This window comes from Bidens hawaiensis, unplaced genomic scaffold, assembly GCF_021521415.1.
Source record: "Bidens hawaiensis isolate Kalapana, Puna unplaced genomic scaffold, B.hawaiensis_p1.1 tig00010569_1, whole genome shotgun sequence".
Classification (NCBI taxonomy): Eukaryota; Viridiplantae; Streptophyta; class Magnoliopsida; order Asterales; family Asteraceae; genus Bidens; species Bidens hawaiensis.
The window spans coordinates 323,090-452,139 of record NW_027491807.1 but is presented as its reverse complement, the minus strand read 5'-3'; the positions used below and the strand labels follow the sequence as shown (position 1 = coordinate 452,139).

At 38.0% G+C, this 129,050-nt stretch overlaps 8 protein-coding genes and 3 pseudogenes across 12 annotated transcripts; 6 read left to right on the top strand and 5 right to left on the bottom strand.

Annotated features, from left to right (window-relative positions):
- The first annotated feature begins 16,912 nt into the window (after positions 1-16,912).
- Positions 16,913-20,206, top strand: LOC143535611 (uncharacterized; annotated as a pseudogene). Its single transcript, XR_013135738.1, has 2 exons — positions 16,913-19,701; positions 19,774-20,206. The product of XR_013135738.1 is annotated as an uncharacterized LOC143535611 (transcript).
- A 26,151-nt stretch (positions 20,207-46,357) lies between these two features.
- Positions 46,358-48,228, top strand: LOC143535610 (uncharacterized; annotated as a pseudogene). Its single transcript, XR_013135737.1, has 5 exons — positions 46,358-46,428; positions 47,284-47,348; positions 47,449-47,497; positions 47,585-47,708; positions 47,920-48,228. The product of XR_013135737.1 is annotated as an uncharacterized LOC143535610 (transcript).
- LOC143535608 (uncharacterized) lies at positions 48,195-51,345 on the bottom strand. The gene is made up of 2 exons (XM_077029820.1): positions 48,666-51,345; positions 48,195-48,595 (listed from the first exon to the last, which is right to left on the bottom strand). Exons 1-2 carry the CDS (start codon positions 51,340-51,342, stop codon positions 48,195-48,197), a joined length of 3,078 nt encoding a protein of 1,025 aa, XP_076885935.1. The 5' UTR covers positions 51,343-51,345.
- A 2,328-nt stretch (positions 51,346-53,673) lies between these two features.
- On the bottom strand, positions 53,674-57,208 carry LOC143535607 (transcription initiation factor IIE subunit beta-like). Of its 2 annotated transcripts, none has more exons than XM_077029819.1 (5): positions 57,048-57,208; positions 55,529-55,807; positions 54,930-55,061; positions 54,726-54,842; positions 53,674-54,155 (listed from the first exon to the last, which is right to left on the bottom strand). In XM_077029819.1, exons 2-5 carry the CDS (start codon positions 55,796-55,798, stop codon positions 53,823-53,825), a joined length of 852 nt encoding a protein of 283 aa, XP_076885934.1. In that variant the 5' UTR covers positions 55,799-55,807; positions 57,048-57,208; the 3' UTR covers positions 53,674-53,822. The 2 variants fall into 2 exon arrangements, with proteins under 2 accessions (XP_076885934.1, XP_076885933.1); XM_077029818.1 differs by having other exon boundaries at positions 57,044-57,206.
- Positions 57,209-58,814: 1,606 nt separating this feature from the next.
- On the top strand, positions 58,815-62,276 carry LOC143535606 (SWR1 complex subunit 2-like). The gene is made up of 11 exons (XM_077029817.1): positions 58,815-58,978; positions 59,074-59,143; positions 59,657-59,728; positions 59,826-59,869; positions 60,436-60,742; positions 60,836-60,911; positions 61,282-61,401; positions 61,488-61,556; positions 61,628-61,670; positions 61,747-61,812; positions 61,899-62,276. Exons 1-11 carry the CDS (start codon positions 58,914-58,916, stop codon positions 62,092-62,094), a joined length of 1,128 nt encoding a protein of 375 aa, XP_076885932.1. The 5' UTR covers positions 58,815-58,913; the 3' UTR covers positions 62,095-62,276.
- A 111-nt stretch (positions 62,277-62,387) lies between these two features.
- Positions 62,388-70,544, bottom strand: LOC143535586 (homeobox-DDT domain protein RLT3-like; annotated as a pseudogene). Its single transcript, XR_013135733.1, has 16 exons — positions 70,307-70,544; positions 68,819-68,910; positions 68,492-68,677; positions 68,355-68,408; positions 68,060-68,276; positions 67,868-67,968; positions 67,671-67,757; positions 67,387-67,518; positions 67,165-67,305; positions 66,974-67,096; positions 66,562-66,901; positions 66,085-66,468; positions 65,614-66,002; positions 63,019-63,259; positions 62,832-62,936; positions 62,388-62,750 (listed from the first exon to the last, which is right to left on the bottom strand). The product of XR_013135733.1 is annotated as a homeobox-DDT domain protein RLT3-like (transcript).
- A 1,280-nt stretch (positions 70,545-71,824) lies between these two features.
- Positions 71,825-76,255, bottom strand: LOC143535557 (GRF1-interacting factor 1-like). Its single transcript, XM_077029780.1, has 4 exons — positions 75,813-76,255; positions 73,881-73,957; positions 72,555-72,639; positions 71,825-72,470 (listed from the first exon to the last, which is right to left on the bottom strand). Exons 1-4 carry the CDS (start codon positions 75,903-75,905, stop codon positions 72,123-72,125), a joined length of 603 nt encoding a protein of 200 aa, XP_076885895.1. The 5' UTR covers positions 75,906-76,255; the 3' UTR covers positions 71,825-72,122.
- A 1,131-nt stretch (positions 76,256-77,386) lies between these two features.
- Positions 77,387-83,166, top strand: LOC143535585 (uncharacterized). Its single transcript, XM_077029801.1, has 4 exons — positions 77,387-77,591; positions 77,670-77,759; positions 77,996-78,408; positions 83,071-83,166. The coding sequence occupies exons 1-4, from the start codon at positions 77,387-77,389 to the stop codon at positions 83,164-83,166; spliced, it is 804 nt and encodes a 267-aa protein (XP_076885916.1).
- A 7,858-nt stretch (positions 83,167-91,024) lies between these two features.
- LOC143535555 (uncharacterized) lies at positions 91,025-93,040 on the top strand. Its single transcript, XM_077029779.1, has 2 exons — positions 91,025-91,372; positions 91,945-93,040. The coding sequence occupies exons 1-2, from the start codon at positions 91,025-91,027 to the stop codon at positions 92,419-92,421; spliced, it is 825 nt and encodes a 274-aa protein (XP_076885894.1). The 3' UTR covers positions 92,422-93,040.
- A 511-nt stretch (positions 93,041-93,551) lies between these two features.
- On the bottom strand, positions 93,552-108,563 carry LOC143535605 (ubiquitin C-terminal hydrolase 12-like). The gene is made up of 32 exons (XM_077029816.1): positions 108,372-108,563; positions 107,972-108,041; positions 106,491-106,638; positions 106,253-106,410; positions 101,074-101,339; positions 100,773-100,991; positions 100,588-100,696; positions 100,398-100,513; positions 100,189-100,287; positions 99,878-99,987; positions 99,347-99,421; positions 98,723-98,801; positions 98,487-98,633; positions 98,326-98,406; positions 98,117-98,236; positions 97,024-97,146; positions 96,730-96,807; positions 96,502-96,590; positions 96,268-96,376; positions 96,115-96,183; positions 95,918-96,028; positions 95,744-95,799; positions 95,475-95,652; positions 95,287-95,388; positions 95,125-95,196; positions 94,979-95,044; positions 94,830-94,895; positions 94,625-94,708; positions 94,423-94,539; positions 94,250-94,324; positions 94,074-94,160; positions 93,552-94,005 (listed from the first exon to the last, which is right to left on the bottom strand). The coding sequence occupies exons 1-32, from the start codon at positions 108,405-108,407 to the stop codon at positions 93,964-93,966; spliced, it is 3,357 nt and encodes a 1,118-aa protein (XP_076885931.1). The 5' UTR covers positions 108,408-108,563; the 3' UTR covers positions 93,552-93,963.
- Positions 108,564-115,265: 6,702 nt separating this feature from the next.
- On the top strand, positions 115,266-118,869 carry LOC143535604 (fasciclin-like arabinogalactan protein 17). The gene is made up of 4 exons (XM_077029815.1): positions 115,266-116,152; positions 116,252-116,730; positions 118,342-118,446; positions 118,713-118,869. Exons 1-3 carry the CDS (start codon positions 115,359-115,361, stop codon positions 118,419-118,421), a joined length of 1,353 nt encoding a protein of 450 aa, XP_076885930.1. The 5' UTR covers positions 115,266-115,358; the 3' UTR covers positions 118,422-118,446; positions 118,713-118,869.
- The last annotated feature ends 10,181 nt before the right edge of the window (positions 118,870-129,050 follow it).

Here is a 129,050-nt window from a genome sequence, read left to right as displayed (position 1 = left end):
TGGAAACCTGTTTCTGTGTGCACCTCTCTCTCTCTGTGCATATGTAACTAAATGGATATCCAAGCCCAATTGCAGTTTGCTAAGTCAGCCCAAACGCAAACCACTCTAAATAAGCATATTGTTGACAATATATAGTTCCACCAAATTGAACCAATATATATTGTTGACTTGGTCAATTGCTGTCTTAAATTGTGGAGGAACAAGTTGTGTGTTATAGTTGGGCTTTTAAAACTTATCAATTTCTTCAACTAATTCTATTTAATTAATTTGGAAAATATTATTGAAATACACAAGTATTAGTCATCTTTTAATATTCTTTTGAAATAATTTATTCTTTCATAAAACTAGTTTTGTGCTCAATAATAATATATTTTCTTTAATTTCATTCTCTTGTACTATTTTTTCTCTACAATTTGATACCATTCAAAATCCATAAAATTATCTTGTTTTCTTGAGTTCATGACTAATAATTTCTATATATATTATGTCACACTCCGATCAAAGGCGGCGGAACATGCCGGGGTACAACGATTGCCCATAAGCACATGACACTATTTAAAGCGACAATATTTAACAAACTCATTACATTTCACAACATCGAAAATGTCACATAACCAAATATTCATAAGTCAAATACAATAAAATATCACAAAATATAGCAAATCAAATATTGTTCATTTTTGCTAATATCCTAACGGTATTTGTGACGTTTTCTTCACCGAACTCCATAATCAATCTAGATGCAAACCTGTAACATTTCATAAAATAAAGTTTGTCAACACAAAGGTTGGTGAGCAATTCATAAGTTTGAACAATAGATATATAGTATGAAAGGCCACAAAACTAGTATACAAAACCATAAATAATAGCTATAAACTTGGATAAAATAGTTATCGCTAACAAGTTAGCGACACCCAACTATAAGGGGTTGCCAAATAGTTTAGGATTTTATAGTTATCGTTAATTGCATTACGTTAACGACACCTTGCCATGAGGGGTTACCAAATGGTCTAGGATTTATAGTTCCACCATCCGAAAGCGATAAACACATAGGCAAATAAGCATAGAACACCAAATCGAGCAATTATTCAAATAAAGTATACAACAACGTTTGTGGTTTAAGACCCAAGTATAAAACATTTAGTTTAGATAAGATGAAATGTCACCCCCAAAACAAAAGATAGAAAACGGGGTATGAAGTTACTCACGTTCAAGTAATAACTTGAAAGATTGATTATTTGGAGATTTGTCGGAAAGACGAGTTAACGTATGAAGCCTAAAATAAAAGAAGTCTTGGATTTAGAAAGGTTGCCTTGAAGATCTTTAAATAAGATAATTGTTGCAAAAAGTAAACAATTTAAAGTTCAAGCTTTAAAATGTAACTATTTAAGAATTTATAATAATAACCCTTTAAAAATGTAAGTTTACTCGAAACCGGGTTAAAGTATCTAACCTCAATATTTACTTAACCCAAGTTAAGTAATAAGGTGAGAAAAATGCTAAATGTAAGTTCCATTGGGACAAAGATACTAAAACGGGTTTTTTTAACGAGTGTTCGGGTTGTCGGTTCAGGTCTTGACAAATTGTCAAACCCAAAATCAACTTTCCAAAATATTAATTATTATGAGATAACTCATTAAAACATAATAACACTTAACCAAGTATGTAAATCTATTGTTTTAGAACTAACAAAAGTACGTTAAGCGAGTGTTCGGTTTTGTCGGTCCAACTATGTTATGAGACCAAGTTGGATCCAACATTTCCAAGTACTTAAAAAAATGATTAAAATCAGTTTGTAAACTATTTTTAAAGAAATATACAAATCTTGATAGCTAAAAACACACTTGTGTGTCTTAAGCGAGTAAAATCGAAACGGTTCGGTTTCCATCTCACAACAAGTTCATAGATTGATTCTACATACCCATATATCATAGATCTTGTATAAAATGTACAAATGAAAATATTTAAGTTATACAACTAAAAAGGTCAACAACAAGTCTTTTTAACAAAAGTTCGGTTTGGTTCGGTTTCCATCTCACAATGAGTTCATAGATGGATTCCACATACCCAAGACTTGTAAATGTGACTAACAAACTAAAATAAGCAGAAGTTAGGCATAAATGATATGTATAATAAGTTATGTGTGTGTATATATATATCAAGAACACGAAGTCCTCCATGAAGCCTTGCCTTATGACATTCGAAACTTAACCAACCGGAGTCGGTGAAGTAACAAATAAAGAAAACAAGGAGTGTGTATTATATATATGGTGATATTCAAGAGTTAGTAATGTTAGAATTAAAGATAAAACTCAGTTTGACTTTTGGAAGTCAAACACTCAAGAACACTAAGAAAACAACCTTAAGATCTTTGTATTTGGGAGATAAAATGAAGATGTAGCAGTTGTAAATGAGGGGGAAAGAGTGTGTATATATAGGGGAAAAAGTTGGGTCAAATATGGGTATTAAACACAATAAATTGCATGCAAATGGGTCAAAAACAAACACAAAACAACAAACAAAACGTGCAGGTCTGGGCTCCCTTCGCGCCCCGCGACTACAACACCCAACCCCCGTCGCGTAGCGCGACGGGGTTGTTCACTAGCTTTTCAAAAATGGCAGTTTTGGCCCTCGAAGTTCGTTTTAAGTGATTTTTAAGCGTTTTAAAGACCAAAGTGAATGTTTTCAAGACCCAACAAGTGTAAAACAATATGGTAACATAAAATCCATCATTTTTATTATATCCAAGGTTTCGGTTTACAAAACGGGTCGGTTTACATCAATAAAGTTTACAAAACAAATACGAATCTATACCTGAAATTGACGAATGTCACATATTATGTTTTTTCAGACTTAGAAAATTATTAAAATTCTAGAATATTAATCCAATTAAAATGATAGAGAATTGATTATTCTATATTAAGGAGTTTTAATAAATATTTCTTTAAAAATTAACTACTATAATAATTAGTGTAGCTGAGCCCATTTTGGTCACATATCGCTTGACTTGAACCGGACTAATACTCTTTTAAAAAACCATTTTGGTAAAAACCGCTTGTGATGATTTTGCACGTTGTTATAATCAAGATTTTTTTAATTTAAAAATAATTTATTGTAAATAAAACACTGTTTCATTAATAATTTAAAATTAATGTCTTTTTAATTGATAAAATAGGTTTAGTAATAACAATTCTTTTTTATCTAACTAGCAGGTTCTCTATTAGGGATGACAATGAAACCCAAACTCGATGAGAAAACCTGAAATCCGACATAAATGGGATGAGTAATACCCGACCTATTAGGGTTTGGGACGGGTTTGGGATTTATAGTATACCCGATTACCCGATAACATAAACCCGTTTACCCGATTATATACAAGATGTACCCACATTATATATATACTATATTCCAAACATATTATTTGTCGAAATTTGTTTATGTCAATTATTTGAGATATTTTATCTTTATGGAAACTATCTTTATAATGGATTAGTTATATTTTGTCAAAACCCGACGGGTTTTGAGCCGCTTATGCCCGACGGGTATTTTATCAAAACCCGATAGGAAACCCGAAACCCGATGGGAAAACCCGAAACCCGACGGGTAATTACCCGATTAAAACCTGATGGGTTTGGGATGACTTTGAATAACCGGGCATGGGTTTGGGAATATCTAAACCCGTCCCAAACCCGACCCATTGTCATCCCTATTCTCTATTAAGGACGCCCCTCTAAAGCCCAACATGTTTTGACGAGTGCCTTATTCAGTGGAATTGTCTAAAGTTTAGAAGTGAAGTTTGTTATATCCCCTCGCCAAAAAGGCAATGTTTGAATGCCTTCGGGCACATGATTTTCTAACGCTCATCCCCATTGAAGGATTGGGCCAGCATATGTCGGGGTTGGAGTACTGGGCTATCCTTAAGTACCGACTAATGATCCATATGTTTCCGACTGATGAGCCTAGCCCATTTTGTCGCAAGGTCTGTTTGGATTCTTTTGGAGACCATGCGGTGCATTGCAAAGAAGTGCATGGTTTTAAATACATACATGATTTAGTTAGGGATTATCTGTGTGATGTTCTTAAACGGACAGTGAAATCTGCTAAAAGGGAGGCCCATGTTAACTTTCTTATGGATCCGCTTGAAGGGAGGTCTATTTACAGTTAATTGATCATATTCTTGTATTCGGGTGAGCAGGGGGGAACATGTCTGTGTGGATCTTACAGGAGTGTCTGCTTTTGTTGGGCTTAGTGATCGTGGGTTTGTTGTGGGTCAGGCTGTGTTGAAGGCTGAATCGAGCAAAGTTGTTAAACACGCGAAAGTTTGTTTAGAGAATCAACATGTATTTCTTCCATTTGCTTTTGATACATTAGATTTTCGATCTGGCCCTGAAGGCTATAAATTTTTTGAGCAGAGTTCAGTGTGTCGTGCATTGTACTTTTACGGCTTTTAAGTCCCAAAGCTACGTTTTTAATAAGATTGTCTTTACTATTTAAAAGTGGGTTACGATGCAGCTTGTTGTCCATTTGCTGACCACTTTATTATAAACGTTTTGAGTTTAATGAAAAATATACTTGACATAAAAAAACCCTTTTTTTTAAAGAAAAATCCAATACTTCTCGTCTTCGCCTTGTGCGTCATCATGAGTTCATGACTAAAACTTACAAGTAGACTTCATGTTGACTCACATATAATTCATTGTTATATATAAGTAAAGTAAAACGAAGAGTTAAAATCATACTTTTAAGTGGGTGGAAATATTTTTGGCTGGTGGTATGAAAAAGAAATCACATGTCTTCTTCATGTTGTGCTTCATTGTTCTTTTAGCACTTGTTCCAATTTCTTATGCGGGAAGAACTTATCCATCGCAAACTCATTATAATCCACAACTCCACAAGGTATGTTACACACACATATAGAGAGAGAGAGAGATAGAGAGATAGATATATAGATATGTGTTTGATTGGGTTGTTCGTGTGTAAGAGAATATGTTTTCTTTATTTCATAAACACTGCCGACAAGACATAACTCTTGCAGCACAAACGAATAATCTAAACGAATTAAACTATGTCTTCACTCTCTTATGAAAACAGTAACGCAGTAACATTCATGAATTAAAAAAAAACATAAACTCGAGGTGGGAGACAGTGAAATTATTTAAGGTTTAAGTTTAAAACCTTACTCAATAGGGTTTTTCTTTGATGGTGTTCTTAGATGAGTCCTCGAAAAGTCAAAAATCAATATAGACCCGTTTCAGAAAGGTTCACTTGAGTATTAGGAGTGGTTCCAAATGTTGTTAAAATTTAAAAAGTTAATCTAACTTATATCATATCAAAGTAAAATTAAATCGCTCTTGAATTGGGTTAGGTTATCCTACAAGGTCTCCTAAATCTAGGAAGTGTACAAAGACACAATGTATCATAAAATACAATACAATGCCGAGAAAAATATGACACAATTTTGATTTCGGAGTAATATAACACAACGTTGACAAAAAAAGAAACAATGACGAAAATAAATAAAAAATACAATTATAATTAAAAGGACACAATGATCTAAACAAAAGTTCTAAATCTACAAGCTAGAAATCGAAAAACGAAAACCTAAAATCTAATATCGTAGAGTTCGATGAGCCGTTTTCAATACGCTAGTCTGAGCTTATTCGGAGTCCGTTTGATACCCTTCTTACGACTTTCTATATTTAAAAGACTATTTATTTTAACCTAAGCCCTTTCTTTTCACCATTAATTATTGTTCTAATTAATCTTACTTATTTAAAGTTGATTCTCTTGCTTTTGTTTTGTTCGAGGACTAGCTTTCATATTAGGCTGAGGGGTGCGGAGCGCGAGAAAGGGCGCAAGTGGCGAGGCGGTCGCGCCCCGGGGCGCGAGGACCACACCACCGAGGCGCTATAGGGGCGCGAGAGGGGCGCGAGCGCGGAAAAAGAGGCAGGCGCGGGTGGGCTAGCGGCTGGGGGGAGCGTGAATGTGGCTTGGGATGCGTGAAAAAGAGCCGTTGGGTGGGTTTTGTTAATAAAAAAAAAAATTTCAAACCCTATATATTAACATACCATCCGGAACACAAAATCAAACTCGATTTTTCTCTCTATTCAACCTATATCAAACCCAAACAAACACCAATATCACATACCAATATCACATACCACACCCAAAACCCAAAATCACCCCATCTTCCAAACCTTTTTTTAAAAACATGGCTGGAAATAGGTACCCAAACCTAGAATCAGATTACAGTTACGACGATTTATGGTCGGCACCGGACCAACCGATGTTTTATTCGGGGTCGCAACAACCATCCGGCTTTCAACCATCCAACATACAACCGTCTCCTAACTTTGTAGTTCCGGAGACACAAGAACCAGAACCAGAAGGTGAAGCTGCGGGACAAAGAAGACGCGTCCACCGGAAAAAACAAGTTGCAACGGACGGGTCGGGTTCGGCTTCGACCGGAAGGGCGAAACGGAAAATCACTCCGTGGTCATCGGATGAGAAGGAAGCCCTGTGTCGGGCTTGGATAGTCACTTCTGAGGATCGGCGTTGCGGTAATTGTTTTAACGTTTTTAAAAATGATTTTTAATAAAAAAGTTAAATAAAAAAGTTAAATGACTTACAAATTTATTTATGCATTTTGCAGCGGACTACCAAAAGAGCAAGGTCTTTTGGACAAAGGTTAGGGAGACGTTCTATTCGCTCGTTGGGAGTACAGAGCGGAACGCCGATATGATTTCGGGTCGGTGGACCGAAATCAGAAAATTTGTCGGCTTGTTTACTAATCTGTTCAACAGGAACGCCGGTCGTATGAGACCAAGTGGCAGTGACGATTTGGCGGTTTATAATTTCACCGTCGAAGAGTGGAGGCAGGAGTGCCTGCGGAGGTATGGGACGGTGAAGACGTGGGACGGTGTAAAGGTGTGGGAGAGGTTGAGAAGGTGTTCTAAGTGGGTTGAGCTGGTGGCGCCGGACGTTGATGCGGAAGTAGGGCCGAAACGGACTAAAACTAGTTCGTCTGGAGCGTACAGCACTTCCGCCGGGCCGGATTGCCGGGTTGGATTCGACCTAAACGTTGCGGGGGAGGAAACGTCTTCACCGCCGAGGAGGCGGCCATTGGGAAGGGACGCCAGGGGCAAAAAACCGGCTGAGGGGGAAGCCGTAAACATCAACGATCTTGTTGAATCCCTCAATAAATTCAACAAAACCATGGAGGTGGTCTCTATTGACAAAAAGGAAAAAAAAAGAATGAGAGATTTGGACTTCCTTGCAAGAGACTTCAGCCACCTAAATCCGGTCGACCAAATGCTGATGGAAAAACAAAAGGAACGTATCCGGAAGAGGTTGATCGAAGAAGACGAAGCCGAATAATAAGAATAATGTTTTTCTTTAGTACTTTAATTTTTTTTATATATTAATGTGTTTTTTTAATTAATGTGTGTTTTTTTAAATAATTTCTTGTTTTTTTAATAATACGTTTTTTTAATACATTTATAAATAAATAAAAAAATAAACCGCTCGCGCCCCCTCTCGCGCCCCTCCACACCATGGCCCAGGGCGCTATCACCACTACCAACACCCATCTTATCAAGTTTCTCTCTCTGCCACACGTCACAATATTATTGGCTGGCGCCCCCACTCACGCCCCCTCTCGCGCCCCCCACACCCCTCAGCCTTATGGTTAATTCTAATTAAGAAAAAGAAAATCAAAATGGAATAATCCAACCAAACAAAACTGTTTACATTCTTGCTTACGTATGCCATGGTCAATATATAATCAATGCTTTATATGTGTGCAGCACTTGAAGCACCAGGGCCGGGACTCGGGAGTTGCTCAAGGTGGAACCCCCGGTTCAGGAGGCAGTGGTTTCAGGAGACACTGGGGTGGCTGGGAGGGGCCGCCATAGGACGGAAGGATGGTAGAGGATGATGTATCTTAATTGTGGTGATTTAATTATGTACTTTGGTTAGTTTCATATTGTAATATGTATCTATTTAAAAAATCTGTGACTGCAATGTAAACCATATGATGTACTCTCTTATGTAATAAACTTAGGTATTTTCATTGTTTAACCGCCAAAATCAACATTTCTTTAGCTAAGAGTGTTCAACCAACAAAAAGAGATTTAGGGATTAAGATGGAGAAAGTGAAAACACACTTTTTATTAAAAATTATGATAGGTGACACTCTCATTTACTTATTTACCAAATATACAGATTTTGTTGCGGTTTAGAAGAATTCAGATTATAACAAACAAGTTTCATTAATCCAATAATTATTTATTTAACCAGAAGTTTCAACTTTTAATCTTAATAAACATTGGAACATTCAGGTAACCTTAATGTGTTACTTGAACATTCAAGTAACAAATATTGGAACATTCAAGTAGGGACCTAGCAAAGGCTATAATATGATATAGAAAAGGGAAAATTACCTAAATAGACAAGTTTGATTAAAAAATTACCAAAATAGACATATCTATTTAGCCTACATCTCTCCAATCATTGGTTTTTTAATCAATAAACAACTGTCACGTCACCGAAGCCGGCTAAGCCTTAGCCTCCACTTTATGGGCACGGAATTTTATAAAAAGTAAACGGGTCCCACCTTTAACCAATAAAAATTCGACACGTGTCAAAGGCGGCTAAACTTAGCCTACATCTATGGTTATTTAGCCGGCATCTTTGACTCTTAGCCGGCTTCGGAATACGTGTCTATTTAGTTAGCCGGCTCCAAAGATTCTTTCTTAGCCGGCTCCAACTCGGCTTGTAGGCTAAGGCTTCACTTAGCCACCTTCAATCTTTTCATTTAGCCGTCTAATTTTAGCCGCCAAAATTGAATATTTTACCAACCTTATTAAATATTTAGCCGGCTTCACTTAGCCGTATTCTTAGCCGGTGTAAATTTAGCCGCCAAAATTGAATATTTTACCAACTTACAAACTCTATTAAATATTTAGCCGCCTTCACTTAGCCGTTTTCTTAGCCGGTGTAAATTTAGCCCCCAAAATTAAATATTTTACCTATTCACTTAATTATTTAGCCGACTTCGCTTAGCCGCCAATTTTTTTTCTCTTAGCCGGCACGTTTTAGCTATCAGCAATAAATACTTAACTACCCAAATTTAATTTTCCACCAACCATTTTTATAAAACTAACAAACATATTCCCTACTCATTTTTAAAAAATGAGTATCTTATGATAAGAAAGTAAAAAAGTGAGAGAGGGTGAAAATGGTTTTATAATATGTTGGGAATGTGGTTGTTAGTTTTATAAAAATGGTTGGTGAAAAATTAAATTTGGGTAGTTAAGTATTTATTGCTGATAGCTAAAACGTGTCGGCTAAGAGAAAAAAAATTGGCGGCTAAGCGAAGCCGGCTAAATAATTAAGTGAGTAGGTAAAATATTTAATTTTGGGGGCTAAATTTACACCGGCTAAGAAAACGGCTAAGTGAAGACGGCTAAATATTTAATAGAGTTGATAAGTTGGTAAAATATTCAATTTTGGCTGCTAAATTTACACCGGCGAAGAAGACGGTTAAGTGAAGCCGGCTAAATATTTAATAAGGTTGGTAAAATATTCAATTTTGGAAGCTAAAATTAGACGGCTAAATGAAAAGATTGAAGGCGGCTAAGTGAAGCCTTAGCCTACAAGTCGAGTTGGAGCCGACTAAGAAGGAATCTTTGGAGCTGGCTAACTAAATAGACACGTATCCCGAAGCCGGCTAAGAGTCAAAGATGCCGGCTAAATAACCATAGATGTAGGCTAAGTTTAGCCGCCTTTGACACATGTCGAATTTTTATTGGTTAAAGGTGGGACGTTTACTTTTTATAAAATTTCGTGCCCATAAAGTGGAGGCAAAGGCTTAGCCGCCTTAGCCGGCTTCGGTGACGTGGCAGTTGTTTATTGGTTAAAAAACTAATGATTTGAGAGATGTAGGCTAAATAGACATGTCTATTTTAGTAATTATTTAATCAAACTTGTCTATTTGGGTAATTTTCGCTATAGAAAAACATTGAAGTGAAATAGTAAATTTGATTCTTTTTTAAAAACTATAAAAGATAGCCATAAATAAAATAATTAGTGATCTTTTGGTAAACATGAGCAGTTTAAATTTTTATTATTCTTGACCTTTTTTGATTATCTTGGAGCAATTAATATTTTTTTTATGTTTAGGCCGTCACACTTTTAAAACTGAAGAGCTCTGCTACTTTACTTTGGTAAGATAATGTTGTCTTAATCGGAACCACTCTAGCGTCAGAGTTTGCCTTGGGCGTTCCCCCGAGAAACCATACGACCAGTTGCCACTTGACAATCATTGTGCCACCACAAGAGCGGAACTCTCTAGTGTAACACACGGTGGGACGAAAACCTAGATGGGCTCGGGATTCGAACTAACAACCTTGCACAATGACTAGCTCAAATATTTCATTGCTTTAATCCATTAAAAGTGACACAAGTGATGATCAAATTTGGGTCTCCACAGACAGAGACAGAGAATTCTCAAAATAACCATTTTGACCAAATTTAAGAATTTTGAGTAAAAGATCATTATGTCCCTCTTACAATATGTTGCTCCGTATAAAGGAGTATAGATTATTTGAGTAAATTGCAAATATTATCCTTTATGTTTCTTTAAATGAATGAGTAAATTAACCAATTCGAGTACATGATCACATTTAAAAGTAAAAACTAACGAGATGTTAGGACTAAATGATAGATCTTGTAACATTTAAAAACATTATGCACAAATCTCATCAAATTTAAAACAAAAGAACAAAATTTGTAATTTACTCATAAATAAATTATATTCAATTTGTATTTTAAAATCACCGTGTTCATCTTTTATTTTTTTTTATTTTTATTCACTTTTTATCCTGAATATTTTATATTCGATTTGTTTTTCACACCCGTGCACTTAAGTATATACTAAACAAATCAACGTTAAAAGTTCACGCTAATACATACAGATTGCATGCTTGTAAAGGGTCAAGTTATTCTATAAAGGATAACAAAAATGAGAAGTCATAAATAATTGACATGTGTCAAGTAGGGATCAAAAGAAAAAGGGTATAGAGTTAATTGTACTCATTTTTTCTCTCCACATGCAAGACACATGTTAATACCCCCATCATTTTAGAACGTTTACAATTTTTTCGTATGATATTTTAAAAAAAATTCATCATAATAACAAGCGTTTTTTATCTTTAATATGAGTATGATTTTTGTTATATAACATTTAAAACAAAAATCACGTCATTTTGTTTTTTCACACACCATGGTGTTTTTTTGCACACCATTGTGTCTTTTCGCACACCATTGTGTCTTTTCGCTTATCATTGTATCTTTTTTCGTCATTGTGTTTTTTCGCACACCATTGTGTCTTCTCGCTTATCATTGTGTCTTTTTTCTTCATTGTGTCTTTTCGCACACCATTGTGTCTTTTCGCTTATCATTGTGTCTTTTTTCGTCATTGTCTTTTTTCGTCATTGTGTCTTTCAACTAATCATTATGCTTTTTTAAATACTAATAACACCGTTGTTCAGTAATAATATGTTAAAATTATGATAAAATAACAACAAATTATCTAATTCATAAAACACAATGATTAATACATGTTACACAATAACATGAAACGTAAAACACAATGGTGAATATGGATAACACAATGACCTAAAATGTAAGACACAATGGTGAATACGTATAACACAATGACCTAAAACGTAAGACACAATGGTGAATATATATAACACAATGATTTGAAACATAAAACACAATGAAAACATATTACACAATGACTTGAACGTAATATACAATGAACGCAATACTATTTTTCTCAAATTAAATGAATTTGACATATGTCAATCCGAATAAAAGATAATGAACGTATTACACAATGCCTAAAAGTTAATGACTAACAAACGACACAATAACGTAATTTTTGTTTTAACTTTTGTCTTTAATATGAGTATCAATTGAAAAATATAATGATCAAAATCTATAATACAATTCATATAAAAACTCAACTAAAAGACACAATGAACAACTAAAAAACAAAATTAAAAAAACTCCTTAATTTTCTATTTTTATATAGCAATATGATACTCATATTAAAGATAAAAAACGGTTATTATTATGGTGAATTTAAAAAAAAAATAATGTCGTATAAAAAGTTATGGACATTTTAAAATAATTGGGGAATTGACATGTGCCTTGCATGTGGAGAGAGAAAGTTAACAAAGGTGGGTTATTACCTTCATATCCTTTTCATCAATTTTTATTTATTAAATTAATCTCAGTTATTCAAATCTAATATCAATGGACTGGATTCCTTCTCACCCTTCTTATTTTTGTTGTCCTTTGTATTTTAACTTTTCCCTGCTGGTAAAATAGCTCCTCATGTGAGAAAAAAATGAATGGTTCATAAACAATAGCCAATTTAAAGCAACATTTACATACGACACAAGCACGGAAAATGGAGGTAGCAGAGATGAGAATGCTACGCTGGATGTGTGGACACACAAGGTTAGACCGAATAAGAAACGGTGTGTTTCGGGAGAGATTAGAGGTAGCTAACATATCCGACAAGATAAGAGAGTGGAGACTCAGATGGTTTGGTCATGTGAAGAGAAGACAGACGACGAATCCTGTTAGAATCATAGAAAACATTAATATAGAGGGGAGGAGGGGTTGAGGCCGACCTAGATTAACTTGGGAGGAAAGGATTAGGCAGGATTTGATAGACCTAAACCTTTTAGGGGACATGGTTGAGGATAGAAGTTCTTGGAGACGTAAAATTAAAGCTAAGGATTTTTAGGGCGATATGAATTATTAAAGGAGCTACTGTTTACCTTATCTTGGTCGCACACCATTATGCTATTTTAATGTCATATATTATATAGTTTTATTTATTAGTAGTTCTAATTTTATTCCGGGCTATTACTAATTATATTATTGTTAAACTTTAATTTCCTCCTATATCCCCTCAAACTAAGACAGACCATGATCCAACCACAAAATTTTGACAAATCAACAAGTTTGAATTCGGAAGATCAACAAAACAATATACCTCATTTTCAAACATCAAATTTTAACAATTCCACAAAATTGAATTTCAAAGATCAAATAGTAGTGCAGTACCTCCAACATCATTTATATCTAAGTTCCAAATTTCCAATTAGCATAAGCAGACGTACGTATGGAGTGCGTGTGTAACTCACGAACTTTAATTTTGATGGTTGAAGAAACACTAGACCTAATTCCCTTTCGGGTCTTAGATCCAATGAGTCCACAGGGTACGGTACGAACAATTACTAACAACGATACGAGCCCAATCTCCCAAGTCCAATGACAAAAACTTGCAAAACAACCACCGTGAGCTCATTACGGGAATGACAAAAGGGGGGGGAGTCTTCCCGTAACCACCCTCGATCTGGCGTGAGAATAAGTACTATTCCGGTGAAGATAAAGTACTTAGAGTATTTAGAGTAGATAGTTGGGAGTGAATGAATACCTCATGGAGATTGTGAAGGTATTTATAGTCGAAGGATATGAGAATATTATTGGTCCGGCTGTCCTCTTCAAGAAAATGCATTTGTAACCGCCTAGACACGTGTCATCATATGATAGGTTGAGCTATACGGCCCATGTGCATGGTGTAACAACCTGTACACGTGTCCTCCTGTAATATGACGAGATAAACATGGCCATGTGCACGGTTATAACAACCTGACCACGTGTCCTTCTCCTATTGGCTGGCGAATCACGTGCTTTTCAAGAAATGATCTTGGTAAATCTTCTAAAAGAAAGTTGGTTAAATACAGCTGGAGACGTTGCCTTCTGGTCATCCGTGCGGGTGGGAACAGTACCCTGCGAATGACTTCTAAGGGCGTCCAGGTCCCCCCCGCACACAGTCTCCAGGGTGTATTGCTGTCTTTCCTTTGTCTTGAGTTATGCGGATGGTTTATATGTCCCGCAGATGGCATATGAGGGGGTTCCCTTTAACCCGCGGGTGGTACTTAAGGGTATTTTAGTCTTTTTGGTACCCTACCTCTACAATGGTATAAGCACCATTTAATCTCCCCAAAATGCCTTTCTGGATATTCCTCAATGTCCCGGCTATTCACGGAACGTGAGAAGCATATGATTAATCATATGCTTCCGGAAGAAATCGAAGAATTTATTGGGAATCCTACAAGAGCTCTCTTATTGAATTGCTCATTGAATGAGCATTCTCAATATTATGCCTTGAAGAGGACTCGAACCTCCACTCTCTTTAGCACGAGATTTTGAGTCTCGCTTGTCTACCATTTCACCTTCAAGGCATCTTGAAAGTGAATCGTATTATCGATGGCTCTCATGAAATTTTTACTCTCGCCCCATGAAACAATTCATTTTGATAATCTAAGATCATCTTAAACCTTTAAATTTAGATAAACGCGCCTGTTTTAAACATTTAGTTGAATTGGGTAATTCAAGCTCATTTTAAACAACTAGAAAAATGAAAGTAGCGGTAATTTGAAAACTCGTCAATTCATCACCGGTTCACTCACGAATCTATTCTAAACAGCTTTCAAATCATCGTGAAACACCCTGGTAACCCGTCCGAATGCCAACCAATCTGTATTCTTGCTTCAACTAACTTGTCAACATGATGTACATACAAAAATCTTGCTTCAACTAACTTGTCAACATGATGTACATACAAAAATCAGTCTCACTAAGTGAGTTATAGCTTTATACTCATTTACTTTAGTTATTATAAAATAACACATATGTGCCCTAACCACAAAACATAAGTATAAAAGAATACTTTACACCGCATCTATAGACTTGCCTGCAGAAAATAACTTCACTTTTAAGTTTAAATTTAAATATCAAGTGTAATCTTACGCTATTACAAGTGGTAACACACCTTTCTACCAAGTGGCCATCGTCCCTCTTTATAGACTTGCAATTGTTGACAAGGCCACAAAGGCATTGCCTTACTACTGTAGAAACTAGCCCCTCCAGTTTTCACTAACTACTTTCATAGTTTAATCATGCTCATATCCCATGGGTAAATCAGCATGAAGGATGTTGATAGATTAAACTATTAATTAAAACTCATAAAAACTTCTTTTCTTTTATACGTTACATGTGGCCCAGCTTGTATACACACTGCCCCAAAACATTTAGATTAGGGATTTAGAACTCACCTAATTTGCTCATACTTCAATATTAAAGAGACTCTATATACGAACTTGACACTTGAACGGCTATATAAAGTCTAACTATCAATACTATAGCTAAAAGCAAAAACTTCCTATGTTATCGCATCTTACCAAGTTCTCGGTTTGAATAGTTTTCGCATGCAACAATTCTGTTTCGGATTATGTTATCGCATGATTTGGCTTTCGCATGACCAATACGAAAACTCTATATAATTGCGAAAACCTTTCTAAGCGATAACTATATTCTAAGTAAAACGCTCGTTCCATGCGAAAACTACATTAATGATCATCGAAAACTAACTACTAAAGGGAAAACTCCCTACTTTGGCAAAAACTATTGCACAATTCGGAAACTAATATATGTTCATCGTGAAACCGCCTTTAAAATCTAATTTTTTTATATTTCTCGAACTAAAGGGAAAACTCCCTACTTCGGCAAAAACCGACTTTACTGATCTTATGGCCCAGTTAGCAACCCTTGATGTCCCCATGCAAAGATTTTAAAGAAACCAAGCTTTAAACGAGTTTTCTTACCTTTAAACAAGCCTAACAAGTTTCCAATCGATTTGATGGTGCTACAGGTTGTTGTTGATTTCCACCGGCCAGTCTACATGAAATACGATTCCCTATTCGGTGGCGTACGTGCTCAAATCTTGAATTTGAGTCACAAAACCCAAACCTGATTTATCTCTATTTAGCTTTGTCTCTCTAGGATTTCTTGAAAGTGAATGAAATGAGAAGGGGCTGAATATTTTGTAGGATTTATTCCCCTTTCACATAATTACATCTTGCACCACCCCTTATCACTACAAAAAAAAATTGAGCAATGGCGACGACTTTTCTGCGCTGAAGGTGCCAAAAGTCACCGCTATTTCTTCGTCGCAATATTTAGTTATCGCCGCTAAAAGGTCTTTGTCGCTAATGATTAGTTGTGGCCGCAAGGTCTTTGTCGTCGCCACTAGCATATGTTCTCTTCTTCTTTTTGTTAAGTCCATAACCTGGCCAGCTCATAACACCTTACGCATGACCCTTTCATCAACTAGCTCATAACAAGGATATAAATGATAATAAAAATCCATTTTACTGTTAAAAACTTCGGAGCTTCTATACATGGATTTGTGTATTGATATGCGTATACTCATATACTGTGTAGATGGTATTAGAAATGTGTATGTAGAAATTTTACAAGTATAGGGTTTATCTTAATACGTTATTTATTATACGTAGTTTAACGTGGAAATAAAAATACGTTATTTTGTTCTGTGTAGGTTTACATATGTATAGTGTAGTGTGGAACTAGAGGCGGACCAATGTGCTTGGTAGGGGGGCGGCCGCCCACCTTAAATTTTTTTTTCTTTTTGTTATTTGTATGTGAAAATCCCAATCGCCCCTCTTAAAATTAGTGTTAAGTTCCGATGTTGCCCCCCAAGAAAATAATTTCTAGGTCCGTCACTGTGTGGAACTTTTGTTGTGCGTAGGTTCTTATATAATCTGGAACTATTTTGTTAACTAAAAATGGTTTATGATGAACGAACTGATCTTCGATTAAAATGCAAATTAAAGACAAATAATTTTGAAATAATAATATAATCATTTGTATTTTCCTTTCAAAATATCTATATGTAGATAATTATAAATACGGATTGAAAATAATCCACCCAAGTCACAATCAGAAACGCCTGTGAACAAAAGTTTTGACTTGGTCAGGTGTGACGTCTGTGTTTATTTATAAAACTATATGAACCTGGAAAAAAATAGAAAAATACCACGTTTGATTCACAACTCACTGCCAATAATGAGTGCCAAATTGTTCCTTTTTTCACGATCATTTCTCTTCTCCTTTCTGATGCACTTTGCAACATGTTTCACACTCTCTGAAAAGGCGGCCGCACAGAACACCACCACTGGCAACGGAGATCGTCTGGCATTACTCGCAATAAAGTCCATGATCAAAGATGACCCACACGGTGTCATGACCTCATGGAACGACTCCAGCAACACTTTCTGCCAATGGGTAGGTGTTACTTGCAGCCCACGCCACCAAAGAGTCACCCTCTTGGACCTCTCATCCAGAGGCTTAAGCGGTACGCTGTCTCCTTCCTTCGGAAATCTAACCTTTCTCAGGGGTGTTTGGCTCTTTAACAACTCTTTTTCTGGTGAAATCCCGCATGAAATTGGCCGTCTCTTTAGACTACAAGAACTAAGTCTTTTAAACAACTCGTTGACGGGTAACATTCCGGACGCCATAGCGAATTGCTCCAAACTCCAAGTCCTTCAGTTGGGTGGAAATATTCTGGTAGGTAAGATCCCAGATGGGGTTGGTTTACTGTCCCAGCTAAGCGTACTCATCGTTCACAGCAACGTTCTAGAAGGCGGGATTCCACTATACATTGCGAATCTTACATTGCTCAATACGATTTCTTTCAGCAATTGTCAACTCGGTGGACGTTTTCCTGACGTATTCCACCGGCTAACTAACTTGAAAAGACTTTCAGTGCGTGGAAACAATCTTGTGGGTACCATTACGCCTTCTTTCTATAATTGTTCTTCTTTAGAACAAGTTTTTATAGATGATAATCGACTCACTGGTACACTACCCTTAAACTTAGGCTCTACTATGCCTCGTCTTGGGACGCTTTCTTTGTCGGTTAACCGATTAAACGGTCCCCTTCCACCATCCGTGCTCAGTTCTCCCCAGCTCCAGGTCCTAGACGTAGCTCAAAACAATTTTTCAGGAAAACTAGTATTCACTTCTCGGAATTCCTGTAATCTTGTAATTTTTTCACTAGCTTCAAATAATTTCGGAAGTGGAGAAGATGATGAAATGAGGTTTATACATGATTTGTCTATATGCGGAAGGTTGGGATATATAGATATTGGTTACAATCAGTTTAAAGGTTTCCTGCCGGAATCTTTAGAAAATTTGCCGTCTACATTATATCATTTGAGTGTTACTTCTAATCAATTTTCCGGTTGGCTTCCTTCATCAGTTGGCAATCTTTCTGGTCTAACTCTACTGGACTTGTCAAGTAATCGATTCACAGGCACACTTCCGGTGACCATTGGCAATCTTATGAATCTACGGAGGCTAGATCTTACGAATAATTCCTTCTCGGGGAACATTCCTGATTCTCTAGGAAATCTGGCATTGATGGTTGATATGTACTTGACTTCAAATGAATTTAACGGTACCATACCGTCAAGTTTAGGGAACTGTAAAAGATTGATAAGGTTATACCTCGATCAAAATAACCTTACCGGAGAGATTCCTAAGCAACTATTTGAACTGCCGTCGCTATCCGTTACCCTGAATTTGGGTAATAACCAATTATCAGGACAAATTCCTGTAGAAGTCGGCAATCTTCAGAACTTAAACGAAATTATTCTGGCAAATAATCGATTGTCAGGGGATATTCCGAGCAGCCTCGGCAGTTGCAACAGCCTTCAGAGGCTTAACATAAGCAACAACTACTTTTCAGGATCTTTTCCAGAATCTTTGAGATCTTTAAGAGCCCTTGAAAATCTTGATGTCTCACATAACAACTTCACCGGGGGGATCCCGACTTATTTGGAAGTAATTCCTTTGAAGAAGCTCAACATATCTTTCAACGATTTTGAGGGAGAGGTACCACAAAAAGGAGTGTTTGCTAACACAAGTTCAGTGTCTATTCTTGGCAACAGTCGGCTTTGTGACGGTGCACCTGAATTTCAGTTTCCCAAGTGCTGGTCTAAAAAAAGGAAAAACAGTTGAGTCTTGCGGTTATATTAGTGATTTCTTTTAGTTCGATTCTAGTTTTTGTATCAATAGTGGTGTTGTTATTCGTGTTGTGTCCACGGAAAACGGAAGTAGAAGATGATCATCCGCCAGAGGCTACTTCCGGAAAGTCCCTAATTCAGGTTTCTTATGAAACCCTCTACAAAGCAACTGACGGTTTTTCCAATAAAAATTTCATCGGCGAAGGAAGCTTTTCATCAGTATATAAAGGGTGCCTTGATTCAGATGGTGTGAATATTGTTGCTATCAAGGTACTAAACCTCCATCACCGAGGGAGTTCCAAGAGCTTCGTTTCTGAGTGCGAGGTACTAAGAAATACCCGGCACAGAAACCTTACAAAAGTCATAACGTGTTGCAGCGGCATCGACTTCCAAGGCAACGAATTCAAAGCCATAGTTTATGAATTCATGTCAAATGGAAGTTTAGACAAATGGTTACATAACGCCTAAAGTGAGCTCCGACAACTTGGTCGGATTCAAAGAGTGTGTATTGCGTTGGATGTAGCTTATGCGCTTGATTATCTTCACCATCAAGCTGGACAGACTATCGTCCACTGTGATTTGAAGCCTAGCAACATTCTTCTTGATGAAGATATGGTAGCACACGTTGGAGATTTCGGGCTTTCAAAGATTCTTCAATCTGAGTACCAATATAGATATAATAGCAGCTCGGCTGGAGTTAGAGGAACCATTGGGTATGCAGCTCCAGGTATGTTATATGCTGATAAACGTTAACTCACGGAATTATTCATTTCGTAATGAATCTTAAATTTGATTGCAGAATATGGGGTCGGGAGCAAGGTGTCAAGAAACGGAGATATGTACAGTTTTGGGATACTGTACATGGAAATGATGACGGGTAAGCATCCTACGGATGTCATGTTTGGAGAAGAGCTTAGCCTACACAGCTATGCTGAAAAAGCCATCGGTGAAGGTGTACTGGAGATCGTCGATCCAGTGCTTCTGAAAGATGACAAGAAGAATGGACTGACAACCAACAAGGAGGAAACAGCGGGTTTTATGAATCATGAAACCTGTTTGCGTTTGCTGCTGGAAATAGGCGTGTCATGTTCTAGGGAATCGCCACAGTATAGAATGGACACGGCTAGCATTATCCAAGAGCTCCAATTGATAAAAGATGCCCTTTTAGGGAACGAAACTCAAATATGAGTGTTTCACATTCCTTCACTTCAAATAAATAGTACTGTACTAAACACATAACATTCTTACAAACACCTAGCATATTTTCACTACATATATAGCTCAGAGTTACTCTGAATGCTAAAAAGTGTTAAGAATGTCTAGTTGATATTCTTGACACTCTTATCTTCTTACCACGTGCTAGTCAGCTAGTGTATGTCCAATACTTTTCTTGAAATACATATATATATTATTTATATACATAATCCCTTCATTTATGTCAACTGGATTTTTTTTTAAAAACCTTCATTAGTTAGGTACTTAGGTCACCAAGAAGGTGTCTTCCTCGTGCAAGCAAGTGTGGCATCAAGGAGGAAGACTGCGTGTTTGACAGGTCGAAGCGGGAGAAGGAGAAAACGGAACTGAATGTTGTACATTATAATGTTGGGGAGTTGGCAAGTTCAATAGATAATCCAAAACTAAAGAAGAAACCACCAAAGAAGGCGAAGGTAAAGAAACCAGTAGTTTTGGTTGATTGAATTTATATGTTTGTTGAAACCGATTAAACAATTGTTTTCCAGGGACTTTTGTTTAGCATCGATTATCTGGTCCGTGTTCATCAACATTTATGAATAAGTTCTTATCGTCATTGAACCATTTATTTTCCATTAATCATTGACATATGTTAATTTGAAACTATTTAAATCAAATTAAAGTTGAAAATTAGAGGTTTGAGAATAAAATTAGCATTAATCAAAGTCGTGTACATTTTACAATATATTAAGTTATATGTCAAATGAAACGTTACAATAATGATTTACAATTGAAACACATATACTTCTTTGTATATAACTTGACATGGTATTGATAACTTTCTTAGATTTATCAAAGATTAGTAACTTGAGTCTATCTCTACTATTTACTTTAAATAATGCAACATATAACTGACTATTAATAAACGTTAGACATCTCAAATACAAACCAACCATCGAAAATTATTGTCATTTACTTTTATTTTTAGTAATTCCAAAATATACATCAATTGGAAATTGTCTTCTTTGAAATTTAAATGGAGTTCTCTTGTACGTGTAAAGGTGCCAATTCTAGGGATAAAAGTGTGATGGCTAATGTTGCTTCAAGATATGCTCTCCACTTTTATAACATGATTACCATTTGATTTGACATAAAGTCTTGTTCCGTTATATAAACCATTTAATTAAACAACATTTTTAATAGCAAAACTGAAACAATGACCTTTAGAACTATCATCTAATAGATATTTGATAATTTATGGTTTGAAAAACCTTATGCTTTCAGGTTATTTAAAAGATCAAAAGTATCATCCAATACTCTATTCACAACTACCATATGCACCTAAATATTCCGTTGAATCTTCTGAAAACATTGACATCGACTGGTTATTAACTTAACTTCTCGTACGGCATCATTTTTTGACGCAAATATTTGTTCTTGAAAATATTATGCATTTGATGCATGGTCAAAATTTAAAATGATACACGGAATTAATTCGATATGAAACAGTATCAAATGAATCAATTATAAGAAGATTATCAAGTATAATTGGCTCTTCGTCATTCAAACCACCGATCTAACTTTGACTAAGAAGAATTAAGACGATGTTTACATTTTGTCAAACTTGGCTCTTCTTGATAAGATCAACATGTTATTTTTAATTATATATAAATATATTTTTTAAATTATTACTATTTAAAATCTTCACCGTTGTAAGACATGATTATAAAGAAGTTAAACTAAGAGAAGTTTTATACCAACAGCATAAATATTTATAGTGATTTGAACAGATTTTAACTAATTTATATCCACTTCTTCGTATTTATTCACCAAGAAGCTAGTAAGAATTTTCCTCCTAAAAAAGTTGACCACCTTTCTAACTAATCACTAATAAGTTAGTGATTAACTCATTGGTTTTCACTTATCAAGGTAATAACCAACCCAGTAGTACGTAGCCCTTAAGCGCCTCCAAGTTATCTCCAATTCCGGTTGAAGCCCTCCTCTCACACAGCGACGGAACTACGCTGACCCTCCGGCCGACCGGATTTTCACTTAATCGGAAATACTTCACGGCGAAACTTTTTGTTAGAGTTTAACCCTTTAAATCACCTTTAAGTAAGTGGTTACTGTGGAAGAGGAGAGAAGAGTGAAAACTAATTTGTCTTTTATTTTTTTTTCCGGCGAACTATACCGGTGGTGGAAATATCAAAACGAAGAAGATGATGATCTCATTGAAGTCTATGACAGGATTGCTAAAAAGTCAATGGCTACTTTACTTATATATTTTGTATTATTATTATTATTATTATATGTAAAATGGTTAATTTACAATACACTTACACAATTTTTAAATATTCTATAGATGGTTTCTTTTTCCTTTTTTCTTATGATTTCTAATTTAATTATCTTACAGTAGATTTTTACATCAATATCATTTAACTTTTGCCAGATAAGTTTCATATCGGTTTACTTGTATACAATTTTTTTATTTAGTTATCATTGTTTTTATTTGACTTTATGTGTATTGTTTGCAACATATTAATTTCCAAAAACTTATATAGCTTCAGAATAATTCTTATTATGTGAAGGAAGTTTATAGTAAAGGAACACTAATCAAACATTAAGATTTCATTGGTTATAAAATAATAATAATAATAATAATAATAATAATAAAGATAAAGGTTAAAAAAATGGCCTGCTATTTAATGATTTAACTATTGATGGCTAGGCTACGAGTTAACCAACTATTGAGATAAAGTTACATTACGATCCTCCGGTTGAAATGTTCTGGTTCCGTCACTGCTCTCACACACACATACATACATATGCATATATATATATATATATATAGGGGCGCCTTTGAGGCATTAAACCATAGCGGGACACTATTGGTTGGGGCTTGGTGCTTACGTGGCGCTGATGTGTCACGGTGGAGGGGCTTTGAATCCCCTCACCATAGCGGATGGTCTAAATGTTAAAAAGATATTATTGCATGAAGACTATTTAACATTTTACTCTTCTTAATCAAAAATCTTTTTCTAATATAGGAAGTGGTTAAAAATCAAGACATCGCGATAGATATGACTTTAGAAGTTTGAAATTGTATGTGCAGGAGACTAGTAACATGTGAGAGTACGTAATATAATGTACTAATGCTACTATGGAATACAACTTAGAATAGGTCCAATATATCACGGTAGATATGACTTTAGAAGTTTTAATATGTATGTACAAGAGACTAGTAAAATGTGAGAGTTATGCAACGTCTATGGAATACAAGTTTGAAAAGATCCAAGATATCATGATAGATATGACTTTAAAAGTTTTAATTTGTGCAGGAGACTAGTAAAACGTGAGAGTTGTGCAACTATGGGACACAAGTTTGAAAAGATCCAATATATCATGATAGATATGTCTTTAAAAGTTTTAGTTTATGCAAGAGACTGGTAAAACGTGAGAATTATGCAACTATGGAATACAAGTTTGAATTTGTATGTGCAAGAGACTAGTAAAATGTGAATTTAATGCAACTACAGAATACAACTTTGAAAAGATCCAAGATATCATGATAGATGTGACTTTAGAAGTTTGAATTTGTATGTGCAAGATACCATAATTTCAAGATACCCCATACTCGATCCACTGTCAATCCGTAGGTTACGTCATTTATTATTGCAGGTCATGTCCTTTAACATTAATAGGTACAGTAGGCTTCCCTTAACTTCGTACTTTGTATAAAATTGCCTCATTTGACCTAATGAACATAAGATTTTGGGGTTAAGTTTAGTCATGTGAACCGCATATGAGGTTACCACCGTCCATCCTTTTCTCTCTCTCTCTCTCTCTCATAAAACATGAGATAAATACATCTCCAGTAGACATTCAGTGTCAGCCGTTCTAAGTGCCCCAGGAAGGTATCTGTCTAGGAAATTGGTGATAAAAGATTGAAGATATCATGCACTTAAATTTGGGAAGGAAAGATTGAAGTAATCAATCGAGAAATTGAGGCAAAAGAGCACGAATAAAACGGAAAAACAACAACAAATTAAAATCACAAGAAAAACTCTAACCAGTGATGTTTTGTAGAACAACAAAGATATTATATAAAGGCCTAATCAAGGACGCATGAATTAGGAGAATACAGACTCGTTCATGTTGTTCGCATAGAATCCATAGATCCAACTTATCTAGTTCATGATTTGCTTTCATCTTCATCCTCTTCCTAAGACACCACCACTGTCATTAATGCCATCGATTATGTATGATAAATAATGGGTAGAATTTTATTTTTTATAAAAAGGTCATCAACTTTTTACCTGTGTATGAATTATGATAATGCGGTTACTCCAAATCGAACATGTTGCAACACAAAGGGAAAGAAGAAGACATGTTACGTACGTTTCTATTGATCTGGTGAAGAAACACTAAGTGACCCTGGGCAGATTACGGATAATCTGGGGGTTACGTAATGTTTCCCACGAGGATGAGGTCCAGCAAAGAAGGTTGTTCTTCAGGTGACCTGCAAAACAGACACCGTAAGCTCGTCACTGAGAAGGGGGGGGGGGTTCCTCCTTGTGACCACCCTCCGGCGTGACAATCAGACTAGATTGCTCTGAATATAAGTGTATATTAAGAGATTGCTAGAGAAGATAAGATAATGAGATATCAGATGATGTCCTTACCATTCCAAGGTGTTGGAGTATTTATAGCCGAAGGTAGGTTTCCTAGAAGGTACAGCCGGCTGAATAGTATTCCTGTTCTACCAACAGTGGGCTACGCACAAGCCATGCTGGTTGGTGGATAGGCTGCGGCCGATAGTGACAAGGTCGGCTGTATACTGTTCATTTACTGCCGGCTATGCACTGTTCCACCAACTGTAGGCTGCGCACGTCCCATAGTAAGGGTTGGTGAGTAGGCAGCGGCTAATAGTGACAAACAGTACTAGAGGGTGCTCCTCCTCGTACTGTTGTCGGTGAGCTGTCACCCTGTGATTGGTTCATGGGCTGTTTTGGTCAGATCGTCTGTTTTGCCAATACCTTGGCAGGTATAGCACAAAAGATCTTCCATAAGCATACGGACTGGCTCATTTGGGCGGGAGTATTCCCGCCTTGCTCATTCCTTCAGGTGACTACTGAAGTAGCAATAGTGCCTTGTGCGTGTAGCCTTGCTATCAGTGCGGGTAGCCTTCCCTGATGGCTTGTATCCGCAACTGCGGGAACAAGCGGGGTACTTCACCATTGGGAGGCTTTCCCTGCGGGTACAGCTGGCGTACTGCGCGTAAGGTCTTCTCTGAGCATGGTGGGTCCTGCGGAAGCAGTTGGTCGTTGCGCAGACGTCCCTCTTCAAGGTGAGTCTTGCGGGTTCAACTGGGCTCTGCTGGGACCTACCTCTTCAAGTCCCCCCAGTCCAATGTTCTTTTCATGAATTATTAATAAGTGAGGTGAACTTTTGGACTAGCAAGGGGTTTTGAAAAGGGTTTTTAGTTTTAAGGTTTTCCGTGGGGATTCTTCCCGCGGTTTTCCTAATGTCACGCAGAAATTCCCGACTTTTCTGCTTGATCTTTGAGTATGAAGCGGGTAGGTCTGTAACCTCCTCGCAAGTCAGGAGCGTTGAGTCCCACTTGTGTGGATTCTCCATGGGGTTTTGGTAGTTTTGAACATAGTGATCAATTATGTTAAAACCACCAATTCCATCTTGGAGTTTCAAACAATATAGTTCTCGACGTTCCCGCTATGCGGGGATGTTATTCCCGTTTCCCAAGCATGGCCAAGAAGATCATTCTTGGTTTGAATTCCCAGCGAAGCGCTAAGTATGTGAAGGGTTTTGCCTTGACACTGTACCCGCACTCGTCTTACGGTTACTTTACTTCCAAGGTATTCCTGGCGTCAATTCCCTGCGGGTGCTAAGTATGTGAAGGGTTTTGCCTTAACACTGTACCCGCACTCGTCTTACAGTTACTTGGTTGCCAAGGTAAGGGGTATTTTCCCGCTTTTGAATCTTTTTGAAATTTTGAAATTCGAAGAGTTGGTGAAAGGATAAGAACAGTCCAAACTATTGAAACGTCGTCCGACGGTTTCTTCTGACAGTGTCAGGACGTGCAGGAAGTTATGGCGACGTGACAGTATATGGTCATTCCAGGCGCTTTTTCAGGCGCGTGGGCGCGAATTTTCAGGCGCGTGGCCGCGAAATTAATGGCACGCGTCCTTTCAACAGCTGTTGCCAGCTTGCTTATTGCCACGTGTCATAGTTTCATTGCACCTGCGATTTCTCTCTCTTCCACATTAAATTCATCGCATTAATTGCGATTAGTATATAAAGGGGGAGAGGGTCCTTTGTAATCCACACTTTCACTTCATCTTCAAAACGATTTCCGGCGAATACTCACCTTTTCAGTCGAGCATTCTCTTGAAATCGTTCTCTTTTTCATACCTGCAAGATGTCTTCTGTTCACGATCTTGAGGCTACAGCCCAGGAGGCTGGGGTGTACGCCGAGAACCCGTCATCCACGTCCGACAGGGATGACAAGAGTACTGCTGGCGAGTGCCAGTGTGCTCTGCCTGTCGATCTATATCAGTACATCGTCAGGAAGTTCATGCTCGAGTCTCTCGAGCCTGAGTTTCCTGAACCTCATCAGACGGTGTATGATGCCCCCAGAGGCAAGATCGGGGTATATGCCGCATTCTTTGTCTATGGGAATCTTAGGTTCCCTTTGACGAAGTTTGTGTACCGTGTTCTAGAGAGGCACGGTGTACACCTGACCGAGGTACACCCGATGGCGATCGCAAAGATTCGCCACTTCGAGTGGGTGTGCCGGATTCTGGGCGTTGAGCCCTTCGTCGACCGCCTGATGACCTTCTACTCTTGGAGGTGCATCCAGGGGTGGTATACTCTGATAACCCGGATCAAGGGTTTGAAGATTTGCGCAACCGAGCGCAGTCTTCGTTCATGGAAGCGGGAGTTCTTTTATATCTCCGCTCGCGCCATCCCCCTTGCCATGAAGTTCAAGAATGGGCAAGCACTCCCCAGCCTTCACGCCTCCACTTACCAGGAGGCGGAATGGTTCTCAAAGATATCCCGAGTCCAATCTCCGGTTTACCGCTTTGCGGAGTCCGGGATGGTGATGCTCGGGATGAGCCGGGTGTGGAAGGATGCGGAGGCGCAAAAGATCCCGATCGTCCTTGAATACGGTTTGAACTCTGTCCCTTACGGTATACTCTGTCTTCTTTGTTTATATAGGTTTGTCTTCTAACTGTTTTTCTTTTATTTCAGAGGGGAACGACTTGCAGTCGCTCCTGTATCCGCGGGAGGCTGATAGTCCCGCTCGGATGGGTACTCGTGCTCTAGATGAGAACGAGTTGCCCATCCTTGAACAGACGGCGGATCGGTTCGTGGAGGTCTACCCGCCAGGCCACGAGATCCTGAGCGCCAGGCGGCCAGGTAAAGCGTTATTCAACCCTCGACCCCTCAATGCTGAAACCTCTGCTGGAATTCCTCTAATCTTGTGTTCTGATGAGGAATCCGCAGATGGTCCTCCGTTGGTGCGGAAGAAGAAGGCTGCCGGCGGGAAGGGGAAGGCGAAGGTGGCCTCCACTGCCGATCCGGTGCCTCGGTCTGATTCAGAGACCGAGAGCGAGGAGGTGGCGGGGAACCCCGGAGAGCCCAGGATGACGACGGTGAGCGGCGTAAAGAGGCCGGCTCCATCGGGTTCGTCCCCGCCTGTCCGCACTTTTAGGCTCAAGAAAACCCGTAAGTACAAACTTCCTTTATTTTTAACTTCATAGCTTTCCATCATTAATACTTATCTTCTTTGTGCAGGCGTGGATGCTACCGCATTCCAGGGTGGAGCGGGGAGGAATACCTCCGGACCCATGACGGTAGGCTTGGTCAGCCTACTTGAGGCGACGACCCAGGCGGCTGCGCCTGCTTCAGTTGGTTCAGTTGCTCACCCAGTTGAGCCAACTGTTCCAAATGTGATGACATCACCGCCGGCTGTCAGTGCCATATTTACTGAATCTTTCACTGAGCCGGCGGTGACTTTTTCTGCGGACTCCTCCGCAGCAGCGACCACGGTTGTGAGTTCACCTACGGTGAGTTCACCTCCGTTGGTTTCTACTACCGCGGCGGCCTTCACCATGCCTCCTCCGTCATCGGCAACGACGGCCGATCCTTCAGGTATGCTTGGGGCTTCTCGCCAACCTCTGCCTCCTTCCCATCTGCCTGACCTCTTGGACGGATTTCCCTTGGGTTCAGGTGATGGGTTTTGCGGCTATCGGCCTGTTGTCGACCCTACAGGTGCGTAGGGTTCTTTTGGCCTTTTTTTTGTATCATCTTTTCCTAACTGCTTTTTGTTTTTTGCAGTGTCGGATTCCAATGAAGTGTATGTTCCACGATGGAACATCCGCCGAGGAACAACCCTTCGCACGCCTGTGGAGTGCGTGGAGTGGGCTCGTCACGCAGCTCCTAGTGGTGCGTTGGGGGAAGCCATGGCTAGCTACCAGGAGGGTAGGCTAACCAATGAGCTTCGGGTTCTCCTGGCCCGGATGCAGCCGTGCGTCGAGCTGTTTTGTCGTGAAAACGACAAGTTAAAAGCAGCTCGTATCCAAGAAGTAGCTCAGGCGCGGGCTGTCCGGGAGGAGAATAGGAGGCTCTCCGTCGTTGCTGCGGAGAAGGAGAAGGCCTTCAAGGCCCTTGAAGTTGAAGTTCAGGCCCGTCTCGAGGCCCGTTCCAAGGCTGCCCAAGCTGTTAACGAACAGCTTCGGCTGGCTAAGGAAACTGCTCGGAACGCAACTGAAAGGGCCACCAAGGCTGAAGCTGTTGCTGAGCCTCTACGCCTCGAGAATGAGGAACTTAAAGCCAAACTAGAGGCGCTCCAACAGGCTCATGATGCCTTGGCGATGGAAGACGCGAAGAAGCTCCAAGAGATCCTGGACCAGAGGGGGGGTGCTTGACCAGACTGAGCGGAAGCTAAAGGGCGTTGAAGAGGCTGCGGCTAAAGAAGTGTTGCTTGCCAACCTCAACAAAAGTGAAGCCGAACGCGCCCTTAACCAAGCTCAAGCTGCCCTCCAGGAAGCTCTGGTTACCAAGGAATGGCTTCTTCGAGAAGCGTTGTCTCAGGTATGCGTAATTTCATATCTTTACTCTTTTCTTTGCACATAGAAGAGATTTTGACACTTGTATTTTTTCTTGTAGGTTGTGCATCGAGTCTTCACGGACACATCATACGACGATGCCATGAGCGCAGCCCTCAACGCTTCTCATGAGGATGGGGAAAAGGCCGGCTTCTTGCTTGGTCTAGGGTTCGTTGAGAAAGGCATCCCGCCTTCCAACTTCCCTCTGTACGATGTGGATACTGAAGCTGTTTATGACCAAGCAGTGAACCAGTATGCCGCCTTCCCGCATCCGGTGGTGGAGAAGGTGAACGAAGTTGCTACTGCTGATGATGGGCTAGCTATCCTTAAAGCTTTCCTTGAACCGCCACGCTCTACTGACGGTGCGGGTCCAAGTGGAAGTGGTCCTGAAGCTTGATCCTGAAGATCCCTTTCCACCATTAGAGTAGATTTTTATTTTTGTATAGCTTCTTTTGTATGCGGGTATGTACCCAGCAATCTTTGTAATATTTGAATTTCGATGGAATAAAGATTATTTGCCAATCCCTTGCCTTGTTTGTTTCACGCATATTCTGATTTAACTTAGCAATTTCTTTTGTATTTAGATAATTTAACTTTTCAACGTGGTAGATAATAAGTTAAAGTTTTGCGTCCTCTTTCATGATTGTGCGGATAAGACCGTCACTTGCACTTAGTAGGATGGCTTAACTTTACCTATATCTCACCTGCGCAGAAGTTTTCCTCATCTTTTCCTTTGAAATTTTCTAAGTGTTTAGAATAAGTTAACCTTTGAGCGTGGTAGATAATAGGTTGAAGTTTTGCTTCCTCGTTCGTGATTGTGCGGGTAAGACCGTCACTTGCACTTAGTAGGATGGCTAAACTTTGCCTACATCTGACCTGCGTGGAGGTTTTCCTCATTCTGTTAGAAATTTTCTAAGCATTTTGAATAACCGTTCGACGCGCGGTTGTCAATAGGTTAGTTCAGTTTCCTCTATCATGATTTGTGCGGCTAGGACCGGCACTTTCATTTAGTGGGATGACCAAAGTTTACCTATGACTGACCTGCGTGAAGGTTTTCCTTTTGAAATTTTTACCGTTTTGTGTTTATGCGGGTTTTGCCGCCTTCCACAAGTAACGACTTCTTCCCATATTTATGTGTTGAATACCGGCACATCAGTGTGGGAAGTTCATAAGTATAAAGGTAAGGCTATCAATACATTGTGAAAGGAGAATCATTTCCATTAGAAGTGGCTCTAGGCCTTTTCTTTACAAGTTTGGAATTGATCTACATATAACATTTGCGTAATTGAGCTCCATTCCATGTTCTTGGGATGGGAGTGCCATCGAGCCTTTCGAGCCGGTATGCGCCCTTTCCCAGAACTTCTTTGATAATGTATGGCCCTTCCCAGACCGGGGCCAGTTTTCCTGGGCGTTGTTGGTTCGAAGCCTCGTTGTTACGCAGTATGTAGTCTCCTACATTGAAGTTGCAGAGTTTTACCCGCGTGTTGTAGTACTTTTGCATTTGTCGCTTGTAGTTCTCTTCACGCACTGCGGCTAAGTCTCTGCGTTCCTCGGTTAGCATAAGGTCTAACCGTCTTTCCGCATCATTGTCTTCTGGCTGAATCAAGACCCTTGGTGAGGGTAAACCAATTTCGACCGGGACCATGGCTTCAGTGCCATAAGTGAGACTGAACGGGGTTTCTCCCGTACTGGCCTTTTTCAGCGTTCTGTTTGCCCAAAGGACGTGCGGAAGCTCGTCCACCCAGCCGGATCTGTGTTCCAAGAGTCTTTTCTTTATGCCTTCGACGATGCTCTTATTTGCTCTTTCTACCTCACCATTACTTTGCGGGTGCGCCACTGAGGTAAAAGTGTGGGTGATTTGAAGTTCTTCCAGCCACTTTTGTAGCTTCTTGTCAGCAAAGTTGGTGCCGTTATCGCTCACCAAATTCTGTGGAAGTCCAAAACGACAAATAATAAATTCCCAAATAAATTTTTTGATATGTTTCGCGGTTGTTTGGGCTAAGGGTTTTGCTTCTATCCACTTGGTGAAGTAGTCGATGGCTACCACTAGGAACTGAACATTTCCTGCTGCTGTAGGAAATGGGCCTGTCACGTCGATGGCCCACTTCTGAAATGGCCATGAAGAGGTGACTGGAACAAGTTCATTCTTCGGGCGATGCGTGTTGGGTGCGTAGAGCTGGCAAGACCTACACTTTCTGATGTATGCCAGCGCATCCGTATGCATCCCCGGCCAAAAGTATCCCGCGTTGTTTAGCTTAGCTACAACAGCGCGTGGACCTGCGTGTACTCCACAGATGCCTTCGTGTACTTCCCTTAGGAGGTAGTCAGCATCTTGGTTGTCCACACATCTTAAGAGTGGGCCAAGAAAGTTACGTCTGTAAAGGATGTCATCGATGAGTTGATAATTCAGTGCTTTACAGCGTAGTTTTCTTGCCTGTGTTTTTGACTCTGGTAGTGTACCTGCCGCAAGGTAATTTATTATTGGTGTCATCCACGCTTCTGTGCCGGTTTGGATGACACAAATTTCCTTGTGCGGGACTGAAGGTGCCTCGAGGAGTTCAATGCGGATGTCCTTTCCCAAGTGGGTGAAGGCTAATGATGCAAGCTTGCTTAACGCATCCGCAGATTTATTTTCACTACGCTTGACATGTATGACTTTGCAATCGTTAAAATCGCGCATAAGGGTTTTTGCTTGTGCGAGGTACAGGGCCATTGTGTCGTTCACGGCCGTATACGTCCCGTTGATTTGATTGGCTACTAACATGGAATCCACGTGGGCTTCCAAGTGTTTCACTCCCATCTTACGCGTAATTCTCAGCCCGGCCAAGAATGCTTCATACTCGGCTTCGTTATTCGTACTTGGAAAATCCAGTCGAATAGAGTAAGTGTATTCTTGGCCTGCTGGGTTGGTTAGTTTCAGCCCTGCGCCTGAACCCTCGTTACTGGCTGCTCCATCAGTGTTGAGTCGCCAGACATCATTGATGTCCTGTGCTGGAGAGGGTTGAGCCTCTTCCTGGCACTCTTTTTCCCGCGATGCAGGCACTTCCGCAATAAAGTCGGCCAAAACCTGGCCTTTTATGGCTGGTCTTAGCTTATACTTTATCGCGTATTCCCCCAACTCAATTGCCCATTTGGCTAGGCGTCCCGATAACTCGGGTTTGCGTAGAACGTTTGCAAGTTTGAAGTTGGAGAATGGTGATTGGGTGACCCTGGAAATATCGTCTTAACCTGCGTGAAGCGTGTATAAGTGCTAAGACTAATTTTTCGAGGGTAGAGTACTGGGTTTCTACGTCTGTTAGGATACGGCTGACATAATAGATTGGCATCTGGATGCCTTTCCGTTCAACGAGCAGGACCGCCCCGGTTGCTCTATCTGTTGCGGAAAGGTATATGATTAACCCCTCCCCCGCTTCTGGTGCTGTGAGCGTTGGGAGTTCGATCAAGCGTGACCGAATCTCCTGAAAAGCTGCTTCCGCTTCTGGTGTCCAACGGAAGTGCGTTTTCTTTAAACAGTTTCTCAACGTTGACACGAAAGGAAACGACTTATCCGCGTGGTTTGCCAAAAAGCGATTAAGTGCGACTAGTCGTCCATTCAGTGTCTGAGCCTGTTTGATGGTAGTAGGTGACTCCATTTTGATAATGGCTTCGACCTTTTCAGGGTTCGCTCTGAAGCCATCTTTAGTGACGATGACCCCCAAGAACTTCCCTTCTTCCATTCCAAAGGCACACTTGCTCGGGTTGAGCTTCATGTTTATCTTCCTGAGCGTGTTGAAAGTTTCTTCAATGTCTTTCAACATCGCTTCTGCGTCAGGGCTTTTGATGACCAAGTCATCCATGTAGACTTCCAAGTTCCTCCCAATTTGGGCATGAAACTGGTTGTCCATCAGGCGTTGGTATGTGGACCCGGCATTCTTAAGTCCAAATGGCATCATTTGATAACAAAATGTACCATCGGGCGTCCGAAAAGCGGTTTTGTCCTGATCATCAACGGCCATGTGGATTTGATGGTACCCCTTATACGCATCCAGGAAGCATTTAAGGCGAAACGGTGCTAACGAATCCACCTTAAGATCAATTTCGGGTAACGGATAACAATCTTTGGGGCATGCTTTGTTTAAGTCCTTGAAATCTATGCACATGCGCCATTGTTTGTTATTCTTCGGTACCATAACGGATGGCGCCATTAACGTGGTCGTGGGTTCGGGTCCCACGGATGGCGCCAATGAAGAAACACTAAGTGACCCTGGGCAGATTACGGATAATCTGGGGGTTACGTAATGTTTCCCACGAGGATGAGGTCCAGCAAAGAAGGTTGTTCTTCAGGTGACCTGCAAAACAGACACCGTAAGCTCGTCACTGAGAAGGGGGGGTTCCTCCTTGTGACCACCCTCCGGCGTGAGAATCAGACTAGATTGCTCTGAATATAAGTGTATATTAAGAGATTGCTAGAGAAGATAAGATAATGAGATATCAGATGATGTCCTTACCATTCCAAGGTGTTGGAGTATTTATAGCCGAATGTAGGTTTCCTAGAAGGTACAGCCGGCTGAATAGTATTCCTGTTCTACCAACAGTGGGCTACGCACAAGCCATGCTGGTTGGTGGATAGGCTGCGGCCGATAGTGACAAGGTCGGCTGTATACTGTTCCTTTACTGCCGGCTATGCACTGTTCCACCAACTGTAGGCTGCGCACGTCCCATAGTAAGGGTTGGTGAGTAGGCAGCGGCTAATAGTGACAAACAGTACTAGAGGGTGCTCCTCCTCGTACTGTTGTCGGTGAGCTGTCACCCTGTGATTGGTTCATGGGCTGTTTTGGTCAGATCATCTGTTTTGCCCATACCTTGGCAGGTATAGCACAAAAGATCTTCCAGAAGCATACGGACTGGCTCATTTGGGCGGGAGTATTCCCGCCTTGCTCATTCCTTCAGGTGACTACTGAAGTAGCAATAGTGCCTTGTGCGTGTAGCCTTGCTATCAGTGCGGGTAGCCTTCCCTGAATGCTTGTATCCGCAACTGCGGGAACAAGCGGGGTACTTCACCATTGGGAGGCTTTCCCTGCGGGTACAGCTGGCGTACTGCGCGTAAGGTCTTCTCTGAGCATGGTGGGTCCTGCGGAAGCAGTTGGTCGTTGCGCAGACGTCCCTCTTCAAGGTGAGTCTTGCGGGTTCAACTGGGCTCTGCTGGGACCTACCTCTTCATCTGGTCTCCTTGATTTCGTTCAAAACAAGAAAGAGTCCCATGTTCAAAACAAGAAAAGTAAAAGAAAAGAAAGAGTAAAAAAGTTGTAAAATACTTGTGTTCATAAATCTTCCCTTCGAACTTTCATTACAAAATAAATAGATTTATTATGTAGAAACTAAAATAAGATTTCAACATTTACTAATTTTACCCTTCCACTTAATATAAAATATATTTTAGTCAGTTGATCAGTTAACCAATTGAAATTGCTTAAGCCAACTGATCAATTAAACTTGAAATTGATTTAGTTAATCATCAATTCATCCAAACAAATACATCTGGATCTTCAATTGATATAATGCTAAATATATATGTTTCCCTTGTATACTTTAATTGTTTTTGTTCGTTTTTAGTCGAGATTTGTATACTACTAACGTTTTTATGTTTTGTAGGTTCCGGGATTTGATCGTGATTAAAAAGGGCAAAAAAACGAGCTAAAACGAGCCGAAACGGAGATCCGGAACGCGTCAGAAAGAACCAGAACAGAGAACCGGTCAGACCGGGCCGGTCTGACCGGCTCCCTTGGAAGAGCACGCCGCGTCGCGCGAAGGGGGAAGGCCAAATGCCCTCCGCGCGGCGCCTAGGCACATATGGGCTAGAGTTTTCGTTTTTTGCTTCTTGTCGGGCCTTGTTTTCGCTATTTAAACACATTTAACTTAAACCTGACATAACCTGAAAACCACCAGCCGATTTTGGGAGTTCTTGGAGCATATTTTCGAGTCTTGTGGTGATTTTAAAGGCAAGAGGACAGCCGGTGAAGAGCTACACGTTTACGTTTGAAGTTTTACGGGTTTTATCGCCTTTAATCCTTTGTTCTTTAGATTTTCACCATGTTTTCGTTATTATTTGTTTTGCTTGATTTAATCTTTAAGATGCTAGGCTAAATCTCATAAACTGCCTAGGTCGTGATGAACCTTAGTTCGGTTTGATTTTATTTGGATTTTCGTTTCGTTATGGATTTTATGTTCTAAGTAAACGGTTGAGTTTGATTTAGTTGATGCGTTTGATTGCTTGGTTTTGTTTACTTGAATTTAGTGTTTCACATTGTCCTTGTTGATTGTTTCATAGGATAGGGTTTTGTTAGGTCATTTACTTTGTGTTCTTGACTAGTTTGTGATTAATATAGATTAAAATCATAGAAACAATAAAATCAAGTAAATAAATAAAAGTGAGCTACTAGTCTAAAAAGTTGTAAAGTGATAGGCTATTAATAGATCTTTGCTTGTCGGGATTGCTAGATTTAGTTCTTCGTAAGGAGTCCGTCTAGATTTGATTGTCAGCTTAGTCTATTAAATTAATTGAGTTTGCTTTGCTATCTTTTGAATTCCACGTTGTAAGGTAGGTTTTCGTCATAAAAGATACTTAGACATAAGCGATTAAATAACCGTAAGGAAGTTTAATATAAAACTGGTGAGTCTTAAAACTTGTTAGAAATCCATAAGCGTCTTCTTGAAGTTCAAGGGTCCTGTTCGGGTTTTGTGTCAAGGGTCTATTTTATGATCCCGGTTCCATAACTTGCGTTTTTCCATTTAATTAATAGCCGTAACTTTGGGGATTCCGGCCTGGGTTGTTATTTTAATCATATGAATTAATCCAAGTTTTATAAATTGTTTATTAGTTAAAATTAATTAGGGTTTAAGTTTTATTAATTAATTAATAAGTAATGATTATGTTTTATTATTATATTAATTAGTTTATTAATAGTTTAATTAAAGTAATCATTAGTTAATTATTATTAGAGTTTTAATTAATTAGTTTTAAAATCCCCCTCAAATATTATTAATAAATAGTCGTGTCTTGTAATCGAGTCTTGTTTGCTAATTTCGTAATTTGAAGAGTCTCGTGGGTTTGATATCCGGACTTACTTAGTTGTACTAGAGTCGACTAGTTCACTTGCCGGTTAGTAGTTTAAGGGTCTAGAGTATTACTTTGTGTTTAGATTAGTATAATTTTAGTTATTTATTATTTGACTACTTTTAGCACATCAAGTTTTTGGCGCCGTTGCCGGGGAATCTTGGCGATTGCGTTATTTGCGTTAATTGGACTTATTTGCTACATACGTGCTATTTGTTTCATTTTTATTTGAGTCATAGGAGTCTAATTAAATTTTAGTTTACTTTTTGTTTAGTTTTAATTTTAATTTTTTTAGTCTACTTACTTGGTCTGTTGCGTTTTTCAGATATATGCCACATCTTCGTTCGCAAGGACCACCGCTGCTAATCTGGATTTTTCTTCGTTCAAAACCGAAACCAGTTTGTCAGCAGAGAAACAACCATCAGAAGCTACTTTTACACCAAAGTCGTCACCACACATTTCCCCCACACAGTTCCCCAACAGAAAGTCCTAGAGTCCAACCACAAGTTCAAATGGCCGACCCAAGGACAATTGCTGCTCAAGCCTTTGATGGCTTAACCGGAAACCAGTCATGCATCGTTGTCCCCAAGATCGACAACCCCAACTCGTGGCAGATTCCGTCATAAGTCATGAACAACATCGTTCAAACTAATCAGTTCACGGGGCGGGATGACGAGGATGCACCCGCACACATTAACCGACTTTACCGCGTTTTGAAAACTTTTAATTTACAAGGTGCTACCGAAGATGCTATTTTCTTACATTTTTTTCGTTTTCACTTGCAGGTAAAGCAGCTACTTGGCTTGACACGCAGCCACCTGGCACGTTCACCACTTGGGAAGCACTACGTTCTGCATTTATCAAGAGATACTTCCCACCAGCTAAAGTGGTTGTTCTTCACGATCAGATTCACTCGTTTCACATGGAGCCGGATGAACAATATTGTCATGCTTGGGAGCGTTTTCAGAGCTTGTTGTCTCGATGCTCACAGAATGGTCTCACACCATGGGCTCTCGTGGAGAAATTTTACAATGGCTTGAACTACGAAACCCAAGTTCGGTTCGACACGGCCGCGGGAAGAAGTTTACTGGTTAGAAAGAATGTCGCCGAATGTAACGAGATGTTTGAGAGCTTCGCTCAATCGGACCTCGCCAAAGGGCCAAGACGCGGGAATTCCATTCCCGTTAGCAGTACATCCTCTTCTTCTCGAGGTGTACACCAGGTTAATCTGGATATTACTGTGGCTTCTGCTTTGGAATCATTGACCCGAGAGGTGAAGGAACTTAAGACAAAGGTGGATAAGTGTGAGTTTTGTATAGGTGGACACGGCACTTTGGAGTGCCCGGTGATGAATCAGCAAGTCGATTATGTTAATGGGCAGAATAGGTTTCCAAACAACAACTTCAACAACAATCAGAATTGGAACACCTACAAGAACCCGAATCAGAATAACTCCAACTGGCGGCCGTACCACCCGGCTATCAAAATTCTTACAATCAAGGACAAGGTCAGTACAATAATAATAATAATAACAATGGTACTAACGTTCAAAATAATGTGCAGGATCCTAATGGAAGCATGGGACGTCTAGAGGATATGATGAAGCAAATTTTGGAGAGAGATCAAGTCACACAGAAAAAGTTGATCGAACACGATATGCTCATCAAGAATCAACAATCGTCTATTCTCGATATTCAAAGAACCGTTGGTGATATTGCTCATCGTCTCGAAGAAAGGCCTCAAGGACAGTTTTCGGGTTCTACTCAAACGGATCCGGCCGCTCAACTGAAAGCGATTACTACTCATAGCGAAAGGGTTTTGGGTCCCGAGGTAGTTAAAGAAACGGGTGGAGTTGAAGAAGAGGAAGCGGTGGATGAAGAGATCGAGTTGGAGGCTCCGAGTAAGTCAAAAGGTAAAACACCAATTATTGAGCCACAAGTTGAGAAAAACCCGGTCGTATTTAGGCCACCACCCGATATTAATATTGCCCAGGTTCCTTATCCCGCTCGTCTCAAGAACCAAAAATACACGAGGGAATACGGGCATTTTCTAGATATGTTCCGACAATTGAAAATTAATCTTCCGTTTGTTGAAGCCCTCCAACACAAGCCAAAGTATGCGAAGTTTTTGAAAGATTTACTTAAGAGAAAAGATCGGTTGGTAGAGGTTTCGTCTATTCCGCTTAGCGGGGATTGTTCGGCGGTAGTGTTGAACCGGGTCCCGGAAAAGTTGTCGGATCCGGGTGTGTTTACATTCCCGTGCACGTTCGGAAGTGATATGATGAGTCAAGCGTTGGCAGATTTGGGTGCGAGTATTAATCTTATGCCATATTCGTTGTTTGAGAAGTTGGAGTTAGGTGAGCTTACACCGACTCGTATGTCGTTGTCGTTGGCGGATCGTTCGGTTAAGTATCCGCGAGGTATTATTGAGAATTTATTAGTGAAAGTTGACAAGTTTGTATTTCCGGTTGATTTTGTAGTACTTGACATGGAGGCCGACGAGAAGGTCCCCATTATTCTCGGTCGGCCGTTTTTGAGAACGGCTAAAGCTCTTATTGATGTGTATGAGGGGCGAATCACACTTCGGGTGGGTGATGAGAATGTTACTTATGATATTGCAAAGTCGATGAAGCACCGGGATGATAGTGACGATGTTAGTGGTCCATACCATTCGGTATATTTTCTAAACTCGTTTATTCCGGGTTTTGATAAATGTCTTGATTATATATGTCGAACCGATTTGGTTGGGATGGATATGGATGACGAGTTGACGGAGATTATGGAGGATTGTGAGGAAGAAGTGGTAGATGACGTTTCTTGTTCGGCGGAGATCATGGGGGTTTGTGAAATTATTTGTGAGAAAGAGGCGGAAAAGCCCGCTCCGTTGGAATTAAAGGTACTTTCGTCACATTTAGAGTATGCGTATCTTGAAGAGGGCTCGGATTTGCCCGTTATTGTTTCGTCTAAGTTGAGTGAGGAAGAGAAGTCAAAGTTGATAGAGGTATTGAAGATGAATAAAAGGGAGATTGCATGGAGACTTTCAGATATTCAAGGTATTAGCCCCGCTTATTGTACCCACCGGATTTTGATGGAAGATGAGTATAAACCGGTGGTTCAACCCCAAAGGCGTTTGAATCCAAATATGCAAGAAGTTGTCATGAAAGAGGTTCTTAAGTTATTGGATGCCGGGGTGATTTATCCAATTTCGGACTCTCCATGGGTAAGTCCAACTCAAGTTGTTCCAAAGAAAGGGGGGATGACGGTTGTCATGAACGAGAAGAATGAACTCATCCCTTCGCGTACGGTTACCGGTTGGCGGGTTTATATTGACTACCGGAGGTTGAATGATGCTACTCGAAAAGACCACTTCCCGTTGCCGTTTATTGATCAAATGTTGGAGCGTCTCGCAGGTCAGCAATTTTATTGTTTTCTTGACGGTTTTTCAGGTTATTTTCAGATTCCTATCGCACCGGAAGATCAAGAGAAGACGAATTTTACGTGTTTGTATGGAACATATGCTTATCGTCGCATGCCGTTTGGGTTGTGTAATGCTCCGACTACCTTTCAGCTTTGTATGGTGGCAATCTTTCAAGACATGATAGAGACGTCCACGGAGGTTTTTATGGATGATTTTTCGGTGTATGGAAATTCATTCGATCATTGCTTGGTTAATCTTGAGAAAATGTTGAAGAGGTGTATTGAGACGAAATTGATGTTGAACTGGGAAAAGTGTCACTTTATGGTGACGGAAGGGATAGTCTTGGGTCATAAAATTTCAAGAGAATGTATAGAGGTGGATCGGGCGAAGATTGATACGATTAGTAGGCTTCCTCCACCGACAAATGTTAAGGCTATAAGAAGTTTTCTCGGTCATGCGGGTTTTTACCGGCGGTTTATTAAAGACTTTTCAACGATTACCCGCCCGATGACCCGATTGTTAGAGAAAGATGTCCCGTTTGTGTTCGATGAAGATTGTTTGAAGGCGTTCAAGTTTCTGAAAGATCAACTCGTAAGTGCTCCTATTCTCGTGTCACCGGATTGGAATTTACCATTTGAGCTCATGTGCGATGCGAGCGATTATGCGGTTGGAGCGGTTTTGGGACAAAGACGTGAAAAGCATTTTCACCCTATTTATTATGCAAGCAAGACGTTGAATGATGCCCAAGAGAATTACACCACCACCGAAAAGGAACTTTTAGCCGTTGTGTTTGCATTTGACAAGTTCCGGTCTTATCTCGTACTTTCAAAGACCACTGTTTTTACCGATCATGCGGCCTTGCGTTTTCTCTTTCACAAGAAAGACGCGAAACCCCGTCTCATACGGTGGATTCTTTTACTTTCCGAGTTTGATATAGAGATTAAAGACAAGAAGGGGGCAGAGAACGTGGCGGCGGATCATCTTTCTCGTCTAGAAGATCCGAAGAGAGAAAAGATTCGTGAAGAAGAAATTGGTGATAGATTCCCGCACGAGTGATTGATTTTTTTACGGCCGAAAAACAAGGTTTGCCATGGTTCACCGATTTGGCTAATTTTTTGTCTACGGGCCTTGTGTTAAAAGGGATGACTACTCAACAAAAGAAGAAATTTTTCCGGGATATCAATCGGTATGTTTAGGATGATCCTTATCTTTTCAAAATTGGTGGTGACCGAATTCTTAGAAGATGTATGTCGAAAGAAGAAGGGTTGAGTATTCTGAAGCATGTTCATGAAGGTTTAACGGGCGGTCATCATGGAGCGCATGCCACGGCTCAAAAGGTATTTGATTGTGGTTTTTATTGGCCATCGGTTGTAAAAGATGCGGTGGAATTTGTTAAGACTTGTGACGCTTGTCAACGCACCGGAAAAATTTCATCGAAAAACGAGATGCCTCAAAATCCCATACAAACTCTTGAAATATTTGACGTTTGGGGCATCGACTTTATGGGACCGTTTCCCGTTTCCGGTGGTCATAAGTATATTTTGGTGGCAATAGATTATGTTTCCAAGTGGGTTGAAGCCCAAGCGTTGGCCACGAATGATGCTAGAGTTGTTGTGAAGTTCTTAAAAAAGTTGTTTACTCGGTTCGGAACTCCACGGGCAATTATTAGTGATCGAGGTACCCATTTTTTTAATTCCGTCATGGAGAAAGCATTAGCTCGTTATGGAGTTACTCATCGCACCTCTACTGCTTACTATCCTCAAACGAATGGTCAAGTCGAGAATGCTAATCGAGGAGTGAAGAGAATTTTGGAGAAGACGGTTGGGATTAGTCGGAAAGATTGGTCGGAGAAATTGGATGACGCGTTGTGGGCATTTAGAACCGCGTAAATGATGATGGAGGATACTAATATATATTTGTCAAAACCTTAAATGCAAAATACTATACTGTTCTGTTTAGGTTTGACTATACTTTAAAATAGTGTTCAACTAGATTTAATGGCGGATTCAGAAAATTTTGTCAGTGGGTGCAAAGAACGGTCAACACAGAACGGGTCAAATCAAACTAAAACGGGTCAAACCAAAATGGGCTTGGTCAGATGAACTTACATTAAATAAACCACGTATAGAAATGTAAGCAATAAATTTTCCCAAAACACAATAACAATATACATATCACAATTGATATAAACCTTTGCATAATTGTTACGGCACAAAGCGCTCTTACGTGCAAATAAAAAAAATAGTGCAGAACTATAAAAAAGAGATGATAATTTGAATACTATCATATTTTGGTCTAATTTGTATGATGGTCCGATTAAACAAAATATATCACTATATTAATAACTAACTGATGAAGTGGTTAGACAATCAAATAATCTAAGCTTAATTTTTTATTTTGTGAAAGAAAAACTGCAATTGCGTTTGAAAAGTTGGCTCGGAAAGTTGAGTTTGGGGCACTAAAAAAACACGGATGGGACCCTTGGGGTCTTTGAACCTAATATGGTAGAAGTTTATAGAAGAAAATACTAATTTGAGGGGGTGCATACACTCCCCCTGGCTCAATGCTGAATCCGCACCTGGCTAGATTAACATATTCATTAAAGTAATAACTAAATTATAATGGTTTAACTATCTAGTGTTTCGGACAACACCTTGACTTACAATACGTCAGGTGCTGGTAATTAGCCGGACAACACTTCTACCTATATTAAGAGCTCGGGAAATTGTCTACGACTTATATTCAGAGCGTCGAGACGTCGTAATCTAATCATTGGATGTCGAGACGTCGTAAGGGCTCGTGAATGAAATTAGAATTTAAAGTAATTCCAATGAGATCCAACCATCAATGGAATATCTAGAATACTTCCACATTCTAAAGGAATTAAAAAAAAAACGTTATAATGCTCAATTGGGTTTGGATCGGAACTGGTTTCGGGTTGGAAAGTGTGCCAGATCGGAACGGGTTCATGCCAGGACAAGTTTTGAGATGGAACAGGTTTTCGAGTTGGGACGGGTAGGTTTCAGGTCCATCGGGTTTCAAGATGAGTTTCCGGCTTGGACGGTTTGAGTAGGAACAGGTTTCGGGTTTCAGATCGGAATGGATATTGATTAGGAATAAGTTTCGGGTTGTAACGAGGTTCTAGTCTATACATGCACAGGTCGGGACAAGTTTGGATCGGAGCAGGTTCAAGTCGTCACGGATTTCATGTCAGAACAGGTTTCGGGTTTCATATCGGAACGGGTTTAGGTCAAGACGGGTTTCGAGTTAGGACGTTTTGTTTCAAATTGGGACGGGTTGGGGTCGGAATAAGTTTCGGGTGGTATGTTACATGTATAAATCATATGAATGCTCTAACACCAACAGTTTACCTTAATGTTAGGGTAAAATTACCACCCAGATGTCCCACAAGGACCAATTTCTTTTAATTCAATTCTAGAACGCATGGAGCGTTTAAGGCCACAACCAATCCTACGCCCTTTGTGATCATCATTGACTAAATCTTCCACATCATACGTAGACTTGTTGACTCACATAGACTTTTTTGCTATATAAACCAAGTAATAACGAAGTATATGAAATCATACTTTTAAGTTGCTGGAGAATGAAATCTGTTCGCTTCATTCTATGCTTTATTGTTCTTTTAGCACTTCTTCTAATTTCTTATGCCGGAAGAACTTATCCATCCCACGCTCATAGTCCACAAGGTATGTTACATGTATAAATAATATATAGTTGCAAATGGTTCATGATCAGTATTATGGCGGGACGGTTTGTGTCTCACCCAATGTTTTCAGACTCGGACCGGACATTCATTCGAATGCCTTATCGGGTCACAAATCGGACTGGCTCGTGAGGTTGGACTAGACATTGACCTGGATGACGTCAATATAATTTTTATTTATAAAGAAATATAATAATATAAAGATTTGCTTCTGGGTTAGTCTCTATTTGCTTACCGCATCCTCCATACTTTGTATTCTATTGATTTTGAAGTTGGGAAAAAGCATTGAAGGGTTTGTGAGATTCCAAAAAATCAATAATTCGTAGCCTCCGACAATCCTACTATTTTCATGTTCATTTTCAAATTCAATGTGCTTTATAATATATGTAAGAGTAAAGTGACATTTTTGTCCTTATGGTTTTGCAAATAATGTGAATTTAGTTTAAAAAGTTTATTTTTTTTATATGGATCATTCACGTTTTCCAATTCTCGCCAATTACATCCAAATCACTAACTCAGTTAAATTTAATCGTTAAGTCATGGGTAGACATGTCTTTTCACTATTTCTTTATTATAATACTTATTTCAGTGAACTGCTGTTTTCGTCCTTTTGGTTTGTTCAAATCTGCGGTTTTAGTCCAATAGTATCAAGTTTGAAATTTTCGTTTGCAATTAAACCCGAATTTATTAAACTCGTTAAGTCCGGTCGTTAACCCATCTGTGTACCTTTGTCGTTTTTCTCCCCAAATACACTTCAGTCCTAATTCGCAAGCCCAATGCATCACGTGAGGGGTTGGGGTGTATTCGGAGAAAAAGGAAAAAAAGATGGAACAAAACTGTCAGACTATGGAGATGGAGGTGGTGTTTGGTAATGGTAGCGGTGGGGTGGTGGTGGCGATGGAGGTGATGAATTTGGAGGGACACAAACTTAACGGGGGCACAATGAGATTTTCATAAAAGGGCATAATAGTCATTTCAGTTTTTTTTGGATGGATGTAATCACAGAGGGACGCAAAATGTCCTAGCAGAAAACCACAACCACATTAACTCAATCGGTTCATTATAAGTTTAAGGGACTCAAAATGCCTCCGCCTACAAACCATAGGGACGCAAAAGAGAATTCTCTCTTTTTTCATTAACAATTCTCTGATAGCGGCGGGCAAACCGGGTGTTTTTCGGGAACCAGTTATGAACCAGTTTCAGGCTTGGTCAATAAAAGTCAAGAACATGGCCGGGTGGAGGTGGAACCGGTTCCATTGGGTTTGGGTCGCGTCTGGAACCAAGTTTTATGGCCACCTCTACTTTGAGTTATACTTCCATTCATTAAATAATATTGTTTATATCGAATAGAAGGTAAACGGGTAACAAGTTGCTCCACTAACCCTTTTTAAATAACAAAAGTAAGTCATTTAAAAATCACATTTATAGATATTTTAAGCTAAAAACTAAACTAAAGAAAATCGTTCACAATCTTGCATGCATGTGTACAAATATATGCCTTTATCGATGATCAAATGCTTTCTCTGTGAACAGCTGTTACAATAAAAAGGGAACTTGAAGCATGGGGCGGCGAGGAAGGCTGGTGTAACCGTCCCGGTAGTAATTGTTGAGGTGGACAAAACTAAAATATGGCGATATAATGGTGCTTTGTTACATAGTTTCATACTTTCAAGTTCTGAAAAATAATTAATAGTGTGCAGGTTTGTGATATATGGTATAAGAACCAACATAAAATATGTATCGTTTAAAGATGTTTGTTAACTACAATGTAAAACATATGTACTCTATTACGTAATAAACTCGTGTATTTTTATTTTTATTTTTATTTTTATTATCTGTTGTGGTGTAGTGATAAAGAGTTTGGGTTTCTCTATGAAGACTCAAGTTCGATTGTCACTAACAACATTTTAGGGAGACATGAGTGACTCAATAAAGGAAGACTTGGATTTTTGTGATCTACGGTTCGATTCTGAGGGCATCCGGGTTTTACCACCAGTGGGCTTTCGGGCGGGCGGGTTTTCCCCGGAATTGGGGATAACTTGGAGGCGCTTAAGGGCTACGTACTGGCTGGGTTGGGCCAGCTAGCGGTGACCTTTAGCTATTGGATCACCCCATACGAAGTACCTAGGCATTCTATGTTTGTTGGTCGTTCAAAAAATAAAAGTGGAGACAAAAAGCAGTAGTCATGTTAGAATGGGTCAAAAAATAGGCGAGTAAGGGTGTTTATGGTGGTTTAAAATTGCGAAAGCCATTCAAACCGGCTATTGGTTTGGTTTTGCGGTCAGTTTTATTCTTTTACTTTTAGAGTTCGACAAGATGGTTCCAACATCGCTGGAATAAGTTCAATTAGAGTTTGTTTGAGCCGATTTTGATAAAAAAAAATCAACTTTTAGTTATTTCACCACTTTACTATTCTCGTCACATGAAGAATTTTTCTGTAACTAGAAAATTTCTCACCGCATCACCAGAAAATCTCCACCAAACAATACTATGCAACAAAGAACTTTTTTTTTTAATCTTTTTTGTCAAATACATTTATCTAAAAAAAATATGGATAAGGCTTTTGAAAAAGCTCATGGCTCATAGCTCGACTTGATAGAAGCTTGAATAGATTTAGCTAAAAATATTTGATTTGAAACAACCTGAGCCGAACAGACTCATTTTAGTAACCGAGCCGATCTCGAGCCATAGCTCGCTCTTAGACTCGTTTAACTTCGAGCTCGAGCTAAGCAGTGCCTCGCTTAATTTCAAGCTCAAACCCAGCTCATTCACAAGTATGAAAATTTGCCTGAAATAATTAAACACATGGTACAATATACATACCTTCTTCTCTGACTTCTTCAGAAATGTGTCTCCCCTTCAAATCTATGTTGCTGTAGAGTAATAATAATATTAATTATGGTCAGTACCCACTAGATTTCATTCGCATCTGTGATTAATTATTTATATTATTACGCTTCTGATTTCTTCATAACATAAAACTTATCAATTTCTCGTCAAACTGTGTGTTCTATCTTTGATTTAAGATAGGGTTTACAATTTGAGTTCGGATGCATAATATTAACAATTACTCATTTACTTTACTACTGAAATTGCAACTAGATCTTCTATCAGTCATGATTTGAGTATCTACAAGTTCAATTATGCCTGCACAAGTTATTTATTTTAATGTTTTCTATGACATCAATTGAGAATCAGCAATGCAGGTTCTTTTATTGTATAGATCTGTTCTGTTGGTTCTTAATTAAACAATTGAATGCCCAATTGCCTGTCTCTAGATCTATGACCTATCTTTTCAATTTTGGGATTTAATATGGGCTGGAAAACGGCCGGGTCGGGTGGGCTACGGTTACGGGTCAGAACAGGTTTGGGTCAAAACTGGTCGATTCAAAAAAGGGTTATTTTTGTTTCGGATCAGGACGGGTTTAGGTCGGAGCTCGGAAGAGGCTCGGGTAGAACGGGGTTACGCGGGTACTGGCGCCGGTTAGTCGGTTACGCCTTTGATGCTGTGTTACGTGCATACTGGCGCCAGGTTGCGCGTCTGGTGTGCCTGATGCGGCGTTACGATGTACCGGCATCGGGCTGCACGTTCCACATCAACCCATTTTTGAGATGGTGGGTCAAAATTTTTAGGTCTAAATGGAGTTAGTTTCTCGTTAATTCGATAACACGTATAGTACCAGAAAAGATGTTAATTTACTAGCTAGAGGCGTAAAAAAATGAAGCCAAATGTATGTACACTTTGTTTGTTTACAGGAGAAGCAAGCAAAGAAAGAAGCTTTTAGGAAGTATTTAGAGTCTAGTGGATGCTTTGACTAAAGGTTAGTCAACTTTTCTAACGCAATCAAATGAACAAAAACATATCATGGATCCTTTTCGCCCTCGGATACTCATTTTTAAACCTTTTATTGTTACTTGTAGTTCTCGTGGCTCTATATGAACAGAATGACAAGCCTTCTTCAGCTGTTGAGTAAGCCAACACGTATTTAAATAACTTGCTTTTATTTCATATGATGTGACACATTGAAAAACTTATTATTTATTATTTGGTTAACAGGTTTGTTCAGCAAAAACTAGGCGGACCGAGCTTATCCGAGTACGCAAAACTGCAAGCTGAGATGTCTGATTTGCAAATTAGATACAATGAGCTTTTGGCAGTTCATCAAGAAACATCTAGCCAGGTAACCTTGAAGTCAAACTTCTTATATTACAAATTCAGAATTTATATGCTATCTGTTGCGAATGTTGTTGGTAAATTAGATCAAGTTCAGTATTTACCAAAACTCTAAAAATAATTAAATGTAAATAATTTGTCAGTTTCAAGTTACACCGTATTCTGCTCTGTTTTACTTCAGAAGTCAATTCATACATTTATTTTAATCGTTTTTGCAGCTTGAGGAATTAAAGAAAACACACACCGTGCCATCTTCGAAAGAGAATGTTGAAGTGGAACTCCAGAAAGAAGAAAAAGATTGTGCTTCCACTCTAAACATGTTGAAGGAATCCTAGGTAAAATATGAAGAAAAAGATTATGTTTTCATTTTAAATATAACAATTCAATACATACTTGATACTCCCCTTGTTTGATGCTACCTTATTATATTACATTATTTCTGACCTTTATTATATAACATGTTTTAGTTCATATATGAGTTTAGTTCACACGTTTAAACAGAAGATACGAAAACCGTAGAATCCCCTAAAATAGCATCCTTTATCAACTGGAGCTCTTGAATAACACTACTCGTGTCCATTCTATACTGTGGCGATTCCATGGAACACGACACACCAATTTCCAGCAACAAACGCAAACACCTTTCATGGTTCATGTAACCTGTTGTTTCTTCCTTGTTGGTTATCTGTCCAGTCTTCTTATCGTCTTTTAAAAGCACTGGATCAACGATCTCCAGTGCACCATCACCCATGGCTTTCTTAGCATAGCTGTGTAGACTGAGCTCTCCTCCAAACATAGCATCGGTAGGCTTCTTACGCGTCATTATCTCCAGTAATAATATTCCAAAACTGTACATATCGCCATTTCTTGACACCTTGCTCCCGAGCCCATATTCTGCAATCATTTTTAAGATTCGTTACGAAATGAATAATTCTGTGAGTTAACGTTTATCAGCATAACATACCTGGAGCTGCATACCCGACGGTTCCTCTAACTCCAACTGAGCTGCTATTGTATCTGTACTGGTACTCAGATTGAAGAATCTTTGAAAGCCCGAAATCTCCTACGTGTGCCACCATATCTTCATCTAAAAGAATATTGCTCGGTTTCAAATCACAGTGGACAATAGTCTTGCCAGCATGATAATGAAGGTAATCAAGCGCGTAAGCCACATCTAACAAAATACACACTCGCTGAACCAAACTGAGTTGACTCAGCTCGGTTTGAGTGTTATGTAACCATTTGTCTAAACTCCCATTTGGCATGAATTCATAAACTATGGCTTTGAATTCACTGCCTTGGAAGTCAACACCACTGCAGCACGTTACGACTTTCGTTAGGTTCCTGTGTCGGGTGTTTTTTAACGCCTCACACTCGGAAATGAAGCTTTTGGAACCGCCTCGACGATGTAGGTTTAGTACTTTGATAGCAACAGTAGTCACACTTTCTGTATCGATGCAGCCTTTGTATACAGATGAAAAGCTTCCTTCACCGATGAAGTTTTTGTTGGAAAAACCATCGGTTGCTTTGTGGAGCACTTCGTAAGAAACTTGAATTAGCGACTCCCCGGAAGTAGTCTCCGGTGGATGATCGTAGTCCACTTCGGTTTTCCGTGTACAACATACGAATAACAGCACCACCATTGCCACAAAAAACAGAACCGAACTGAAACAAATTATCAATATAACCGCAAGGCTCAACTTATTATTCTTCTTGTTAGACCGGCACTCGGGTAACCGAAGCTCAGGTACACCACCACAAACCCGACTGTTGCCGATAATAGAAACCGAACTTGCGTTTGCAAAAACACCTTTTATCGGCACCTCGCCATCTAACTCGTTGTACGATAAGTCGAGACTTGTCAATGGAATTACTTCCAAATAAGTTGGAATCCCACCAGTGAAGTTGTTATGCGAAACATCAAGGTTTTCGAGGCCTCGTAAAGATTCCAGCGAAGCTGGAATCGATCCCGAAAAGAGGTTGTTGCTTATGTTAAGCCTCTGCAGGCTGCTGCAACTTCCGAGGCTGCTCGGGATGTCGCCAGTCAATCGATTATTTGCCAGAATAATTTCGTTTAAGTTCCTAAGATCGCCGACCTCTGTAGGAAGTTGTCCCGATAATTGGTTGTTGCCCAAGTTTAGGATAACGGATAGTGACGATATTTCAAATAGTTGCCTAGGTATCTCTCCGGTAAGGTTATTCCGGTCGAAGTCTAACCTTATCAACCTTTTACAGTTCCCTAAACTTGACGGTATTGTACCGTTAAATTGATTTGAACTCAGGTTCATATCAAGCATTAATGCTAGATTCCCCAAAGAATCTGAAATGCTGCCCGAGAACAAATTATCTGCAACATTTAGCCTCTGTAGAAGTTTAAGATTGCCAACGGTGACCGGAAGTGTGCCGGTGAATTGATTACTTGAAACGTCTAATGTAGTTAGACCGGAAAGATTACCCACCGATGATGGAATGCCACCCGATAATCGATTTGAAGCAACACTTAAAAAATATAGTTTAGTCGATAAGTTTCCTACAGATTCCGGTATGGAACCTTGTAACCGATTGTTACCGAGATCTAACGCTTCTAAGTTATTGCAAATCGATAACTCGTCGATAAACTTCATTTCGTCATCTTCCCCGCTTCCGAAACTATTCGAACTTAATGACAAGACTATTAAGTTACACGAAGTTTGAAAATCGATTATCAGTTTTCCCGAAAAGTTGTTTCGGGCTACGTCTATGGCTTCTAGTTTCGGGGAACTGAGAATGGACAGTGGAAGCGGGCCCGTGAATAGGTTATTCATTAAAGAAAATACCGTAAGATTAGGCATGATTATACCTAAGTTCGCGGGCAGTGTACCGGTGAGTTGATTAAGATCTAGAATCAGTTGTTCTAAGGATGAAAGATTATATAAGGAAGGCGGGATGGTACCGACAAGGTTGTTTCCAGGTAATGCGAGTCTTTTCAAGCTAGTCAGGTTGTGGAATATGTCGGGAATGCGTCCACCGAATTGACAGTCACCGAGAGAAAGCGTGTCGAGTAATGTTAGATTCGCAATGAACGATGGAATCCCGCCTTCTAAAATGTCTGTGCTGTTCGTTTGGAGGGCGAGGAAGCCTAGATTGGATAATGAACCGATCTCATCCGGGATCTTCCCGACAAGAAGATTGCCACTCAAGTCAAGGGCTTGGAGGTTTGAGCAATTGGATATAGCGGGCGGGATGCTTCCCGTGAAAGAGTTGTTATTAAGAATAAGTTGTTGTAATCTAAAGAGTCGACCGATTTCATGTGGGATTTCCCCGGAAAGCGAGTTGTTAAACAGCCAAATGTCGCTTAGAAAGGTTAGGTTTCCAATGGAAGGAGACAACGTACCGGTTAAGCCTCGGGATGAGAGGTCTAAGAAGGTGACTCGTTGGTGGCGTCGGCTGCAAGTAACGCCTTCCCATTGGCAGACACTAGTGTTGGAGTTGGAGTCGGTCCATGAGGTCATGACACCTTGCGGGTCATTGATCATGGATTTGATCGCTAGCAATGCCAGACGGTCGGTGGTGGCGGTGAGGTTGTTTTGTGCTGTCGTCGTGTGGGGGAGTACGGAAAACGCTGCAAAGAGCACCAGAGCCGCGAACCATTTGGCACTCATTTTGTTGTACGTAGTGAGTAGTTGAGTTGGATGCGGTGTGTTTTTATTTTGCAGGTACATGTGTTATAAGCGCGAGTGCGTGACACACAGCACTTGACCGGATCAATGCTTTGTGTTCATAGGGTTTACTGATTGTGACATCACTGAATTATTTTGTCTTTCAGGAAATTGCATCCTGGTTTCACATTATTAAAGATGTTTGAATATATTGGTTTGAAATGATGTGTTATGGCCCATGGTTGAAAACTTGATGTCAACTGTTTGTCTTTTGAATTTTTGAAATGCATGTTAAATTGTTTTATGTTTGTTACATACTTACATGCATATGAACAAGTGCATTTAACTTGTTTTCTCGTTTAGATAAATAGGCTACATTCGTTGCGTTCGTGTGATTTTAAGATCTTTTGGGTTAGAGTTGATGTATTTTATATCTATAAAGATATAAGTATGCCTGGGTTTATGGGTTGAACCTGTCATGTTGTATATATGTTGTTACAAACATAGGAACCGAACTTATTAATAATTTCTTTAGTTACCAATGTTTTTATTGACGTCGTTGCTAAATAAGTGCTAAATAAGATTATTTAAAAATAAACATTGACTTTTAGCCTACAACTAGCTAGACATTTTTCTCTGAACCAATCAGATTGCTCCACATAAGTGAAGTTGGCGAAGGGGGTTAAGCCTTTAACGTTCTCTTTTTTAGTATTAAAAATCATAAAAAGTTGCTTTTGACCAATCAAAAAATGATACGTGTCTCCAAGTAGGCTAAACTTAGCCTATAAATTCAGTTTTCTAGCCATCTAGATGTAGGCTTAAAAAGAGATGAAGAGTACAAAGTTGAGGTAAAATGAATAATTGATTAACTAATATAATATTATATAATAATCCTAAATATACATGTATACATAGTGTACAACAAAGCTGCAAAACCATACAAATAATGAAATATATCCTGACAAATGTTTATATTTTTTCCCGTATTTCAAAAAGATTAAAAAAAAGAACTAGTGGGATTTAACCTGTGCGCTACGACGGGTAAGTGACGTAATTTCAATTGGTATCGGTTTGGTGCGTTGCATTACCGGAGTAATAAAGTTGTAATATAACCAGAAAGACATCTACACATGTTTGGTTTATTGTGGTAGTGGCTTGGTATGTGGTGACCTCATAACAAAGCTAATCAACTAGATTTTCAATTGTATAGCATTATATTTAACAGTAAGAGAAAACACATACATAAAAAGAATAAAAATAAATAAATTATTAAAAAAATAAAAACTCTTGGTAGCGATATTGCAATATTTTCTAATTGATATAAGCAGATTTATAGAAAATGAGGCAAGAATACATAAGGTGAAAAAAATATATTGTTTTAGATATGGCCATATACCAATAACATTTTTTTAAGTATTATTTTTAAAACGGCACTTTCATAATTTTTCCTATAATCATGGAAACATACAAGGTGAAAGTCAACCTTTTAAAGTAGATCACTGAAAATTTGTACATGGATCCTGTGGGCTGAAGATGAGAAAGAAAAATTGTTATTATAAGTTGTGTTGACTTGGAATTTAGAAGTCTCCCTTGGCTTTTATGACATCTAATTGATGGTGATGTAAGTTGAAATATTACAAGATTAAACACTCTGTGACCAACTAAAAGTCGTTGAAAATAAAAATATCTAAAAACGATATAAAATTAATTTAAAATTAATTAAGTTCTAACTTTTCTAAAATATATGGATAGATTAGCGACAGGCGAGGCTCTCGCATTTCGATCCATTCAACTGAACATGGTCTAGCCAATTTGGTTTGGAATACGATCAATTTGTGATGTAGGATTCCGCATATCTTCAACTTTACAGTTCGCGGTTTACTAAGCGTGCACAACTCGATCCCGTTGGATAATGAAAAGGAAAAGTGTTACATGGGGTGATTATCACGGCCTGTTGGTGACTTGGTGCATTTGGATGACTTGGTGCATTTGGAAGGCTGGGACAAAGTTTTTTTTTCCGTAAATATTTTTTTAGTTAACGAAGTGATAGATAAGATCAAGTGTTCTTTGTACTTAAAAGTAGATCCACATTAAGTCATTATCGTGGAAAGATTGGTGTACGTTTTAGTTTTAGTTACGGTGTTGTAGTTGTTTTTGGCGTCTAGCGACTTGTTAGTTGTGCCGTGCCGTTTTAATGAAAGTTGTACTTAGAAAAAATTGTTATTTCAATAACTAATTAAAATGGTACAGAACATCAAGTTTTCTTCATATGAAGACTAGTTCTAAGCATGACTAATATATAGAATGCAAAACTAGGTTAGATATAACAATATGAGACGCAAAATAAGTTTTCTTAAAACCAAAACAAACACATTGATGTTTTCAAACCAATACATCAATATTAGAGAATCTGAAATTATAAACTTAACAGAAAGTTCAACATGTTTTTATCCATATCAACAGTCTCCACCTTGAAACCAGACCTAACCAGTAAGGTTCCGAAAGAGCTCGGGAAGATGAGCATTGGTGAGTTTGGTCCTCTTACTGATCTCAGCCTTCTTCTTTTTCTTCTGTTTTGGTTTATTCAGAATATTACCATTCTGCGCCATCACTCTCCTTTTAGCGGTGTTTGTTGCGGGCTTCATCCCGTTCTTCTGTAGGTCCCTTTCAATATCCAGCATGTCTCGTGGCAGCTCGATTGATCTGAACAACTCATCATCCACCTTGATCGGGACTCTCGGGTCGTTTGGGTATGCTATCTCTTCCTGGGAGTCGAAATTTGATAGCAGCCAGATTTGTCCAGCCGCTTTCAGAGCCTGTATTTCACCAAATAATAATCAGTTTAATGGCTGGTGTAAACAAGCCTGACTAGACCCGAGAGCCTTAACAAGCCTGTTATTCGTATAAAAATGGGCAAATACCATAAAAACCGACAGTTACATTTTTTAGAACAATTTTGATGGACTGCTTTCAAATTGCTTTATAAAAAAAATACAATTTTGTTCAAATTTAACAGTAAAGAGAGACTTTCATATGTAAAAATTTGTTTTGTGAGTAAAAAGAGAAAGTATGTTGGTTTTTAATGATATTTGCCCTATAAAAATAGTAACTTATTTATTATAATAAAAAACTACATAAGAAATAGATAATCATAATGAAAGCAAAACTTTTAAATGTAAAACATGAAACATCTATGAAGATAATATTTATATGCATATACAAAAACAATTATAACTAATAGACAAGCGGAACTCGAGCTCTCTTAAATTAAACGAATAATAATAATAATCAGTGTAGATGAGTTCGAGTCCGTTTACATCTCTAGTTGCATATGATGTAGTCAAATTATAAAAAAGAAAAAAAATCCCAAACAATTATGTGATTACCTGTAAATCTTCCATGACAGTTGGGTATGCATCTTTCAGATCAGCAACAGCAATACCCTCTGGAAATGTCCTTACCAACCGGAGAAGTTCTTTTTGGTCTCTCACATTATGTTTTGACTGTATATAACACCAAGATACACGTTTAATTTCATAAAATAAAAACAAAGATAAATACTTGGTTAACAAATGACAAAATAAGCATACCTTGTAAGAGAAACGCACTCCATCATAATTAACTTTAGGGTTCTTTGCCAAACTTTCAAACACAGCCTTATTACCCTTGACGTCAACGTAACATGCTTCATTGATTTGGTCAGCTGTAAAGGCTTGCCTTGACTGTAAATATAGCAAAAATAGGCTATTTAACAATTACATGATGCTAATATACCCCTCAACACTTGAATAATATCATACTTACCCAAAAATAAATCATTATATCAATTATTATCAAATATACCCATTTTCATATTAATAACATCTATACTTTCCATTATGCAACAATTTGCATTATGAGAGTTTAAAGTGCAGTGAGAAAGGGACAAGCGTAATAGGCATATTATAAATCGTATATCATTAAAAGGTTAAATGTGACATTTTAAGTGCTTCGAATGGGTATATTTGATATTAAATTTTTTTCTTGTTTAAATATGATATTATGGAACACAGTAAATTGCCTGCATAATTTCAGATGCTTGAAAACATGGTTCTATAGCTCTATCCATACGATACACTAACAAATCCATCATGAACAAGCATAAATGACCAATTAAACAAATACAAAAAGGAGGCAAGTATGTGCGTACCTCAAATAGCAAATGGATGACCTTTTTGATTTGTGCTCCAACAGGGCTCTTCCTTACATTGTTAATATGTTGTAACCGCTCGGTGTCATTAGAGAATTTAACAGCAGGGACAGATGATTTCCCCAAGGTGCTAGCAGGCACAGCTCTAGAAGCGGGAGTAGTTGTTGTCGGCCTACTGCTTGTTTTAGAGCCGGCTATGCTTTTAAGGGTCGACTGACATTTTTCTTGTTGCTTTTTGAACTTATTCAAACTTTCTTGCAATGATCCCATTTCCCAAAACTAGATATTACACAAAGCCAAACTCAGCAAATCTCAAGCATACTAATATCTTCAGATTAGTTAAAACATATAGCCATATAGGTACTAAAATTCAGGTAATATGGTACTGTTCCATCAATTAAATAACATAAAATGGCCTACTTCTGAGCTAAATGGACTTTGATTATAAATCCATATACGAAGTATGAAATCAAATTAATATAGAACTGTAATATTCATTTAGAAAATGTTGAATATAGTTAAACTTTTGACTTTCAAATTTAAATTTTATTCATTAAGAACTGCAACAGTCACCGTGTTATTGAAGACAAGATTTTCTTCCTGACATAAATGTACACCAAGGCTGAACATTGTGGATTAATGCTGGGGGCATTAACCCATCCACGTCGCACCACCCCTAACGCCCACCCCCTTCACCCCTCCCGACACTAACCCTTAACCGCCCCCATAACACGCTGTTAATCCCTCCAACACTGTGTTTAGGGCCTTTTTTCGTTGCTGACTCAGACCAGCTAACGGAAGGACGACAAAAACACCATTTCAGATATTTATCTCTAAAGCTTGTACATCTTCTAAAAGCCTCCCACATCTCACTTCCTTATTTCTTTCTCTTTCTTCCATTTACAATCTCAACTACTAACCATGGGCGACCCTTTATTGTGACCCGGGGTGGCCCCGCCCCCCTTGAACTTTTGCTCATCAGTGTAAATTTACCCGTTTTCGATGAAAATTTTGAGCCTGAAAAAACTAAGACATCAAAAACCTTCAATTTTGTTGGGAAAATCATGATCCACTACATTTCAAATCCCTCGTACCGCAACTGTTTTTATTTTCTCACACGATCCCTTAGCTCCCTTTGTTTCCATTTCCTCCGTGTATTACTCAATTAATCTCGAATCAATCCACCACCGCAACCACAACCGCCACCACCGAAACCTCTACTGACACGGCTATTAACACTAACAATTGAGCCTAAACTCGTTCCAAACCCCTAGCCCTAATTTCAGTCCGATTGCACCAAAAATTAATAAACATTAATAAATTGAATCTGAAATAATGTTGCTGTGGATGTTTTAAGTGGGGATTATAATCATCAATCATACCAATTATTTTATTATTGTCTAGGGTTTCAATTAACAAACTCAAATAAACATATTCAAGTAGCAGTAGTAATGAAACAGACAAGCAAATAAAGATCAGAATGCAAATCACACATTAATTAAAAGATAGATTTACCCACAACAAACAAGAGCAAGAGCTTTAGTCTTGTCCTCTTGAAACCAAATCAAATCAAATCAAATAAAGCCTAAACTTGTCGATCAAACCCTAGATTCAATCGACCACCGATCGTTTGCGATTGAAGAGTAGAAAAGAAAAAAAAGGAAGATGAAAGAAGAAGGGTAGTTGTTATTGTTAGGGTATACACGGTATATTTATAAATAAAAAGCTAGTAAAATTAGACACCGCCTTATTCGGTTTATTATTCTATTCAACTCGGTTAAGTTATATGAATCATAGAAAAATTAATTTTTAAGTAATAGATATATTTTATAATTTTACTAATATTTATAACAAAATGAGTGACTATAAATATAAATAAGAGAAATAAATTTTTAAATACTTAATTATTTTTAAAATTGTTAATCATTAATTAAAAAAATGATATTCGTTCTTTAATACTATAGAAATATGAATTATGTTGTATTATTAAGTTAAAATAGGCCCAAGTTAACCGACTAGATGTATTTCTGGCTAATGTTGACCACATTTGAACAATTTTTAGTAACTAAGCAGAGTTAAAGGAACTCCCCTCGGCACCATACCTTGTAGCGAGTACTCGGCCTTGTAGACCTACCTTTACAACATTGATATATATATATATATATATCATTACACCCCAAAAACAAAAAAAAAATCACATTTTGCTGACTGGGCGTCACATGGCGCAAAACGCCTCATTTGTAGCCCCTCCATTATACAGAGCCTTAGGCCATCCGTAGTGGGCGATTAGGGCGAATTAGGGCGTGAACACCGCCCCCTTGGCGATTTTTGGGGCGAATTGGGGGGGGGGGGGGAGGGAGGGGGCGAGGTATATTATTATATGTGTGAGAGAGATATACACACACACACACACACACACACACACATGGGGCTACAACACCATTACATCCCACAAACAAAAATACACCCTTTGCTAACAGGACGACACATGACGCAAAACGTTCCATTTTATCGCTCGCCCACTACACATAGCCTTAGGAACCAAACTTAAAACTAGTTTCAAAATTCGGTTTGGTTTTGGATTTTTATTTACTTTTAACACCTTATGAGTATTCTCCTGAATGATTTTCATTGTTACTCATGATCAATGGTGAAGCTGGGGCGAGAGGGGCTCAAATTTTCGTCCAGAAAATGGTAAATTTATACTACGTGCAAATTTTTCTTAAAGAAAAACGGTTAAATTTCAGGAAAGAAAAACCAGTGGGGCTGGCCCCCTGGCCCTAAAAAAGCTTCGCTAGTGCACAGGACCTCGTGGTGTAGAAATACAATATGTGGTTGGATAAAATGCCAACGGACAAATATAATGAATAACAAAGGGATGTAACATGAGTGGAATATATTTGTAATTTACAAAAATAAAAATCTAATGTATATAAGAGTTGATTCATGCCACAATAAAATGCTAAAATTACGGTTGAAGTTAACTTTTTGTCGGGACTAATTCATGATTTACGCCTTTACAAAGCGTCAAAATTAGTATGGATAGTTGACAAGACTCACTTGGATATTGAAAGTAAAAATCCAAACGTTGTTAAAAAAAGCGGTCAAGCATATTAACTTTCAAGTATTAATAGTTTTGAGAAATACTTTAGGGGGGTTGTTTGTAAATAATAGAATCCAAAGGTGTCACTCACACTTTCAATTCACCCACCAACTCCTGATTCTTCTTTCACAACCCGACCCGACATAGTGATTGATCTCAAATTACTAGGGTTTACAGTTCAAAATTGGCGAACAAAACCCAATAAAACCAGACGAATTTGGTGACCTCGAATCGGAAATTATCTAGCTTTATCGTGGTATCAAGCTTTTTGAGATTGAATTGATGGAGTCTGATAAAGAAGATGTTGTTTTTCTCGATCGATCTTCTCGAGCAACAAGAGGCAAACGGTAACCATTCAATTCCTTGGAGTATTATTATTATTATTATGTGCATACATTGTGTCTTCTAGTTGGTAAAGTTAACTGTATGGCTGTTATTATAGGATGACGAAGCTGGTTGATGATGAGATTGAAGAGGATGATGAGTTCTGGAATCAAGATGCTTTGAAAGAGGTTACTCCTCTGCTTATTACCAATTAAACTACTGCTGTCTGTTCTGCAGCTTCTACTTTCCGGTTATTCGGGTTCGGGTTGGGTTATTTGGGTTTAGAGCATTTAACCTTGAAAACTAGTTGTGTTCTTCGGCTTGTACTTTCGGGTTTCGGGTTTTTCGGTTCGGCTTCCTTGGGTTTTGAGAATTTTAAATCTAGAACCGAAACCCGACCCTAATCTCTCCCGGGTTTTTTCTGGTTCGGGTTATTCGGGATTTTCAAGTATTTGACCTAGAAAACTAAAAAAATAAATAAAATGCTAAAGTTAAAGCAACATTAACATCTTAAGTTGTTTAGAGTTGAGAATAGTGATGGATACAATTGAACACCTGTAGAATTGTTCGAACAGCACCTATTGAATGAACTCATTTTCTTGCATTATAGAAAGAATTCACAAGTTATTTTATAATATATTTTTTAATTGAAGTATGGATTTCCTTGACTTAATGTTGATGAATTGTTAAATGTGTTGCAGGAAGAAGATGATACAAATTACGTAGAAGAAGCGGATGGTGGAGATGTTTTCGACAGCGACTTTGATGAAGATGTATGCTTTTTACAGTTTTACTACTTTACCAGAATTCTGAATGTATGTTTATAAAGATTGGCTGATTTTATGACCAAGTTAGTTGCTTTTGTTACAGGAACCCGAGCCAGATGAGGAAGCAGAAAACGAACCAGATGACAGGTTAAAAACTTCCATTAAATATGAATTAAAAAATAGGGTTGTAAATAAATGATACGATGCCAGCCTAACACGAAAATTTGCGGGTTTGGGTTTGCCGGTTTGGCATAAATGAGTTCGGGTCAGTTTCAGGTCGAACCTGTGAACCTGTTTAGCTAAACGGGTCTGTTTTGGGTCAACCTGACAGGTTCACGGTTGCCCTTTTAACCCATTTATCTCTTATTTAATTTTTTTTAAAACGTGTTTTTACGCAATAAATTAAATTGGTCCGGTATTTTATGTTAAACTAATAAACTACAAAGGAATTTGAAATAAAATTTTATAATTAAAATGTAATTGATTTATACCAATTTTGATTATTTTTGCTGTAAGAATGCAAATTTTAAGAATTAATAGGTGAAAACAATAAATATAAAAACTTTCGGGTCAAACGGGTCGTGTTCGGGTCTCTGTGTCACATGGTTTTCAGGTTTGTGTCAATTTTTGGTTCGTGTCGGATTACAACCTGTTCAACAACCCTAACTAAAAAGAATATGTATACGTTTGTATAAGATGTGAGTTTTATGCAGGAAGAGGCCGAAGAAGAAATTGATATATCCAGGAAAACCGAAACCGACATTTCCCGGAAAACATAAATTGGCGTTTCCAGGAAAACAATTACCAACAAAGAAGAAAAGGAAGGTTGAGTCAGAACCCGACAGTTCTAATGAAGAAGAAACAAATCCCGAGCAGTCAAAGTCAACACCTCAAGAAGATAATGAAATGCCTGATGATACAGAAGTAGAGAAAACAACTAGAAAGTCAACACGAACATCGGTTGTTGTTAGGCAAGCTGAAAGAGATGCCATACGTGCAGTACTGCAAGCAACAATGAAGGTTCGCCATCATTATTAACTTGTTCGTTTATTATTGATTTTAATTTAAATATTTTATTAACTTTTCATCTTTTGTTTGTTGATGTGTTCTTAGCCTATAAAAAGAAAAAAAGAAGGTGAGGAGAAGAGGATGACTCAAGAAGACATGCTTCTAGAAGCTGCTCAAACAGGTAATATTATGATAGGGTTTGATATGTTATATATTGAATTTAGAGAAGATAGTAGGGATAAAAAGGAAGAACGGTTATATTATTATAAACGTAAAGAAAGATTACAAGATATTCCCGGGCCTAGCCCTCTCTCACCGCATACACGCGAGCCATGGCAATGCCATCTTAAACCTAAAACATACTTTCCTCTCCCTATTAGCTATCAATACCTACTTATAGAAATATAAGTTGCACTTAACCCCCTCCTAAAATAGACAAAAGACATTTAGACAAGAAACTATAACATGATTCCTATCATATTATTAATCAGATTAATGTGTTCTTGGCATTTACAGTTTATAAATAATTAAACTGTGAATAAATCTTGCAGAAATTATGAACTTAAGGAACTTAGAGCGCGTGTTAGCAAGGGAGGAAGAAGTTAAAAAAAGAGCGATTGTGCATAAAGCGGTTTACACGGGCCCTACAATACGATACCTTTCTAAAGATGGCAAGTTCTATTTTAATAATTTTATTTCTAAAATGTTTTAAGGTGGTTTGTTTAATATCGTAAGCTGATGATAACACTCGTTTCAGGTTACTCGTACCTTGAATTTACTAACGGGGCGTCATTTAAATCTCAGATTCGCACGTCGTCTGGTCCATGTGAGTGAAATTATGATCTGCTAATTGTTTTTTTTCCTTAAAGCTAATTTTTATTTATATATCTTTTTTAGATCCGGAGAAGTCGGTTTGTGTAGTTACAGGATTACCTGCAAAGTAAGCTTACTACCATCTTCGCTTTCACTTCTGCTTGATCCGTCTTAAAAACTGATAAATTGGTCAACTGTAACAGATACCGTGATCCTAAGACAGGCTTGCCATATGCAACAAAAGAGGCTTTTAAGATTATTCGTGAAAAGTAAGGTTTTAAGTCTCTTCTAATAAATTATGTAGAACTCATAAACATTGTTGTTCATACACTTGTTACTTTAATAAAATGTGTAGGTATTCGAATGACATTAGTGGCGTTAAAGAGGAAAAAAGCATGGGGATGCTTTATGATTTGGCACGTGCGGAAGGTTTTACTAAAAAGAAGAAGAGGTCAATCAATCCAAACAGGAAACAGAACTCTTATCCCAGATTCTCGCCTCGTCTTCGTCAAATATCAATTTCAAGTTCTGAATCCGACGACTCGGAATAAATGCAGATATCTGTGCAAATGGTCCTGTCATTTTTGGGATGTTAGTAATAGGTCAAGGGGTATTGTGCTTTAAAGTGCATTTTTGAAGTTGGATAGTTTCATCATTTCTCTATCATTTTATTTGTATGTATAAATATTATGTTTCCGAAAGTGTTATAACGGCCGGCTGCACACATAGTTTAAAAAAGGTATATACATTTTCAAACTTGAATTACAATTTTCTGTTTGAAGTATAAACACTAAAACCATTCAACACTATTTTATTCGGTTTAAGAAAACTTACAGCAAAGAACTGTATACGGTTTTCTGACAAAAAACAAGACTCGTGTGAAGTATTAACAAAACTGATTAGCCGTCTATCTGCATGTACAAGAATATTCATATCATCCTAACTAACGACCAAAAATGTAACTCCTGCCACGACGTTAACCAGACACACCAGTTGCCTTTTCAAGTTCAACCTTCTTCAAGTGAGGAGCAATTAAGAAATCCAGTTTAACCAACCATAATGCAACTGCAGATGATGTTAGGGGCATGCTTGCAAAGCTTCTAATAATGTCATCCAAATCACAGTCAAAATCAAATGATGTAATAATGCCACTTTCACTTTCATACACCCATCCTTTATTGATAGAACCCACAAAATCACCAAGAATCTGACAAGATAAAAACATCATATAACTACTTTAGTCAAAAACATTTCTTTGTGTATAAATGCATGATATAAACAAAAGTACCTGTAACAACTGGATTAAAGTGGAGGCGCGTCTTAACCGTTTAACCCATATGTTATGAGCCGATTCTGTCCATGCACCCACCATTGCACCCACAGGCATGGATGACTAAATTATACTAAATAAAATAAAAAAAGGTAAATGCTAAAACACCAGACAATAATATTATTAACTATTAACGGTGACTCACCTCAAGTGTGTAGGCTGAAGCCTTGAGTGACTGTAACTGTGATGAAAATATTTTATGCTTTGGAAACATATCGGGGGCCGAGTGGCCCGAGTCATCCTGACATGTGGCAGCATGGATGGCATATCGTTCTTCAAGATCAAAATCAAGCTCAAATGTTGTATGACAAATCCTGCAATGTTTCTCATCTCTCCAGTAATCATGGCATCTTTCACATCTAGCAAGTTGTAACATCCCGAAATTTCTAAAGTAATATTTAATATATTATTTTGTCGGGTGAAATAAACGAGTTAGTGGAATGATAATAATAATAGCAAAATATGAAGACTTATTAGGATAATTAAATGGGATTAGATATGGACCAAAAGGAAATATGGGTCTTCGGTCCATGGGCTTAAGGGAGTATAAATACCCCCTTAAACCCCAATCCCTTCCATTCCATCCATTTATCCATCCTAATCTCTACACACTCCAAAACACACACACACCACACACCGCCATATACGGCCGGCGGCCGAGGGAGAGAAACGAGCAAGATCCGAGAGAGAGTAAACGATTAGTTGTGATTAAACAAGTTAAACGAGATCCAAACGAGCACAAAAGGTATGTTCTTGACCTTTAAAGTTTATGTTTTATTGAATGTCCTTAAGCTTAAAGATCCAAGCTTTATAGTATATACGGGATATATATACGAACGAAATGGTTAGGGAACGTTAGTGGGTGATGTCGAACCATAACAAGGGTATTAAAATCGCCAAAATGCGTGATAAAAACCAAACCCGTAGCGAACTGGGCAACTTCGCCTGCAAAAGCATAACTCCGTCTTCAAAGCATAACTTCGCCTTCAAAGCTTAACTTCGCCTACGGCCAAGTTCGCCTAGCTGGTAACTTCGCCTAAAGCTAAGTTCGCCTAAGGTTTAACTTCGCCTAAAGCTAAGTTCGCCTAAGGTTTAACTTCGCCTAAAGTCAAGTTCGATTAGAAGATAAATTAAAAACCTAATGGAAAATGTGTTAAGACAGTTAATGTAAATAAAATTTTTTCAAGCTGACCTGGCAACTCGACCCCAGCCAGGGGCTCTGCCCCTTGGACCCTGCTAGGGGCTGCCGCCCCTAGACCTCGCTGCCAGGGGCGCTGCCACCGGACCCCCGTTCGTTGTGGGTAGTAGTTAAGACTAGAAAGATAATATGAGTAGTGATAGTTAATTAATACGTATACTTGTTATACAGTCAGCCGTGCACAACTGAAGAAAGGGATTACGATTAACGGTGAACGTAACCGTGTTCAGGTGAGTTTCTAGCCCCATTCCTTGTTATGTTTTCGGGGTTGTGTGCATACTCGATGTGTTTGTTAATACATTTATCCTAAGTGATAAGTGTATGCCATATGTGATATATGTGATGGATATGAATGATTGCTTGTCGGTACGCGAACGATCTTCGGATATTGCGCGTACTGTCAGGTTAAAAATAAAGGTATGAATATTATATATCGAAGATGTATGAACATTACAAATGAATACTTGTCGGGGCGTGAACAATCTTCGGATATTGCACGTATCGACAAGGGGTATGGTTGTTAATTGAATGATGTAAAGAACGCCTAGAGTGTTCTTATGCTATAATGTAATTATTGTATATGTGAAGTATGTGTATACAGGTACACGAATGGTATGTGAGTTCTACGTTCGACATAGTAAGTTAGGATGGCAAATCCCTCTAGCTTCTGTCGGACATAGACTCGGCTGGTGATGGCGTAGTTAAGGACTGCGGGCCTTATACGTAATGTAGATGATAGATGTAAATGTAGATAGGGACGATGGGCCTTATACGTGTTATAGATGATAGATGAGAACGTAGTTAAGGACTGTGGACCTTATACGTACTTCAGATAGGCATCAGCATAGGAAAGGACTGTGGACCTTATACGTGCTGTATTTGTGTTGTGGTAGCATAGGGGAGGACTGCGGACCTCGTACGTGCTATGAATTAGGTTGCAACATAGGTAAGGACTGTGGACCTTGTACGTGTTGTGGATGTAGGATGGTATAGGGAAGGACTGCGGACCTTGCACGTACCCTAAACGGTGAACATAGGTAAGGACTGCAGACCTTTTACGTGTTCACGACCTTGAGTACAGGTATAGACGGCGGACTATGAACGTACTCTCGGTAGAGTGAGGTTAGTGATTGTAGATATGTATGTATGTATGGTAGTAAGTATGTATGTAGAACAGAAGGGTAACTAGTTAAGTATGGATATGTATGTATGTGTATGTATTGTATGGCGTCCGATTAACTAGAACTCACTCAGCGTAGCTGACTTTTAGTATGCACGCAGGTGAGTAGAATGAGACAGCTAGCTTGAGCGGGCACATGGTGGGCGAATAGGAGACTGGCATCTGAAGACTCAAGATGTTTTAATGTAATTGACATTTATTTTGAAAGACAAGAATGTTTAATTAAGGCAAGTTTTGGATTGCTGTAACGTTTCATGAAAGTTTTTATATTCCGCGAAAGTTTTAATGAACTCTGATTTGTAAGAACTGTGTTTATGAGTAAATCCGACGCTAAAGTAGGGCTACCGGGTTCGGGGCCTTACACAAGTGAATCAAGATAGGACTTTTTCCCGTGTTTAACTGAATTTAAGGCAGACCGAAATGAGTGCCATAACCAAGCATCAAATTGTTGAAGTCGACACCATTTCTGTTTAGACTGCTCTCTGTTTGTAACTTGAGGAACAGCCATGCTAGTAGAAGCTAGATTATCGTGTTGGTTGTAATTTAGGCCCAGTAGGTTATCCACGTCAGACACAGCTGATGAAGAGGTGTCATCTCTAGAAATACTCCTTTCAGATTCATTAGAAACTGTTGGTTGGTCTATACTGGACACAGCTTCACAAAGAACAGCCTCCCGTCTTTTTAAAGATGAAAGAAGTTGGCACTCGCGTTTTCCCCTTTGGTCCAAAGTTGATACTAAGCTAACTAAAGCCTGTAATTAGAAAAAAATAATTACAAATGAAAATCAGTATGTACATGGGCCACTTTATGCACTAGATTAGTAAGTAGTTTACCTCTTCTGTTTCAATAACCTCCCAGTGACCATCTTCAGATGATTCAAAATAAACCCTCTTGTGGCCCGGATCACACGTGTTACACGGGCCCACGAAAAGCCAGTATCTATTATACCTACGATCCGATCCCAAATATATTGATTGCATAGGATGTAAATCATCAACAGCTTCTACTTCTGTTGCATCCTTTTCACTTTGGATCACTGAGATAATTCCTGAAGAATCAACAGGCTGCATATCTTGGATTGTATCTGACTCAGCACTATTAACCATATGGATGCAGTTAATATCAGTAAACATTACTTGTTGTCTTGCTGTAGATCTTTTTATTTTTGCTCCAGAACCAATATGATTAACGTTAGGAATAGCGTGCGATGCAGGTTCCTGAGATTTTTACATTTATCAGCATGAAATGGATAATTATATTAACTAATCTTAAAAGCTTGAAAGTTGAAACAATTATAATAGTTGAATTACCTCCGTTCTTATACTGGAGCTGGCTCTAAGTAGATCAATCAAAGCCAATAGAGCATTCAACTTCTCTTCAATATTAAGATCTGAATATTCACCTTCCATTAGTCCCAATAACCACATTTCTCCAGGTTGACTCTCATCAATTTCAGAGTTTACAAGTGAAGTATCATCCTTGTTTATAATAATATTCTTGGGATCATCAACACTACCATAATCTTCAAGATCAGAATGATCATCTTCATCATTCTTAAGAATGGAGTTACGAAGACGATAAGCAGACGAGCATTGAGCTTATCAGTTGCTCTACTGTATCGGTTGTAGTTGCAAGCTTCAATCCAGCAATCTTCACGAAAGAATATGAAATTATTAGACAAAACATTACCAAATTTCTTGGATAGATGTCAAACTTACTTACTGATGAATATGTAGCCAATTCCGTTATTTTCATGCCCATACTCCCTTGCAATGATAATATACCGAATAATTCACCCTTCAGAGTACCCAAGCTTAAGCCATAACTAGCCATCAAAGCAGCTTCCTGTTAATCAAGTTAAAACTTTTTAGACCTTCATAAAGCGAGCATGAAAATTTTCTGAATTTAACTACCTTGTTGAGAGGCTCCTTAGGTTGTCTGTCACGTTTTGAACCAAAACTAGCTGCAACTGACACCTGGCAAAAAATCTCTATCCATGTTAGGGAGTTTAACGATTTCTTCCATAATTTTAAAACAGTGTCTTCACGTTCAATCTGTAAACAGAGATTTTAAATTAGATTTTAGTAACTAATAGATTACCAAGAATTAGAAGGCTAAAGGTTAATGATACTTACTGATTCAAGCAACCCTCGATACTTAACATTTTTGCATATATGAGATACCAATCCACTATCCAGTTCCTTCTGAACACCAGTGAGAAGTAGTTTCAAAAGGGCCATATTAAGTTTCCCAAGCAACAGAGAATCCTGAAATACAATTAAGAAAAACCAAGTAATGAAAAATATTTACTAGCAAGCAAAGGTCTTTAGTTGATATGGTGAATGGTGACTAACTGAACCTAAACAATTTAAATGGAAATTCTAACATATATAAACTTGGATTGACAATAGTCACTAACCTTGTCAATAAATGCTTGTGCAAACTCATCAAGTGTGAAGGACTGGATACCGATTATTACAGCATAAGTGCTAACAAAGTGAAATGTCTGCCAACAAGAGTCAGAAAACAATTAAATATCCATAAGTATGTTTACATAAGTATCTGGTGTATCACAAAGCAACAATGAATATTACAACTGAATGACCTGACATGCACCTTAAATAGTTTCTTGACAAGTTGCGGAGAAGAATCCCATGGTTGCATATGAAAGGGTTGCTTCATCCCAACTGAATTTGGAGGAAACTTTGCCAGCAAATCTACAGCCATATTTAAATCAAAAATTAACTTTACATTATAACAAATTGAAAAATAATAATAATAATAATCACACATATACATGAACCAGACCTTTGCAAAGGGAACAACCATGTAACCGATTAACTGCACAATGAGCACAACATGTCCGTAGATTTGATGTTTCTTGCAGTTCTCTTAGTTCCAGCTCCTCATCATCTACAAGCATAGCGTATCGACTTTGGTATTCTTCACTTCTAGCTCCCACCAGAGCAATTTCACATGTTTCCCCACGTGTTTGCTTATTCATATCAACTTGTTCACATCTCACCTTTTCAACAGAAAAAACAATAAATTAGCAATAAATGCAAACCCATATAGCAGGTGCTTCCATATACATTAATAATACCTTTTTACATCTAACTGAAGACTTCCTCTCTTGTACTTTGTTTACTAACCTCCTCTGCAAATGAATCACCACCATATATTTTCATATTTGATCAAATCACTCATTTGTATGAAAAGATCAACGAAGTAAAGACAAACCGCTACAGTTTGTTGCTTTTTGGACTTCTTTTTCCGTTGGGTAGGTGGTTTTGGTGATGTAGAAGGTGGAGAAAAAGCTCCATGGCGATTGTCGACACACGTTGAGAGGTTTTGAGCACCAGGATTTATTAATCGCTGAATTGTCATTAGCCCTTTTCCCATACCATGTTTCTTGACTGAATTACCCTCTTGGTTTGTAAGTCTCCGTACTGTCATCAAACCTTTTCCCATACCATGTTTGAATGAAAAGCCACCTTGAGGTGTAATTTGGTCCGCTTAGAAGTCTGTGTGATAATAAGCAATATAGGATCAATGGATCACAACTACAACAAAAACAGATTGTTTGACAAACATATTAATACGCACCTTTCGCCTTTTAAGCGCTCTTTCTTGGCAAGCACGATGAGACGTCCCTGAATCTGGTGAGAACAATGATATACTTACACAAGTACAAATATGAAAAACACAGCACATACAATAATAAAGTGAAATAGATAACATAGCTCAGGAGGCAAGAAGGTAAAGTGAAGTGGATGTCATATCTAACAGAGTAACAAGGACATCATTCAAGTGTTTACTACAAACATAAACTCCTATTCCTATAGACATAGTCATTTCCTTCAGGTTTTCTTCATTTCACAGTTCACACACAACTCTCTTTTTATCAAAACACTGTCCAAAAGACCCCTTTTTTTAAGATGAATTATAATTAAATGATATCCAGTCATCATAATCAGTGTCCATACAACCATGACAAGTGGTTCAAAATATTTCATTCATACTGCTACTGATTCCTAAAAAGATGTACTCATTTCACTAAATCCATCTATAACCTACTGTAACTGTCAGTAAACCGTATGCCAAAAATAAGAAAAATCAAAAGAAATACCGAGATATGAACCACAAGAACATCAGTAGGCAGACCTAAAATAGATAATATAAACTCACGTTTCTTTCACAGTGCTCCTATTCTACTACTCAAACAAGCAAGAGTGATTAACATGTTACAAAGTCAAAAGGGCAATACTATGCGTTCAGCAATAAATTGATACCGATTAGGGGTACAAACAAGCAGGGGTGGCTCGGAGGGTGTGCGAGCCGCACCATCGGCCGGGGCACATAAGATTCGGGGGCACAAACTTTTTTATACATATTATTACATATATATGTTTTTTGGTGTTAAAAATAAGGTAATTTGCAATGGTTTATGAGATAATTACATGCTCAGAATGGTTTCTACTTATAATAAATCAGTCGATAAAAGTTTTATCCATGTACATTAGCGAATAAAAAAATTTCGTTAAGGCCTACGGGCCTTTTTCGGAGACGGCCTTGCAAACAAGCCGAGTCGCTCGCAAGCTACTCGAGATCAGATCAATAAAAGTTCAAAACGAGCCGACTCCGACCTCAAATAAAGCTCATTTAGTTATCTAGCTCGAGCCTGGTAAGGAAAGCTCGTTTAGTTATCGAGCTCGAGCCAAGCTTAGGCTCATTTAAGGTTTTTCTCAATATGTATAACAATACCAAAAAATATATACAAATTAATCCATAAATAATAAACGAGCCGAGCCTGAGCTTAAAAATAACGAGCTGAGCTTGAACTTAGCCGAGCTCGGTGTCGGTTCATTTACACCCCTACTTAACTATTTTAGGTCAATCACAATATCAATAAAATGTCATGATAAAAGAAGCCGAAACAGAACGACAACGGTATCTATAGAAACAATTAAATCCTTGTAACATTTGCACACAAATGAATCAGTAAATAATAATAATAATAATAATAATAATAATAATAATAATAATAATAATGACCTTTGACGTGACATAATTGGAAAGCATTAGAAGGAAGATGATCAAACTCTACGCCGAGTGGAGGCCCGTCTTTCCTGAACACTTTCCGCAATATATAATCATGATGTAACAAATCAGACTGTTTCCGTACACATTTTGATATCAAATTATTCAACTGTTGCCGCTGCTGCTGCTGCTGCTTATTATTATTATTATTATTATTATTATTATTATTATTATTGTTTTGCTTGTTAGGCATCTCGAGAAATTGAGATTAATAATAAGTAGAAGAAGAAGAAGAAGAAGAAGAAGGTTGATTCGTCAATGGCGAGTTGGAATTCATGGTGATTACAGCTTCACTCACTGTGCGAAATGACTGTAGTAGGGTTTTGGGTTTTGTAGTGATATTTTCTCATACGCTTCATTTTTTTTTAATATTTGATGTTTTGAAGGATATTTTAGGTGGTGTAACTTTCCATTACTCGAAACAATTTGTCCGATCATTCCTAAAATAGGTATGATGATGGGCGTTTTCGGTACTGACTTTTTGAATTTTGAATGAGATACGTGTAACATTTTGATACCGGTACTATATATTTCAAATTTTTTGGATCGGTACTGATGTCATCCCGAGCCCATCCCTTTGATTAAATGATTAGAAAAAGTTGAATTTCATAGGAAAAAAAATGGAAAATTGTATGGTTTGTGAGTTGTGATGGGTGTGAGATTAAGTGATACCAACATAATTACTCATTACTCAAACTAGTCTGCTTAAATATAATTATATGTTACTAGAAAGGAGTTAGTGTGATTTGGTAGGAAATACAAACACTATTAATCGCGTAACATACATAAGATTTTAGAAGTGTGAGGAGCATACATACAATTCATGTTAAGCGCAGGGAGGATTTGAGTAATTAACTCAGATATAATAATTAAAGAAGTTGAATTTGATTAAGAGGAAATTGTTCTTTGGCCTTTGTTTGTGTCTCTAAATTCTTTCAGCTTAAAATAAAACTTTTGGACGACTGAACCTCTAATGTTTAAATTTGTTTTTGGTTTTGGTTTTGGTCCTTAACCTAACTCCATCCATTATTTTCCGTTTAGATCAGCATGTGCCTCACAAGAAGGGAAGAATGGTCTTTTATTTTAACCTATAATGACGATGGTAATATGCAACATGGTTTGTGTAGGAGTTTAATCACGACTTGGGATTTTGCCCATTGATTAAGCAAATGGCTGATCGCTCAGTTTTGTTCAATGTTGAGTTTAGTTTTTGTTGAATGATAGTGAACCACATACCTACACCTGGGGTTCTGATCGATCAGTTACACGACATTAGGTTAAAACAAAAAACCATTTGCATGTGCCGATCTAACGGTAGATAATGGGTGATGTTAGGCTATGGGCCAAAACCACAAAAAAGTTTAACATTATATAGGAGTTGATTCGTCCAAAAGTTTCATTTCGAGATGGAAGGGTTGTGGGACGTTATGTACTAGTAATCGTTGTCGATTAGTTAATAAACAATATCTAGTTGCCACTCGTCGATGTAGCTAGGTGAATTTAGACCAAACCACCATAAATCCTCGTGTTTGTTTATTGCTTTTTTGTTTGTGTTCAGTTTTGTGTGTTTGAATATCCTAATAACATGATTGGATAGTCTGGCGCGCCCATAAACATTAAGAAAGCGAACATCAAGAGTTGCGAAGTGAACCAGACAACAACAAATACCCAAAACATCAACTTCCATAAACGTTTAAAAGCTACAAGCTACGATAACAACTTCATAACATGCAAACTAAACCATCTCCCAACACAAAGACTCTTACAAGTTTCAGTTACCTTTGTCAGGAGATTTCAAGTAAAGCGTCTCGCCGCCATCTCCACTACTCGATCCACCGCCTCCTATATCTTGCTTGCGACCAAAATCAGGGAACCCTCCAACTAGGTGCGTCCCACTGGCTGCAGCGTTGCTGTTGTCGGTCTGTAGCATATGAAGCCCACTGGTTCCACTGCCCGAATTCATGCCTAGCATCGCGTGCTGCTGTTGCAGTGATGAGTACTGCTGTTGGCTGTACATCATCGAACGTGCTGACATTAGTGCTTGTGGTGACATTTGTTGCGCTTGTTGTTGTTGCATGTAGTGACCTCCGGGTTGCTGCATCATCCCACTTTGAGGATACTAAGTCATAAATGTACAGCTATTTAATTTTTAATAGTTGGTTTAAGTGTGATTTGAAAATGATAAGAATTAATATTAATGTACCTGAGAATGAAGAGTGGGTAATTGAGGTTGAGAATCAGCAATGGCAGCAAGGTACATAAGGTTCCTCTGAAGCTTTGCCTGATATCTGCAATTATAAACCATTTAAATGTTGGTGTACCTTATATGCATGTGTTAATTTGTTTAATGAGAAATTGTAACAAATGCATACACTTTGTCCACCTAGAGTTTGTGGTCTTGTCCACAAGATAGGGGTGTGCAAGAAACCAAAAAAACTAACCCGGAACCGAAACCCGAAAAATCCAAACCGTACCAAAACAAAAACCAACAGTTTGGTTTTATGTTTTTGTAAAAACCGAACTAACGGTTCGGTTTTGGTTTTGCATATAATAAAACCGAAAAAACCGAACCGAACCGAATTCCTAAATTATTGTTTTTTATATTTTGTATTAAGTAATTTATATGAATTTAGTAAACATGTAACTCAAATATTTTTGGTAAAATGTTGAATAGTCTTTTATTTTACAATTAACAAAATTATTTATTCCTAAAGTAATTATTTTTTGAAAGCCTTTTTTTGACCTAAAATTTTCAAGATCAAATGGCTAAAATCGAAAAAATCGAAACCGAACCGAAACCAAAATTAAAACCGAAAAAACAAAACCGAACTGTCTCAAATGCTCCAAAAACCGAAGTTTTGGTTTTCGGTTCGGTTTTAACCAAAAATCGCACCACACACGCCCCTACCACAAGATCTCGGTAAATTGTCTCTTTGACACAAGCCAAGTTTACCGTTCTGTTTGACCATCAAGAGTTGGTCAAAGATAACGGTTCGCATTGACACAAGCCAAATTTTGTTTAGGGGATGCTTGGGATTCGTTATTTTTAACTCTTTATGACTTATGAAACTTTTTCACTCACAAATTAAGCAATCCTAAACACCTTTTTTTTTAACTTTTCAATAAGTTATAAGTTATAAGGAGGCAAAAATGAATCCCAAACTTCTTATTACGTTTAAGTCTTCAACTTATGTTGAATCTATCGGCTTATCACAACTATCACTTGGGGATTTGCATTCTGAAGAACTCTAAATAATCGGATATTAGACTAAGTTTTCTTTAGACAATTCCTAGACTGATTATTTGACTCTAGCTCTATATAAAATAAAATAACCGTCCTCGTGTTGATGACCTTGGTGACAAAGATAAAGTCTTTTAAACAAGCAAAGTTCTATGTGACTCAGAAAGTACATGAAATTTGTTTTTCAAATAAATATATAATCCACGATCCTTTCGAAAAATATATAATACATAATCAATTTTAAGTCGTGTAACACATTTGACAAGAGGGTCAAATAGAAATACTCACTCAGCACATTCCGCCATTTTTCCTGAATTTTGGCTCTCAACGATCTTCAAGATCAGAGACTTGTTTTCATCCAAATACTGCACTTGTAAACCAAGGAAAACTAAAGCCTTAAACTCGAAACCGCAAAACCAAACCAAAAATCTAGATTATATACTGTATCCAACTCTAGGTAAAATCATTACAAAATATTAAATTGTTATGATAAACAGGATCAATTTTACATGTAAATTTATACGCGTAGATTATTATGTATATAAGCAACTATCAAACTAATTTGTATAAACGTTAATTCTTTTAATCTTGTATTGTTCAGTTCACCTACCGGTTACATACGTAAACAAACAATTAAAACTAGTTTATTCCAATTTATATTTCTGAATTTCTTGAGTGAGAATTAATATAAGCATTTTTTCTATTGATTTTAAAGTTTTTAAATTAGAAAAATGCAAGGTTTATTATATGGTTTTGCTCACAACATACATTACATGCTACACAAGATATATCATCCCCGCTATATTGTAAGTTGTAAGGTGATAAAGGAAAACAAAATAACTATAACATCATTGTAGAATATAAAACATATAATAATCTTGTTTTGCATAATGAAATCTGCTAACAAGATATATCTATCACAAAAGACGATAAAAGAATAATGGAACAAATCAAAATACACAAGCTCAAATATTGATGCGAATAAAGAATCTTCGGTAACACCGTATATTATTCCCTATACCTCGACATGCAGATTGAATAATTCCCAAAGATACTATAAAATATATGTATCTTTTACAAACAAAAAAGTAGACGAGACCATTTAAGAGGGTTTCTTTATAGTCATGGATTTCTCTTGATACTATTTTTCTAGGTGAGTCTGAAACATTAAAATAAGTATGAAAGGGTTTCGTTGTTAAAAATAACATAAAAAAAGAATAGATACTTCATAAAATCATGACAAAGAATCCACTGACCGGAACAGAAATGGGACCTTACAGAGTTTGGACAGTTTTAATCTTTAAAAAACGACCCTCCAAAATAATATAATTAAAAATGAAAGATTTCCTTCTTGTGAACATGAAAGCATCTCAATGATTGCTAGCAGGTCTGTTGTGTTTCGACCTCTTCAAAGATTTTTTTATTTTTTTTTGTCTTTAGAGATGTTAAATATTCGAAGGCTACTTTTTTTTCACCAATAACCATAGCTAAAAAGATCTAAAAACTTAAAAAGACTTGTAATTTATAAACCAAGAATATTGCAAAGAATTAAAATAAACATCATTTGGAACGCTTATTTCAAAATAATACACCTATGGTCATGTCACAATACCTTTGGGTTGGGTTCAAAATCTTGTTTTTTGTGCCGGTTAACATAGAAACACAAAAGTATGCAAAGTTCAAGACTTTATCTCCCACTTTAGTTAATTAGCAAATTAAGGATAAAGAATCAAATAGAAGAGGAACAAAACATTAGAATATCTATCAGTCTTCACAGAGCGGTAAGGACTCTTGCCTTTTAGAAGAAAAAAAACAGGGTTTAAATCCATATACATTATTATTGTTAAGTTTAGGAATAACGGTAGTCGTTTGAGTCGCCGTAAAAACAAAAGGAGTTGACCGGTCAAACGGACAATTAAGAGGTGGGGCCGCCCCGTGCCCCACCCACATAAACGTTTAAAAAAAGACGTTTCATAAATGAGTAGATCATGCAAGATCATGACTTTTGTATATAGTACAAGTGTGCAATGAAAAAAATAATTAGAGAAAAACCTTGATGAAGATGAGAAAACAAACAAAACAAATCATCATAAAAAGATGAATAAAGTTGTAAACAATTACGCACACAGTGGATATATAAAGACTGTAAACAAAAAGTTAAAAGGCTATAAATATAAAAAGACTGTAAACATCTGAAGGATGAATGAATGGAAATGAAACCTGTTGAATATGATCAGTAGTGACGTTGTTGGTGGGATAATAAGCAGCTGCCATCATGGGCTGCATCTGCATCAGGTACTGCTGCTGCTGCATAATAATAATATTAATGGCAAAGATGAAAATATATAATATATATGGGGCTCCACAATATGCAAAGAAATGAACCAGCTAGCTATCTTGTTGTTAAAACTTAAATGGGCTTGAAGGTAGCACAGAGATTAATGGCAGGATGAAGTAGTGTTGATTCGATGGATAGATCGATGGAGGTTAAAAGTAAAGAAAACAAAAAAGGCAGCAGGCTTTTGTGAGCTCAGTGTACTGGAATATTTGGATATATATGCAGCTGGTGGTATAGTAGGATGAGTGGTCAGGGTGACACAGATACATATATATTAGCCTAGTTTTAGTTTCTCTCACTTTTTATGCTTTTGAGTTGATATGAACATCATGATAAGTGCAATTCATGAATCAATAATTCCAATTTAGTAACACTAGACAAATTATTGAATTAACAAACATTTCACTAAATATATATTCAATTCAAATTTTTTGCAATATCTAAAGTTTTGTTAATTGTTAAAAGAGTTGGATTATATATATATTGATTATAAAATTTGTAATCTATGTCTTTTTAGATTTTAGTTTCTTCAATCTATATTGGATAGTATGAAGTGAATAAAATGCAAAATCATAATAGATATTGATACGAGTTAGGTAATGTGAAGTATACGTTCATTCAACACTATTTTGACTTCGATACTAAGGGGTCTCTAAGGTTGAATGGGGCAGGCAATATCCCTAAACCACAAGGGGTTTAAAGGGGGCAATGTCTCCTTGCCAGCCTGGGGCGGTGCTAAGGGCTGACACCTTGCAGGTTCAAGGGGCAACGCCCTAACATGCACTACTAGCTTAGTGATATAATTAATGATCATCTTAATTGGATTTAAATTTATGATCAATTTGCACAATCCTTGACAAAGCAAGAGAAATTCATCAAAAACAATGACATCTAATCAAGAGACAATTGCGCATTAGACTGAGGGTAGTGGGGGTGAGGGGTGGGTGCGGCCGCCTACGTAGCTTGCAAACACCGCTACACCCCTCCGGTGAGCAAGGGCGCGGCCGGCCGGCGTGGCTGTGGTCGCGGGGCTAACTAGCCGTTGGAGGGTGTGTTGGTAACGTTGGCCAGTTTATATATATATATATATATATATATATATATATATATATATATATATATATATATTATCTATAAATACAAATCCACACTTTCTATAAAAAAACCATACATTCTCTCTATCAAAACTTCTATTTATATATTTATAAATGGCATCGTCGTCATCGTCTTCGTCTTTCTATTCTACCGAAGAAGACGAACTCATTTGTCAAGCGGTTCAAACGACGATAAGCTTTTTGAGAGATCAAAATCGCCCCCGAGCCCCATTGTTCCGCCAACCGCGTATTCGTGATCGAAAGACCGCTAACGAAACTTTGATACGTCACTATTTTAGTCTCAATCCCACATATGCTGAGGATAGTTTTAGAACCCGTTTCGAATGACTAGACGATTATTCATGCGTCTAGCAAATGACTTGCCGGAGCACTTTGAGTATTTTCAACAAAGGGATGATGCTAGAGGTAAGCCCGGGTTCACGGCTACTCAAAAAATTACCGCCGCTCTTCGACAACTAGCGTATGGTGTTGGATCGGACATGTTGGACGAGTATCTACAAATGGCTAAAAAGACCGGACGCGATGCGCTTAACCACTTTTGTAGAGGTATATATTTTTTTTACGTTTGTTTATATATTTTTCAAATATTTACATAACTTATATAACTTTAATAATTATATTTAGGGGCCATATCGCTATACAGGCGGAGATACTTACGTAGACCAACAATGTATGATATCCAACGCATATACGAGGTGCACGGTGAAAAGCATGGTTTCCCGGGATGCTCGGTAGCCTTGATTATATGCATGTTGGTTGGGCTATGTGTCCCACTGCTTGGCGAGGTCAATTCCATCGAGGTGATCACCCCGGCCCTACTATCGTACTTGAGGCGGCGGCGTCACAGGATCTTTGGATTTGGCATGCGTTCTTTGGGGTTGCCGGGTCTAATAATGACCTCAATGTTATCGATCAGTCACCGATAATCGATGACCTTATCGACGGGGTAGAACCTCCTCAAGCTTTTTTTGCAAATGGAGAACATTTCAAGTACGAGTACTACCTCGTTGATGGTATTTACAACGAATGGGGGATACTTGTTCAAGCTTACGTGGCTCCAGTTTATGACAAACGAAAGTACTTCACGAAGAAACAAGAATCGGCAAGGAAAGATATTGAAAGGGTGTTTGGAGTCCTAAAGAAAAGATGGGCAATGTTGGCGAATCCAATAAGATTTTGGACAAGGGAAAAGATAACGGAAGTCGTCATCATGTGTATAAGCCTACATAACATGATACTAGAAGACGAGGGTAAAGCTATTTGTCAAAACTACAAAGGTGATATTCCAAGACAAGAATCGACGATCACCAATGAACAACGACTTGCCAACATAAATATCATCAAGAGCGAGTTACATGGCAACGTTCGGCATGAGTTGGTCGAGCATTTGTGGGATAGAAGACCCGATGATCTTGTATTAGACTAGTATCAACGTAATGTTTTATATTATTATTAATGTAATGTTTTATATTATTATTTAATGTATTATTTAAAATAATTAAATAAATAAAAAAACTAGATCAAGCTCCTGCTCACCTGGATCACTACACCCTCTGGGGCTTGATCCATGGCCATGTCATCGCCTACGTGTCAGATTTTGCTTGGCTCACATGGGGCTCAACCAAGCCCCATTACCCTCAGCCTTAGTTGTAACAAAATCTTCAATAGCAAGTGTTATCGATCGGTAGCAACTGACCAATAAGTGTTAAACTTGGATAACTTGTAGCTATTGATGGTGCTTCTCAAATGTTGTTGGTTATAATTATTGCATGTCATGCCTTTTCATGAATATATAATTGCAACGATTCACTATGCTTCAACTCATATATAAAAGATTCATTACACATCAAACATATATATTTTCTCAAAAATTTTATAGTTCGTTCTTTTGAACTATACATTCTGTGTTATATGATTATTAATTTTGTTTACTAACAAAATAATTTAATACGAATGACTGATCCTCGTTTTAAAATTAACCCCGCTAGAGATTGTACATTAGATCCGTTGGAGGACAATAGCGTTGATGCAAAGCCGCATGTCATCGACTGGTTTTTTTTTTTTTGTCTTTGTCAGCAATCAGCTTGATGATTTGGCAGTGATAGTAGAATGAGATGAAGAACTTGAAAAGCCATGCAACGAATTTTGAATGTTTCTACCCAATATGTGCATTGATTGTCTCCATCTGTAATATATAATGGGGATGAGGTTGCATATGTCGGTAACAATAACGATCAGATAACAATAGGATTTACTTCATAAACAATCATTCGTTCGGTTTATGGTGCATACTCAATTGATGTGATGTGAAATAATTTGGTCATAGTTGATATAATGATATCTAACTGGACTAGTTTAAATTTGTACTTTTGAATTTTGATTAGCCTAGGGTGTATAAAACATAAAGTTTGTATTACAAAAACACATGTTAAGAAAATCCTTAAAACGAATATAAATATACATAACCTTCAATACCGACATGCTTTTTGACCATAGGTGTTGGGACTTTTGAGTTATTAATGTAGGTGGAAATTAGACCCCAAAGTGTCACGTGAGGCAGAGAAATAGAAAGGTGACCTGACCACTGTGCGTACCCAACCTCCACAAACATATCTTTGCTACTCTAGATATGTTTTTTCTCCCTAAAACATGACAAAACAAAACCCATTTTCTAAACATGAAAAAGAGCAAACATATATATATATAAATATAAACCAGCATAAAGAGTATGTTATAATTTTTACATTCATTTTAAACATTTTTAGTTTTTAACTATTAGTATATCAGCTTTCACAGGAGGATTCACTCAAAAACGAACAAAGGATTTCTTGGTCGACCAACTTGCAAAGTTGCAATTTTAATTTTTAACTATACTATTCAACGGGCTTGTTGCAGTGACATGTAGTGAGACTCTGGTCGATATTGACCACCAAACCAGTTACTTATTTTTGCAGTGACATGTAGTGAGAATCTGGTCGACTACTTATGCTGCTATGCATCAACATTAACCTCTCGAAAAAAAATCAAAATAAACACTTAGCATACGTTGGGTACATTTTGAACAAAGTTTATATGGTTAGGGTTGAGGTGGAGAGTGAGTTTGTGTTGTTTAAGTGAGATGACACTTGGGATGAGATCGGGACTGTACCGGTACCGACCGGTCCCGGTCCTGAAAATCGCGGATTCTTGGTACCGGTACCGAAATATTCGGTTCGGTACTGGTATTTAAGATAAAATTTCGGGAAATAACGGTCCCGTACCGTACCGGTACCCGTACTGAAACTTAAAACGTTGGTACCGATTCGGTACCGGTACCAACCGGTACCAGTCCCGAATTTGCCCATCCCTAGATGACACCATCCATCCACACTTATGTTGGCCGTTGATGGAGAGTGAGGTAGTTGGTTAAAAAATGTCCCGGGGGGGGGGGGGGGGGGTTACACAACAAATTAAGTGCACATGATATAAAAATCCTATATTACACATTGTAAAAGATCATTTAATATTATCAATATTGTCCACACTAAACGTTGTATTCCCTTTCAGAGGATCTTGCTATATTTCTTTAGTAACTATCCAATCACATCAAAACTTATGTGTAAAACAAATAAATATATACTCAATACAGTTTAAAACTATTAATACAAAGACTAGTTGTCATTGTTTAAATCGTCTAAAGTATCATGTTTATGTGCTAAATGCCTAAATCCTTTTATACGTGTTTTAAACTTAAAACAGGATTACCAAAATATTAATAAAAATAGGGGTTTGGATAAAATACATATAAAATTAACGTATTAAACGTGAGAATCAAGTAGAGTAATTATATATACACGTATAGTAATTATGTATGATTTAATTATATAATTACTCTACTTGTATATATAATTACTCTACTTGATTCTCATGTTTAGCACGTTAATTTTATTTGTATGTTAACCTTTCCTAATGAAATAGTAATTCAATATGTCATATATTTAAAAGCTATTAACAAAATTTTAGATCGTGACAAATGGATCACGTGATAGAATAATCATATCCTTTTTATTAGACATTATGATATACAAAAACTGTGGAAATTAATTTTGTACATTTATGATATTTAGAGTAGTCCAATTTGCTCATGTGAGTGTGGTCAATTTTCCACAGAGAATGGGCCCATTAATGAGGTATATATTGCAGTGATGCCTATACAACTTTGACCACTATATTGGGGTTGTTACATGATCACATATCAATTTCAAGGACATTTTCGATTTCCTCTATTATACACACATTTTATTACAAATAAAACTTGTATGACATGACTGACATGGGATATGAAACATGTCGCGACAACATGATCGTGATCCCCTTGTTTTGACGTCTATGTTGTTAATATCGTCGTATCCGAATTTTCTCTGAGTAGACGTTAAAACTTGACCTTGGTTTTGTTGAATATTACTGTAGAACTTAACAACTGTTATCACTTCAATTTAGTAGTGTTACTAAATAGAACTTTCACATCATGTGTAATTTAGTAAATGTTGGTCCAAGTTTAAATAGTTATATAACAATAAATAGTTCGTACATATTAGAAATTTAATTATTAAAAAGTATGAAGTACAATAATATACAACACATGTTAGTGTCAATATAAAAATGACGAGTAAATTTATTTTATGATGTAAGCGTGCGTAATAATATCAAGCCACAATAATTATGTAAGACGATGTATTATTGACAGTAAATACGAAAGTGAAAGTGATGCTACGTAGATTTTATCTAGGGAAGATCCATTTCACCGGTGTGACAAATGAGATGTCATGGTTAGTGATAATGAAAGCGAAATATAAGATAATGAAAGCGAAATATAAGCGTTTTTTTTTCTAATTTGTAATGCATTTTATTATTTTTGTTAATTGTTTAAAATGTTAGTTATTTTTACATTTAGTTAACTGTCATCCCAAATGTTGATCTAGATAAGCATCAAAACAGTTTATGAGACAAAGTAGTTTAAAATATAACTCTATTTACGTTAAAATTATATTGGAATGTAAAAAAAACGCAAAACTGTGTATTTTGTTTATTTTAAGCTAACGTATACAAGTTATTTAAAAAGCGCATACAAGCTATTTAAAAAAATCAGATAAATGGGATAAAGTTTTATGACAAAAAAAAGTTACCAACAGTGTGCCGCATGAACAAGATTAGGACTTTAAAATCATGTAAACATAAGCAATAGTCAAACCAAAAGGTCTCACAAAAACAAGATTCATCTAAATCTAGACGATTAAAATAAACTAGTCAATCATAATCAAGAACATAACAAACTCAGTCATAAACATAATATGAAATCTAAAGAAAACAAAAGATAAATGGCAAACCGAGCCAAATAACGCGAATACACGTTAATTGTATGTTAAATATTGGTTCCAGGTTATAAGGTTATCTTCGTTTCCTTCTGGTCCAACTCTCTGATCGAACTCCTCTCTGCTGACTCTAATCCCTTGCGTCTATTGTGGCTCTATTTATTTATTTGTTTATTTCTTTTGTTCGGTGACCTAAGCCCATCAACTGTCAATCCGTCATTATCCATTCCAAACCCTTCTAGACTTAGAGGTGCACAAATCGGGTTTTTTCTAGGGGTTTGCTAGAGATACACCACTTAGCTTATTTATACACCATTCCCCCATCTAATCATAGGCCTCATACGCAACGTATGCTGGCATACGCAACGTATAGAATAATAACTTAAGTTAGTCAAATCAAGGAAGCCATACGAGTCATATGGAAAACCATACGAGTCATATGCTTTTGTATACAGTTCGTATTATATGGAAGTAATTATTTAAAGGGATCATTGAATTAGTGTTCTATTGTTCTTGAATTCAAGCTAAATCATTATCAAATTCATTTAAACCATAATTATTGTCCGGTTTATTCATCTTTAGATGTTAGTTATGTCAATAATTGATCACTGGTTCATGATTTCTGATTTACCAAATAAACCATATTTACTAACTGCAAATATTATTATTTGCAGTTGAACCAAAAAGGATGTCCTTGTGCAAGAAGCTCACATGCAATCACTATTGTTGGAGACAAAGCTTACGCCTTTGTTTTAGATGGTTACAAGTAAAACTTATTTTGTTACACATTCAAATACGAACGGTATACATTTTAGATAATTCGTATTTAAGCTATACGAAATGTATCCTTTTTATACGAAGCGTTTATTAATTTTACTTAAAAGTATATGAATCGTATGCTTTTTCATATTATTCGTATTGTTTATACAAAAGCCATATGAACCGTATAACATTACATACGAATCGTATGATATTTGAAAAAGTATTACAGCATACGCAACGTATGCTGAGCATATGAAACGTATGTTGAATAGTGTGCAAATATGCCTACTTAATAGGTGTAGTGGTGTACCTTTAGAATTTTCCTTTTTCTAATACCCGGGTTCGGGTATGATCGGGTATTGGAAAATCGGGTATTGAGAGAAATCGGGTAGGGTTCGGGTAGGGTATTGGGGAGAAAAACTCAACCCTATGTACCCGGGTAGGGTATGATCGGGTTCGGGTATTGGAACCGGGTATGTGTCCGGGTACGACCGGGTATTAATATCGGGTTTTGAATTTATAATTTTTTTATACATTTTTAAGTTTGTTTAAAATTTAAATTTGCTTTGTAATTTAAAAAGATTTAAACTATATTACAAAAACCGTAAATCCACTTAAGTACAAATTATGTACTTAATAATATGCATTTTTCAAAAACTTAAACATAAAAGTTGTGAAGTAAACATACAAATATAATATAAAAACTCATGTATTATTTCAGGTATTAGAAAATTGATATCGGGTATCGGGTATAACCGGGTATTGGTATAGGGTATGACCGGTTTCGGGTATTTACGGGTATAAATCGGGTACGGTTCCGGGTACGGGTATTGAGCTCAAAATGCATACCCTATCCATACCCTACGGGTAGGGTCGGTTCCGGTTTCGAGTATAGAATACCCGGGTATTAAAAAAACCGGTTCCGAGTATTTTTTCGGGTCCGGTTCCGAGTACGGGTTTTTCGTGCACCTCTACTTCTAGTTCTATGTTTTAACTCATTGCTTCTCTTTGTTTCACTTGGGCCTGCCTTCAGTTTTCTTTGGACTTCATTTAAAGAACGTTTGGGATTGAGTTGAAAAATAATTATTGTTTTATTAGTTTTTTCAAAAAGCCATTTTAAAATGAGATTTGAGGTTTTTAGAAAACTGTTTTTTAACCTTTCAAAAAGCTAAAATAAAAGGAATTTATGTGATTGCGAAACACCATTTAACTTTGGCTTTTTGAAAAAACCAATAAGTCAATAAGTTGTTTTCAAACTCAATCTCAAACATGCTCTAAAATTCCACTTTGCATGATTAGTTTTGGCCCTACATTAAATATGGAATGAATTACAAGGAGGGTGCTCGTAACTGGAACCGGTTCACTAGGGTATGTGCCAACAGAACTTGCTCAACATAGTCGAAATGTGAGCCCGAGTTTCAATGGGCTGCATCTTTGTTCAACTCTCAACTAGACGATATGCTTATAGGTCTTAATAAAGAACTCGATAGACATGTGTCTGTTGGTGTAAACACAAGGAAGATGCACAATGATTTCGTAAGCAATCCAGAGCTCAGGGACGAAGCTTCCTTAGGGCGGGGGGTGGCCCAGGGCCCTCCGGTTTTTTTGCGCGGTAGTGTAAATCGACCCTTTTTTCATCCGAAAATTTGTATACGTAGTGTAAATGTACCCGTTTTATGCCGAAAATTTGAGACCCCCCCCCCCTAGTTTATGATTTTTATAATACATTTTGAGCCCCCCAACGAACTCGTCCAAGCTTGCCACTCCAGGAGCTTATGTTGAGTGAATATTAAATTACTTGTAATAAAATGTAAATAGCTTACTCTTTTGTAAATTTGTAGGGTTTGTTACTACGAAAATAGCATGTTGCGGACAAGGGCCATACAATGGGATCGGAGTTTGTAAACCATTGTTGAAACTATGCCCTAATAGGGATGTTTATGCATTTTGGGACACGTTTCATCCATCCAAGAAAACAAATAGACTTATGGTAGACCAGACTGGAACAAGTGAGTACATGAAACCCATGAATTTAAGTACCATTCTTGCTTTAAATTCTAATTAGTTGTACTCTCTAGCAGGGCCGACCCTATAAGCTTAGCAAGTAAAGCTAGGGCTTTAGGCCCCAAATTTTTTAGGCCTCGTTTCAGGAAAAATAAAAGTATATTATATATAAAATGTATATTTGTATTAGTTTTTATATTCTAGGTATACAATCTCGCTGTAGTACAGTGGTAAGGGCAGATGGCTGGTAACCTGCATATCCATGTTCGAATCTAAGGAGCCTGTTTTTTTTTCTTTTTCTTTTTTTCCTTTTTTTCCTTTTTTCAACAAACAGGCCATTTAGGCCCAAAAAGATGTCTAATTTTATTGCTCTTCAACTGCATATCTAGCTTTTAATACTGATCTAGGAATAGTTATCAATTATTTTGTCTTTTGTTGATAATCTTTTACTTTCTCTCATGCCATACTCATGCATTTCGTTTATATAATTATATCATGTGTAATTTTCTTTCTACCATTTGTATTGCAAAGGGATTTTTTTTAATTACATACTGTGTACTAAAATAATTACGTATCAAATTATCGAACAGAACTTAAGCTAGAATCTTTATTAGCAAATGTCATATATATTGTAGCAAATGTCAAATTATCGGCGCAGCTTGTTGCCCGCTTACCTGCCTCTTTATTGTAATTAGAACTATTTTTAATATAATTTACCTATAAAAAAAAATGTAGCTAGGTGTGAAAAGATTGATTTGGATTGTGCTGTACAACTAACAGATCAAATTTTGTTAACGTGCCTAGCCTAATATGTGAATAATTTTCAAATTGTTAATCAAACAAAGACAACGCAAAAGGCCCCAAATTATACTCCGCTTTAGGCCACCTAAATGGTTGGGCCGCCACTGCTCTCTAGCTATGTTATTGTGTGTGTATCTAAGAGATTGTTACTTCAAATTAATTTTTTTATGTTTTTGAGTTATGTTTGATTGTATGTGTTATGATTCGAGTGTAATAACTAAGGTTAATGGTTGGTTTTGTTTGATATTATATCATATATTGTCAGTCGCTTTGTTCGTCTTTATTCATTTATATTAGCTCGTTTTTTTTTCATTTTAAAATTGTCAGGAAACGATATAGATGACTTGTAAGATCAAAGTAATATACACTCACACTTTAAAGATCACGAGGAAGCTATAAACGCATACAAAAAGATGACATATCAGCAATGCATTCATCAAAAATACTCATTTCCTCTCCGGTCTATCATCTTTAACAACAAATATTTCCTAACCAAAGTTTTATTATAAACAAACTTTATTAATCCGTATTATCACCAACTTCTTGTTTGCTATCAATATAGCTAACGAAAGAGATTTGTCTACACTAGCAATACATGGTATCATTATGGATGTTTGAGTGGTTAAAGATGGCTCGAGATATGGTAACTACAAATCGAGTTTCAAGGAGGTTTGTGAATGATGTCGAGAATTGTTGAAATTGTGAGTATTAAGCATTGTATATAGCCTTAGAAAGAATTATGGATATTCGAAGTTTGGATTAGGGTTTGGGTTTTAATTTCTCATTGGAGTAATATTATTAAATAAAAGTGTGTATCTATATTGATTTTACTAGGATGGAGACCGTATGATACACGGTTGTTTAAAAAAATAAAACAAAAAAAGTTTAATTTAATAATATACATAACAACCTATCTTATGGTTTAATAAGATATAAATAATTCCTAATTAAAATACATATATTAGTATGAATAATTTGTATTTTTTCTTAGAAAAAGTGGGATCACGTGGGTGGAAGAAAAATAAAACCCCACCCGGCCCACCCAACCTATTAAGTCGTCATGTTAGATAGATTAAATAAGCCCATGCTAATTTGATGATATAAGATGGTTCACTTGTTTTTATAATTTATGTAACCCTAATCCTTATACTCTGTAATTATATATACTGGCTAATGCAAAGCTTAATTAAACTTTTAAAGGGTGGATTCTACAATTGTTAATACCTCTCTCATCACAAAAGCAAACCCTCCAATAGGTATGTTCATGACTATGCAAGTGGCATCAAATATCCTAGGCTTCGAACCAACAACAACGTTGTCAAACATTCTAAATTTAAACTAACCTTAAATGTATAGGGTAGATCGATATGGTCATAGGTTTAGTGGTTCGTAGTTATCCCCCTACACTGACTTTTAATCAGGTGGTGAAATTTATGTTTGTTGGAAACTAGATTTTCACCCGGGGCAATTGGTAAATCCTCAATGCTAAAATCTAGGTATTAGTAAAAATGAGCGTTACGTCTGTGAGTTGATGTGAATTTAGTCATTTACATTCGTCACGATATAGACACCATTGGTAAAAACCTTAGCTTCCAAAAAGAAATATATTCGTTAATTAACATATAAAAAATAAATTATCTAAAACGAAGTTTGTTTTGTCGGTAAACCCGGGCGGTGGTAAACCCAAGTGTTCTCGGTCCCGACCATTGAGGCGAAAACTAGACACGAATTTGGTCGGTTGCGACTACATTTGTTACAGCACCGGAGCTAAAAAAATAGGGAAAATATAAAATTTGAGTGGACCAATGGGATGCTGGTAAAATCGAGCGTTGTCGGTCCTGGCCGTTGAGACGTTGAGTCTATGCAAAAATAGGTCGGTTTTCTTCGCGTAGACTCACTGTGTTTTGTTTTAGTTTCAGTGCCGTAACGAAAACCAACCGACTACAAATTTTGTTCGGTGCTGTAACGAACATGACGAAAGACTCACCGCCTCAGTAGTCGGTATCGGTCGGTAAACTCGGGCGTTGGTAAAACCGAGCGTTATCGGTCATGGCTGTTGAGACGTTGAGTCTATGCAAATTAGGTCGGTTTTCTTTGCGTAAACTCACCGCGTTTTGTTTTAGTTCCGGTACCACAACGAAAACCAACCGACTGCTGATTTTAGTTTTTTCAGTTCCGGTACCGTAACGAACATGACGAAAACCGACGAAATTCACGTAGACTCACCGCCTTAACATCCGAGTTCGATAACAGCTCGGTTCTATGAATGATCAATTTTTACGGATCGACAGCACGCCATTGGTCCACCCCCAATATGTATATTTTTTGTTTTATTTTGTCTTAGTTCCAGTACAATAGTACACGTAACCGAAGGCGACCGAAATCACGTCGATTTACCGCATCATGGCCCCGGGTTTAACCGACCTGTCCGGCGCAACGTGCCGGAAAAACACTTGTTATATATATTAACATAGATGGTCATGTTGCGAGTTATATGTTTATATAATCAGAAAACATCACCTAATATCATTCCAAAGCCGTGAATTTTTAAAAGTTAATCTCATACCCGGTCATATATTCGAATTCATTCAGAAGCATGACTACAAATTCATTTAACATCTCACGAACATCACTTAAGTCGAATATTAACTAATCAAGTTATCAAGATCTTTATTAAGTAAAATATGATAAAAAAAAACACCTCTTGAGAGTGGTCTTTGAGTTGTGACTGATGTACGACCTTATCTTCAGTAACGTACCAACCTAAAACCCCACGATTCCATACTCGGATATGGAGACGAACGGTGGGCTGATGGCCCGTCATTGATCCAAATGTTAGTTATAGAAAATCCCTAAACTTTGTTTATATTATAAATATAAATTTCAATCCGTCTAAAAAATGGTTTAATAACAACTATATTATTCCATGAATGAAGGAGAAGAGAACGATACACGATATGTTACATCAGGTGCAAAAACTCAAAAATGAAAAACCTTACAAAAAAAATCCCGTAATAAGTCTAGCCTTCTTACTCCATAATCAACAAATCACAAGTCTGATAGATAGATATTGTCATATTACTTCCTTCAATTCCGATACATACATACGATCTATCTTTTAATAATATTCTAGATTAGGGCCCACCAAAATTCTGAACAAAAAAAACTCAGTATGTATAAGATGAAAGACTCGAACCTGGGTTGCCAATAGGTACCACTAATCACAAACTAAAGACATCACCATCCGGCCAAATGATAAGTTATTGCTTAGAAATAGAATAATTAACGTATATACAAAACAAACTCAACAATACCATTTGTGGCACCAAACTTTTCTTTTATACTAATTAGATAATATGTTGTTTTCATAGGCTCATAGCCACTTTAAACCATGTGTAGTGGATGTTATGTTTTGCGTCACGTGGCATCATGTAACCATATGAGCATTTTACAACAGAATTGTGTAGTGGATGGAGCATCTTCCAATCATTACATCTTATCATTATTTTCTATTTTTTTTTAGAGTTAATGGTCTTTTTCGTCCATGTGGTTTGCTATTTTCGCCACTTCAGTTCAAAATTTGTATTTTTGTCAATTTAGTTCTCATAGTTTTAAATATTAGCCAATTACGTCCTATCCGTCTAACGGCATCCATCTATGCCGTTAGTTTAAGGGTATTTTTGTCTTTCTACTTTTTATTTTGAGTTATTGGTCATTTTCGTTCCTGTGGTTTGATACTTTTGTCAATTCAGTCCAAAGTTTGAAATTTTGTCAATTTAAGTTAGTTTTTTTGTCTATAACCCTAGAGAGCATTATCCAAGCCCAAAACAGGTCTGCATTTACTCTGTCGACAACAGTAATCATACCCTCTCCTCTCGTATTTAGTTTCTAGACGGTTCCTAAACTCTCCCCCATGGTGGAATTCAATGGTAAAGTGGTCAAAGCAATTCCGTGAAACCGAATTGTACGGAAAAAACTAAAAATCGTTTCTTTGACGAATGCATAATATTTAGGGTTTAAAGATTAACATATCATAACGAAAATCTGGGTCGTAATCAACTATTATACATTAATCAACAAAACGATTTTTAGTTTTTTTTGTACAATTCGGTTTCAGGGAATTATCTTGACCACTTTACCATTGAATTCCACCATGGAGAAGATTTTAGGAAATGTCTAGATGACCAATAACTCAAAATTAAAAGGAGAAAGACAAAAATACCCTTAAACTAACGGCTGCCGTTAGACGGATGATACGTAATTGGCTAATATTTAAAACTATGAGGACTAAATTGAAAAAATTACAAATTTTGGACTGAAGTGGCGAAAGTAGCAAACCACAGGGACGAAAATGGCCATTAACTCTTTTTTTTATCAAAGATTAAACAACTAAAGTAAACTCACCAATTAATAAACATATCCCCCCCCCCCATCCAGCGCTTTGTGGGAAGAGCCTAAGAGGGGGGGTGGAAGTGTGTGTGTGGGGGGGTGGGGGGAGGGTTCACCGAACCTATGGGGCTTTTTGGGTGGGCAAAAGTTTGATCTTATGTGTTTAACTATTACTCCCTCCGTCCCTTTTTAAGTGTCATGGTTTGAAAAATACAAAGTTCAAGGTAGGTCGAATGATTAAATTTTTTGTTTATCAAATGACAATAATACCCTTAGAAATTGGATCAATCAATATTATTTATTAATAATAGACTAATAGTTGTGTGTGTTTAAAGGTAAACTTAGAAATTGATTTATAAATTTTGAAAGTAAACATTGTAATGAAACAGATAAAAAAGAAAATACGAATACTTTTAAATGAGAAGAGGTGAGTAATTATTTTTTCGTGAATTTTATGTTTCACCACGTGGGAAACAAACATGTCCATTCATTTCACTTATCCATTTGTCACACGTAGGAAAAGTTGTATCCACTGATTTAAGGTACACTCAAGCCTTAAAACTTGGCATACTTACAATCACAAACACAAGTTTATTTCTTGTATTCTTGCGTCTACTTATATAACACATTATAGGTGGAAAGATCCAAAAACTACAAGAAAAAATAATAATAATGGTGATATCATTCTTGACAACACTCTTATTTCCGCCACCATCTTCCTTGTTCGTCAACACAATGTCGATAGTAAGCAGTCTTTCACTCGCAAATGCGGGATACAAGGAAACCAAAGGCAAGCACATGCAGTATTCCAAGTTCTTTAATATTATCAATGTCGCAACTTCGAAGAAACCAGAAAAGGATCAAGAAGTTAAGTGGTCTAGTAGAGATGGGATGTTTTTATTCTATGCACCCGCGTTTCTCATAGGCCTTGTTTCTTTCGTGGCTTTTCACGATGGAGATTTTCGACTTGTAATGGTTATATCTGCTCTTACCATTCATTATTTCAAAAGGGTCATTGAGGTAAAGTTAATTTTTTTTGAATCTGTCAATTCATGCATGCTGTTTTCACTGCTTCTTTTGTGCATCTAAACTGTTATTTCTAGTAAAATATAGGACTTTTATAGTTTTATAAGTTCTTGGCTCGAGGCTTGCTAGAAATCGGCCTGGTTTGTAAACGATCTAAACTCGAGCTGGGTTATGCTTGCTCGTTGCTCGCATTTTGGCTCATTAAAATTAAGCCCAAATTGTGTATAACCCGAATTATAACTCAATTTTGAATATATGGAAATTATAATTTCTGTAGTTTATAAAGTCTGTATTGTTAAATAATAATTTTTTTTTGGTTTTTATATGACTATCAATGTGTAAAGATAACAAAAAAAATGAACTTTAAAACTAAACGAACTCGCTCAAGCTTTTTGTGAGGCGAGTTAATTAAGCTCAACATTTCAGTTCATTAAGATATATGATCCAACTGTAAGTCTGTAACTACAAGCCCGAGCCCAACCTGACTTGGCTTGGCTCGGAACATTTACAGCCCTAGTACAATAATATACTTTTTTACATTATTGTTGTTTTTTTCTTTTTCATAGGTCCTTTTTGTTCACAAATATAGTGGTTATATGTCACTTGAAGCTGTAATACCTGTCACTTTTAGTTACACCATCTCCACCGCGACAATGCTTTACGCACAATACTTATCCGGAACATTTGCTGAGCCTTTAATTGATCTCAAAAACGTTGGAGTTACGTTGTTCTTGATTGGAATAACCGGAAACTTTTACCACCATTGGATTCTATCTAATCTAAGAGAGAAGGGTGATAGGGAGTATAAAATCCCTAGAGGAGGATTGTTTGACTTGGTCATATGCCCACACTATCTCTTCGAGATTGTCGAGTTCGTTGGAGTCGCTTGCATATCGCAGACACTGTATTCGGCTTGTTTCACTTTCGGCACCATATGCTACTTGACGGGGAGAAGTTTGGCCACGAGAGAATGGTATATTTCGAAGTTTGGAGAGAAGTTTGACAAGGATCATGTCAAGGCTCTAATTCCCAATATTTTTTAAATAATTTGAAAATGTTGACAGAAGTTATCAAGGAATGCATATTGTTAGTTTAATGGATAATGATCCCTGCAACAAGAAGCCAGTTTTTGTTTCCATGTGATGCTTATTCTTTTAGTTTCTTCTTTGTCTTTGTTTGTGGTTAATATGAATAGTAATTGACACGCTAAATGGGTGTAAAATGTAGTTCTACAATGGTACTTCATCAAAATACTGCAAATAGTTTCTACTTTCTTCATCATCCTTTTTTTTATAAACACCATGTTGGAACCTGAACCCCTAATTACCCGTCAGCCCGCCTGACCCGCTTAGTCTGGTATAAAATGATGGTACAAAAACGTCATTTGCAACCCTTAAAATCATCTGTCACGTTACCACGTTGCAACAAATTTATGACGGTTTTGATCCTACATGAAATTATTGTATTTATTCAATGACCTACACGACAAATTTGCAACAGCTTCAGGTCCACTTAGCGACAAACTGGACAAGGCTATATCAGCAACTGTTTGCAACCAAATTTGCTGCGGTTATTTTGTAACGGAGATTAACAGCATTAGCTACACATTTCTAAAACGATGTTTCCAGACATGGGATGCGGTTTTTTAAGGCAACGAAGTTCCAAACATGGGATACCAAAGCCACCCATGGTTTGCGTAATACAAAAACGTGGAAAGATGGGATTGAGTAGTTCACAAGATAGCAAATCCAGATGTTAAAACATATACTAACTTGGCGGATTCAATTCACTTTCTAAAGAAGGGAAGGTCTAAAAGGGCGGCCAAAATGGTTCACATATACTAACTTGGCGGATTCAATTCACTTTCTAAAGAAGGGAAGGTCAAAAAGGCTGCCAAAATGGTTCACATATACTAAACTTGGCAGATTCACTTCACTTTGTAAAGAAGGGAAGGTCAAAAGGGATACCAAAATGGCTCGAGTCAGTGATTCAGAACAAGAGAATGCTGATGTTGTCACTTGCATCACATTGGTCGATGGTTATCGTTTGCAAGGTAGATTAAAAGACAAAAGGTAATAGATTGACGATAGCCATGGTTGAGCCAAACGTAAGAAACAGAAGTGATGAACTAAAAAATGTTATGATGAAATGTCATAATGAACCTACTTGCTAATACCATCGCATACACCATAAAATTCATCCATATTTCGCCACATACTCAAATCTTTAGACAGAAATCTCATATATCTAGTTTTGTATAATAAAATCACAGTATAGAACGGGTGAAATGAAGTCAAAGAACACAAACTATACCTCTATACAACAGGAACCCAAAACTTATGCATGGTGGTCTAAGATACAGTCAAATAAAAAACGGAAGAGGGGAATATATAACCTAAACTACATCACCTGAAGGAGGATGCTACACAGTACGCCACTTCTATATGATCTGCTACCTTTTTTCACAAAGAATTACACATCTACCAGAAGGATCATTGTCTGATTATGCTTGCATTCTCGGTTCATGTAATTTGATTCATTCCTCCCCCCATACACATAACTTGCCCACGGCCTCACCATATAACTTAATTGTAAATTCTAACCGGTTTCTCAAATGTGTGACGGTTCTGCAAAAACCATGGTTACATTAGCACCCGAAACAACTAAACCAAGACTAAAACAGCAATATATGCACCTGATTTGCAGCATAAGACCTCTTGGGTGAATTGTCAGAGTGCTCCAATCCCAAATATTGTTCCCAAGCACCATAGACGTCTCTTCGCTGAAATTAGAAGGGGAAAATATGTCAAGTTAAAACATAAAAACACCAAATTATTTTGTAACTGTTAATCTTGAAGAAAATTTACAGACCTGAAAACGACTAGAGACGATATCAGAGTCCTGAAGATAGGTGGGACGTCCCAAAGACAGAAATGCAAACTTCCACTGACGTGTTACAAGTTCCAAAATGAAAAATGAAGTTAGAAATAATATCAAAACTGATTAGAAAAGATAAAGAGATTGGTGTATACTGTATAGTATACCTTGGAAAACTCCTCATCTGGAACTTGTAACTTCTTCTGTATCTTTACTTTAACTTCAGCTAATGTTTCACCCTCCCGAATTACCAGGAAGAACGGTTCCCCAAAGTTCTGAACTTGCTGCTTAAAGCAATAAAGATGTAAGTATTAACTGTTAGTATTAACTGCAAATAGAACTAAATTTGTAGCCATAAACGCAAACCACCTGATTCTGAGTTGTGTCTTTTGTAAAATGATAAACGTGAATTAGACGGTCCTGAGGACCTAGATCCTTTTCTTCTTCTGGAACCTGTAAGTAAACTTATCTTAGAATACTTGCAGAAAACAATCATTATAACACCAAAAACTCAACAGTATAAACTCAAATAACATGTGAAAAACATAAATATGGTGCAACATTTAATATATACCTCCTCGGCTCGTAACGTCCAGTATTGATCATTGATATTCTCAATTTTTTCATTCAGAGGGAAAATCTGCATATATGGTAACATGTGGTAAGAAATTAATAATGCGGTTCATATACCCAACTCCCTATGAACATGAAAATATCACATACCTTGTAGATTTTGTGGTAGAAAACCTCAAGCAGGCGAAGTTCTGCATTTGGATTAGACAACTCAACCTGTTCCACAACAATAAATGGTTAACCATATATTTAAAATAGATATGACAATCTGAAAAAAGTTAAGTTTCTATACGTACTTTGGTCTTAAGGTCATTGATAACATCCCCTACTGTGCTTTGCTTTGGGAGTCTGATAGTATGAATTACCACCTACCAATTAGTTAAAATAACATCGCATGTCAGCAAAAAGATAAAAATAAATAAATAAAAGAGAGAGACTGGCTGTAACTCGGTACTTACTTCATCTTTAGTAGCATGATGAAAGGCAACTTTTAGAGTTTTTAGGCCTTGAAGTTCTGGCAGAGGGATATCCAATACTTCATAGTACAAAATATCAGAAGTCTGCAACAAAAAAAAGATAAGGTAAGAATACTAGTAATCGTTTCAAATGCCAATTGATGAGTCATTTTGGAAAGCAATAAATATACCTGATTGTAGTGAGCCAGCATGTCTGATAGATGTTCCACTCCACGATATTTGATTGGCTGAGGTTTAGGTTGTTGAGAATAACAGTTGTGAGATGTAAGCCTGATTTTAGAAGGATCATCTAAGTTTAGATGGCGAGCAAGTCTTTCCACCACATCATCATAATTGTTGAGTTTTGACCTGAAATAAACACAAAAAATCAAGTCAAGGATGAAAACTGAAACTTTGACCAGAGGGATGAAGTCAAAATCAACAATATCAAGGGACTCACAGTTCCAGAGAAAACTCATCCTCCTTGGGCTTCTCCAGTGAACGAAACCGCACAACCTATGCACCATACAGTATTAGGTAATGTACCAAATTGGGTTGTAACGTTTTTTCTTAATCATACACACAAATACCTATAAATTGAAATAGAAATATCCAAAAATGGTTGATGATATACCTGACGATTGTGAACATACTCCAGAAAAGAGGGAACATCAGGATAACGACATGCTTCTGCACTTTCAACCTTAAGAGGTTTCTGAAAGCAAATGATATCTCCATCTTCAAGCTATAAAGCCATGATAAAAGAAATAAATGCTTATAATGAGATACGAAAAGCAAAATAATGATATCAGACAGCCTCAGAAAACATACCTGGCTTCCCCTAAAAGTTAGTTTCTTGTCAACATGTTCACACATAACATTGGGCTCAAACTTAACTTCCTGTGTTCAAGAAAGAATATAAAGGCAACAGCCAAAAAGATCTACAAGAAAATAAAACTCTAAAACAAAATGTGAAAGAGAAACCTCAAATAGTTCAATTTCTTCATCAGGTGCGAAGCCAGCCATCGCATTTAGCTTTGCCAGTATTTCCATTGGCTTTCCAGTAGCCTTCACAAAGAGTCGCCCAACAAACCTGGCATGTTGATGAGATAGTTATGATAATGTGATATACACTGCGTATATGGTCAGTAACATTTGAGGTAGAAATGTCACTGAGAAATAGACAAATTCCCACAGAAGAAAAGAAAGAATGGATACCGAAGTTCTTCCTTCAAAGGATCATAAAGTTTGAAGAAAAGTAGAATTTCCTCTTTGCTTTTCACAGGTGGCGAGACAGGAAGTAGATCCTATATAGATAATGCAGACCATCATGCTTGAGAAGAAAAAAAAAGGTGTATATAATATATACTATATACTACAATGAGATGTTGGATCATTAACATCTACCAACAGTTCAATAAGAAAGAATTTGCCACAAGGGTATACCTGTCCAAGTTCTACTTCCAGAAACAACTTAAGCTCAGCATTGTTAGCCTTATTTGATACCTCTTTCAAATGTCCAACCTACAACAAAATCAATTTGCCATGTCAATAGTCACTGATATAGCCCAAAGAAGAGAGGACACTACTAACAACAATAAATTACTAACAAAGCTTTTCCCAAAAAAGAAAATCTTAACTTTATCTAGTTAGTTGTGAACTTGGTATGCCATAAGAAAATACAATTAAGAACAAAAGAAAAAGATGTAGAAAGTAGCATGCTAAATAATAAGTACATACAGACTGAGCTTCTTCTTGAGGTGTCAGTGGACGATTGGGACGGTAAGTGTGATTTTGGCGCTTTGCCCATAGCCAGAAACGTTGATATTGCACGGGAATACCCAACTCTTTAGCTACATCTTCCTGAAAATGGAAATGTATGATGAAATGTAACTACATAAGTATCAAGATGATGCATGCATAGCTGGTGGTGGTTTCCGTTTAATACATATGTATATATGTTTCCATTATCTTTACATTTACAACAAATTATTTTTGAACATAATGATAGCGTCAAAAAATCACCAGCATCTCTTAGATAACCATCAATCCATCGTAATAGTCTTTTAACTCCAACAGTGTCAATTGACTTGTTTACAATAAAACATTTTTTAACATAATGAGAACTTCAAATAAAATACAAGTAATTCTTAGATAACTATGATAATAGCCTATAAACTCCAACTATGTCAACTTGACTTATATTTACAATTGAATATTTGTTAACATAATGAGAACTTCAAATAAAATCACAAGTAATTCTTAGATAACTATGATAATAGCCTGTAAACTCCAACTATGTCAACTTGACTTATATTTACAATTGAATATTTTTTAACATAATGAGAACTTCAAATAAAATCACAAGTAATTCTTAGATAACTATGATAATAGCCTGTAAACTCCAACTATGTCAACTTGACTTATTTATACAATTGAATATTTTTTAACATAATGAGAACTTCAAATAAAATCACAAGTAATTCTTAGATAACTATGATAATATTACTAGTCTTTAAACTCAAACTATGTCAATTTGATGTTTTAATTGACAAGATACATAAATCACTCAACCATGTCAATTAAACGTCTTGAACAATTCAAACATTTCCAGTAATGGATATTGCAATTTTTGTGAGACGAGCATAATGATATTGTGGCTGCAACTATAACTTGCTAGCACACGCTAGTTTAACTTTTAAATTGAGCAAACAGACAGAAGACATGTAGAGTTCAATCCATGTATAACTTAATGCAGCAACCACTGGTGATGATTATAGCAATCAAAAAGCTACTAATTCTGGTATAAAGAAATATAAGATAGATATATTACCTTGAAAAGGGCAAACGATGTTTGTTTTTGGATACGGAAGCTACGAACTTTGTCATGATCTACTAGATCAAAATATATATCTTTTCCTATCTGTTCATGAAGGTCCTGATCTCTAGCAACCTAATCATGTTAAGTTACAAGGTAGGTTAAAAAAATGGTTTTCTGAAAAACAATGTAATAATTCAAAAGGGGCTTGGTAATATTTTAACCTTTATAATTGTATATAAATGAGCCTCTGCTTTCTCTTTTCTTTTTTGCTCCTTTTCTTCTTGTTCCTTTTTCAACCTTATCTGAAAGGGACAACGTTTAATATAGTTTGTTGGGTACGAAGGCAGGAAAAAAATCTATATTAAAAGCTTAAATATTTTACTCTTAGGTGCTCTGCAATATCCTTCTCGTCCACATTACAAATTATTTTCTCCTTGTCACTTTCACGTATATACACAAGCATATATGCATTTGAATACTTAGTAAATTTAAATGGAGAATTGTTGAACCCAGGGTTTGCTTGAGGTAACTGTAACACACAAGATATTCTGACATGACTTCACATTAAATAGAATATAAACTTTTATATAAACCATAACAAGTTATCTGTCAAGTCACCTCCTCTTCTCCTCCATACTGTTCATCCAATGCCCTCTTCATGTCTTCTTTGGTAACACGCTCATCATCAAACTTAAACCTACAGTAAAATCAAATACTGTAAAATCAAAATAAAATACGATAACCTATAAACTAAATAACAATCCATAGACTCATATCATGATAAAATTACAGATTGTATCAAACTTGACTTTAATGAAACAGTGAAAGAACAGATGATGACTGAAACAATGACTTGGTAAACAGAAAGGGGTTAACAAAAAACATCATGGCTGCAAACAAACAAACTATTCTCTCTTTTTCAGATAACTTCATTCAGAGGAATATGTAATCTACTTGATTTTCATGAAACAGTGAAAGACCCCATGATGACTGAAACAATGACTTGGTAAACAAGAGGAGTTTAACAAAAATACATCATGGCTGCAAATAAACAGACTATTATCTCTTTTTCAGATCACTTCATTCAGATGAATATGTAATCAACTTCACAAAGAACGCATGCATGTAAATGAGCAAATAATAAACAGAAGTAAATGGAAGTATGTGAAAGAAAAAGACAACACGGATGACAAACAACACAAGCTCACAAATAATTTGGTGAATGTGATAAACTTTACATACCATTGATCAGAAAGCGTTGGCCGAATGTAAGCATAATAATGTCCACCATGTACCCCACCACTGTGAACCAACACACTGCATAAAAATGATGTTGGACCAAAAATCATCAGAAAATTAGTATCAATAAAATGCGGAACATAAAAGATGAGAATAATGTGTCTAATTCGTTGGAGAACTAGGAAGCGTTTCTCTCAAAGCAATTCAATTTTACGTTCGTACAGTTGTGCATATAAGCAATTGATTGTAATTAAAGAAAATATAAAAATAGAAAGGAATAAAGAACAGCCTTTTATAGTAACTTGCATGGAATCACCTCCCCAACTTTAATGTTGATTTTCATTTCAACATTAACTCACAAAGCACAATATGTTATTTTTTTCAAAATTGCTTCAAACCACATGCTTTAGATGAAAAATGAAAACATGTGATTTTAAAAGTTCAAAATAGCATATGGCTAATGATTTTGTATAAAACAGAAAGGCCAACTTACTTCTAAACTAGGAAGGAAATAGTGCAAATAGAAACTGGTACCTGTGAAGTGTGTAAAGGTTGCGAACACTTCTGTCTGCCTGTGGTGATAAATACTTCCCATTTTCTCTATCAAGATCCAGTTGCAAGGGGAATTCATACCGATCATTTATCTGGATAGTCAGACAGGTTTATATAAAAAAATCCCAAATGAGATAACTGATTTAGCAATTAGCCTTCTGCTGTAATCCTCATTGTAAATATGATATAAACAAAATTGGGGCACCATCAATAGTACAAGTACCATAAGGTGAATCAAGCTCAAAGTCATTACAAATATATAGAAAAATATACTGTTATTATGAACGACTGACCTTCACCATCGTGTCTCGCATGAAATCATATTCAAAACGTTTTAGCTGGAGTTGAAGAACAGGTGGGAAATCAATGAACAGAACACCCTTCCTTGCATCCTGAAAGGCCATATTCACAGGATGACTTGTTAAAACCAAGAAAATAGTATACAGAAAACTAAACTCAGACAAAAAAAATGCAGCATCATAGCGTATGTTCTGCGTCCAACCTGTAGCCCATGTTGTTCAGCATGATATTTGTTGTCGCCTTCAAGACTTTCTACTTCAACATACTTGTCAAATGAAGCATACACGTCACGGCAACCTTTGACATCAAGCTGAAGATCTGACATAATATATAGATTAGTACAAAATCAGAAGTCCATACAAAAACTGTCAACTCTTAAGTGAGATTTCTACCATAAAAAGACTCCTTTCTTGTTGACTTGTAGTCAACATTTATACATTCAATATAGTTCATATGGTGTCCTTCAAATAACTGCTGAATTGTACCCTCCACAACAGTTCCCTGTACAAGTACAATATGTGTTATCAACAAGAAACAATATTCAAGTTTGGTAACAACTAATGAAATAATTCTATACCTTCATTTTGTCTTCAAGTTTCTCACAGAGAACTCGATTTAGTTCTTGAACATCATGCTGCATAAAAGAATCATATGTATCCCAGCCAAAAGACTTAGTCAACTCTTTTGTGGCAACGCTTGTGTCACTATACTGAAGCTTATAAAATAAGCTCTGCAAAGCAAGAGGAATACTCCCTGATGGCATATCATTTTCAGTTGTTGGCATATGATACACAGCCTGGATAAACAAGGAATAATGTAAATGTTGTTCTTCAAATGTTATATGTGATTGAATTGATTGATTTACTAAGATCACCAACCTTCCTGAAATACGGGATATGGTATAATGTCTGTAGCAGGGAGTTCATATAGCAAGTAGCACCTTGATTTTTAAGGCCAACATAACCAGTCTCCTTCTTTGAATCATGTGCCCAGTAATCAACAACCTTCCGGACTGCCACATCAGCTTCAACTATGCATGTGTCATTCATAAGATAGCCTTTGCTGGGATCATAAAGCTCGCTTAGAGGCATAAATGAAGTGAAACCCCAATCACTCTCTCGTGAATTAAACTGGTGTTGGGTATCTGCAGTATGAAGATATCCCCAAATATCAGTATATTGCATACCAAACGAAGCAGACTATATAAAAACAAGAGAATACAAAAGAAACTGAGAGCATACAATAATTATGTTTTTGAATATTACAGCATGCCACAGATAATAAACTGATAAAAAGTTTCCATTTAACCTGATTTTTCAGCCCAGAATAATATCAACGAGAGACATTCTTTTTTTCATTTTAAGTAGAAGAATGTATGCCGTATCAGAACTCGTCAGAAAATCAAATATAAGCCAATATATGAATTGTGTGAATAAAATCATAAATAGACCTCATATGTTGTATTATTTTCTTCATTCATTAATTAAAGCTTTTAAGACCAGAAATTTTATGAACAGATAATTTTCAAATACAAGCCAATATATGAATTGTGTGAATAAAATCATAAATAGACCTCATATGTTGTATTATTTTCTTCATTCATTAATTAAAGCTTTTAAGACCAGAAATTTTATGAACAGATAATTTGGTTGATTTGTAAACCTAGCACATGCGTGTTAGGAACAAAGCGGCGCGCGGAAGCGAAACAGCACACACATGCACAACGATAAACACGCATAAACGAAAATATAAACGACACAAGAATTTAACGTGGTTCGGTCCCCGCGAGGGGACCTACGTCCACGGGCTGCAACTAGGTTTTCTTATTAGCTCAGAACCAAGATTACAATTACATGATGGGATATATATAATAAACAAGATTAGGGTTAAACATAATTAGGAGCCAAAACCGGGCCTTCTAATAAAACCGGCCCAAAGGCCTTCATAACCCAACAATCTCCCACTTGAAGGCCTTGCGATAAATTCCAGCCTGCCATCCAAGTAAATATAACAATCTCATTCATCCAGTAACTCTAGTAATCTTCAGTAATAGAAATCAACCAAGCCTCCAGTTCCAAGAACAAGCTAAAACTTCAACAAAAGAAGTTCTCCAAGCCTCCAGTTCTCTAGGAACAAACTAAGATTTCTACCAATCCACACCAGTTGCAGCGCCCCTTCCCATCAGTTACCTGAAAGGCCCATTGAAGCTCCCGAGAGCTCCAATCCGGTCATCACAGACCCAGCCATGACAAAACCCGCCAATGGCTCATCCTCAATCTTAACCGGCCCTCACTTACTCACACTACCGGCTCCAAAGACTTCCAGAGGATAATCACTCTCCAAAAATCAACAGACTATACCAGGAGAGATTTTCACATTCGGATTTCCCAGTCTTCCGAACTCAACGTCCCTTTGGAAACAAACCTAGAACACACCGCGTGCTCCCACTGTTACCAAAACCCCGAACATGTTCAGACCTCCGAATACGCTCAAGCTAACATCACTGTGGCTCCAGGCTTCATGTCTGCAAACTGAAACCCCTTAGCTCTACCCGATTCAGCGAGCCAAGACCTTATAACTCGGAAGTTGGTTCACTTCTTCCGACGATACAGAGACCGTATCTTCCAAAAGTCTTTAACTAAAAGATTCAACAAATGCTTCATTGAAGTGAGTAACAAGAAATAAAGCAAACTAGAATCTTGAACCCAAGAGTCTTCACCGCCTTCACTGAGTCTCAATGCATCAACCCCAGATACATTCTCAAAAGCAGAATTCCAAACCTTTCGACATCGACTCTTAAAATGTCTCACCTCTACGCAACCTACCAAGTCGACTATGCCCAGCTCCCACTGTTCCTGTTATCCCAACCCATGCCACACCAACACTCCATGAGATGAACCCCACTCGTACTATCCCGGCAAATAACTTTACCCAACACGAGATTATGAACCTCTCAAATGGTGTACCACTGATCACCACCAAACAAGATATAACTTCACAATTCCAAACGAACAAGAAGTAATAATCACAGTTTCGAACCATCTAACAGGCAAACAGCTATAACAACAGTAGAACTTTCATGAAATCAAGCGGTACCAAGGGTTCTATGACCGTACACACGATCAGTTAACTCAAACCCTAACCGAAAGATCATCCAAACGAGCAATAGTTAACATGACTTGCCACTAACCTCATTTTTTTTTTTCACTTATGCCGTCACCAGCACACCCGCTGGTTCCATTTTCTCCAAGTTTATCCATCACCAGTACTATATCCAAGTTCACATGACAAACCAATCAACCAAAATCCAAACCGTCAAACATTCCGATCATAACCACCTCGTCTTCAGTTATAACAATAACAAACGAGAACAAATCGAAAACAGTGAACAGACACAACAAGGGCACGGGCCTAAACTTGACGATTGTTCAACAGAACACTGCCAAATAAACCGATTTGCTCTTGCAATAACCGATAAATCAACTAACTGTAAATAAACTATATAAAGTTACCTCAGACTAATCTCTTGCAAACAAATCTGAACCCGAACCTAAATGGTCTTCACAAAACCCGGTTCCCTGAAGCCGAGCAACCTCCAAAGAAAAACCCTAAAACCCGAAACACCCGACCCGGTGCTTCACCTGCAACGCCCGAGTGAAACCTGCAACTCCAAGAAGTCCAAAACAGGAATTCTAATTGCAAAATCACCCGGAAAACCGTCCCAAACAGCCCTGAAAAACAGCCCCGAACAGCCCTGTTAACCAGAAAAACGAAGATCTCTGACAATACTGTTCACCGCCGGAATCACTGTTCACGGCCGGAAACACTGTTCATGCCGGATACTGTTCACCGCGGCACTGTAGCGGCGGCACTGTAGCGGCGGCCCTTCTCAAACCAGCCTCTTCTACCTTTTTTTTTTTCCGATCGATACCCGTGCAAAACCGTGTGTAAACAACGAGCCAAAGCTCTGATACCACTTGTTAGGAACAAAGCGGCGCGCGGAAGCGAAACAGCACACACATGCACAACGATAAACACGCATAAACGAAAATATAAACGACACAAGAATTTAACGTGGTTCGGTCCCCGCGAGGGGACCTACGTCCACGGGCTGCAACTAGGTTTTCTTATTAGCTCAGAACCAAGATTACAATTACATGATGGGATATATATAATAAACAAGATTAGGGTTAAACATAATTAGGAGCCAAAACCGGGCCTTCTAATAAAACCGGCCCAAAGGCCTTCATAACCCAACAATGCGTCAGATTTTTTTTCCTAGTATCGACTTACAAAGTCAGTTTTCTGACATGTGGACCATCTATAATCCACAAAATGCGTGATAGCAAACGCCAACTTCTTCGCTAAAAAGTAAAGCAATTACAGTCATGTGTCCATCTATGATGCCATTGTGCATGAAAGTTTAGCATATTACATAGACTGTGTTTATCTTGACTAGATGTAGCTAATGTGGGCATTAAAAGCAACAATATCATAACTTCCTTTTTCCCTTTTATTGGGTGTGTTCACTTTCATGTATATGTTCTCGCTCTTAAAAGTGGATAGGTAAAAACCAACAGTTCACCATAAACCCATATTATTTGGTTTCTTAACGATAGCCAAAAAGTCTTCTCATTCTGAATGAGTGAAGGCAACACACAGATCTTATATCGCTTAATCTCTTCTCAAGCATGTTTTGACCTACCAAGCATATAAAAGTGCTTGCTGGGAACGATGTACAAAAATTATAACCTGTGAAATCAGGAGGACATGCAAACATGATTAATTTCCCCTTCAAGACTTTTTAAAGCTGCAAAAAGAGCCCCTCGTTGCATTAACATGACCTTTTAGATCCATAACAAGGCAAACGAATCTTCATCCTCACATGATTCTCACAACAACCGACGAATGCATGAAAAGGTTCAACATGTACACATAAGATATCAGTTAACCAAAATTTCTCCTCTTGGCATGTTATAAAATGCCAGAATTGCTTCGACACGGGATGCCATACGTAACAAAAAACATTATCCAGGGGGTTTTCAGCTTCCCAATTATTCTCCATTTGAAAAAGCTCTTGATATAAGTGAGAAGATGTTTAAATACACCTCTCTAAACAGATGTTGAGACACATAGCCTCGATTTCCAAGGAGAACCTAGTTGGTGGTGCTATCTAGATACTGTGTACCTGACATGATTCAGGACTTGCAAAAATCACTTACGCTATGCTAAAAATAGAAAATTTGTCTTCTTTGTCAGTTTATACAATCTGTGCTCAATGAGTCAATTCCACTTCCATGAGGGTAAAAGTCTACTGGCTTACCAATTTTTACAATAATTATAGTAACGTATTGAGCATCAAACCCAGAAAGTAAACATCCCAATCCATCTCTGTCCGTTTTTTACCACAGTTGGCCACCCGAGCAAATATTGGGCTTCACAACTTAAGAAGATTGATGAAAGGGTACACAATTTCGAGAACTTACAGATCATAAAGAGCCGCCGGTGGGCTAGGAGAAACCAGGATGTTATAGGGTGCTTAAGCAGCTGCCACATATATACTATAGCCATTCCAACAATACAGCCACATGCAAAAAACGCAGATGCGTCTTACCCAATTTATTCTTTTTTCTCTAATCTCCTGGGGTCTGTGTATTTGCTGAACCTTTAAATGTGTATCGTTCTTTTTCTAAACAAAACAGCCAACATACTACTGGAAGCGGACATGTAACGCCATAACCACCAAGAGTCCAAAACAGACAAAAAATTACTCAAATACAAAGTATACAAACAAAGCACAATAAGACCAAAGGACCAAACTTCATGACTGAACATAGTATGTCATTTCTCTAGTATACAGTGCAGGCCCATTTGAACAAACAGATTGTTATTATCTCTAAGTTTCACATTATTAGCCAGTTCCTACTCTTTCAGGTTTATATTTTCTTTTTCCAGTTTCACATTTTACCTACAGTCCTAAATAAAGAGCATCCAGAAAGAAAGAAAATATCCATGGAAGTCTGCTTCACAGAAAGAAAACTACAATAAAAGGTTTACCTTTTCTAACCGTGAACTTGTTATGAATTTGATTAACCACAGCTAAGCTGAATTGAGCATATCTACTCCAACCATATGGCAGCGTTGAGGAATCAGCAACATCAAGGTACATCGACAGATGGTCAACATTATTTCCTTTTGGAAATATGAGAACTCGCCTGTCCATTAAAACACCATGTCACAAAATCAAACCACGACACAATAACATTTTACATTAGAAATCAAACAATCAGCATACCATTTATAGCCTCCAACAAAGAAAACATCTGAGTATATCTTTTTCGAATTCAACCTCGAAAAATTTTCTATAGTCCACGTGAACCGTGCTGACGGCGGATCATCAACAGTTGGTGCATCAACAACATTGGGAGCTTCTGCTGGTGTAGCTGGAAAAAAACATCACTCATGTTTAAGGCTGTAAACAAACCGAACCGAACGTTCAGTGTACAGTTTGGCGGGAAAGTTTTCCTATGTCCGTTCATTTAATAAATAAACGAATATGAACAAGAGATTTTGTTCGATCAACTAAATGAACGAACACGAACAGAGGCGATGTTCATGAACGCTCGATAGCGTGTTCGTTAATGTTTCTGTTTTTGTTTGTTCATTAAAGGCTTTTGTTAATAAATTTTTCTAATCTTATCAAGCATGTTTAAGCAAAATTATTAACTATCTAATTTTATATAATGCACCATTGAAGGGTAAATTAAGACGCTTGGATTAAGGGATTTACAAGTATTAAGGCACAAAGTACAACTTTGAACAAGGGCTAAAATGTCATTATAACATCAAAACTCACTAGTTTCTTAATTTCTTTTAAAACAGTTACACTTTCCCCCCTCAATTATAGTAAACTTTTGTAAATTTAATATATAGTTACAATTATTACCCTTTAACTTTACTCATATTTTAATTATATTTTCAATTTTAACCCAACTTCCCCCATGATTTTTAAACGTTAATATATTTTTAAAAAAATTATACCATAAAAACGAGCATATCTCTCTCGTTAATTTGAGTATCATATTGTTATAGTTTTTTTCAGTTAAAAAAAATATTTTTTTGTGTATGGGTGTTTGCGGTATGGTTTTGATAGGTTTCAAGTTAAACGGTGAACTAAACTATTAGTAAGGTTTTATTGTCGTCGAAAACCGAAACCGAACCATTGAAAATTGAAAACGACTAGCCAAAACCTAAAGAAAAAAAGCAGCCGTGAAATCAAACCAATGATCGGTTTGAATTATGTTGGTTTCAAACCAAACAATGAATACTCATAAACTTGATACGTGATTACAAAGTTTACGTTTCCCGCAACATCGTGCAGGCACTTATCTAGTGTATATTAACATACGAATATGAATGTTAAAAAAACAACACCAACACAAACTTGGTAGCCAGACCGAACCGTTGACACTGACCATTAGCAGTTAAGCCAAATCCAATAAAACATTGTTTTGCTGTTTTGGTTCATTTGTGTCTGAAGTCTGAACAAGTTCATTTCCTTGATGAACGAACACGAACAAGAAATTTCATTCAGTTAGGTATTCGTGAACCATTAATTTGTCCGATAAAAGCTTAACAGACGAACATGAATACCGCCGTGTTCGATTCAGTTCATTTACAGTCCTACTCATGTCAATAAGATTTGAAAAACAAATAATAACCAGCACTCGACAAATTCATACAACAAATTCAAACAAAATAATAAATCTGCAATACCTTCCATCGGTTGCGGTCCATCCGGTGCAGCAAAATCAGAATGTGGAACTAGCATCTCGTCCTCCTCAGCCTGGAAAATCAAATCAACGAAACAAATTAACTAGATCTAACACCAATTTCTAGAACCTTCCAGATCAATTACAATTCAAAACCCTAGAAATGATGAATTCGCCCAAAATCACAAAATCAAAGCCACTTAACATCAAATTAACATATATTAGACTAATCGTTAACGAGATCACAGCTCGATTGAGTGAGTATGTGGAAGTAATTAATAGTTAAAACAGTAGGTATAGATAGAAATACGTAAATATGTGTGTGTGTGTGTTGTGTGTGAGAAATGGATAAGTGATAAAGATATGAATTATTATTATTATTATTATTAATATTATATGCATACATCGATGGGAGGAGGAGGAGGAGTCATGAGCGTCATCGGCGGTGAATGAAATTGGTGCTGAGCGTATCGGTGGTGATGAAAGGCGGACACTGTGTATAACGTGGGTTCGGTTTGAGATTAATATCAAAGTTGTATTGGCAGGGTCGGATTTTGGATTTAGATACAATGGAGGGTAATGATACATAAAAAGAAGTTACTACAAGAGCAAATGATAACCGGTGGTACCGTTACCTGATCGAGTATTTCTGTATTAGTTAGATACGTGTGTTTTGAGATTTAGAGATATATATGGTTCGGTATGGTACAGGTATTAATTTTACTTTTTTTTGGTGTTTAATGTTCGTACTGATTCGTGCTTTACCGAGCATTTTCGATATTGGCAACCATTTTTGACGGTTTTCGGTATCGGCATTTTCGATACTGATACTGATACCGAGCTCATTCATAGTTAACACGTCAAATAAAATATATAGGTTAACTTCCTTTTGTATCAAATTTAAAGCAATAACTATAAGCTTTTTTTTGCTATAAATATAGGTATTGATACGGCTCTCGTAGTATTCTTATGTAAAATCAATTTTTATGTATAACATTTCTTTAAGTGTGTGTGTTGTGTTAGTTATTTAAGCTTAAATGCAAAACCATCAAGGTTACGTTGATTAAGAATTCCCCAAACCCTTTTCACATAAAATTCCGTCTTTAGCTCTAATGTAATGTCCTTTTTTCTTATGATTTGTGACTTCAAATATTTGTAGTTTTGTAAAATTGGTTTAATCCTTAAGCCAATCGAGCACAATGTTAGTAAGAAACGATTTGATGTTCGCATATAACAAGTTTGATTTTCAAAATTTTTGATTCGCTTAGGTTTATATGTTGTTTAATTGGATATTTGAATGGCCCTTCTAATAGTTATGCAATAAACTAGAACAATACATGACGTTACTTTCAGTTTTTGCATGTTTTTTTTCATAAAAATACATATAATTTATAAAAAAATAAAAAAATTGGGCCTAACGGGGTGTCGGGCATGTGGCCGTCGACTACCCTTTCACCCTCTAAGGCCACCATGTGATAAAGATAATGTGAATAATGTCAATACTAATTTACGTATGGGTTATTGAGTTTATATACTGAGACCCATTCCTTTACTTGCCCCGTAATTTTTAAGGATTACCGAAAACGTCACTGCACGATGACCTCATTTGGTTTAAATATATATAGGAAAGGAAACATGATTGAAAAGAAACGTGATATGTATTGTTTAACATTCATCACTATCAATGTACAGTCACATTGATTGATAGAAACTAGACGGGTGCCCGCGTGATGCAGCGGGTATTTGAACGCGGACCCTATTAATCACGTAACAATTATGAGTGTTCATGGTTCGGTTTAAAACCTTGAAACTGGTCATCGGTTTAGTTTCACGGCTGAAATTTTTTCTTTTAGTCGGTAGTTTTACTTCCTTTATCATTTTAACTATCATATTTTGACTTAGTTGGAATTGATGATACGGTTAAATTAATAATAATTTTAAACAAATTTTATTATCAAAGCTTAAACTGTTAAACCAAACCAACCCAAAACCAGACCGTTAATAGCAGTTTGACTTTCAATTTTCAATGGTTTAGTTTTGGTTTTGGTTTTGGATGACAAAATATGGGTACTAACGGTTGGGCTCACAAGCTTAACTTAAAAACAATCAAAACCGTCATTAAACACCCCTATGCAACATATTAATTTTTTTAATTGAAAAAATTATAACAATATTATAATCAAATTAAAGAAAATAAAATACTCGTTTTTATGGTGCAATAATTTTACAAAAATATTAACGAATGAAAAGGTTATTGATATTTAAAAATCATGGGTGAGAAGTTGGTTTAAAATTGAAACTAAAAAAAGAATATGGTTAAAGATGAGGGGGCAAACTTGTAAGTTGAGTGATTTGTGTTTAAAAGACAAGTTTACCCCTAATTACAAATGTACTTTTATGTATTAGCACTTGTAAAACTCTTAAAATCAAGTGTCTTAATTTACTCTTATTTGATGTATTATATATAGTATAGATATAGATATAGATATCTTTCTACTATTGATTGTTTTCTTATAATTGTGCAATGCACAAATTTGTTACGTTCCACCAATAGCCAATAAATAATTAGTTGTTATTGTTAGACTAGCCTAGGTTGTAGAGGGTGGACCTCTTAGACGAGAGGTCTTGAGTTTAATGCCAAGTAAGGAGTAGATTATGATGCAATTTAGGAGTTAATAAAGGTAGAGTAACATTTATCGCTAAAAAAAATAGTTACCCAAATTGTATTTAGCCAGATGGTATCTTAATGTATTAAATGGTGCCCTCTTCCCAGGGGCGGACCCACATAGGTCCGATCGGGGTCCCGGAACACTGATGTTTTTTAAAAATTACTTAGAGACGGTATATTAAATTTTGTAAGGACCCCATAAAAAAGTTAATACTTGGAACCCATACTATTAAGATTGAACTGGTACAGTGGAAAGTCCCTTGTTTTACTTGTGAGAGGTTGTAGGTTCAAGCCCCATCATACTCTTTTTTTGTTGTTTTTTTAATATCCTAGTTTTAGTTATCTAGTTAGGGTATTTGTGCTTTTTGTTAGTTTCTCTCATATAGTCATTATCACCATGCAACATATATAATGTTAACATGGATTTTGCATATTCTTTTATTATTTACCTTGTGTATGTATATTATAATTAATCATTTATTTGTGTTAGAGTTATTTTTTCATGTTTTGGTCAATTATGTAAGACCATATATATATATTACGTTCATGTTTTTCGGGTATGAATTAAAAGTGTATGTTTCATCTAGTTTGTAATTTAGATTCTTTCTACTTACTCGTTTCCAATGACATCATAGTTCCGTGTTTTATTATGTTCCTCGCCTCGACCCGAATAACGACCGACCCGAAAAATTTTATAAACCGAAAAAATTGGGACCCCATTGACAAAAAAATCCTGGGTCCGCCACTGCCTCTTCCCTAATGCTCGCATGTTTGAGTCGAGTTATTAACTAATATGTATATTGATATTATCATATAGTTTCTCGTAATATTAATATCATGAATCAATAACAATACTAATCATGATAAAGGGAATTAACCAAATGATCTATCAAGAGCAATGTTGATTTTTAGTTTCTTCTCAATGTACATGCAAGACAAAAAGGAAAAATTCCGTCATTTTTAATATTAGTGCTATGGAAATCATTTAAATGACAAATACTAATGATAATAAATTAATAATCTTTTGGACTGTATTATATTTTCTAAAATGATGGCGAGTGGGTCACTGGTTTGGTATAAGATGCTCCATGCTGTCTTTAGCATTTATATCCCAGAGGTGGGAACTTTCCATTAGATAGATTTTTCTTTTTTAATGGAGTTGGACACGTTTATAATTTGGAAGCGTTAACTCAGATTAAAAAAAATACATTAAACTTGATACATTAATTGTGGATAGCAAACAAACCCACAAGTTTTAATGTATCAATTCTACAAACGTTACTATTTAGAGCATCAACAATGTAATGAACGTAAAACCTTCACCCGCAGTTTAACGTCATTTTTCAATTTTTTTTCTTAAAATGTATATGTTTAGAGTGAAAAGTAATATTACTATGTTTATTTTAATAAGATAATTTAAAAATGTTAACGTTGAAACTAAAATTCAATCAACATACTTTGTAGTTTCAAATGAATAGCTTGGTGGTAAGATGTCTCCTCTTTATTCAAAATGGGAAAGGTTTAAATCATGCAGAGTGCATGTCTAGATTGTTAATAGAAGTAGATTATGATTATAAGTCGTTATAAAAAATAAACTTCTCTATTTTTGTATGCAGAGAATTAATATATAAAATTATATTTAGGTCACCTGATACATACATTATCATTGTTCCTCAATTTCAATCTATAAAAAATAAAAGTTTAAGGTCTGTTAAACATAGTTACAAGAAGCGCTAAATTCAATACATACAACTCGGTTAGGAAATTATCAATTTATGATTCATTCGTTACTCAATTACTCTCTTAAAACATATTAATTTTATTCAACCCGGCCTCATGATGAAAATGTAAAATTCGGTTTCCAATTTGGATATGATGCAATCACCAAATAGTATTTGACACAGCTTATAAATAAGGATTTTTCTTTCCAAGAGATTATGATTCAAGTGGTGTTATTATCAAAATAAATGAGTTATCTTTAATTTCTTTAAAAAAAAGGAAAAAGAGAGAGACTTTAATTAGTGGTATTTGATTGTTTGTTAGGAGTTTGATTTTCTAAGAACCAATTGTTGGACAAATGATAATGGAGAAACTGAAGAGGTAGGTCCCAGCAGAGCCCAGTTGGACCCGCAAGACTCACCTTAAACTGGGACGTCTGCGCAGAGACCAACTGGATCCGCAGGACCAACCAAGCTCAGAGACGTGACGTCCTTACGCGCAGTATGCAAGCTGGTCCCGCAGGAAATGCCTCCCATGGTGAAGGACTCCGCCTGTTCCCGCAGCCTCGGATACAAGCCATGAGGGAAGGCCACCCGCGCAGCATGGCTACACGCACTAGGTACTTAGCTCTCGATCATTCAGTGTCACCTGAAGGAATGAGCAAAGCCGGGAGCAATCCCGCACAGAGGCGGGAGGGGGAATACTCCCGCCCAAATAAGCCAGTCTGTATACTGAAGGACCTTTTACTGTACCTGACGAGGTATGGGCGAAAGATCTGATCAGGGATACGACAGCTCACTGATACAGTATGGCGAGCAGCATGCTCCTGTACTGTATCACTATTAAGCCGCTGCCTACTCACCAACTACTGTCATACCACGTGCGTAGCCGGCAGTTGGTGGAAAGGGAATAGTATACAGCAGGCCTGGTCACTATCAGCCGCTGCCTACCCACCAACTACCAGCAGGGCACGTGCGTAGGCTACTGTTGATGAACAGGAACACTGTTGCAGCCGGCCATACCTCCTTGGAAACCTACCTTCGGCTATAAATACCCCAAATGGTATGATCATCTAAACACAACATATCTTACTACATTATCATCATATTATACCTGATATCTGCTCTAGCAATCTCTTAATATACTTTTATATTTAAAGAGCAATCTAGTCTGATTCTCACGCCGGAGGGTGGTCACAAGGAGGAACCCCCCCCCCCCTTCTCAGTGACGAGCTCACGGTGTCAGTTTTGCAGGTTATCAGAAGAACCATCTTCCAAGGGTCTAACCCCTCGTGGGAAACAGCTATCCAACCCCCAGGTTACCAGTAATCTGCCCGGGGTCCGGTTAGTGTTTCTTCAGAAACCAATCAACTAAATAAACTAATAAGATACAATAACCCCTTCCCAGTATAGTATTATATCATCACACACCTAATAAACTATCAAGTTTTAAATGCATCTACAATACATCATTATATGGCTTTAGAGAGCCCTCTAAATGCTATATTATTTTCTTGTAACCCATTTTTTATGTCACCGTAGACCGGCTAATGCTAATAAATAAGGATTTTAGGTCCTTCCGTTTTTAAAAACTTATTTATTTAATACATTCAATACGGTTAATACTTAACAAATAACATGTTGTACCCCTCTTTTATTTTTCCACATAACTTAATTTTACTTTAATTACCACAATGCTACAAGCCATTATAACCAAGGGTTAGATCATGGTAATCAAGGTTAAAAATATGCACGCTTGTATAAATACAATTGAAGCAGTAGATCAAAACTTAATTCGGGTATTTGAGTCACATGAATTTAGCCTGATCAACCCGTACACAAGTTTACAAACAATCTAACAACCAACAAAATCATATAAACTTACTTGATCCTCGTTTCATATGAGTCAACGGGCCAAATTGTGCCACTAGTTTAAGAATCAACTAATTGACTTAACTAGCTAAATATTCATTTACTACGGCTATGATTTAGTTCATTTGAGTTATTCGGATCCGAGTAAAAATACACTCTAGTTAAGAGAGTATACGGAAACATATTGCTATATTATTCGAAATTCACATAGTAGAACCTAATTCACAATTGTAATCACTAATGTCTGGTAATAAGTAATCATATTATTATAGCCTGTCAATATTGAACTTGCCCAATTGGTAGATGTTCTTGTCTTTTAGTGCGGGTCATAGATTCTAACCAAGACAAGAAGCATATATGTTTTTTTTAACGACCAACTAAGTAACGCCGGGTACTTCGTACGCGGCCTCCATTGGCCAAAGGTGGCCCGAGCCGGCCACTATTCCGGACGGACGAAGCCCCTAGCGGTCCACCCTATTGAGGGATTCACCGGATAAAACCCGACCCCCACACCCGCCTAATGGCACGACAGCGAGGAACCGGTAAAACCGGGTGAGATCAGGACTCGAACCCTGACAAGTCAGGGTCATCCCTCATATCTCCCATATAAGTTGGTGATAGTAAGGTTTGAACCCCCTACCTCTCACTAGTAAAGTGGGTGCTCTATCATTGGGCCACATCCAACTTCAAGAAACATATATGTATAGAAGTCCAAAAAGCTTTATTAAAATTAAAATAAACTAAAGATCAAAAATAATTTAAATCTATTGTGAGAAAACCCTCAAGTGCCCAGTGTTCACTGCCTTTATTCTTCTTCTAAATTATAAAGTATTAAAAAAACATCTTTAAATCAAATTTAGAATAATAACAATAATAATAATAAACTGAAATCATGGATAATGTGTTTCTTAATGATGACTTTAGACACAGGCAACCAAAACTGAAGTTACCTTTCACATTTTCACCTGACAACACAACACACACACACCGACAGTATTTTTCACCACAACACCAACAACCGTACAAGTCAACATCCCCAAACAAATACAAATATATATATATATAAAAATATATATATAAACACACACCTCGAGAACTCAACCTCCACCCGCCATACTCGCCGACACTTCTTAATGGCGTTGGCACCAAGTCACCTCACCATCTTCTTCCTCCTCCTAACCACCACCACCACCACATTGACAGCAAAACCAACGCCTCAGATCAACTCCAACTCGGTTCTCGTGGCGCTACTCGATTCGCGTTACACCGAGCTAACCGAGTTGGTGGAGAAGGCGTTATTGTTACAAACCCTAGAAGTAGAAGTTGTTAATCACAACATTACCATTTTTGCCCCCTCAAATGAGGCTCTGGAGCGTGATCTTGATCCGGGGTTCAAGCAGTTTCTGCTTGAACCCCGGAATCTTAGATCACTCCAAACGGTGGTCCTCCACCATATCTTGCCTATTAGATTTGGCACCTCAGGGTGGCCAAATGAAACTATACAACATAACACATTATCCGAAAACCCGATAGATATTTCTAATTCGGGCTCGATAAGGCTTGTTGGTTCGGCTGAACTGGTTAGGCCGAACGATGTGATTCGTAACGATGGGATTATTCACGGGATTGGTCGGTTACTAATCCCGAAATCCGTACAACAGGATTTCAATACACGCAGGAGTTTGCGTGATATTTCCGCAGTGAAACCGGAAGGAGCACCAGAAGTGGATCCGAAGACGAACCGGCTGAATAAACCGGCCCCTCCGGTTCCTGTCGGTTCGTCCCCGGTTCTTCCGATTTACTCGGCCCTAGCGCCGGGTCCATCTATTGCCCCAGCGCCAGCTCCTGGACCTGGCGGTCCCCACCATCATTTCGATGGGGAAAGTCAGGTCAAGGACTTTATTCACACTCTTGTTAAATATGGAGGGTAATTATTAATTAAACATTTAAACTTTTTTATTTTTTACATCAATCAACAATTCAATTATACATTATTGATCATAGATCATTCAATCTGGGCATTCAGGTACAACGAATTAGCGGACATTTTGGTGAATTTGACGAATTTAGCAACCGAAATGGGTCGATTAGTATCCGAGGGCTACGTACTAACCGTACTAGCCCCAAACGACGAAGCGATGGCAAAGTTAACAACTGATCAGCTAGCCGAACCGGGTGCACCCGAGAAAATAATGTACTACCATATAGTACCCGAGTATCAAACCGAAGAGAGTATGTACAATGCGGTAAGAAGATTCGGTACGGTACGATACGACACGCTTCAAGTGCCGCATAAAGTGGTGGCTCAGGAGGCTGACGGGTCGGTTAAATTCGGTGATGGTGAAGATACGGCTTATTTATTCGACCCGGATATTTATATTGATGGGAGGATATCGGTTCAAGGGATTGATGGGGTATTGTTTCCGGTTGAGAGGAGTTTGAAGACAACTGAGAATGTGAAAGCTGTTGATGATGATGTTAAGGTTGTGGCTAAACCTCGTAGAGGTACGTTGATTGTTTTCTTGCATTGAGTTTTTATGTTTTTCGCCGGGAAGAATGGGTTTTGGGAGTTTTGTCGGTGGGTCAAAGTGAAAAGTCAACGAGGATAGTTTTGTCTTTTTATAATTACTGGTCCATCTAACTTTAAAAAGTTGATATTAATTAACATTAACTGTTTTAAGTTAAAGTGTCTTCTCATTATCACACAGGTAAGATTTTAAGTTAAAAAAATTTATAAAAGTAAAATAAATATAAAAATGTATGATTGATTGATTGAGGATGGACCCCACCTCTCACATCCTTCACCTCTGTTAAAAGACTTGACAGATCATTGGGTGGCGCCCCATTTTGGCAGTCGCGTAGTGTTTATGGCGGCCATCGGAGTTTATGCGACACTCCTTGGTGCCCCCTTACTCTCCATTACACAACCTTCGAATATTTGTTGTATTAGACTATACATTATGATTTAACAAGAAAAGAGTAAATACTGTCATGCCACATAGGTAATGGACTTTAACTAACCCACTATCTAACAAGGAGGTTGTTGTGATTTGGGGTAGATCTCATCTCATTGGCTTCTTTACCAGAGTTAATGGGTTGACGTTCCCCTTAATTCTCGTGGTACGTGTACTGGGGTGCTAATGTCCTGCACTACATAGACATGAGAGCAAGCTCACAACGCATGCTCTTAATGCAAATTGTTTTAACTTTTCGTTGCCAACGACAACCTCATTTAAATTAATAAATAAACCTATGTACGTTTGTCCCCAAGTTTTTGTATGTCGTTTTGAAATAACTAACCAAACTTTTATTGGATTGTAAATTAATTAATTGTTTGCTTGGGATGTAAGAAAGTTACTTCTTTTTGTTACCCTAACATTACATATGATAATTAACCAATACTTGATAGTTTGATTTATTAAAAAAAAAATTATTTTATTATTATAACATAACAAACATGTGCTTTAGTAGTTGCACAGTACAAGGTTTAGTTGCATCTAGAGTTGATAGAAAGAATATATATTGAGCAGTTAGGGGGTCCATATTATTGAAGTGCTTGGCAGGCTTTCAACTGTCGGTTGCGTTTGACCCGACTTGTACTCTACGTTGATTAATTTGTACATGTGCACATCGTGCGTGTGCTTGCATATCGGATGCTGAAGCATGCATAGTTGGTAGAATATGTTAAATCCAAATCATATTTTAGTTATGATCATTAATTTTTTTATATAATGTCAATTCTGTGTTGTCAGCAGAAAGAATTCAATTCCACCATATAATAACATTTTGTCATAACTCTTTTGTTTTTCATAATTATTAATTTGTTTTATTATTATTAATAATCAGTGTGGTGCTTAGTCGCTGTTATTTGACAATTTATATTATTAAGAGTGGACTTATAACTTATTATAACAATAGTAGCATGCAACATTTACTAGAAAACCAGATCTTTTCAACCGGGTGGTAATATACGTAGTCAAATTGTAAGAAATCGTCTTGTTAATAGAAAATTTAGCAGACTGAAAGATCAACAGACCTTGTCGTTAGCTATTTAGTTCCGACTGTGTCTATTAGTTGTCGTGTTATATTAACACATGATTATAATATTGATTTCAGGAAAGTTGCTAGAGGTAGCATGCAGAATGCTTGTTAGCTTTGGGCAAGATTCAAGGTTCACCACATGCCATCATATTTGATATACAAACTTAATACCAAGAGAAGGTTCATATCTTCCTCTTTCTGTCTATTAACATGGATATATGACTAGATAATTATTTTTATTAAACAATTAAGCATTTGTTGATCAAATTTATTAAAAAATATAACAAAATAACATTGACATTGTCACACATTTTTAGCTTAATAAGAGTTGAAAATCTCCACTTGAGTTGTCACGGACATGTTATGTTAGGTTAAGATTTGTGAGTATATATACATATTATATTAATAAATTTATAACCTAATGTTTTTCTCTTTAAATATTGCAGGCATTGTTTAAAGACATAAAAGCTCCTCAGTAGGTAAATATTTGCAAAAGGAGGATGATGGTTTGACGAAGGGTCCTCCTCAAAGATTTGGCTTTTGGAGTGTGGTTAGAGTTTTGTTTTTGTTGTAATTGGGAGAAAGGGTAGAAACTTCATTTTAAGGTGGGATCCGAATCAGATTTTTTGGAAATAAGTCAAGTCACTTTATTGTAATCGTTTTATAGTAAATTATATAAAACTTCATGAGTAAAAAAAAAGTGAAGTCAGAATAATGTGAGGTGTGTATTGCTGGCATAAAGAGGTGGGGAGTTAAGTGTGTCTTGTAAGTGTAGGTTGGTCAAAGAACAGCCTGCCACTTGGAAATGGTGACCACCAAATGACACCCACAAGTTTATTATAAATAAAAATGATAATAATAATAATGGTAAATATTGCTATTTCAAATAATATTTTAAAATATGAGTTACATGAACTTAATCAAATTCGATATAAAATTAATTTAAATAAATAGACTATTAAAATCTTCTTAATAGACACACGCGTGACCCCGATGACATCATGCACTGCGTGCGCAGGATTGATGAAACCATTGAAGACTACATAACTCGTTTCAATCAGGAATCTCTTGCAATTGGAGGTATCACTGAACAACTCTTGCGCATGGCCTTTATACAAGGTGCGCGCAGTGATCAACTCCGCAGAGCTCTCGTGAGCAGAGATGGCATGCCAACCACTTGGGCTAAGCTTATGGAAGCATCGCGAGTCTTCGCGCGAAATGAAAAACAAATTGCCCAAGACAGAGCAAGAGATAGAGAGCATCAAACAGAAGCACCACACAACAATGAAAGGAGGGGCAAACAAAACTCCGTATGGTCCAGGCTGCAACAAACCAGTTATTCTCCCGCAGAAAAGCAAGCGCAACAAAGTTCACCCCAGCCCCAAAAAGACATTCGTAATCGCGGAGAAGGTGACAAGAGGGAAGGCGGCAGAGAGCCTAACAGACCTCTACCAAGAATATGGACTCCCCTCACCAAAACGCCTTCGCAAGTGTTAAGCACAGAGAATGTCCAGTTTAAAAGCCCCAAGCCATTACTCCATAAGGGACCACCAAACAGTGGCAAGTATTGTGAGTTTCACAAGTCCACAGGGCACAACACCGATGCATGCCACCATTTGAAGGATGCGATTGAAAGAGATGTGAAATCAGGCAAGTTGGCTCACCTGGTGAAAAACCCAAGACCAGAGAATGAACAACCAGACGGAGCCTCAGCCAGTAAAAAATTCAAAAGAATCTGTGTAGCTGAAGGAGGAAGGCAAGGGCAAAGTTCGAGGAAGAGAAGCGCGCAAGTCCAAGGGGATTGGCGCGAGCAACAAGTAATCTTCCCAAGAATCAGAGGAGGCTCGTCTATCAGCAGTCCTCTAGTCATCACTGCACACATCGCTCATTATGAGGTGTCAAAAGTCCTGGTGGACACCGACAGTGAATCAGACATCATGTATGAGCAATGTTTCAGGAAGTTGGATCCAGCAGACCAAGCAAGGCTCGAAATTGTGAATGCACCAATCTCGGGTGTCTCAAAAGAAATTATTCACCCCCTAGGTCAGATACAATTCGAACTAACTATGGGGGATGAGAAACACAAGCGAGCTGAAATTGTCAACTTCTTGGTCTTGCCCACCACTTCATGCCATAATATGATCTTGGGTAGAGGAACGATTGCCCAATTCAACGCCATACCGTCACCAGCGCACGGCGCGTTGGGGTTCCCAACACCAACAGGAGTAACATTTGTATACCGAGATCATTTGTGCGCAGTAACAAGTATACCGCGTGAAGGGAGAATAAAGCTTCCAATGGCAAACAACGCGCCAGAGGAATGGATTCTCAACCCAAAATTCCCAGAACAAACAATCACAATTGGAGCTACGATATCAGATGACACAAGGTTGAGAATGAAAAGATTGCTCACAACGTATATATCGGTCTTCGCGTGGCAACATTCTGATATGACTGGGGTTCCGCGAGACCTGGCGCAGCATTCTCTCAACACATTCAAGTCTGTAGAGCCAATTGCTCAAAAGAAAAGAGTCATGGGGGATGAGAAGGCAAAGGCCATGAATGAGCAAGTAGAAGATCTACTGCGCGCAAATATCATCCGCCCAATACGATACCAAACATGGGTAGCCAATCCTGTGATGGTAAAGAAGAGCAATGGGTCATGGAGAATGTGCATTGATTTCAAGGACCTCAACAAAGCGTGTCCAAAAGATTGTTACCCCCTCCCAAACATTGACGCGAAGGTGGACTCTGTGGCGCCATTTAAGCTCAAATGTTTCCTGGATGCCTATAAGGGCTATCACCAAATTCAAATGGCACCACAAGATGAGGACAAGACTGCCTTCAGAACTGACAAGGGTGTTTTCTGTTACACAAAAATGCCCTTTGGTTTGAAGAATGCAGGAGCCACTTACCAAAGACTCATGGATGCGGTTTTCAACGAGCAAATTGGAAGAAACTTAGAAGTCTACGTGGATGATTTGGTGATTAAAAGTAGGGAGGAAAAACAAATGCTCAAAGACATCGAAGAAACCCTTTGGCGCCTAAAGGAAGTAAACATGAAGCTCAACCCGAGCAAATGCACCTTCGGCGTAGAAGAAGGGAAATTTCTCGGTGTAATGGTCACCAAGGATGGTTTCAAGGTGAACCCAGAGAAGGTGGAGGCTATCCTTGACATGCCCTCACCATCCACCATGAAGGAAGTTCAAAAGTTGAATGGCAGATTGGTATCAATTAACCCATGCAAGCAAATCTACCCCATTCGTTAACACATTGAGAAATTGCTTAAAGAAAAGCCAATTCAAGTGGACGCCTGAGGCCGAGCAAGCTTTCAATGAGATAAAAGAATGTCTGATAAATCTGCCTGCGCTCACAGCTCCACTTCCTGGTGAAACTTTAACGTTGTACCTGTCAGCAGGAGAGCGCGCCATTGGCGCAGTATTACTGGTGGATCGCAAAGGAATCCAAACACCAATTTATTATGTAAGTCGGGTGTTGACAGATCCTGAGACGCGCTACACCATCATAGAAAAGTTAGTTTTATCACTAACGCATGCGTCGCGCAAGCTTCACATATATTTCAATGGTCATCCTATTGAAGTCCTGACTGGTTACAACATCCAGCAAGTCTTGCGGTGTCCCGCGCTCTCAGGAAGGCTGACAAAATGGGCGCTGGAATTAGCAGAGCACACGATCGCCTATAAGCCTCGTCCAGCAATCAAGAGACAAGTCTTAGCTGATTTCATCGCAGAAATCCCTGAAGGAAAAGTTGGAGAGGCTCAGCGCGAATTAGACCCTCCGCAAGCCAATAATGAAGAAAACGTTTGGAGATTATTCACTGACAGAGCTTCAAACAACGAAGGGTCCGGCGCAGGCCTCAAGCTGGTGGATCCAGAAAATCATGAGTATACTTACGCAATCAGGTTGGATTTCAAGAGCACCAACAATGAAGCTGAGTATGAAGCCCTGCTGGCTGGTTTGCGCATCGCGCACAAGTTCGGAGTCAAAAAGCTAGAGGCTCATGTAGATTCATACCTGGTAGCAGCGCAAGTCAATGGCCTTTATGATGCCAAGGAGAACACCATGCCTCTGTATCTAAAGCAAGCGAAAAAACTCATCGAACAATTTGAATCTTTCAGAATCATACACATTCCGCGCAATGAAAATAAGTCTGCCGACGCGCTGAGCAAGATGGCATCAACCAGCTTCGATCACTTTGGCAAAGATGTCAGGGTGGAAGTAATGAGCAACCCGTCGGTGGGAGCGAAGTCTGTCCTTGTAATTCATACAACACCTTCATCATGGATAACTCCAATAATGGAATTCTTGAAGGAGGGAAAGGTACCGGACGATCGCGCACAGGCGAGGAAGATAAGACACAAGTCGCAGAACTACGAACTGCTTGATGGCACGTTATATCGACGCTCTTATCTTGGACCGCTCATGAAATGCCTGGATGCTGAGGAAGCAAGCTATGTGATCAGAGAGATACACGAAGGAATCTGTGGAATACATGCTGGCCCGCGCATGGTGGTTGCCAAGGCAATGAACGCAGGTTACTATTGGCCAGGCATGTACTTGGACGCGTTAAAAGAGATCCAAAAATGCAAAGCGTGTCAAAGCTATGCGCCAAACACCATGCGGCCAAAGAACAACTTGATTCCGGTGACCTCTGCATGGCCTTTCCACAAGTGGGCAATCGATATTGTGGGTCCCTTACCACAAGCGCTGGGGCGAGTAAAGTTTTTGGTAGTGGCAGTAGACTATTTCACAAAATGGGTTGAAGCCAAGCCACTAGCAAAAATCACAGCCGAGGCAATGAAGCAATTTATTTGGAGCCACATCATATGCCGTTTTGGCCTGCCAATGGAAATTGTGAGCGACAATGGCAAACAATTCACTGACAGGAAGATATCCAGTTGGCTCAAGGAATTGCGCATCAACCAAGTCTTCACTTCAGTATACCACCCCCAAGGGAATGGCCAAGTGGAGCGCGCGAACCAAAGCTTGCTGAATGGGCTGAAGAAAAGGTTGGAGGGAGAATCCCATGCATGGGTCGAGGAGTTACCTAATGTCCTGTGGGCGCACAGGACATTAAGCAAAACCAGCAATGGCGAGTCCCCATTCAGCCTAACCTATGGAACGGAGGCTATGATTCCAGCAGAGATTGGATGCCCATCCTATAGAGTGCTCATGATGAGTAAAAAAGACAACGAGCAAGAAAGGAGGTTGGATCTCAACTTACTCGAAGGGCGCAGAGAGGCGGCTATCATCAATGAAGCCAAATACAAGAAAAAACTAGAAAAATATTACAATTAGCGCGTGAAAGAATGCCACTTCAAGAAGAATGATTTTGTCATTCGGAACAATGAAGCCAGTCGCGCAATACCCCCGGGAAAGATGTCTCCCAACTGGGAGGGACCTTATCAAGTCTCGGAAGAATTGGGAAAAGGCGCATACGCTTTAAAAGATTTGAATGGAAAGAAGATCCCGCGCACATGGAACGCAGCACAGCTTAGAAAATGTTTCATGTAAAAGTTGTCAAGTTTGTAATCAAGGCCCTTTAAGCCATTATGAATAATGATGCGCGCTATTTTCTCTTAATGTGTGTTCTATTACCTTTTGCATACATGTTTCACACTTCCCTTTATTAATTTTGAGCAATATGACAACATTGTATTGACATCAAACTAAAAATAAAACGAAGTAAAACATACATGCGCGAGCTTCAAGCTCAAACGCGTTAACGAGTTTTAACTCTAAAACGTCGGGGCCTTAGCCCAATAATATGAGCCTTAGCTCAAATCACTCACAACATCCATCCAACATGCTGCGCAGCTAGACCATAAAAGTACCTAAGCACAACTAAGGCAAAGCACATGCCAAAACATAGTTGTCAAGGTCTCAGGTCGAGGTCGCGCATGGGATTATAATGGATATCAGAGTAACACATACTGACACGTAAAGGCTAAAAAACTCATTCATAATTCCCTATAATAAATGCGCGATAACGTCGCGCAAAGGAGGAATAATGAAGTGCCAATGCACGTGTCAGCATATTCAGAATATTGCAAAATAACTTGAAATGTGACAACTGTTAAGGATTAAATAAAATAATTTCCTTACAGCCTTGTCCAAGTTTCAATGTGTAAGCATACCTTATATTCAACGAGCATAAACATGCAATATAAAGAGATGAATTGGGAATGCGCAAGATGCGAATAAGGGAAAAACAAAATTTCATTCCAAAACATAGAAGTTTACAAATTTACAAAACGATGAGATAAAAACTACAAACAAAAAAAAAAAAAAAAAAAAAAAAAACATGAAGGGCTTTTCAAGTCTCTATATCAATATCGGCCTTTTCATCGTCCTCATCATTACCTCCTCCCTCAGCATCTGGCGCAGCCCGCTCCTCGTCATCTCCAAACTTACCATAATCAAGCTGTTCGTCTTGAATGGAGTCGTCTTCTATCACGATAGTGTCAGGAGTAGGTCCTTTGGCCACGCCAGAGCCGCTAGCAGAGGCAGCATTGCCCGCGCCATCATCGCTGCCACCAGTCCCCTCACATTCGTCAAGTAATTTCTTTAGCGCGCCAAGATCGGGCTGGTCAGCAAGCGCGACTATCTGCAAGTCACAAGGAAAAGTATGAGTACAAAAGATTAGGAAAATAAGTCAAGGTAAACTCATTAAGGTTAAAATACCTGCTCAAGGATGGGAATCGGAGTATTCAAGTACTTCTCCCCCACCTCGGCCATGTCAGCGCAGACAACGTCGGATGGATTCTTCTTCAGCATGCCATATTCATAGCCATCCTTAAACCCTTCAGCTCGACCCACCAAGCGCGACGCAGCATTGCAATCCATCACAAGGGTCTGAAACTCGTCTGAGTATTTCATCGCATAAGCGCAACGAGTCACACCCTGTGAAACTAGCCATTGACGATCCTGCGCGAGGGAAGAAACAGACGTCTCAAGAGCAGGAATCTGAGAGTTTAACAACTCAACAGTTTCCTTGGTTTGTTTTAGCTCTTCTCTGTCAGACGCTGCTGCCGCCAAGGCTTCATTCCTTTCTGCTCGCGCAGCATCGAGCTCTTCTCTCTCAGACCCTGCTGCCGCCAAGGCTTCATCCTTTTCTGCTCGTGCAGCATCGAGCTCTTTCTTCAGGCGCGCAACCTCGCTCTCTAATAAAGATTTGTCAGTGTTAGCCTGCGCAAGAGTTTGATCACGCGCCTCTGCCTCCAACTCCAAGTCACTCGCTCGACGCGCGTACCTGGCCGCATCCGCTTCTGCCGCTTGCAGCTTCTCCCGCGCAGCCTGCAGCTCATGCCCGCGCTTTACAAAGGCAGCGTTGGCACTTGCTCGGTTCTCGCTAAGTTCTGCTTGGAGTTTTTCAGCTCTCTCTCGAGCGTCAGAAAGATTCCAAGCAGAAACCTTAGCCTCTTGCTTGGCCTCCGTAAGGGCATCACGCACTTTTATATAATCATTGCGAAGCTCTTGGGAGGCAGCAAAGAACGCAGACCCAGCAAAAAGGTGGTCGTTGAGCAAGTCCACGCGAGCGCGGTCCTCCTGAAACCTCCTTTCAGCCGGAGGAACAGAGTGAGCCCAGAAGTCTTCACACACGCCCATGGATTGAAATGAGCTATCTTCAGTAATATTCCAGCTCGGGCGATATATGTGATCGGCTTCCTGCAAACACAAAGCAACGCAAAAGAAACGTTTTAGTCATCTAAACACTAATCTGGAAGTCTGCACAGCGGAGCAAAACAAACTTATACCTGCAGAGAGCCGGCAGAAAAGTCAGCGCCAGCCCCACGAGAAGAAGGCTGCGCCACGAAATCTCGTGGCGCTATAGGGCTTGCGCGGCCAACATCGGAATCTTCAAAATTGACCTCCTCATCATCCTCTGTAACAGGTCTTTTCTCCTGCGACTTGGAAAAATCAAAAACAGTCTCACGAGGAGGGCTGCGCGCAGGAGGAGGTGAGGGAGGTCTTGACGCCGTTAGATCAGCACGTAAAATAGTCTCCCGCTCCTTAGTAATCCCAATGAGAGGAGATTCAGTGCTTGTTGGAGCAGGAGCAGAACTAACGGCGCCGGCGCCAGCAGTGCCACCAGCAACTTGTGTGCCAGCTATAATTCCTATGAAAAAACCAAGGAGAAATGATTCATGACTTGATCTAAAGGAAAAAATCAGAAAATCAAAGCGCAATAAATACCTTGGCGCACCACCGTCCGCGAATTGAGCATCGCCATGAAGTCCATTTTCCCCCTTTTCGAGGGTAAAGCAGGGGACTTCAAAGCAACCTTCGGCGCAGCCTCGGTACCTTGCCGCGCCTGAGGTTGAGCCACCAAAGTCGCCGGCTCTACAAACATTTGAGTGAACAAAGCTTCATTAATAACTCTATCGGAATCACGCTCATAAAACCACAAAATATAAACAAAGTATACCTGTTGGAGAAGATGAAACAGCAGGCGCAGCGCCGCTTCCCTTGTCCGTCGCGCGAAGAGATGAGGTGGCAGCACCATACCTCGTGTGGACGGGAGGATTGCCCATACCTCGAGACAAAGAAGACGAGGAAAACTTGGAGGTAAATCCCTTGGTTTTCTCAAGTCCCTTCGCTTGGGTAGGAGGATCCTGGGCAACAGGGGCATCATTTTTCTTCTGTTTTTTACTGGCCCCTGCGCCAGTTTTGCCTTTAGCTTTGCGCTTGAGTTGTGGCGCCTCAGCTTCTTCCTCCTACACCTCCTCTTCCGCAAGCTCCAACTCATAATTCTCGAGCGCATCTACAATACGTGCAACAGAAATGTTAACCAAATTTGGTATTCTAAAGGCCTAAGCATAAGTACAAAGGCTTACCAGGCGCATCGCTGTCAAAGCAAAATTCTAAATCAACAGGGATGAACATATCATTGAAGCGATCGGGGAAAGCAACTTCCCCAGCGCTCAGCGCGACAGAGCCACCCTCCATATGCTCGTCATAGGCGGCGTGGACGTATTCCTTGCTTACTGCATAAAACAAGACAAATGATATCAGCAAAACGAATTATATTCGCGCATATATAATGCAATGAGCAAATAACTCACCCAAGCCATCAACATGGATGACAGGCTCAGTCGCGCTGTCGGTCCACCTCTTGCTCATACCAACCCCCACCAGCGCCTCCTCGCAAATATTCTTGGCGGGGGATGGTTCAGCAGTTAACTTGTTAACCCATGTACCCGTTGGGTTCTTAAGAACATTCTCATCCGCGGGCGCAGAAGTGATCGCGCGCATGGTCATGTGGATGGGAATCACACAAGCCTTAATATAAAAAAAATTTTCAGACCAGTCATGAAGGCTTTTGAAGGAAACAGTGCAGCACTTAACCTTCTGACTGCGCGGTATGAATGAGAACCAAGAATCTTGGATTTTTGGCTTGTAAAAATATTGAAAGCGCCGAGGGGTGGGCTCCTCGCGCTGAGCTTTGCACATGAACTCAAAATGAGTCATGCGCACCAGTCCACAAGGATGAACTTGGGATATGTGAATCCCATAAAACTGAAGGAGCGCACCCATAAACCTTGTCATCGGAAAACGAAGGTTACAGTGAGTGAAAAAGTGAGAGTATAAAGAGATATAGCCGGTGGGCGGATCTGCCGCCGTTTGCCCGGCCGCCGGGAGCAGACAGCTGTACTCAGGGAGAAAACCCTGAGATGCGACGAGATTGTCGAAATCAGATTGTTTCAATTTGCAGGGAATCTCATCCCATCTCTTCACTGTTTTGTTCTTCCCCACCTCCTCCGACGAGGCCTCGGCAGCCCGTTTACCCTTGCCGGTCTTCTTCAAAGTGGACATAACTAACGATTTTACACGGCGTTTGCTGGGGGAAATTGTGGTGTCTGGGTTATCAGACATACAATTGTGAATCAAACAGCGGTTACTTTAAGCACGGAAATCTGGAAGCAAAAGACAAAGGCTCTTAATCGGAATGAAAATTGAAGGAGAAAGAGCTCTGAAATAACAATGAAGATGAAGAAAAAACCACTCAAAAGGCTTGCTTTTATAGGCCCAGGAGAGAGAGAAACAGGTACTGATCAGAGTTACGCTCACGCGCCCCCACTCGCAGGTGCAGGCCAACATAAGCGCGACACGTGTTCCTGACACTGTATGAGGAGACATGAAAGGCCACTGTAGCACTTCGAGCACACGAAAAGTCTGACACATAACGTCTCCATCTCTGACGCATGTCAGCACCAACCAACCACGTACATGGACGATTCATTTCAACCAAAAGGATAGAATTTCGCGCAACGCACATATGAGAAATAAAAAAGAAAAGACAAACCCTATTAAAAGAGCAAACTATTAAGTCTAATATCTATCTTACCTCGCTCGCGCGAGACAAGACACACATTAGACTGGGGGGCTTGAAGAGGTATGCACCCGCCTTAACATCGAGCGGGGCGGGTCAACCCACAAGATATAGACAAGAGGCTTGAAATCAGGATGTCATGAAGACACAAAGCCAAAACCTATGCGCGTGGCGCATATCACATATGCTCACGCATATCACATATGTTCACGCATCACATATGCTCACGCGTATCACATATGCTCACGCATCATATACGCTCACGCATATCACATCTGCGCGTGGCGCATCTGCGTGTGGCGCATATCACATATGCTCACGCATCATATATGCTCACGCATATCACATCTGTGCGTGGCGCATCTGCGCATGGCGCATATCACATATGCTCACGCATATTACATATGCTTGCGCATATCACATCTGCGCA

Coding starts and splice junctions, on each gene's coding strand:
- LOC143535608 (XM_077029820.1), bottom strand. CDS start 51,342: ATGAGTGCCAAATGGTTCGCGGCTCTGGTGCTCTTTGCAGCGTTTTCC. Junction 48,596..48,665: donor CGTCGGGTATGCAGCTCCAG/GTATGTTATGCT, acceptor AAATGATTGCAG/AATATGGGCTCGGGAGCAAG.
- LOC143535607 (XM_077029819.1), bottom strand. CDS start 55,798: ATGGGATCATTGCAAGAAAGTTTGAATAAGTTCAAAAAGCAACAAGAA. Junction 55,062..55,528: donor TCATCCATTTGCTATTTGAG/GTACGCACATAC, acceptor CTATATTTACAG/TCAAGGCAAGCCTTTACAGC. Junction 54,843..54,929: donor GAGTGCGTTTCTCTTACAAG/GTATGCTTATTT, acceptor TGTTATATACAG/TCAAAACATAATGTGAGAGA.
- LOC143535606 (XM_077029817.1), top strand. CDS start 58,914: ATGGAGTCTGATAAAGAAGATGTTGTTTTTCTCGATCGATCTTCTCGA. Junction 60,743..60,835: donor TACTGCAAGCAACAATGAAG/GTTCGCCATCAT, acceptor ATGTGTTCTTAG/CCTATAAAAAGAAAAAAAGA. Junction 61,671..61,746: donor GTTACAGGATTACCTGCAAA/GTAAGCTTACTA, acceptor CAACTGTAACAG/ATACCGTGATCCTAAGACAG.
- LOC143535557 (XM_077029780.1), bottom strand. CDS start 75,905: ATGCAGCAGCAGCAGTACCTGATGCAGATGCAGCCCATGATGGCAGCT. Junction 72,640..73,880: donor AAAATGGCGGAATGTGCTGA/GTGAGTATTTCT, acceptor TTATAATTGCAG/ATATCAGGCAAAGCTTCAGA. Junction 72,471..72,554: donor TACCCACTCTTCATTCTCAG/GTACATTAATAT, acceptor TTTATGACTTAG/TATCCTCAAAGTGGGATGAT.
- LOC143535585 (XM_077029801.1), top strand. CDS start 77,387: ATGCGTCTAGCAAATGACTTGCCGGAGCACTTTGAGTATTTTCAACAA. Junction 77,760..77,995: donor GGTGCACGGTGAAAAGCATG/GTTTCCCGGGAT, acceptor TCGACGGGGTAG/AACCTCCTCAAGCTTTTTTT. Junction 78,409..83,070: donor AGAGCGAGTTACATGGCAAC/GTTCGGCATGAG, acceptor TATTATTTGCAG/TTGAACCAAAAAGGATGTCC.
- LOC143535555 (XM_077029779.1), top strand. CDS start 91,025: ATGGTGATATCATTCTTGACAACACTCTTATTTCCGCCACCATCTTCC. Junction 91,373..91,944: donor ATTTCAAAAGGGTCATTGAG/GTAAAGTTAATT, acceptor TCTTTTTCATAG/GTCCTTTTTGTTCACAAATA.
- LOC143535605 (XM_077029816.1), bottom strand. CDS start 108,407: ATGACGCTCATGACTCCTCCTCCTCCTCCCATCGAT. Junction 98,802..99,346: donor CCAACGCTTTCTGATCAATG/GTATGTAAAGTT, acceptor ATTTTACTGTAG/GTTTAAGTTTGATGATGAGC. Junction 94,325..94,422: donor CAGATGAGGAGTTTTCCAAG/GTATACTATACA, acceptor GTAACACGTCAG/TGGAAGTTTGCATTTCTGTC.
- LOC143535604 (XM_077029815.1), top strand. CDS start 115,359: ATGGCGTTGGCACCAAGTCACCTCACCATCTTCTTCCTCCTCCTAACC. Junction 116,153..116,251: donor ACTCTTGTTAAATATGGAGG/GTAATTATTAAT, acceptor CTGGGCATTCAG/GTACAACGAATTAGCGGACA. Junction 116,731..118,341: donor TGTGGCTAAACCTCGTAGAG/GTACGTTGATTG, acceptor TATTGATTTCAG/GAAAGTTGCTAGAGGTAGCA.